Here is a 144,179-nt window from a genome sequence, read left to right on the forward strand (position 1 = left end):
TTCAGCATTTGTAAGCTTTCCACAGAATGCAGAGAGAAAAAGCCATTTGTCAGTAGAGCCTCAGTTTGTAAGAGGCAAGTGGGAAAGATCTTTTAAAAAAGCCAGCAATATCAATAAGAATGGATTCTCCTTAGTATATACTGGCAAATAGGAGAATAAAACAAGCAAAACTGAGTGGACTTTGTGGAAAGAAACTTCTTTCTGCCAAAAACTGTGTGGATGGAATTGCTATTTATGTTGCAATTTGTAAAATGACTGAGTTTTTGATGCATGCACAAAGCTGAAAAAAATTACTAGTAAATAGTACATAGAATCATATATAAAAATAACGTTACTCAGAAGCATTAAATTTGGCCCCCACTTGAGATCCGAGGATCAACTAAGTGCTCCCTAAGTCCAGCTAATTCTGCAGTCTTAAAACCCATACCATGGATTCATGGTCTCACGGTCTCACGCGTGTTTCTAATATAAGGGATAAATCTTGCCATCACAAAAAAGAAACTATTTAGTTAGAAATTCCCAAGTGTTAGATGTAGGGCTTTTTTTTTTTTTTTTTGTCTTCTTTTGCTTAGTAAGGGGGCTATTGCTATTCAAAAAAAATTCAACTTACAAATTTAATAGTCACTCTTGACTTAGTGCCACCTGTTTTAATAAATAGGCCCTTGTGAGCTGTGGCAACAAGGATTATGTTGCTGTTATAAATATTTACTGTCCCTTACTTGATGCTGAAAATCCAGATTCCAGAGTAGCGTAGTCTTACAGTTGGTTACTAAGTATGGAAGTGTTTTGCAAGTTTATACAACCTCCATCAATGAGGTTATTTTACATATTAAAAGAAAAAATAATTTGAACATTTTAACTTTCAATTAAAACAGTCACCTATTACTTCTTGAACACTTCAAATAAGCCAGATCTTGAGCTACAAGCATACATAAATGAGATGGGTATCATTATGCCCATTTTACGGATGGAAAATAAAGTTTGGAGAATTTGAGGAATTTGGCTCAGATCACACAACTACTAAGTGTCAGAGTTACACTTCTGTGCCACTGGTTGGTCCTCCAGAGGCCCGGAGAGCTACCTTACCAGCAAAAGAAGTAGTTAAATTCTTTCAGTACTTAGCTACATCTTTTCTTAAGCCAGGCTGAAGCTGGTAACACCTATGTATCTAGCCAAACTGCTTCATACTATGTCCAGAGAGAAGGACGGTTGAACTCAAAAGAAACCCATAGCAAGATCACCAGGTCATGATCGCATGACAAAAGGTGACCCTACCACAGGAGATTCCAAATGTCTCAGGTAGGTCTGTGGACATTGGGTAATGTTCCGGTAATTCAATGTTACATAACAAACCACTCTAAACTTTAGTGGATTAAAAAAGCAACTACATATATTTTGCTCACAAATCTGCATTTTTGGGCAGGGGTGAGTGGGGGTGGTTCCTCCCTGCTCTACTGAGCTTCAGCTGGCACAGCTCAAAGGCTGGGGTTGGAATCATCTGAAGGCCCGTTCCCTTAAATGTCTAGCTGTGGGCTGGGGCCTTCGCTGGGGCTGTCAGTTGGATCTTTTATATGTGGCCTCTGATCTGTTCTAGGCTTCCCCACAAAATAGTAGCTGGGTTCCAATGGCGATCATCTATTGGGAGAGAGATTCAGGCAGAAGAGGGATTTTCTTTTATGACCTAACCTTAGAAATCTCACCCCTGGAACCTGTGAAGGTGACCTTATTTGGAAATCACATTTTTGCAGATATGATCAAGTTAAAATGAGGTCATACTGCATTAGAATGGGCCTTAATCCAATGACTGGTATCCTTATAAGAAGAGGAAAATTTGGACACAGGATACACATGGGGGATAATGTCATGTGGCAATAGAGGCAGAGATTGGAATGTTGATCTACAAGCCAAGGAATGCCAAGGATTACTGGCAACCAGCAGAAGCGAGGAGAGAGGCATGGAAAAGATTCTCCTTTGGAGCCTCCAGGGAAAGCTGGGAACCAGCTTTGTGGACACCTTGATTTCTGACTACTGGCGTCTTGAACTCTGAGAAAATAAATTTCTGTTGTTCTAAGCAGCTTCAGAAGTAACCAACCCTGCTGACACCTTGATTTCAGATGTCTAACCTCAGAAACTGTAAGAGAATCCATTTCTGTTTTTTTTTTTTTTTTTAAGCTACTGAATGTATGGCACTTTGTTGCAGGAGCTTTAGGAAATGAATGCACTCATGTCTGCTGTATTCTATTCACCGAGACAGCAATAGATTCCACCCAACTCTAAAGGAAAGGTACTATGTCTTCAACATTTGGTGGAGGGTAGCAAAGTTCTGGAAGACAATGAGGGACTGAAAATAGTGCTATGGTTATATTTAGAAAATATAAGCTATATCCTGGGACATAAAACGTGACTGTGTGCATGTATGCATGCTTAACAATGGGGATAGGATCTAAGAAATGCATCATTAAGTGAGTTCATCATTGTTTGAACATCACAGAGTGCACTTACACCAACCTGGATGGTAAAACCTACTATACACCTAGGCTATCTGGTACAGCAGATTGCTCCTAGGCCACAAACCTGTACAGCATGTTACTGTACTGAATCCTATAGGCAGTTGTAACACAATGGTATTTGTGTATCTAACATAGAAAAGTGACAGTAAAAATGTGGCATAAAAGATTAAAAATGGTACACCTGTATAGGGCACTGACTGTGAATGGAGCTTGCAGGACTACAAGTTGCTCTGGGTGAGTCAGTGAGTGAGGGGTGAGTGAATGAGAAGGCCTAGGACATTATTGTACACTATTATCGACTTTATAAACACCGTACACATAGGCTACACTAAATTTGTTAATTTTTAAAATGCCTTCAATAATAAATTAACCTTAGCTTACTTTAACTTTTTTAATTTAAAAACTTTTAATTTTTTTTTAACTTTTTGGATTTTTTGCTTAAAACACAAAGGACCGGCTGGGCACGGTGGCTCACGCCTGTAATCCCAGCACTTTGGGAGGCCGAGGTGGGCGGATCATGAGGTCAAGAGATCGAGAGCATCCTGGCTAACACAGTGAAATCCCGTCTCTACTAAAAATACAAAAAAAAAAAAAAAAAAATTGGCTGGGCGTGGTGGGGGGCACCTGTAGTCCCAGCTACTTGGGAGGCTGAGGCAGGAGAATGGCGTGAACCTGGAAGGTGGAGTTTGCAGTGAGCCAAGATCGCACCACTGCACTGCAGCATGGGCAACAGAGCAAGACTCTGCCTCAAAAAAAAAAACAACACAAAAGCCTGGGCACGGTGGCTCACACCTGTAATCTCAGCATTTTGGGAGGCCAAGGCAGGCAGGCCACCTGAGGTTAGGAGTTCGAGACCAGCCTGGCCAACATGGCAAAACCCCATCTCTACTAAAAATACAAAAATTAGTGGGGCGTGGTGGCACACGCCTGTAATCCCAGCTACTTGGGAGGCTGAGGCAGGGAGAATTGCTTGAACCCAGGAGATGGAGGTTGCAGTGAGCCGAGATTAAGCTACTGTTCTCCAGCCTGTGTGACAGTGTGAGATTGTCTCAAAAAAAAAAACAAAAAACCAAACACCACAATACTTTGAATATTTTCTTTCTTTATATCTTTATTCTACAAACTTCTTGTATTACTTTTTTTTTAAATTTTAAAAAAATTTTTGTTAAAAACAAATACATGAACACACACATTAGCCCAGGCAGGGTCAGGATCATCAATATTACTGTCTTCTACCTCCACATCTTGTCCTAATGGAAGGTCTTCAGAGTCAATAACATGCATGGAGCTGTCATCTCCTATGATAACAATGCCTTCTTCTGGATACTTTCTGAAGGACCTGCCTGAGGCTGTTTTACAGTTAACTTAAAAAAATAGGAGTATACTATAAAATAACAATAAAAAGTATATAGTATATTTAATACATGAACTAGTAACATGTCATTTACTATAATTATCAAGTATTATATACTATATGTAATTGTATGTGTTATACATTCATAGCTAGGACAGTAGGGCTTTTTTTTTTATATCAGCATCACCACAGACACGTGAGGTGTACAGTGTTTGTAAAGTCTATAGTAGTGTACAGTAATGTCATAGACACAATCATAAAACATGATTGTGTACTTTTTCAGTTCCATTATAATCATATTTGCCATCCATTTTTGGCTGAAAAGTCAGAATGCAGCATGTGACTGTCTAAGTTTTAGTATATTCTTAATTGCATGTTGAAAGGTACTGGAGTTAGAATTCCTTTCTGCCCAGGCTAAGTGCTAAGGTTAGTTTCATAGGAAGGGGTTTATTCTGGGAATGCATATATCCAAAGGCAACAAGAGCTGCAAATGCTTTTCATGTGTGTTTGTTGCTACAAAGAGAGCTTTGAATGGACTTCAGTGATATGGTTTGACGTAAAACTAGCGACAATCTAGAACAATCATCCACTTGCCTATGCTATGTTAAATAAATCTGTGGTCCACGAAGCTGGACTGTGAGGAAGCTGGGCTATGAGGATGCTGAGGGCTCTTCCCTCCCAAGGTGCCTGCCAACTCACGCACTGGTTGCCCTGACATTAGTGTGAGATGTGAGGTTTGGTGATATAGAACTCCAGGGAATCCATTCCTGTGTGTTCAATGTCAGTGACCCCCGCTGAGGTGCAACTTTTGCACTTTCTGTACAACCCTGGCAAACTGAATGATAGCGCCTGGGTTAATACCTCTGTGAGCCCTGGGTTTGTGCACAAAGCATTTACAAGATTCCCTAGTAAAAAGATCGTCCCTCACCATTATTCAGCTGGTTAGCTTTTCTGCCTTTACATTTCCCCATGTGGACAGGCATTGGGGAAGGGGAGGGAGCACAGCACTGAAACACCTCTCCTGGACACGTGCCCATCTCCACTGGGGACAGGTCTCATATTAGCTCCCTGAGCATAAAAATCCTGTCTGATTGCTTCATCTGCTATGCGTCTGTGGGGATACGCAAAGACACGAGATCCAGTTAGTCTCTGGCGAGTCGTTGCCTTGGCCGGATGGGGACATGTTGCCTGCTGCGCCCCCTCTTCGCGCTCTCTCGTTTCATTTCCTGCAGTGCGCCAGCAGGATGGCCCACAAGCAGATTACTCGGACAAGTACTTCGACGAGCACTACAAGTACCGGCATGTTACGTTACCCAGAGAACTTTCCAAGCAAGTACCTAAAACTCATCTGATGTCTGAAAAGGAGTGGAGGAGACTTGTGTCCAACGGCGTCTAGGCTGGGTTCATTCATTACATGATTCATGAGCCAGAACCACAAATTCTCTTCAGAGGACCTCTTCCAAAAGATAAACAAAAATGAAGTTTATCTGGGGATCGTCAAAACTTTTTCAAATTTAATGTATATGTGTATATAAGGTAGTATTCAGTGAATACTTGAGAAACGTACAAATCTTTCATCCATACCTGTGCATGAGCTGTATTTTTCACAGCAACATAGCTCAGTTAAATGCAACTGCAAGTAGGTTACTGTAAGATGTTTAAGATAAAAGCTCTTCCAGTCAGTTTTTCTCTTAAGTGCCTGTTTGACTTTACCTGTTACTTTTGTTCAATAAAGTTTGTATGTTGCATTAAAGAAAAAAAAAGATATGGGATACAGAAATGACTGTCTATGTCACCAAAGGGCATTCCCTGAGCTCTTTGAAGCCACAAACTCTCCTTTGATGAGAAGTCCTTGAGCCTCAGGTACATGAAAAAAACCACAGCCTGGGAGTCTCATCCCTTGAGGTCTCTAGTCCTGGCTTTTCTTCTAATGGGTGACTGAGTACTTTAAATTTCAATTTGGAAAAATCAAATTCAATGATGGGTATTCAGTTTTATTAAATAGATCATTAAGCCAGAAATTAATCTCCTACACTCTAGTCTTTGTTTGCTCTCCAAGCCTGCCCCACTCAGTGGAAGCTAAAGGTGCCTTTTCTAGGACTATCATGCAGGAGTGAGGTCCAGTAGACAGGCTGGGGGCAGACATGAGGGGCCACACTGCCCTAACTCCTTCACCCCTCTAGGAGGAAAGGGCAGCGTTAGAACAAAAGGTGGCTCCTGTGGCTTCTTTCATTGCACATTTATGGAGGCCCCCACACCACCTTTGCTTTGTTCTTTGGTAGTCTCACCCTCTTTGAAATCTTTGAGAGATATTGCTCCACTCAGCCCTTTAAGGCTTTGTCCCGGACAACGCAGCTGTGAATAAGGATGAGGAAGCACTGGGATGCGTTTGGACACTCTGGCATCTGCTGAGTAGGGTTCCCAGGCTAGTCCAGGACCACCGAGCCCTCAGCATGGTTCATATCGGCTACAGGAGTCCTGGGGGCTATTTATTGTGACTCCTCCGAGTTCACGAAAACCACACGATGGTGACTTGACTTGATGTTTTATTGACTACATACTGTTTCATAAAATGGAGATAGCATAATTTGTTTAACCTTTTCCCTATTGATTAAACACTGATTTCTAAAAGAAAATACTCGAGGAAAAAATGAAGCAAAAAACTTCTTTAGATATTAGTGTGAGTATATTCTCTGAGGCAAATCAAAAGAAGGTTATTTTAGGATGAAGATGTGTGCAGATAAGTAGAGCAGTCTGCCCGATGTTAAACCTAAGAGAATGTTTCAGGAACATTCTGTCTGTGTGTGGATGAACAAAGGTCTGGGAGTCAGGCCAAAATGAGCATGAAGGTTGAACACATGTTGCAATTACAAATCAGTACAAATCTTTGGGGGAACTTCAGGTTATTTTACAATACATGTATATTGTATGTTTTCCAGCTGTTAGTTTGCCATGCTGTCGTCTGATCACACTAAGAATACGGATGAGGAAAATGAAAACTAAGGCCTCACAATCAGTAGGTGGTAAAACCAGGATTTGAACCGGGTCTGACTCTTTGTATTTGTCTGTTTTCACACTGCTGATAAAGACATACCTGAGACTGGGCAATTTACAAAAGAAAGAGGTTTAATGGACTTACAGTTTCCAGTGGCTGGGGAAGCCTCACCATCATGGCGGAAGGCAAGGAGGAGCAAGTCACGTCTTACATGGATGGCAGCAGGCAAAGAGAGAGCTTGAGCAGGGAAACTCTGCCTTATAAAGCCATCAGATCTCATGAGACTTATTCACTATCATGAGAATAGCATGGAAAAGACCTGCCCCCATAATTCAATTACCTCCCGCAGGGTTCTTCTCACAACATGTGGGAATTCAAGATGAGATTTGGGTGGGGACACAGCCAAAACATATCACTCCTCAGCCCATATTTTTTCCAAACATAAACAGTGCTGCCTGCACTTTTGTTAAATTTATTAGATTTTTAAGAGGCAGAGTACCAATTGGGATTGGATTTTACTGCCTGGCCCAGAAGAGGGGAAGTGACTAGTGAACAGGAGCAATGAAAGTTGCTTATCAGAAGGATGGGCCTCTGCAAGAGAATATTAACTGTTTTTTAAATTTAAAAATACAAAACTTAGCCAAAGCCTCCTGAGTAGCTGGGATTACAGGCGTGTGCCACCATGCCTGGCTAATTTTTGTATTTTTAGTAGAGACGGGGTTTTGCCGTGTTGGCCAGGCTGGTCTCAAACTCCTGGTCTCAAGTGATCTACCCGCCTCAACCTCCCAAAGTGAACTCTTTATTTTTTAAGTAAATTTTTGTTTTTATTTATTTTATTTTATTTTTGGAGACAGGGTCTTGCTCTGTCACCCAGGCTGGAGAAGAGCGGCACAATCTTACCTTACTGTAGCCTTAAACTCCTAGGCTTAAGTGATCCTTCCACCTCAGCCTCTCCAGTAGTTAGGACTACAGGTGTGTACTACCATGCCCAGCTAATTCTTTACTTTTTGGTTGTGTTGTTTTTTCTTGTAGAGAAGGGGTCTAATTATATTGTCCAGGCTGGTCTTGAACTCCTGGCCTTAAGCAGTCCTCCCACCTCAGTCTCCCAAAGTGCTGCAATTATAGGCATGAGCCACTATAACAGCCTATGTTTAAGTAAGCTTTTAAATAGAAATTCAGCATTCCTACAGAAAAATACAAAATACAAAAATCAGAAGTAATTTAAATCAGTGAATTTTTATAAAGTATACTAGTGTGACCAGACCTTAGCACTCCAAACTCAGAACAATACCAATACCCTGAGCCCAACCAATATTCACTATAATCCCAACTTCTATCACTATAAATTTATTTTACCTATTTCTGGACTTCAAAAATAAAATCATGTCATGTAGTAGGCAGGTTCTAAATGAGTCCCAATGATACCTACCTCCTAGTACTAATGTCCTTGTGTGAGCCTCTCCTCTTGGTACGGGCTGGAACTAGTGATTTACTTCTACAAAAGAGAATGTGGCAAAAGTGACAAGGTGTCACTTCCAAGATTGGGTTACAAAAACCCCTTTCTTGTTCTCTTGCTTGCTGCTCTGATGGAAGACAGCTGCCATGTCATCAGCTGTCCTATAGGGAAACCCATGTGGCAAGGAACTGAGGGAGGTCACCAGCCAACAGCCAGTGAGGAAATGAAACCCTCAGTCCAACAGCCTGGGAGAAACTGAATCCTGCCAGCAACCACAGGAGCGCACTTACAAGCAGATCCTCCCTCGTTTGAGTCTTTAAATGAGACCTCAGCTCTGGCCGCCATTTTGATTACAGCCTTGAGCGACATCTTGAGGCTGAAACACCCAGCTACCCTATACCTGCATTTCTGACCCACAGAAACTGAGTTAATCAAAGTTTATTGTTTTAAGATGCTAAGTTATGTGGTAATTTGTTATGGAGCAGTAGATAGCTAATTTATAATATGCAATCACTTGTGTCTGGCTTCTTTTATTCAACATTAAATTTGAGATTCAGTCATAATTTGCATATAGCAAGAGTTCATTCACTTTCGTTATATTCCATTTTATGAATTCGTCACAGTTTATTTATTCTCTTCTTGACAGACATTTGAATTTTTTCTAGTTTGGGGTTGCATAGCTAGTGCTACTTTACACATTTTTCCTTGCACCTTTTGGAATGCATATGTTCACACATATCCTGACCATATACTAGAAGTATGATTGCCAGATCATAGGCTATGCACAATGCTGGCAGTTTCTAAAGTGCTGATGCCAATTTACTCTCCCACCAGAAGTTCATGAGAGTTCCAGTTGCTCCACATCCTCATTAGCTCTGGCATTTGCATTTTAGCCATTTTGGTGGGGATGTAATGGTGTGACATTATGGTTTTAATCTTCATTTCCCTGATTAATAAATTAATTTTCATTTAAAACTTTGATTAATTACATTAATTAATTTGTATTTCCTTCATTAGGGAAATACAAATTAGCACCTTTTCATGTCTTTTATTTTGGATATTCTCTTTTGCAAAGTGCTTATTCAAGCTTTGCCCATTTTTGCTGTTGAGTTGACTGTCTTTTTTTTCCTGATGGATTCTCACATAAGCTAGAATCAATTTCTTGTCACAAATAGGTTTTGAAAGGACCTCCTGTCATTCTTTGGCTTGCCTTTTTACTCTTTAGCGTGCTTAATATTTCTTCTTCTTTTTTGTTTTTTGAGACAGATCTTGCTCTTTCTCCCAGGCTGGAGTGCATTGGCACAATCTTGGCTCACTGCAGCCTTGACCTTCTGGGCTCAAACAATCCTCCCACCTTATCCTCCCAAGTAGCTGGGACTGCAGATGCATGCCACCACGCCTGGCTAATTTTTTTTTTTTTTTGTATTTTTTGTAGAGATGGGTTTTCACCATGTTGTCCAGGCTGGTCTGGAACCCCTGGACTCAAGTGATCTGCCTAACTAAGCCTCCCAAAGTGCTGGGACGATTACAGGCATAAGCCATTGTGCCTGGCCAGAATTTCTTCTTTTAAATGCACTGCAATGTATGTAGATTTTCCATTATAGTTAAGATTTATTTTCTGCTTGAGAAGTATTTGCCTACCCCTATATTATTAAAATGTCTCATGAGTGTGCTTCTAGAAGCTTTATTATTTTACCTTTCATGTTTAGATCAACAACCTCTCTGGAATTGATTTTTGTGTGCAAGGAAATAGAAGAATCAGAATTAATTTTTTCCATGACAACATTGACATAACGTTTATTGAAAAAGCTATCCTTTCTCCACTGTAGTGTCAGCTTTTTCATAAATGAAGTGACTATATATGTGTGGGTCAGTGTCTGAACCTTCAATTCTGTCTCATTGCTCTGTTTCTATTCTTGTGCCAATATCACATTGTTGAAATTATTATAGCTTTGATGAATTTTGCTGTTTGATGGTGTAAGTCCTCCAGATTTGTTCTACTTTTTCACAATGTCTTAATATTCTCTCAAAATTTTTGTATACATTTTAGATTTAGCTTGTCAATTCACTCACACACACACACACACACACACACACACGAGCTAAAGAAATTTTGATTGCTCTTTCATTGAATTAATAGAAGTTTGGAGATTATTGACTTACAATATTGAATTATTCAATCAATGACCATGATGTATCTGTCCATTTAATTAAGTCTGATTTGATTTCTCTCAAAAAAGTTTTTTAGTTTTATGTATAAAATTTTTGTAAACAATTTTTTTGTTGTCATTGTTATATTTATTCCTAGGTGTGCTTTTTTTTTCTTTTTTCCTTCCTTTCTTTTTTTTTTTTTTTTTTGAGATGGAGTTTCACTCTGTCACTCAGGCTGCAGTGCAGTGGCATGATCATAGCTCACTGCACCCTTGAACTCCTGGGCTCAAGTAATCCTCCTGCCTCAGCCTCCCAAGTAGTTAGGACTACAGGTGCTTGCCAGCATGCCCAGCTAATTTTTTTGTAGGTACAGAGTCTCGTTATATTGCCCAGGTGGGTCTTGAACTTCTAACCTCAAGCAATCCTCCTGCTTTGGCCTCCTAAATCACTGGGATTACAGGTGTGAGCCACCATGCTGGGCCACATTTAAAAAAACATCTTATTGTAAAATAAAACACAGATTCAGAAAACACAAAAGACAAATTTGTAGCTTAACAGTATTGTAAGACAAACACCCTTGTCATTTCCACCAAAGTTAAGAAGTAAAACTTTGCCTGAAGTCCCTCCATGGGTCCTGATCCAATCATAACCGAATCTCTCCTCCAAGAGGCAAGACTCTTCCTGACTTTTGTAATTAACTGTTCCTTAAATTTCTGTATAAATGCACCACTGGAGTTTGACTCCCTAGACAGTATGTTTTAGTTTTGCCCACTTTCAATAATGACGTTCAAGTTCCTTTTTATCTATAGCTCAGCCTTCATCCCTTTATTACCCCTAAATTTGTCAGGTCATTTGGCCTGTAGTTTTCCAAATCCAGGCCATTTGACCTGTAGAGTTTTCCACAACAGGGATTTTGCTGAATACATATGCGTGATGCAGTTCAGCACGTTCCTCTGTCCTCTGTATTTCCTGTAAAGTCACAACTGGATCCAGAGGCTTGATTAATCCTTAAGAAAGGCTATAGACAGTGGCATATTATTTCATCAGGAAGCATTTAGGATGGGTGCTATGGCTGATCCCTGTAATCCTAGCACTTTGGAAGGTGGAGGCGGAGGATTGCTTGAGTCCAGGAGTTTGAGACCAGCCAGATGAACATAGTAAGATTGTCTTTACAAAAACAAAACAAAACAAACAAACAAACAAACAAATTAACCAAGTGTAGTGGCACACACTGTAGTCCCAGCTACTCAGGAGATTGAGGAGGGAGGGTCTCTTGATCCCAGAAGATGAAGGCTTCAGGGAGCTGTGATCAGCCAGTGCACTTCAACCTGGGCAACAGAGTGAGACCCTATCTGAAATTAAAAAAAAAAAAACCACACACAAACACACACACGAACAGTTTTTTGAATAAACATAGGATTATTAGATACCCTTCTTTTCCTTGGGTCAGTTTTGTTATGTTGCTGTTTTTTTTGAGCCAGGGTCTCACTCAGATGCCCAGGCTGGAGTGCAGTGATGTGATCATGGCTTATGGCAGCCTTGACCTCCTGGCCTCGGGTGATTCTCCCACCTCAGCCTCCCAAGTTGCTGGGACTACAGGTGCCCACCACTACTCCTAGCTAGGTTGCATTCTTTTAAGAATTTGTAATTTTGGATGCATTTTCCAATTGAAAAGCATAAAATTTATAATTTTAACAGTTTTATTGAGTTATAATTCATATACCTTAATTTTATTTATCTAATATATACAATTCAATGGTTTTTACTATATCCACAGAGCTGTGCAACCATTACCATAATCCAATTTTAGAAGATTTTTATCCTCCTCCCAAAGAAAAACATTACACTCATTCCCCATTCTCCGCAACCTTCTCAGCCCTAGACAACCACTCATCTACTTTTTGTCTCTAGAAATGTGCTTATTCTGGGCATTTCATATACACGGAATCATATAGCATGTTCTTCAGTGAGTGGCTTCTTTTACTTTGCATAATGCTTTCATGAGTCATCATCCTGTCACTTATATCAATACTTTATTTTCTTTTTATGGCTGAATAATAGTCCATTGATAGCTTTTGTGTATTCATTCATCAGTAGATTGACATTTGGGTTATTTCCACTTTTTGGTATTATAAATACACTTCCATGAACATCTTTGTACATGTTTTTGTATGGACATATGTTTTTATTTTTCTTGAATATAAATCTAGCTGTTGAAATGATGGGTCAGGGTAAGTCTATGTTTAACATTTTGAGGAACACTCAAACTGTTCTGCAAAATAGCTGCACCATTTTACATTTCCACTAGCAATGTATGAGGGTTTCAATATCTTTTTTTAAGACCTAGCATATGATCTATCCTGGAGAAAGTTTTATATGTACTTGAGAAGAATATTTTGCTATTGTTGGGTTGAGCATTCTGTAAATGTTTGCTAGGTCTAGTTAATTTATTGTGTTGTTCAAGTCTTTTATAACCTTGTTGATCTTCTGCCTACTTGATCTATCATCTATTTACAGCGGTGTATTTTTAATTTTTATTTTATTTATTTATTTAGAGACAAGGTCATATTCTGTTACTCCGGCTGGTGTGTAGTGGCAGCCTTGAACTCCTGGGCTCCAGCGATCCTCCTGCTTCAGCCTTCCTAGTAGCTAGGACTACAGGTGCACACCACCACACCCGGCTTTTTTTTTTTTTTTTTTTTTAGAGACGAGATCACACTATATTGCCCAGGTTGGTCTCCAAATCCTGACCTCAAGCAACCCTCCCATCCTGGCCTTTCACATCTCTGGGATTCAGGTGTGAGCTACCATGCCTAGCCCTAACGGTGGTGTATTGACGTCCTCAACTAATATTGAATTATCTATTTCATCCTTCTATTCTGTTAGTTGTCTTCATGTATTTTGGTACTCTCTTATTATGTGCATATACGTTTACAATTTTTGTGTCTTCCTGATGGAATGACCTTTAATTACAAAATATTCCTCTTTATAGCTAATAACATTTTTCATTTTAAAATCTATGTTTTTCTGGTATTAGTATAGCAATTCCAGCATTCTTATTTTGGCCATTTGCCTGATATATATTTTTTCACCATTTTACTTAGAATATATTTGTATCTTTGTAATGTGTGTCTTCTACAGATAACATATATTTTGATCTTTTAAAAAATCCAGTTTGACAATATCTGCCTTTAGATTCAATTGTTTATGCATTCACATTTAATTTTGCTATTGATATGGTAGGATTTATGTCTGTCATTTGCCTTATGTTTTCTACAGGTTTCTTTGTTGTTGTTCCTGTGTTCTTCCTTTCCTGTTTCCTTTTATATTGAGTGGATATTTTCTAGTGTAACATGTAATTGTGTTAATAATCTCTAATTTATATTTCTTTAGTTAATAGTTGCCCTAAAACTTATGGTATTCATCTTATCAGAATCTACTTTAGATTTATACTAACTTCATTCCAGTTAAATACAGAAACTGTATTCTATATGGCTCCATTCCCTCCCACCATTTTTTTTTTTTAAGACAAGATCTCACTCTGTCACCCAGATTGGAGTGCAGTGGCACAATCACGGCTCACTGCAGCCTCAACCTCCTGGGCTCAAGCAATCCTCCCACCTCCCGAGTAGCTGAGGCTACAGGTGTATGCCACCATGTTGGGCTAATTTTTGTATTTTTGGAGAGACAAGGTCTCCCCATGTTGCTTAGGCTGGTCTTGAACTCCTGGGCTCAAGTGTTCTGCCTGCCTCAGCCTCCCAAAGTTCTGAGATTACAGGCATGAGCCATGATGCCTGACCCCCTCCCACCATTTTTGCCATTATTACATTTATATATCTTACATATTTGACAGTACATTGGTATTATTATTACTTTATATCATTTTGTGTCTTTTAAAGAAGCTGAGAAAAGAAAGGCAAGAAAATAAATATTTATGGAATTCGTTGGGTTAATCCATTTATTGTCATTTCCGGTTCTCTTCATTTCTTCCTGTAGATTCAAGTTACAAACCGGTGTCAATGAGTTTCCCAACACTGTGATAGCAATAGTTGAGTTCCAAAGTATGTTTCTCTCTTTCCCCATAGAAATTCTTCCACAAGTTCAAAAAGTTTTCAAAAGTGAAAAAGCTTACACCAAGTTTGTCAAGTTTGCAAATATCTTTGAAAATGTTATGGCAACATTGTCCAAGATGCAATATTCTTCTGTGAGTTCACGCCACTTGAAATATCCACACATACTGTAAATACAAATTATATCTGTGACGGGTTTTGGCCCATGGAGTGTGAGCAGATGTGATGCCAGCAAAGGCTTTAAATGGTCTTGCATGTTTGGGCTCACCTCTTGTGTTTAATGAGTATGGTTCAGCTACTGCAGGCCCTGGGAGGTGTTGCCCCACAGTTAGACCCTGGAGTGAGATGTGTGAACAGAACTAAGACAGACCCAAAGCATGAAGCAAAACCCAGCTATCTGGGGGTCTCAAGCCGAGTCACTACAGCTAACCCACAGATTCAAGAAAAACAAATTCTTATTGTTTATATGTCATTGCGTTTTGGGGTGGTTTGTTCCACAGCATTATTGCAGCAAGGACTAACTAATACATCTTCCAAATCATTATTACATAGGTTGTCACCACCATGCCTATATGTGAAGCAACTGTGTACTTAGAAATTTTGAGAATTCCTAAACTCTTGGCACCTCCTCAACACTTCAGATGCTAAAGGTTTCTCCAGATAAATTTGGTAATGTGCCATAAAAACATCTTCATAAATTTTTGTTAAATATAATAATTTATTTCTATTCAATTTCTCCTTGTATAAAATGGTTTTAAAAAAAATAAATCTAAAACTTTATTTTTTAGACATAAAAAATTGCACAGGAATATCTTTGTAGATAGAAGTTATTCATGGGGTAGAATTATAATTAAAATGGGCATTTACCGAGTGTATAGCCTTGGTGCACCAGGTGCCTCTAAATGCCAAGTGAACAAAGGCATTTAAAAAATACTGGATCTTGCTTAAAAAAATACTGGATCTTGCTGTCTCAACTTGAGAGGGAAAATAAGCTGTTCTAACGTGGCAAAGGAATGCTCTTAGCTGTCTGCAACTGTTTGTGAGTTTGGGCATTGTGTTGCTATGAAGCAGCACACTGTCCACACATAGCCCTAACTACAGAAACTTGAACGTAAAAAAATAGAGAAAGAGCCAGAGAATACCTTCTCACAGAGATTCATTCATTCATTCATGAAATACTTACCGATCAGGTTGACTATGTATATAATACTATACGGAGTACTGCACAGAACACAGAGATCAAACCTCTCAGAGAATTGAGAGTCCAGAAAGAGAGACAAGACAGAGATGCCTCGTGGCAGTTTCAGATGTGTTCCACTCACCCATTTGCAAGTCCAGAGGACAGAAGGTAACCACATCTTGCTTGGATACACAGTAAAATTTGTCAGAGAATGAGATATAAGGGTAGCAACCAGAAGAATGTATAGTATTATAGAAAGCTGGAAGGGAACAAACATGTAGATATAATTAGACCCAGAGATACAAAAGCCTGGAAAGTTCGATGAAAGTCAGATTATGGAGGGTCTTAGATGTCAATCTTAAGAGTCTGGGCTACATTCTGACATTCTGTTGGCAATGCATGTCATGGAAGGTTTTGGAACAGAGGAATGGCATAAGCAAAGAACCATGGGAGGTGTAATAAGGGATGTAAGGAGAGCCTGAATGTAGGAAGACATGCTGTTCTCTGAAGCAATAATTTTAATTCATGTGTAAAATAATAAATGGTGAAACTGAATAATGGCAATGCAAATATAAGGAAGGGAAGAGTATGAGAGATGCTATAAAGGATAAACTGTCAAGTCTTGGTCATTGGTTGGATACATTCATTTATTCATTTAACATATATTGTCAGGAATTGGGCTAACTACTGGAGATGCAAGAATAAGTGGCGGGGTGTGGTGTCTCAGGCCAGGCATGGTGGCTTACACCTGTAATCCCAGCACTTTAGGAGGCTGAGCTGGGCAGATCACGAGGCCAGGAGTTCGAGACCAGCCTGGCCAACATGGTGAAACCCCATCTCTACTAAAAATGCAAAAATTAGCCGAGCATGGTGGCTCACACCTGTAATCCCAGCTACTCGGGAGGCTGAGACAGGAAAATTGCTTGAACCCGGGAGGCAGAGGTTGCAGTGAGCCGAGATTGCCCCACTGCACTCCAGCCTGGGTGACAGAGCAAGACTCTGTCTCAGAAAAAAACAAAAACAAAACAAAACAAAAACAACAGAATAAGCAAAACAGACATGATCCCTTCCTCAAGGACCATATGGTAAACATTTATTTCAAAATGAATGCGAAATAGAATGAAGGTTATCAACAAGAGTTACATGGTATTATGAGAGCTTATGATAGGGGATGTGATGAGTCAGGGAGGGAGGAAATGCTTCCTCAACAAAGTGACACGTGAGCTGAGATGAGAAGATGTGGAGGCACTAATTAGGTGCAGAATGAAGGGAAGGACATCTCATGCAGAGGGGACAGCATGGACAGTGGTTTATTCTAAGTATGCAGGCCTGAAAGGAGACTACTGTAGGCTGGACTGCTGAGAATGAAAGAGACTAGGATACAAGACAAAGCTGCAGAGATCATACTCCATCATGCCCTGAGGATGCAGCACCCTGGAGACTAGTGCTACTCAAAGTGCCACTGGACAATGAGATAAGGAGCTTGTTCTAGAATGTAATGCAATACACTGCTCTTTTCATGAAGAAAGTCTAAGCAGTATGTTTAGTGCATGTGTGATTTACATTCTGAATTGAGCTCCTCATCTTATAAGAACAGTAACAGTTCTAAAATCAATAGCCAGTCTGTGGACTCCACATTGAGTGGAGCACTATTTGAGACCATTGTGAAGTTTGTCTTTATCATGAGAGCAAAGAGAAGTCACAGAAGGATTTGCAGAGGAGGTGGTGGTGGCTGCAGTGTGGAGCATGGATTGGAAGGCAGCTGAAGTCAGAAGAAAGAAGACAAGAAAGTTTACATTTGGAACTTTTTTCCCTGGTGAAGTAAGAGGTGTCCTGTTCAGGGATGTAGAATGAAGTGTCATGGTGTATTAGTCTGTTCTCATGCTGCTAATAAAGACATACCTGAGACCGGATAATTTATAAAGGAAAGAGGTTTAATGGACTCACAGGTCCACATGGCTGGGGAGGCCTCACAACCATGGCAGAAGGCAAAAGAGAAGCAAAGGCACGTCTTACCTGATGGCAGGCAAGAGAGCTTGTGCAGGGGAACTCCGATTTATAAAACCATCAGGTCTCGTGAGACTTATTCACTATCACAAGAACAGTATGGGGGGAACCACCCCCGTGATTCAATTATTTCCACTTGGCTCTGCCCTTGACATGCGGGGATTATTACAATTCAAGGTGAAATTTGTGTGGGGACACAGCCAAACCATATCAAGTGGCAACATGAAAAGAATGAAGGAGAAGGAATTGGAACAGCCACTGTGAGTAGCCATAAAGAAGGTAATGGGAAAAAGAAATGGGGACCACATGTTCGTTAAAGTAAGACAGCTTATGTTGTTGGCCAGGTTGACATTGCTCTGTGCCTGGATCCATCAAACCTCACTGCTCTGGAAGCAGGTACAGAGAGGATGAATGTTAGAACGAGCAGATGACATTAGCATTGTGGTTCTATGGAAAGGTAAGTGGGCTAGGAAGTCAGGGTATAACATTGTCTGGACTGACTGGGAGTAGAGTACAGTGAACAAGCGCTTAAATGATATCATTTACCTGTATTCTACTCACTCACTCACCAGATCCCCTGAAGGAGGAGAGCTCATCTCTTATACCACCCAGTAGAACGTCCCTCCCAAGTCATGCACCTGCAAGGAAGCCAAGGCATTTTGTCTTGGGCCAGGTGTGAGCCTGGTTTGTCAGAGGATCCCGGAGGTGCCACAGAGAGAAGGTTTTCATTCAGTGTTCAGGGAAGTGTGTGGGTGAACCCACCAGATGCTGAAAGGAGAACTGGAGCCACTCTTTTTTTTGAAGCAACTATTAAGTCATAATTTAACTGAAGCAGAGAAGAGATTATCAGGCAAGGCTTGAAAGAAATCTTGCCACACTAAAAATAAGTAAGCACAGGAAACATAAATTTTAAATGAATATGTTAAATGATTATTAATATGAGGAAGACTTCTCTGAGCTGCATTCATAGGCAGTGGCCACAGGGTGCTAGCAATAGCTTGTGGGGATAATAGGGAAGAATGTTCCTACAATTAGTCATTAGTCAGCACTTTCTCTGTGCTAACACTGTACTAGGCTAGGGAATGTAAGCACGAATGAGACATGGTTCTTGCCTTCAAAGGGCTTTCAGACTCTGGAAGAAAAACCATCTAAAAAGATGTTTATCCTTGGATGTTCTAAGTGTTATGCTACAGGGATGTCAGGGAGCACAGCAGTGAGGTACTAAACAAGCAAGGGAGGAGAGATGAGGGTTAGAGAGAAACAGGCTTTCTAGGGAATGTGCCCAAAACCAAGGCTGGGAAAGGAATGGAAGTTAGCCGACTAAATAAAGGAGCAGCCTATGAAAAGACCCAGACAGCAACAATAAGACATCAGAAACTTCAAGCAGTGCTGTGTATCTACAGAAGGCATGCCAGGAAGAATGTAGCAAGGAGAGAGACAACAGAGATGGTCAAATTATGAAGGAGCTTGTATGTCAAGCTACGTGATACAGATCTGATCCCGAGGGCAATGAGAAATCTTGGTTTTCTAGGGGGCAATCTGATGGATGAAGAGAACGATCTGTGTTAGAAGTCATCTGCCTAGAGTGGGGAAGTTAAGGCTGAGAAGACAAGAACACCCACAGAAATTGTAAAATGCCAGAAGGGGTGAAAGCTGAGGGTGGAAACCTGACGAACAGCAACACTTAGAGTGGGTAAGCAAGAGAAGCCGAAGAATGAGACTGAGAAGAAGAAATTCGAGAGGTAAAGAAAAAGAAATCAGGTGGCTTCATGGGAAACAGGGAGGAGGGAGCTTTAAGAAGGTAACGGACACTACATTAATTGATGCTGGAGACTAGAAAGAAAATGGATAGAGCAACAAAGAAATCGTAAAGTTGGAAACAATTTAAATTACCATCAACAGAAAACCAGACACATTACTGTATGTTTCTACATGGAACACCTATATACAACAGGGAAAATAAATGAATATCTCTATATGTCAACACTGATGGACCTAGTAAAGGTAACGATAAGTAAAATAGGAAAAGAAAATATAGAATGTTATATACTGCTTACTTACATATGTAGCAGAAATATAAAGACATACATTGCAATGATGAATACCAAGTTCAGAAGAGCAGTTATCTCAGAGTCAGAGAGTAGTGGTGATTGGGGGGGTGGTTACACAAGGCTCTTCAACAGGAATGGTAATGTTTCATTTATTAAGCTGGTTTATGAATATACAAGTGTTTACTATATTATGATTTGAGCATGTCGCACATAAAAATAATTGGTGATCATATCTCCGGAATTTTAGAGGTGCGGGCATGTGTGTGTTGGAAATAAGTTGGAGTATCCGGAATGCAGTGGGTGGAAGGGAAATGCAATAAACACAATGTTTAAGGCTCTACCGGAGGACTATCATTGCTCTAGCAATTGGATACAAATAGAAGGAGAGGTCAATTATCTGGATTCTTCCACTTAACTTCCCCGTCCCTCAGTTTCCCCTTTTGTAAAGTAGAATATAATAGTATATTCCTTGAGGAGATGTTAGGAGAATGAAATGATCTCATACTTAAACAGTGCTTAAAATAATCCCGAGGACATTATTCCAAATAAGTACTAGTTATAAGGGAGTTAGCCAACATCATCGTCAGTACAAAACACATTGATTCACAGCAAACACAATAAAGTCCTGAATTCATGAAACACTCTTCAATTTGCCAGGAACCGTGTGAGATATGCAGAAACTACAAAAATTAAGGCTTATTTGTAGACATTAACACAGACATAAAAGATTTAATGACAGCAGTTCACGTTCAATCAGCCGTTCCTACATCTCTTCAGTGCAGTCTCTGTGCTGGCTGGACACTGCAAGAACAGACACATTCCTCAGATGTTTAGACTATTTTTTTAAAGTGCGTTGTTACATCCACATTTCACTTTTTCTTTTCTTCTTTTTTTGAGACGGAGTTTCGCTCTTGTCGCCCAGGCTGGAGTTCAATGGCGAGATCTCGGCTCACTGCAGCCTCCGCCTCCCGGGTTCTAGCGATTTTCCTTCCTCAGCCTCCCGAGTAGCTAGGATTACAGGCGCCCGCCACCATGCCCGCCTAATGTTTGTATTTTTAATTGAGACGGGGTTTCGCCATGTTGGCCAGGCTGGTCTCGAACTCCTGACCTCAGGTGATCCGCTCGCCTCGGCCTCACAGAGTGCTGGGATTACAGGCGTGGGCCACCGCGCCCGACCACACATTTCACTTTTACTCGGATCGATCAGTAAACTCTTTCGCAAACCCTCAAACTCTCCTGACCACTCTCTCAGGTAGCAGCGAGCTCGCCCGTCCTCAGGAGGCGGGGCCTGCGTGTCGACGCACAGCGAGCACGTTGACGTCTTGGCGCACCGTCCGCGGCACCGCCCACCGACTTGAATCCCCGCGCCTCTGAGGACTGTGAGGCGCGCGCCAACTGCCTGTGCAGCGGGGCCGGAGGCAGCGCGGTAGCGGGGCGTTGAGGGGCCGGCCTAGCCTGGGGCTCTGGCCTTGCGTCTTCCGACCGAATCGCCGCTCCTGAGCCCGGTGCGGGGCCGCCGCCATCGCCTGGCCGTGGGTGCCGGAGCGGCCGGGCGGCGACTCAGGGTTCCTGGGTGGGCGCGGGCGGCGTCTCAGCGGCGGGCATCTCCCGAGGCCGCCGTCGGGCCATGATCGACTCCGTGAAGCTGCGCCGCGACAGCGCGGCGGACTTCTTCTCCCACTACGAGTACCTGTGCGCCCTGCAGGACTCGGTGCCGCTGCCCGCCGTGCGCGCCTGTCTCCGGGAGGGCGTGCTGGATTTCAACGCCGACCGCCTCCGCGGGGTGGACTGGGCGCCTCTGCTGAGCACCCTCAAGATCAATAAAGACCTGCCCTTGATCTCCATTAAGAGCTTCTTCCAGCCCTGGCTGGGGGACACAGGTTTGTAGTTCCCGCCTCCAGGGCCCCTCAGTCGGTGCGGTGAAGTGGGTTTTTAGGTGGGTGGTGTCCATTGCCGGGGTATGTGTGCAGTAGACGGGGTGTGCGGCCTGGACACTCACGAGCTAGGTGAGTGGTTTAAGGTCTCTAGGACTTAAGTGTGCTCATCCGTAACATGGGCTTAATAACGAGACCCAGGTTATGTGCGCCTTTGCAAGGATCCCCTGCGCTGCTGATGCCTGCAGAGCTCTTAGCACAGTTTGGGACGTCATTAAACATTTGACAGATGTTACCTATTTTATTGAATGACTTTGATTTGCCTGATGGAGAACTAAGCAGGTAGGAAATTAATACATGTCAGCCTTTGTCTTTTTTTTTTTTTTTTTTTGAGAGACTTTCACTCTGTCTCCATGCTGGAATGCAGTGGCGAAATCTCGGCTCACTGCAACCTCTGCCTCCCGGGTTCAAGTGATTCTCCTGCCTCAACCTCCCGAGTAGCTGGGATTACAGGCGCGCGCCACCATGCCCGGCTAATTTTTGTATTTTTAGTAGAGATGGGGTTTCCCCATGTTAGCTAGGCTGGTCTCGAACTCCTGACCTCAGGTGATCCGCCCGCCTCGGCCTTCCAAAGTGCTGGGATTACAGGCGTGAGCCACCGCGCCCGGCCTGTCTTAATTTTTTAAGGTGTATATAAGAAGTTTGTAAAGTGCTTTACAAATAGAAGCCATTTGTAAATGTATAGTGGTATAATTAGGGATTCAGACTCTGATTATTCGGGAAATATGTTAGGTCAACCATGATATATGACAAAATGCTGTTATTCTTTTGAGCACTTAGCATTTTGTACATAATGGAGGCAGCTTCCTATAGAAGCTGGCTAGGTAACAGGAGGGAACAGTTTGTGCCAAAGTTTTGGAAATAGGAGAGAGTATGCAAGCTGAGGTACAGGAGTGGAATTTAGGGTTTGAGAAAGAGCAGAGAGAGTTGAGGCTGGAAACCTTCTGGGGGCCAAACAGGGAGGGTCCTCGTTTGTCCTGTCATGGAATTGGATGTTTATCCTGAAGGTTTTGGGAAACCGCTGTAGGATGATGAGATGGAATTTCCATAGGAGCTCACTCTAACCTCCATGTGGAAGGCAAATTAAAATTGGAAGGATGGTGAATTGTAATCTAATGGCCCAAACTAAGGTATAGAAAAGAAGGGCTGGGGCCAGGCACCGTGGTTCACGCCTGTAATCCCAGCACTTTGGGAGGCCAAGGCGGGTGGATCACCTGAGGTCAGGAGTTTGAGACCAGCCTCACCAACATGGTGAAACCCCACCTGTACTAAAAATACAAAAAAAAAAAAAAAAAATTAGCGGGGCGTGGTGGCAGGCGCCTGTAATCCCAGCTACTCGGGAAGCTGAGGCACGAGAATCGCTTGAACCCAGAAGGTGGAGGTTGCAGTGAGCTGAGATTGCACCGTTGCACTCCAGCCTGGGCAACAAGAGCAAAACTCTGTCTCAAAAAAAAAAAAAAAAGAAAAGAAAAGAAGGGTAGGATTTCAGATATCTAAGAGAATGGATGGGGCTTGGTGACCAGTTAGAAGAGGAGGGCAGCAAGTGTGGGTGACAGTTTACAGCAGCGTCTGTAAGTGAAACACAGCAGCATCTTTTCATGACCCACAGCCGAGTTAACTCAAATGAGATTGGGGGTGGGAAAAGGATCTCAGTTTGTCTTTAATGTTTTAAGAGGGTCCTGTGGGACATCCAAATGTGTCTGCTAGGCAGATCTGGGCCCAAGATTTAGGCTTTGTGGGGGGACAGGTATTTGAAGGCATGGGAGGGACCTAGATTACCCACAAAGAAGATCCAGATAATTGTAGGTCTGAAAGGTGTTTTTTAAGTGGATATGGACGTGAATATGTTTATAAGCTGAGAGAAAGAGGGAGGGTTTGCGAACTGGGAGAGGAAATGGTTGTTGATGTGTTTAAAAACAACCTGACCACTTGGCGTGTGCCCGGCCCTTTTCTAGGCTCTGGGGTTAGCACCATCTCTTCTGCAAGGACAGTTCAACACATCTGCTTCTGAAAATAAGTCAGATTATTCTCTACATCTCATTCAGGTGCAGGAACTGTTCTGTACCTCTGAATGGACTTTACTTAACCAAAGTAATAACAGGAACCAGGCCAGGTGTGGTGGCTCACACGGGTAATCCTAACACTTTGGGAGGCCAGGAGTTTGTGACTGGCCTGGGCAGCATAGTGGACCCCTGTCTGTACAAAAAGTAAAAAATATTAGCTGGGCTTGGTGGATCTCTTGAGCCTGGGAGGTTGAGGCTGCAGTGAGCCATGATTTTGCCATTGTACTCCAGCCTGGGTGACAGAGCAAGACCCTATCCATGACCCTCACCCCACAAAAAATAAAAAAAACAGGAACCAAAATAAATTAAAGATGGGAGGGACCTCAGAGTCAAGGCTAGCCTACTAGATCTTGCCTAATATTTTGCACTGAATGTAAGAAAAACGTATTACAGAGCATTCTCGTCAGATATTCTTCACTGAACCTTCTTTATCTCTTGCATCCAGTGGGTCTAGGTTGTAGATTTTAACCTCCTACATATTGCTTGTCCATCCTTAATTACATTTTGCCTGGACTATCGCAGAAGCTCCTAGCTAGTTTTGCTGCCCCTGAGCTTGGTTTTTCTCAGTTCATCTGCCTACTTTGGTTCAAGTGATCTTTCGAAAAGGAAAAGACGTGCTTAAAGTGGCATGCCCACGCAGGACCAGTGTTTATTGGTTGCTTGTGTTCTGCACAGAGGCACTGAAATCCCAGCTGTGTTCTGTTAAACCTCCTGGGGTTAGTTGGTCTTGAGGAAGGGGAGCTTTTTCTCATTTCTTTTATCTCTTTGGTACTCCAACAGTGAGGTACATTTTTCTAACCTGCTAGGGGTATCCTTAATGTGTCAGTGGTAGCCCTGGTCCTCATCACCTGTGAGGTAAAAGTCAACTCTCCCAGGCTTGCTTCTCCCTGCCTCTCTGTAAATTTCTGACTCTTCCCGCTACAGCTCTGGGCTTTAGTCAGATCCACCTGCAGTTTTCCAGTGCCCGGCAGGTGTCAGGCTTAGATGCCTTTGCTCTTGCTGCTCCCTCTGGTTAATGCATCACCCACTCTCACCCCATGTTTTCATTCTCATCTTTCTAGATTCAGCTTCAGGATTATCTTGAAGCCATTGTTTCAGTGCAGCTTCTTTGCTTCCATAAGAATGTCTATGTATGTAGTTTGATATATCTTTTTTTTTTTTGGATCAATGATAATAACTCAATCCTCTATTTGACAAAGAAGAAGGAGAAGGAAGAGGAAGAAAAAGAAAGTGGAAGAAAAAGAAAGTGGGATAAAGGATCAGAAAGGGAGGAAAATAGAAAAAATTAGAGTATGACTCCAGGGTAGACCTGTTTTGTTGTCGCTTGGTTGGTTGGTTGGTTTGTCAGTTGTATTTTTCATATGTTTCGCCATGTTGGCCAGGCTGGTCTCGAACTCCTAGCCTCAAGTGATCAACCCGCCTCGGCCTCCCAGAGTACTGGGACCACAGGCGTGAGCCACCACGTCCAGCCCCCACATTGCTTCTGGCCTCTGTGGTAAACCTCTGAGACGGGGCGGCCGGGCAGAGGCGCTCCCCACATCCCAGACCGGGCGGCCAGGCAGAGTGCTCCTCACTTCCCAGACGGGGTGGCGGCCGGGCAGAGACGCTCCTCACTTCCTAGACGGGGTGGCGGCCGGGCAGAGGGGCTCCTCACATCCCAGACGATGGGTGGCCGGGCAGAGGGGCCCCTCACTTCCCAGACGGGGCGGCCGGGCAGAGGCGCTCCTCACTTCCCAGACGGGCGGCCGGGCGGAGGCGCTCCTCACTTCCCAGACGGGGCGGCCGGGCAGGGGAGCTCCTCATAACCCAGACGATGGGCGGCCAGGCAGAGACGCTCCCCACCTCCCAGACGGGGCGGCGGCCGGGCAGAGGCTGCAATCCCAGCACCCTGGGAGGCCAAGGCAGGCGGCTGGGAGGCGGAGGCTGCAGCGAGCCAAGACCATGCCACCGCACTGCAGCCCGGGCAACACCGAGCACCGAGTGAGCGAGCCTCCGTCTGCAGTCCCAGCACCTCTGGAGGCCGAGGCGGGCAGACCACCGGAGGTCAGGAGCTGGAGACCAGCCTGGCCGACATGGCGAAAGCGCGCCTCTAGCCAAAGGAGAAAAACCAGGGAGGGGTGGTGGCGCCCGCCGGCAATCCCAGGCAGCCGGCAGGCCAGGGCAGGAGAATCACGGGAGCCGGACGCAGGGAGTCTGCAGCAAGCCGAGTGTACTCCAGCCTGGGCTACAGAGGGTAGAAAAGAAAAAGAAAAAAGAAAGAAAGAAGGAAGGAGGGAGGGAAGGAAGGAAGGAAAGAAAGAAAGAAAAAAATATCTTGTGTGGCTTGAGTTTACATGTGTCTGTGCTTAAGAGGACTTTAAAGGACATGGCTCATTTCCATGTCTTAGCACATGTTTTGGAATGATACATTGTATGATTGAAGTCACTAACTTTCGTTTATCTTTGTTTTAGGTTCTGACATAAATAAATTTTGCAGAAGTCGTGTTCCTGCGATAAGATACAAAGATGTGACCTTCCAGTTGTGTAAAGCTCTTAAAGGCTGTTTAAGTATATCAAGTGTGCTAAAGAACCTGGAGCTAAATGGACTAATTCTGAGAGAGAGGGATTTAACTATTTTAGCAAAGGTAAGCTTTGTCTCATTTGGCCTGTAGACATTTGATAGTTGCTTTTAGAGGACAAAAAACCTCAATAACATTTTTAACTTTTCCCCCTCATTAAAGGGATTGAATAAATCGGCTTCTTTGGTGCACCTGTCTCTTGCAAATTGTCCAATTGGAGATGGAGGTTTAGAAAGTGAGTTTAAATCTCATTTAACTCTTATCCTATCAGGCTGGTTTCATGTTTCCCTACATGCCATGTTAATTCCCATCTGTACCTTTTTCTTACTACTGCCTCATGTGCTTGTTCAAACCTTGGTCCAGTCTCAAGTCTACCATGAAAGCTTGGCATGCTGAATATAATCTGAACTAACTTTACTTAAGTTTGTGTTAAACCACAGACCACACAAATATATACCATCTGGTATTCTCTGTTTTTTTGTGTTTGTTCATCTTTTAGAGTTTTTCTTCAAGAAATATTTATGGGAAGGAAATAGCAAGATGTAAAGAGGCCGGGCGCGGTGGCTCACGCCTGTAATCCCAGCGATTTGGGAGGCCGACGTGGGTGGATCATGAGATCAGGAGATCGAGACCGTCCTGGCTAATATGGTGAAACCCCGTCTCTACTAAAAAAAATACAAAAAAATTCGCCAGGCGTGGTGGCGGGTGTCTGTAGTCCCAGCCACTAGAGAGGCTGAGGCAGGAGAATGGTGTGAACCCGGGAGGCAGAGGTTGCAGTGAGCCAAGATCGCACCACTGCACTCCAGCCTGGGTGATAGAGCAAGACTCTGTCTCAAAAAAAAAAAAAAAAAAAAGATGTAAAGAGAAAAATCCTCATTACTTTAAATAATTAAAACATATATACAATCAATTTTAATGCACTGTGGTATGTTCCAAAATAGGAAATATAAGCAAAGTGCTGTATAGGAGCGTATAAAAGGCTGACAGACTTGGGGGGAAGGGGTTGGAATCATGGAAATAATCACAGAAGGTGACTGTTGGTTGGGATCCTGAAGTCTTGACTTGTGTTCGTTGTGTGGAATAGTGGTCTGGAGGGGTAAGGAAGCCTGCATTTCAATTTGAGGGAGCAGAGAGTTAAAAGGCCTCTGTCTTCTATTGTTCTAGTACATTAGGTGCTCTAGTATAACACCTAATAAAATTCTGGGTTTATAGTTGACACTGAATTGTTGGTTGATAACAGATTGAGATCTGCTCTTGGAAATGAAAATAGGAAGAGTTTTATGTTTTTTATGTTTTTCTTTCAGATGTCTCAAAAAGTATATAGAACTGTACCGTGGTCGGAAGTAAGGTTTCAGTATTCAGTCTATTCAATTTTGGCATCTAAATAGAATTGAACTATTGCAATAAACTGGAGTAACTCTTTGTTACTGACATATTTTAGAATGTACCAATCAGTTGCTTAGGTAGATTGTCGATAGTGATTTTAAGAATATAACTATAAAATAGAAAAGACATAAGAAGAGCAAATAAATCAAGATTGACTAGATTGTATACACTCTTCATCTTATTGTATGTGGTTGTTTTTCCATTTTAGTTATTTGTCAAGGTATAAAGAGCTCTATCACTCTTAAGACAGTCAACTTCACAGGATGTAATCTGACATGGCAGGGAGCAGATTACATGGCCAAGATCTTAAAGGTAACTTTATGTTCCAACTTCCATGAAAATGTGTTGTATGATTGCCACACATTAATATTTTGATACAAGACAGCAGTTATTTTTGTCTTTTGATACATACGGGCATTGCAGTTTTAATTTTGTTTAAAGAATGTGACCAATTTTCAGCCTGGGGTTCTACCATTTAGTAAAGGTAGTATGCTTAATCTTAGAAATAGGAGACCTAAAATATAATAATTAGGTTTTTCTGTAAATATGGTTTGTAAAACAATAATTTTAAAGGTGCCTTAACAACTTTATAGTAGTTATTACTACTGTATTTAGGATAAAATTACATAATAATGTGAGATGAAGGCTTTTTAGTAATTTGATGGTATAGATCGGGGTAGTCCAACTATGGCCTGTGGACCAAATCTAGCCTATCACCTATTTTTGTAAATAAAGTTTTGAAGCATAGTCATGCCCATTTGTTCACATATTAGCTATTGCTACACCCTACACTAGGAGAGTTGAGTAGTTGCAAAGGAAACTATATGACCCACAAAGCTGAAAATGTTTATTTTGGGGCCTTTACAGCGCAAGCCCACTCTCCGTGGGATAGATGGTGGTTACACATGTGGATTCTGAAGCCAGATGGCCTAGGCTAAAACCCGAGCTCCCTCCCATTTAATAACTTGTGACCATGGGCAAATTAATTAACCGCTCTGTTCCTCCGTTTTCTCATCCATAAAATGTGTATAATAAGAAAACCTGCTGTGTCTATCATTCTTAGGATTTAATGAACTAATGTGTACAAAATAGTGCCTGGCTATCTAAGTGTTTGCTGTTATTTCCTCTTACTGCTTTTGTACAGTTATTATGAATAGCAAATGACACCAACAATTTCCATTTGACAGAGTCATAGGAGCTTTGAATCTTTTGTTGTTTTAGAATGTAATAAAATTTTTTTTCTCTTAAAATCAGTGTTCCCTGTTACCAAAATTTACTTTATGGATATAGATAAGTGATTATGTCTTTAAGATAATACTTGTGGTTAAAACTCAAATCACCAATTTCCTAAGGCATATCAACCTTGCTTTGTGTATTCTAGGCCTCTAAATTTGGTGTGCATACCCTAAGTAATATGTGAGATCCCTTGGGTTAGGAGAAGAAAATATTAACCTCTATATTTTTATATCATTTAAAAAATATCTGTTGTTTCTGTTTGATTTGTAATATACATAAAATATGTATATAGAACTTCGTTTATATAGTTTATTAATAAGTAACATACATGTTAAATGTTTACTTGTGGGATGTCCAGTCAAGTGTTTAGAGACCACTGGAGGACAGAATGATATGATTTAGAGGCTCAGCAATGATAGAATTTAGAACCAATACCTTCACTTGGCATATAAAGAAAATAAAATTCTTAGAAGTTAACTAAGTTGTCAGTTTACATAAAGTAATCAGTAACAGGTCATTAGTGGTTAGGGTCACACAGCTAGTCAGTGACAGACTAGGATCTGGGTCACCGACTCCTTACTCAAAATCTACTATTTAATCAGTCTCTCAGATTAACCCACCCGGCATATGTACCTGGTGTGTGTGTAAAACTCTGATGTAATCAGCTGTACTTAGTTCCTTTTAGTGTTCCTATCTCTTTATCCAAGTGTATTAATTTCATCTTATTAAATCTTTGAAGTATCAGACCATGAGAAGGCATGAAGAAACCTGGGCTGAGAGTCTTCGCTATAGGAGACCTGATCTTGACTGTATGGCTGGCTTAAGACGTATCACATTGAATTGCAACACGCTCATTGGTGACCTAGGTGCAAGTGCTTTTGCAGACTCTCTCAGTGAGGATTTATGGCTGAGAGGTAAGTTAAATAAACTTGTAGGATGGAAAATATTGAATTTTTTGATATTAAATATGCTTAACTCTTGGCACAGTAATGTTGTCCTAAGGTTTTTTAAAAAGCCTCTCTTTTCTAATAGGTTTTATTTTGTTTTTAAGCCTTTGTAAAAGTTACATATATTCTTTATAGAAAATACCAAGTAACAAGAAAAATAGTACGTATAATCTCAATGCCTGGAGATAAAATGTTCATTTTGGTGTATACACTTTCAGTATTGTTTTTTCCTGCAGATACATTTGTGTGCTTAGGGTTACAAGAACAGAACTATAGTGCACTTACCATTTTGTAACCCTGCTTTTTTTATTTAATGATGTATCATGTAGTACTCTATTACATTGAGGCATAATAATTTAATTCCCTGCTATTAGATATTTAGGCAGTTTGTGCTTTTCCCCTGTTATAAACAACTCTGTAGTAAACTCCTTATGTATACATCTCTGTGTCCATTGAAGTTACTTTTTTTTTTTTTTTTTTTTGAGGCAGGGTCTTTGTTGCCCAGGCTGGAGTGCAATGGCATAATCATACCGCACTGTAGCCTTAAACTCCTGGCTCAAGTATCCTCCCACATTACCCCCCTGAGTAGCTGGGACTACAGTTGCACACCACCACGCCAGGCTAATTTTTGTGGAGACAGGGTCTTGCTGTGTTGCCCAGGCTGGTTTCAAACTCCTGGGCCCAAACAGTTCTCTTGCCTTGGCCTCCCAAAGTGCTGGGATTCCAGGCATGAGCCACTGCGCCCAGCCTGAAGTTACTCCTGTAGGATAAATTAGTAAAGTTGAGTAACTCACTATAATATGTTTCTTAAAGACTTTCGATACGTGTTACCAAATTGCCTTCCAGAAATGCTGTGCCATATTATAGTCTCATAAATGCTGGATTGTGTCTATTGTAAAACCTTAAACTTTACAAAAATGAGAACTCCCTTGCTTTTTCTTTTTTAATGCAAATGGGATTGCTCTCTGAATTTTATAACTTTTTTCACTCAGTCTAGCATATCTTAAATCAATAAGTTTACATTTACCATATCATTTTTAGTGACTCTTCAGGGTTCCATTTGTTAATATGCAATAGTACACTTAGCTTATCCATTCCTGTTAGATGTATAAGCTATTTCCAGTTTTTCATTGTTATAAACACTACTTTGATACCTGTCGTTGCCCGTGTCTCTTATAATTTCCTTCTGGTAAATTCTTAGAAGGAGAGTTGCTGTATTAACAGAGTCTGCACATTTTAAAGGTTTTTTTAAAATGTGACCTTCACCAATCTGATAGAAGCATAATCACATTTAATTGTTTTAGTTTATATTCATTTGATTTACTAGTGAGATTTACTGGTTATTTTTATTAATTTGGCTAGTTGGATAATTACATCCTATGCTCATTCTTCTGCAGCAAGAGTTTGTAAAGGTTTTACCATATTCTATCAGATCCATATATCTGACTTATTTCTGTGTGTCTTGTGGTGTCTTAGGGCTTCATAGAATATTCTATATTATATATAGTATATATTATATAACTCCGTTATAGAAGCATATAACAGAATTATATTCTGCGTGGCTTAAAGAGAAGACATTCATTTCTCACAGTTCTAGAGTCCGAGAAGCCCAAAATCCAGATGCCAGTAGATAGATGTCAGGTGAGGGCATTCTCCCTAGCTTATGGAAGGCTTTTATATCCTTAAATGGTGGCGAGAGAGAACTCTAGTCTCTTTTTTTTCTTATAAGGACACTAATCGCATGATGGCTCCACTCTCAAGACCTCAGCTAAACCTAATTACCTCTCAAAGGCCCCACTTCCTAATACTACTACCCTGTTGGGGGTTAGGGTTTCAATATACATTTTTGGGGAATACAGACATGTAGTCCATAACATGAGGTTTTGAAAGACTTCAGTTATTTTATGTAATGGTATACATGTGCTTTTGCTCTGATGTAATCTTTTTTTATACCTGTACTTTTGTGATTATCCTTTTGAGTTTAAATGAGTAGATTGTTCAGCCTCAGTGTTACTAGTATTCATGAGCATTTGGTTAGTTCTTTGACCTTTTACTTGAGGGAGAGTTCTTGACCATTATTTTTTCATGATAGGTTTTTAGTATATAATCTCTATAATCTCTATTCACACATTCTTTGGATTCATTATTTCTATCTCCTTAGAGTTCTTTCTTTGTCATTTTTATTCTAAAACTAACAGTTCTTACATTTTTGTATTTTCTTTTCCCTTTTTTAATGTAATTTTTTGAGAGTCACTTGGAGTTTGAATTTGAATTTGATGATGAATCTAGTGCAATTTCTGAGCGCCACCCAGTTTTTGCCTATGAGGTTTACACTGCCCCTAGCATCCTTGTTAATTATGAACAAATATTCATTCTGTGATGTTTTATGTAGAGTTATTTTTCAACTCTGTAATTGTAAAATATGTTGGGTAATTTATTGGTACTAAAGGGAGGGTAATCATGACACATCTATGAAGAGGGTTTCTTTTTTGTATTATGTGTGTGCATATGGTTTTGTATTTTTATTTTTTCAATACTCAAGATTAAAAACTGGCCATGAGTAGTCTTGGGCAGGAGTCTTCCAGGCATGAATAAGTGGGAGTTGTCTGTATGTTAAATCTGTATAGAATTGGCCGGGCAAGGTGGCTCATGCCTGTAATCCCAGCACTTTGGGAGGCCGAGGCGGGCGGATCACAAGGTCAGGAGATTGAGACCATCCTGGCTAACACGGTGAAACCCTGTCTCTACTAAAAATACAAAAAAAATTAGTCATGAGTGGTGTCAGGCACTTGTAGTCCCAGCTACTCAGGAGGCTGAGGCAGGAGAATGGCATGAACCTGGGAGGCGGAGCTTGCAGTGAGCGGAGATAATGCCACTGCACTCCATCCTGGGCGACAGAGTGAGACTCCGTCTCAAAAAAAAAAAAAATCTGTATAGAATTAGCAAGTGACCCTTTGTCTTTCATCGAAAGCTCTTGACCTGCAACAGTGCGGCCTCACCAATGAAGGAGCAAAGGCTTTGCTAGAGGCCCTTGAAACCAATACAACTCTGGTCGTTCTGGATATAAGAAAAAATCCACTCATTGGTATGTCGCTACAATATTTTTTATTGACTAACAAATAGCAAAAGAAAAAGAATTTCTCGTGTATTGACAGTTTCGAAAATTTAATGTGTTTCCTTCTCTAATCTTACGCTTTTGTAATCTTGCACTTTCTTATGTTTTTAGTAGATAATTTACTGATGAAAAGAGTTATACTTAAATTGCTCTTGGCAGCTACTCTGAATAGGAGTGAACCTAGATAATAAATCTACTTCCACCAAGTGCATTATTTTCTTCTTGTGGAACTTCTGAATTCTTGGAAATAGTATTTCATTCATTTGTTGATTTGACAAGTAATTTTTGAATACTTCTATCTGCTAGATACTTGTTTAGGCACTAAACATACAGCAGTAAACCAGCTAGACAAATTCTTGGTCTCATAGAGCTTACATTCTAGTTGGGGAGTTATAGGTAATGTAATTTAGGTAGTAGGAAGTGCAAAAATACCTTAAGGTAAGAAGACAGATGGGGGCAGGTGGGACTGTATTAGATAGGTTTGTTAGGGGACAGCTTCACTAAAAAAGTGACATTTGAGCAGAGACCTGATTAGGAGAGGAACAAGCCATGGAAGATGCAGATAAAGTACCTTCCAGGATGAGGAAGCAATGAATATGTAGGTACATAGGTGGCAGGGTGGATGGAGTATTTAAGGAAAAGCAAGAAGGCCAACATGGTTGGCGCACCGAGTGATGAAGAGCCTGGTATGCTACAAAGTCAGACGACTAGCCAGGGGCCTGATCTGGTAAGGTTTGAAGGTCACGGTAAGGACTTAGATAATTCTAAATGAGCTGAAAACCATGGGAGGATTTTGAGCTGGTAAGGTTATATTCCAAGTAGTAATTCAGTCAGACGACTTGGTGTGGAGAATACACTTGTAGGGGGCTATAAAAGGGAAAGAGGGAGGCCAGTTAGGAGGCTCACACTGGTCCAAGTTAGAGATGGCTTTGGCTTCACTTAGGGTGGAAGGTTGGAGGTGGTAAAAAGTGGTTGAAGCAAGGTGTAGCTAACAAGACTTGTGGGGTATAAAGGAAATAGTAATTTTTAAAAAAAAGTCCTAGGTGATTTTGCATACAACTGAGTGGTACTGTTTACAGAGAAAAGGAGGCTGTGGAGAAGAGCAACTTTGGGGGTGCAACATGACTTTGATTTGGGTATATTAGGTGCCTTTTAAGCATCTAAGTATCTGGACAGTGTTTAGGCTTTTGATTTCCTATTTAGAGGTATCTAAAGCTACTTTAGTTCCAAAGTGTTTACACTTGATCTTTGCTGCTGCCAAAATAGTAGCCATTAGGGACAATATGCGTGTAGGAATACTTTGTTTTTGAGGAAGAAGTTAGAATACTCAAAGGGGGAAAAGGTATATAATTACATTATATGGAATTCATATTTAATTTCATGGGAAAAAGCAATAATTGGTTGGCTTTTGTTTTTAAATGGGAATAGCCACTCACTGGGAAATAATTACTATAATTTCAATTTTTATTTTACTTTAGATCATTCTGTGATGAAAGCAGTTATCAAAAAAGTTCTCCAGAATGGAAGGAGTGCCAGATCAGAGGTATATCATGTTTTATTTCTCCAGAAAGAATTCTTATTTAATTGCCTTTCTTCTGGGATCTCACTGTACTGCCCAGTCTGGCCTCAAACTTCTGAGCTCCAGTGATATTCCCCCTTCCCAGCTTCCTAGGTAGCTAGGACTGTAGGTATATATCATTGTGCCCAGCTTTTCATCTGTTTTGAATAAAATGAAACTATTAAGGCACTTTTCTGCCATCTTAAATTTACAGTCCAATCAAATGTCTTTTCTGTTTTTGTAAATACCGTATGATTCTTTAATTTTGGGTCCTAGAACTGCTGATTTCAAACCTTTTATTAACTTAGAGTATATTAACAATTTCCATTTAAGATGTAGCCCCATAAATGATCTGTAGCTGAAATGTAGTGTTTATTCTCTGCCTTTTAGTACCAGTGGATAACTTCTCCATCAGTGAAGGAACCATCCAAAACTGCTAAACAGAAAAAGAGAACTATAATTCTAGGAAGTGGTCACAAAGGAAAAGCTACTATTAGAATTGGTAACCTTTTCTGTCTTGGCTTTTTAATGCTACTAGTGTTCTAGTGTGTTAAAATTAAAATATCTTCTTATTGTATGATATTGACAGTAACAACCAATATTGACTCTGTGCATATTATGAGGACTATAATTGTTCTGATAAGATTATGAGAATTTATGGAATGTAGAAATAGTAAATGAATCATTAGGAAAGGGATGCTAGTGCTTCCATTTAAAAAATTACCCGTATTTGTTTTTCATACAATATTCATTATTTTGGATATCTTTTCTGATTCATGATTACTTTTGATACTTTGCAATTGAAATTTGGGATGCACTTTGATGACAGTTTTAGCAGTGCTTTTGTATGATTTTGTTGTTGTTAATGAAGAATTATCCTTTCATACTATAGAAAACAAAATTTCTTCCCCGTTCCATTTTATTTTCCCGTTTCCTCCTCCTTCCTTGCAAATTCTTACCCAAAGTTGTTGAATCAGGTAGCACTTTGCTTCTTTCAATGATGAAATAACCTTAAAATATATGTAATCCTTGTAAAACAATACTGCAGGTAAGTTTATTACCCAGAGATGGAACATTTTAGACAAACATTCCCTAAATGTTTGCTATTTATGGTTTATTTAATCTGCCAAATAATAGTCTAGAATTTTGAAATTGTCTATAATTTTGTGACCAAGAATAATGAAAAAAAGACTTTATAAACTCTTTATCAGCTAATGGCATAAATTTCACATTCTCCTGAATATATAAATTTGGTATAATCTAGTTCTACTGATATTTTCATATTCTTTTTTAAAGAGTCTACCTTTTGTAGAACACATTATCTTTAGTCATAAGTAGCCTTTTTTTACTGATAAGAATGAGTGACAGTGGAATAAGTTAAGCCAAATCTAATATGAAAGTGACCTTTTCTTGTAAGTAACTTTGAATTTTGAAACAGTAAAACCATGAAGACTAATACAGAGAAAAAAAATTAATGTTTTTATGTTTGTAATCTGCCAGTTTCCCAGAAAAAGGTTTGTGGTGACTTTAGTTACATACCCTGTACATTAAGATCACCAAACAATTAACACCAGATAATCTTTTATTTGGATGCTACTTGAAATTTTTAAAAGATATCACTTGACTTAATATCACTGAACTGTACACTTAAAAATGGCTAAGATATAAAACATTTAACATAAAATATAAAACATTAGAAATGCTATACTTTTAGTGTCTAGTGGTATATAATTGGACATCACTGAATGAGAATAAAAAACAAAAATCTTTTTTCTTAGCATGATTAAAGAAATTGGAAATGTGACTGAAGTTTACAAGCTCACTGAGCTATTTTAAGAGTAACTTTATTTCTTGGGCTTTTTTTGTATTTGCCTCAGTAATTTGGAGACACAGAGGTAAGCCAAATCAGTGTCTGGCTATATATTTAATAATTAGGTGTCAGTGAGTATAGGGGTTATATAATTTATGTAAATTATGTCACATTCATATTGCAATTACGTATGCAGACAGAAGATAGGAAACTATAATTTTTTTCATCTAACAAGATAAGTAAATTAGTTTGGTTTTAATTAAAATTTATATTTGCAGCCGGGCATAGTAGTTCACGCCTGTAATCCCAGCACTTTGGGAGGCCTAGGCGGGCGGATTGCCTGAGCTCAGGAGTTGGAGACGAGCCTGGGCAACACAGTAAAACCCTGTCTCTACTAAAATACAAAAAACTAGCCGGGCGTGGCGGCGTGCACCTGTAATCCAAGCTCCTTGGAAGGCTAAGGCAGAAGAATTGCTTGGACCTGGGAGGTGGAGGTTGCAGTGAGCCAAGACTGTGCCACTGCACTCCAGCCTGGGCGACAGAGCGAGACTCTGTCTCCAAAGAAAAAAAAAAATTTATATTTGCATTACTTTCTACACATACCACAAAGAATGCATAGGAACTTTTTTTTTAGGATAATTATATTAAAAACAGCACACAATGAACTGAGCTCCTATATATTTATAAGAGGTATATAAATTTGTCCAGAGAAATTGCACGGCACGATGTGGTGATTATCAATAAGTTACACTATGGGAAGTATTTGTCCTGTATTACCACATACACATTCTTGTAGATGCTGTCCTAAAGCTGCTAAAGTAGATCTTCCATAGTAAAATAGATTGGAAGGATAAATATAACCATTTTAAGAAACTTAGATTATTTGTTCTCAGTGATATCAGAAACAATTATATATTTAAATGTGAATTTTATTAATATTAATAGGTAGGTCTAGCTTTTGCTACCATATATTTCATTAAAAAAACTTGACTCTTTAATACTGAAATGTAGGATAAGACTTTATACTTCATTCTGTTATCCAGTAGGTTTAATTTATTGTCTTTGTGTTCTGTAAAAGCAAATGAACACTGAAGGTGGACAGACTTATAGGTGGCAACATTGGCTCACCTACTAACCAGCTACCTTCAGTCTTACAACTTGGATAGTTTTTACATGATAAAATTAATCTCAAATTGAAATTTTATTCCAATTTAGAAGGTTCTGTTTGGTAGGAGTCATGGGTGGATCTATGTTCTATCCTTGAGATTCAGGAATGCCAAAAATATTCTGAGATTTAATAACTTAAAAGTTCTGTGTAATGCATAATGAAGTGTATCACATATAATCTTTCATTCTTTAGGTTACATGTTTTACTTACCTTTGCGTGCTCTGCATGTCTCATATATTCAACTTATATTTTAGTTAAAGTGATAACTTGTTACTCTAGACAACTTATATTTTTATATATTTATTACTTATATTTAAATATATTAAAAATATATTTATTCTTATATTTATTACTGGCCTATGTAAAAAGTTATTTACAAATTGATCCTGATTTAATGGACTTGGTGTCATTGTCAGGGACTTGGTGTCATTGTCAGGGACTTGGTGTCATTGTCAGGTGCCTATTTGTATTCTTTTTAAGAGTATGCACGTGTGCCTATTCATCTGTAGACCTTTAGTGCATCTTGATTCTTTCTTTTTAACACTTCTCAAGTAGGATTGGCTACAAAGAAACCTGTAAGTAGTGGCAGAAAACACTCCCTTGGTAAAGAATATTATGCGCCCGCACCTCTACCACCTGGTGTGTCTGGTTTCTTGCCATGGCGTACTGCAGAACGTGCAAAAAGACACAGGTAGGGTATTTTTATTTCCTATCTTTTAGGATAAAAATGGGATTCAAAATTCTTTATTTTGGAGCTTCTATTATGTGAGAGTTCTCTGCTTATGTCTATAGGTTAAAAATGACTCATGTGGCTTCTGCCTCATGAATACTTTAAGGAAGAAAAACAAAAAATAATCCTAAGTAGGGTTTCAAATTATTAAGTGTCACAGCAAGCTGTATCTCTGTGGGAGTGCAGAGGAAACTGAAATTATCTCCAATTGTGCAGATGAGAAAAGGTTTCATCTAAAGTATGTGCAGTTAAACCAAGTCCTATAGGGCAGAAATAGGAATTTGGATATTTAAGATTGGGGAAAGGGCATTGTAAAGCATAGGAAATTGTTCAATGCAAAATGATAGGAAGTGTTGATTAGACTTAATCTAACTCAGCCAACTGGCCTAACTCATTTTAGTGAATCAAACCAGATATAACTAGTTTTAGCCAGTTACCTAGGGGGTAGCTATTCATAATAATTTTTGTCAGAAAAGTCTTTTAAAAATGTTGTACTATAATTTTTTGCTTAATAAATGAATTAGATTACTATAAATTATTTTCAAATGACTGACTTTTAGTATTCAAGAAATTGGAGGTTAACAATTGCTTAAGAAAACAAAGAGAATTGATTTTAAATAGGACTGGAAATAGGTGCTATGTAAAATATCTGTTCAATTGCTCAGATTAAATGAATATGTATAATCTTTATTAGGCAACTGACGACTATACTTATTTCACAACTGGTAATGTGAATTATTATTGCATAAACTGTAGTGCTGAGGCCCCAGTCTTTACACTTTCATTTAATAACTTCACAGTTTCATATCTTCTTGAGATACTGACTAATTTCAAGTCCCATCTTGGTCACAAGGAGTTGTGAATTAGAGAACAATTAATATCACCAGTTAAAGAAGTTAGATTGGAAATCTGAACCATCCTAAACATAAGAACTACCTGCATCTTCAGAGTCTTATCCCAAAGCCGTTCTGCTAAATTGTTCAATTTTCTCCATAGCAGAGCTTTCCAGGCCCTTATTTGGAGGTGATTTATTTCTATGCACAGTTATGTATGGATAGTATACATAATACTAGCAAGTGTTATTACCTAGTGTTAACTGGTGGTGTATTTACATCAAAATATAACTTAATTTATCGATATCTTTTTAGGGGTTTCCCATTAATCAAAACACGTGATATACGTAATCAGTTGCAGGTACGTAGTTACCATGTTTATAATATGTAGGGGATTGGAATGGGAAGGGTGGAAGATCATTCTCTGTGCTCTTTAAACTGAATAGGGTCTTAAAAAACATTTCCCTCCCTGAAGTAAATTCATTTAAAATTTTCTGGGTTCTCCCAGTGCCACAGTATAGTCATGTGGATATGTCACACAATGGAGGCCTTGTGGTTTCATCTGTGTAGACAGGAAGTCATTTCTCTGGGTGCGCAAATCAGCTGTTGCCCCCAGCAAAACAAATTTGACCACCATTTCGCACCCGACACATGGAGCTATCATAGTCAAGAATGTCCTTAAGTTTAAAAGAAATGTTCTTGGGGGATACATATTTTATATATATATATATAAAAATTCCAGATTCTAAAGCTAAAACAAAGCAACCAGTCCTAAAGCCTCTGCTTTCTCAGAGCTTTTCTTTCTCCCTTGTCAGGATCAAACACATTCCCTGTCATTCTGCATCATGGTATTAGAGCAAGCGAATTCTGTCAGAGTATCAGATTTTCCTTTTCAGTTGTTTTTAGAGACTGTAATTTCTCTGTAAAAGATAGCACTACTGAGATGAAGGAGCACCTGTGTGTCCGTACTGCCCCTTGCATAGCCAAAAGTAGGGGCGTGCATCTCATTCTACCATCTAGGATATTCAGGTACTGCAGGATTTATGCTTGTAGTAGATACTGCACTCTCGTGACTTCTCTTCTGTACAGTTATGTATCCTGGCACTTTTCTTTTTTTTCTGTGGACTTTTTATGGGATTGTGACACAGTCAATTTTGAAATATTTGGAAACATATTGAACAACATTCCAGTGGTGTTGAAACTTGACAGGAGAATTGCATTGTTATTACAGTAGTTTTGGCTTAAGAAGGAGGAAAAGATGAGGTTTTTGATGTCTCAGTTTTAGTTGTGTGCATGTATTTGGTTAATTTTTTTTTTAATTCTAGTTTTTATTGTATTTTGTAGAGACAGGGTCTTGCTATGTTGCCCAGGCTGATCTCGAACTCCTGACCTCAAGCAGTCCTCCTGCCTTGGCCTCCCATAGTGCTGGGATTACAGGCCATTCTAGTGTTTATTATTCACAGTTTAAATTATTCTTCCAATTCTTTGTGAGGCCTCCACTGATGGATTTTTTCTCCTAAAAATCATCCTGTCTTCAAGACTCTGTGTGTGATGGTAGAGAATAAATTTCTCATCTGCAGTTGATCTGAGAAAAAATGTTTACCCTGCCTCCTCGCTTGGTTTATGTGAAAAAAGTGTAATAAAATAATATGGGTTATTTTTGGAAAGATTTTATGTAAAAAAGAAAAAAATAATATGGGCGATTCCAGTATTAATTATAAACCTTGTGTGAGAGAATTATTTCAGTGACATAGCAAGAATAAGTTAGTGTCTTTTTACTTTGTTATTGATTGTGTTAGACTAAGGAGTAGTGATAGACATTTACAGAGAATGACTTAACACTTCAGAAAGATCACTTTGATTAGATGTCCTTTAGTATTTGGTATTCAGTTTATATTATTATACAATCTTGTCCTCTTTCTTTAAGCAACCAGGTTTTCCTGTGACTGTGACAGTAGAGAGTCCTTCATCCTCTGAAATTGAAGAGGTTGATGATTCTTCAGAGAGTGTTCATGAAGTGCCTGAGAAAACTAGTATAAAACAAGAAGCATTACAGGTACAAAGCTATCACTTTAAAGATATGGAGAAGATCATTTCAAACTCTAGTTAGTTTTTGGTGAAAGCTTGATTATGCACTGGACAGCTTGCATGGGAATTCTGTTTTCCCCTTCCATCTCATATCCCTTGAATGGTTCTTTATCATAGAACAAGATAAAAGGGAGGACGTCTACACTCTAAGAAATAGAAATTGAAACATGTCATCAGTAATATATTTTCCTTTCCTTAGAATCATAGAATATTAGATTTAGGGAAGGCCTTAATGATCATAAGATAAACTCAAAGAAATTAAGCACTGAATGAAGGTAACCAGCTGATTCAGGGCTCTTTGGGAGGCCTTATCTTTTTGTGTATGCTAGGAAGTCCACAATTAATTTTTAAAAATTAATACAATTTTCTTTTGTGTGAAACTTACAAATATAGAAGTAATTATCCCTTTTTAATATAGTTACATGTAGCTTATAAACAACAGGAATGTATGTCTCACAGTTCTGGAGCAGGAGAGTCTAAGATCAAGGCTCAGGCAGATTTGGTGTCTGGCGAGGGCCTGCTTTCTGGTTCATAGATGGCTTTTCACCGTGTCCTCACATGGTGGAAGGGCAGTTATCTTATTTTTATGTGACTATGGAAATCACTTTTTGATTTTCAAAAAATGAAGCCTGATTTTCATTTTTTAAATTAAAATTGGTGATATTTATATAGAGAAATTTTAAGATAATTACAAAAATGATAGAATATTAGAGGGAGAAATCTATAGATAATGTAGAATTGTCCCTATTATAAATGAGCACCTATCGTTTGTAGCATCTAAGTGGTTTATTACTAAGTTCCAGAGGAAAAACAAAATCCTAGAATGTCTGATTCATCTTCATTATTGTTTTAAATGTATTGTATTTATTTTCTTCACCAGGGGATTAGGAAATTGTATTCTAAAAGTGATTATAGCCATTGGGGAGACCAAGAAGGTTAGGAAATATAACTTGGGAATTTCTGAATCAAGATGCACTGAGAATTCTCTCAGCTCTTTTCTATTTTAAGAACTCCATAAAATGATGTTATCAAAATTTCTAACATATGTAAGCCTACAATAATCAAGAGAATTGAGGAGATTTCAACATATTTTTGAAATAGAGATGACAGATGGAAATGAGTATGAAACCGAAGCAGTGGAACAGAGGAAAACCATCGCCTAGAATATACACAGGGGAAGCCTACAGCTCAGAGGGAATCTAATCTAACTCCAGAAACAGCTCCATACACAGATATGCATATAGGAAAAAGGAAGGGAGCTAGAAATGTGACTAACATAGAGGGAGCTCCTTGACAGTTTGTATATGGAAGAGTTGACTCCTAGGCTTACCTTCACTCTCCTGAGATGAGATCATTTGACCTTGAAAAACAGTAAAGTAACTGGGGAGAACTAGGGTAGATAGTGTAGATTTTGCACGCTAGAAAAGGGTAGCTGAGGATATCCTGCCATATTGGCTACCCACTTCTTCATGCGTAAGAGAAGCTAGTCATCAGCTCCCAGTGATCCTCTGCTCCCTTATTCTTAAATAGAAAATAACCATGGTTCACCTGATAGTTGAGTAAAACTCACAACATGACAGGGAAAATAAAAGATGAAAAATATGTCCTGATAGGACCAGAGCTGATTAAGAGAACAAAAATACTTTAAGAAAAAAACTCTACTTAACATCCTTAGGTTTGTTAAGCACAAGTACGAAAGATACAGTGCCTGTAAAAAAGAAATAGGGTGTTGTTTAAAAAGGAATAGCAGAAAAGAAGGGTGGTCTCTTGGAAATTATAATGGTTGAAATAAATTCAGTAGGAATTAAGGAAATTTCTCAGTAGGTAGAACAGAAAGGCAGGAATGGAAAATACAACAGAAATCACACAGTAGCGAGGTTGCATCCAGGAGGTCTAACATATTACTGTAAAAAATCTCAGGACAGAAAAAAATGGATGGAAGGAAATTACAAAAAAAGAATTAAAAGAGGCCGGGCGCGGTGGCTCACGCTTGTAATCCCAGCACTTTGGGAGGCCGAGGCGGGCGAATCACGAGGTCAGGAGATCGAGATCACGGTGAAACCCCGTCTCTACTAAAAAATATAAAAAATTAGCCGGGCGTGGTGGCGGGCGCCTGTAGTCCCAGCTACTCAGAGAGGCTGAGGCAGGAGAATGGCGTGAACCCGGGAGGCGGAACTTGCAGTGAGCCGAGATTGCGCCACTGAACTCCAGCCTGGGTGACAGAGCGAGACTCTGTCTCAAAAAAAAAAAAAAAAAAAAAAAAGAATTAAAAGAAAGCTTGCCTTAGATAGACACATATAAGTAGACAGTCTTCACTGTAAAATTTCAAGATACTGAGGAAAGAAAGAAATCCCGAGAGAAAAATACCAGTCACCTAAAAAACAATAAAAACCAGACTTTATTATACTTCTCATCAGCTACCATGGATCTTGGAATTAGAAAGATACCTCCAAAGTTTTAAAATAATTGACAACCTGGAGTTTCCCATCCAGCCAAACTGTCAGTCGTAAGTTGGGGCTGAATAGGACGTTTTGGACCTCCTGCGCTATACTTTTTCTTGTTATTTGAAAACATAGTCCCGCAAAATGAGGGTATAAACCAAGAAGGAAGATAATAGGATATCAGGGATCAGTGGTTTCAGTGTGGAGAGCAGCAGGTCTGGATTTGAGAGGCTTCCATTGGTTGTGTGACTGAGAGCTTAAAAAATCCTTGAAGCATATTACTATGTATTAGGCACTGTTAGAATGAGGGAGGGGGAAAGAGAGAGAAGAAAAGAGGGAGGGAGGGAATCAAACTCCAGAGGAGAAAGTTCTGTTGACACGAACATAAAACAAATTACACTATGGCAGATTTTTGAGCTACCACTGATGTACAAAAGGGAAAAAAATCCACTTGAGCTTGTCCGCCCTTTGCACAGCAGTCGGTGACCACCTGTCTAATTTGTTGTACAAACCAGAACACTTTTTAATAATGTAAGCAGGTGCTGTTAACACTAACATCAAGACAAGGGTTGTAAACTGGAACAGTCCAGGGCAACTTAAGATAGGTGGTCACTCTATACAAGGGCTGTGGCACTGAAACTGTATAGAAGGCGGTGTAACCTGTATATACACAGTTACAATGTAACTCTGCAGTAGGCAGTATTAATTTAATCGTAGTAGTGGAAATACTGCCGTGGTCTGCAGCTTTGATTATCAGTTTGCATGTAACAGCAATAATAACTAACTTGTATCAGATTTAGCACGTATTGGACACTGTTCTAAGTGTTTTGCTTATATTAATTCATTTGATCCTCAGAATAACCTGTGGTAGGTGTTACTATTAGTCCTACTTTTCAGAAAAGAAGCTAAATTTAAGTAAGCCCAAACTGTACTTAAATTTAGAGTTGGATCAGGGATTTGAGCTTAAGCTTTCTGCCTGTTCTCTTAAACACTGATCTATCTGTCTCTCAAAAAACAAACAACTCTGCATATAGAACAGAATATAAATATTAACTTTAACAGTGTAAAAGCTAAGTTTGGAAGGTGGACACAGGTGGAAAGAAGGGACAAAAGTATATATGTCCTTATTTTACAAAGCAGGGCATTGAGAGAGTTTAGAGTTGATAAACAATTTAGATTTTTAAGTAATGTATATCACTAGAAGTTGAAGAGATCATGACCAATGGAAAAACTAATGGTGATACAACTTTATTGAGAGGAGTAAGTAAATAAGTAAGAATGAACCAAACTCTTATTTAGTAAAGCAGGAAGTTAGTAAATAATGTCTAAAATTCAGTCATGTAGTAGTTACATAATATGTTATTTAGAACTAGAGAAGGATTAAAAAGAAGAATGGTTGACTTCAACCTCACACACAAAAAAATCCAAGTAGCCCATAAATATGGAAAAGTGTTCAGCCATAGCCATATAGGTAATCAGAGAAAAATGAACTGAAATCAGTATGAGATGCAACTACACTCCTATCAGATTGGCAAAAAATAAAATTTTATAGTGGCAGGTATTGTAGACCTGGAGTGTAATAAGAATCTTCCACCCTGCTTATACCGGAAGTATAAGTGAGCACACCTACTTTGGAAAGCGTTTAGCATTGTCTATCAATTGAAAGTATATAAATACCTTGGGACCCAACAAGTCATCCGAGGGTATATGCACCAGAAAAACAGGTGCAAAAGGGTCCACGTGCATCATTTGTAATAGTCCAACCTGAAAACAACCCAATGTCCATTAAGAATTAAAAATTAGATTGCATTTATACACTGAGAAAACTATAAAAGTAATAAAATTGAATGAACAAGAGCCACAGGCAACAACAGATGAATTGTAAGAACAATGTTGAAAGAAAGACAGAAGATACAGAAGTCTGCATTCACTGTGATTCCCTTTAAGTTAGAAGTAGGCAAAACTAGATTGTTAGGGATGCATGCATATAAAGGAAATGATCATTAGGAAAATGAGGATGGTGTTTAATTCTGGGAGAAGGAAAGGGGCTTGTGAGGAGTAGAAGATATGGGGGATTTCAGAGATGCTAGCTGGTTGTACTTGCAAACTTGGGTATATGGCTACATGAGTATTCCCTGATAGTGTGTTTTATGCAGTTTTCAGTATGTGTAGCATATTTTGTGATTAAAAAAACCTGCTTAAAGAAATGGTTGCCTCTGGAAAGCTGGATATGTGAGTGAGGAGGAGAAGATTAACTTTCATTTTAAGCTCTACTAATTCTATTCGTATGTTTATTCATTTTGCGTTGATCATATTCTGTACACCAGGCACTCTTCTCAGTTTTATATATGTGTTAATTTACTCCTTTCAAGAGCCCTATGATACATGAATTTATCTCCATTTTATAGATGAGGAAATTAAGACCTAGAGTTACTGAACTTGCCCAAGGTTATATAGCTGATGGGTAGGGCCAGAACTTTGCCTCAGAGAATCTGAATTTCTAAAAAATAACCTAAAAGAGAAATTTAAGTACTAATTAGAAAGCAAAGAAATGCACATTTAAGGAAGACAGTGCACATTTAAGGAAGACAGTAACCTTTTATCTATTAGAGAAAAACACACATTCTGTCTTTAACACACACATAAATCTTATATTGGCAGGGATTTTCTTTATTCAGCAATTATTTATTGGTTGTCTGCTTTGTGGTACACATAAATGCTGGGGATAAAGACTTAATAAAATATACTTCCTTCTCTTGAATATCTTGCACTTTAAGTGGGAAGGTAAGCCAACAGTTAGAGTAGAGGTGATATATCCAAGTGATAGACTGTTTCATTGCCAGTAGCAGTATAAAATCTTAGAAATCTTTTGGAAAGCAATTTGGATGTAAGTATTGCAGAGCCTTAAAAATGTTTATTTGCTTTGACCTAAAATTCCTTTTTTATTTATTGCAAGAAAATTATTCTAAATATGGGAGAACAAAACCTTCATGCTTAAAAGTGGTTATTTTATTTTATAATGTTGAAAAGTTGGAAACAGTCTTGTTAGCCATAAAGGAATGATTACATGAACCAATAAGCTGGCTCAGTGGAATATTTTATTTAGCCCACTAAAAAAGTCAAAGTTGGCCAGGCGCGGTGGCTCACGCCTGTAATCCCAGCACTTTGGGAGGCCAAGGCAGGCGGATCACGAGTTCAGGAGATCGAGACCATCCTGGCTAACATGGTGAAACCCTGTCTCTACTACAAATACAAAAAATTAGTCGTGCGTGGTGGCAGACACCTGTAGTCCCAGCTACTCAGGAGGCTGAAGCAGGAGAATGGTGTGAACCTGGGAGGCGGAGCTTGCAGTGAGCCGAGATCAGGCCACTGTACTCCAGCCTAGGCGACAGAGTGAGACTCCGTCTCAAAAAAAAAAGAAAAGTCAGAGTTATGAGTTCTCTGATTCAATGTTAAATGGAAGAATGTCTAACATAAAATTGGATACACAGTCTTCCCTCAGCATACTCGGGTTATTCCATGACCCCATCCTCCAGCATATACCCAAATCCATGCATGCATGCTCAGGCCCCACAGTTGGCCTGTGGAACCAGGGTATATAAAAAGTCAGTCCTCCTTATGAGGTTTTGCATTGGAGAGTAGTTGTTTTTTTTGTTTGTTTGTTTGTTTGTTTTGAGATGGAGTCTCGCTGTGTCGCCCAGGCTAGAGTGCAGTGGCACAATCTCAGCTCACTGCAACCTCTGCCTCCCGGGTTCAAGTGATTCTCCTGCCTCTGCCTCCCGAGTAGCTGGGATTACAGGTGCGCACCACCACACCCAGCTAATTTTTATATTTTTAGTAGAGACAGGGTTTCACCGTGTTGGCCTGGATCTCCTGACCTCGTGATCCGCCTGCCTCGGCCTCCCAAAGTGCTGGGATTACAGGCAAGAGCCAGCGTGCTAAGCCAGAATACTGTATTTTTGATCTGCATTTGGTTGAAAAAAATCTGCATATAATGGGCCTGCATACTTCAAGCCCTTGATATTCAAGTGTTGTTGTACAGGATAACATTTGATATTTCTGGGGTTGTGTTCCAGAAAAGAAATAAACTTTTCCATGTATAGAAGGGAGGAAGGGGAGCAGCTGTCAGGGAGGAAAATTACTACAACACTTTATCATTAGTCGTTTTTAAGTAGTGGAATGTTAAGTGATTTTACTTCCTAATTGTTTCATTTCATATTTCCTTATTTTCTTTAAGGAGCATGAATTACTCTTTAAAGGAGTAATGAGGAGGGAACTTTCCTAAAAATGTAACGTTATGTTCTCACTTCTTCCACTAGAGGGAGAAACAATTTCATGTAATTGTGCTTTGATGTGATTTTTAGAACTAGTTAGGAATGGAGGATTTTATTCTTCTTTCTCCAATTGTGATAAGCTTTTTGCTTATTTGCATGTTTGGTTAGAAGTTCTTTGATAACAGTTCTAAATATTAAAACCATTATATAAATAATAAGTAGTGGAATTTTGCAATTTCTTATTCCTTTTTCCCATAAAAACTTGGTTGGCTTTAACTGATAATGAAACATTAAAGAATTTGTAGTTATTAGTGCATTTACTGATTTTTCAAACGTGTTCTGAGTATAAAAATATATGCCCTTGAGAAAATTTTTGAAAATCGTGAAAAACATTGAGGGAAATAAAAACCATCTCTGCATGGTACACACCACCTGGATATTTTGTAATTTGTCCTTTTATCTTAAAAGGGTATCAAAATATTTTGTCACATCATTGAATGCTCTTCCACATCAGAGAATCTTACTTAGCTTATGGACCATCTCCCAAGAAAAACGACCATTCATTAACTCTGGTTAAGACCCGTATCATTGTTTTTAGTGGCTCCATAGAGCATTTCATCACAGGGATGTGCTATTTTTTTTTTTTTTTAACCAATCACAATTTGGAGGCTTTTAGTTGTAAACAGTCCTGTGACATTGTGTTGGTAGATAAATCTTTGTCCACATGTTTGGTGATTTCCTTAAGGTAAATTCCCAGACATAGAATTGGTAGTATTTACTAAAGATTACTCCAGAAAGTGGCACCAATTTCCTTTCCTAATGTAAGTATACAGTAGAGTTCCTTCCCTCAACACTCTGGAGGGAACTGGAGAATCTCCATCATGTCTAATTCCTTTTGTATTTCAATCTTTACCAGAAAGAGCCCTGTCCCTTTCAATTGGTTACTTGACTTTTAATTTGCTGTTACATAATTCAGGTGTGTTAAGTGTATTACTAGGGCTTCCTATTATAAGGGATCCACAAATAAGAATATAATTTCTTTTTCATAGCCTTAATTTTTATTTCTGACTCAATAAATATATGTGTATGCCTTCTATGGTGAGCTGTCACAAATTTATTTTGGAAAGAGTGGAAATAAATCTGTAATGTGCGAATCTGATGTTTTTGGTAATTAATTTCCCTAGCATGGTATGATATTATACAAGCAGTAGGCTATAATCCTGATATCTGAGTTCACTTCTGGCCCTGTCCCCAAACACTCGGTGAGCTCAACAGCTGGAAGAGTTCTGGGGATCATACTGGGAATTAATTATAATATTTACTTTATTACTTAATACTAGGAAAAACTGGAGGAGTGCCTAAAGCAGTTAAAGGAAGAAAGAGTAATAAGGCTTAAGGCTGATAAACGAGTCAGTGAGGTAAATAAAAGTTTTCTTACCTTTTGAGAGTTTTTTGTTTTGGTTTTGGTTTAACTTTAAGTCATACATACACACACTTTGTAAACCTTAAAGTGAGAAAATATAGTGTATTGCAAATTGGTCACAGTATGTTAATGTTTGTATTTACTTATATTTGGTGATCGTGTGATCTGTATTCCAAAAAGCATGTTTTTTAAAAATGTAAAAATTGTAGTTTGTTTTCTTTTCCTCTGCTTTTATATGACTGGAGCTTATTTTCTATTCATGATGCATCAATTCAAGAATGCATTTATTAGGCTTATACGGTATATACAATTGCATAAAAGATGGGGATGAGACTATCTACTGAAGGTGGATTAGGAAAATGAATAAATAAGGTAAAAGATAATGGAAAACTGGTAAGAATGCAGTGAAAGATAAAAATCTATACCATGAGGATTAAATTAGGTGAATGTGCATAAGAGCAGGGCATAAGCTAGAAAGTTCTACATAACTATAAGTTATTATTACAAAGCAAGTTTAAGGAGGAATTTTTGAAAGTATATGCATTGGTTTGAAAGACAGTTAATCATTCAGTAAAGGTTGAGCACCTGATTGTATAAGGCAAAAGGTGCATTGTGAACACAATAGCCTTTCTGAGAAATACTAGAGTTAGACTTATGTGTAGTATTAGATAAACAGATTTGGTGTGCAGGAGAGTACATATTTTCAAGAAGCAAAGAGGGAATATTGGTAATTGTACAGTTAGTAAATTGGGTATGATTTAGGACTTTTAAATTTATATATTAAGTATTTTACTGGCAAAAATTAGTCCTTAACAGCCAAATTGTAAAATGCTTACTCTTTATTTCATTGTCTAATTTAAGGGGAGCCTTAAACAGCTAACTTTTAAATATAGAATGATCCAGGTATGTATTTAACCTGTTAGAAATGTGATCTTTTTGAGGCTGGGCGCAGTGGCTCATGCTTGTAATCCCAGCACTTTGGGACGCTGAGGCGGGCGGATCACGAGGTCAGGAGATCGAGACCACGGTGAAACCCCATTTCTACTAAAAATACAAAAAAATTAGCCGGGTGTGGTGGCGGGTGCCTGTAGTCCCAGCTACTCGGAGAGGCTGAGGCAAGAGAATGGCGTGAACCTGGGAGGCGGAGCTTGCAGTGAGCCGAGATAGCGCCACTGCACTCCAGCCTGGGTGACAGAGCAAGACTCCATCTCAAAAAAAAAAAAAAAAAAAAAGAAATGTGATCTTTTTGAAAGATCATTAATGAAATACTATTTATATTATTTATGTAGGAGGTTTTGTCAGTTATCTCCAGGTTTTGATTGTTATGTAATATGGTCTGTCTTTACTGGTGGAGAGTTAGATTAACTGCAAATTAATTACATTTTTAAAATGTTTTATTTTAGTTTCATAAAAACTATTTTGGTGATAATGAGAAAAAATCATGTCACACATTTTCAATCTTCTTTTATAGCTGGAACATGAAAATGCCCAGTTAAGAAATATAAATTTCTCTTTGTCTGAAGCCCTTCATGCACAGTCATTGACAAATATGATCCTGGATGATGAAGGTGTTTTGGGCAGCATTGAGAATTCTTTTCAGAAGTTTCATGCTTTCTTGGATCTCCTTAAAGATGCTGGGTTAGTTACTTTCTCCCTATGACATTCGTCCCTCCATGACTTTAATGGTGTTTTGCTGAGAAACTTGAGCAATTTTTATAGCTTCCTGAAGTCGTATTTACTGTGTAATTATAAGTCATACACTTGATTTTTTAAATATGGAATTAATTTTAAAAGAAATGCAAAATGACAAACCTGCCTTGGTTGAGGGCCCAATATGAAAGAGTAAACTTATCTGGCTTGGTGGTTTGCACCTGTAATCCCAGCTACTTGGGAGGCTGAGGCAGGAGGATCACTTGAGCCCAGGAATTCAAGGTTAGCCTGAGCAACATAGCAAGAGCCCATCTCTTAAAAAAAAAAAAAAAAAGAGTAACTTGTAGATAGAGTAATTGGTAGCTGTAATTCTTGTTAGAGACTAAATTGAAGGTAGTTTTAATTGAAAGTATTCAGGAATGTATAGGAATTTTTCTTTTATTCATTTTTCTTGTTAAATAAGTTTGAATTAAAATTAACTTTGTCTGAGATATTAAAATTGTTATTAATCTGCAGGGTAGATAGAGATGTGGATCAGTGGTCCTCAACCAAGAATGATTTTGCTGAAAGAAGATACTGAAAGAAAGAGTTGGAGATAGATAATTGATAGAGTTATGTTTTGTAGGTGAACGGTTTGGTGAGGAAAGGAACAAACATATTCTTGAGGACTGGAGGAAAGGTGGTATAGATATGTGGGGATGAAGATGAGAGGCAGTAGGTGTGTGGTAGAAATTGCAGCTTCTACTGAGACAGTATGTAAAATAGGGAATAAGTACGGAAATGAAGTCAAAAGGTATCTAATACATTGTTGGGGGAAGAGAGTGCTTAAAGGATTGGATGATCTGATATGGTTTGTCTCAGAGGATAAATGTGGGAAGGTCTGAGAAATTGGGAGGGATGGGGGTGTGGTCTGGAGTAGGATAATGGGTTTTAAGATTTTAGAAGTATTTCATGATTGTAGGTTCGGGGAAATGTAAGCTGTTCTTATGTGCTTCTAGTAATCCTTGCCTTTTCCTCCTTTTCTTCTCTTGACCAGGCTTGGGCAGCTTGCCACAATGGCTGGGATAGATCAGTCAGATTTTCGATTACTAGGTCATCCCCAGATGACTTCTACTGTTAGTAATCCACCTAAAGAAGAAAAGAAGGCACTTGAAGATGAAAAACCAGAACCAAAGCAGAATGCCCTAGGGCAAATGCAAAATATCCAGGTAAGTGAATAGAACAGAACTTAGTGATTCTACAAGTGATTAGCAAAAAAGAGAATTACTAAGTCAGAGAGAAAAGAATAATGATCTGTTCACATGCTCGGACCAGAAGCATCTTTGGGGTCCTTTCCAAGACTGAGATTAGTAAGTTTGTGCCCATTTCATTATATTGTATTGTTGTAAATAAAAAATAAGAAAGTTCTTTTGAAAACTTATGATTTAAAGTAGACTATCCTCAGTGAAGAAAGGAAAGATTAGAGAAATGATTTTAAATTTTAAATTTTATAAATGTCTATTCTATTCATATTTCATCTAGGTTTCTATTTGTATGCAGTCAGCTTACAATGAAGGAACACTCATGAAGGTACAAGTACTGATATAGATAATTTTTCAGAATAAGTAATTCATATATAACAAACAGGCAGTATATTATAGGCATCATCTAGTTATGGGAATGGGAGGGGCAAACCTGTCTGCCACAGGAGTCCCCTGCTGCTTTTCCTCTGGCCTTACTTGGAGCCCCCATCTCCCATCTCAGCCAGTCTCAGACTGGTCTTGGCAACTGACGACTTGAAAACTCAGTCTACTTACAAATTGGATACTGCTTACATGTGCATAGAGGATAGAAAAGAAATTAATTTTCTTATAGAATAAGGTTCTATTTTTTTTAATGAGGGAGAGATAAATTAGTAATAATTACACAAAACACAGAAGTCTGAAAATGTGCTGGACCTACCCCTGGCTATAGCTAAGTTAAGTTGGCAATCACTTGGCAAGATATAATTAGGGGAAAAATGACCTGAAAATCTTCTAAGATCACAGAATAACATTGACATTTTGAACTCGACTTTTTAATGGATGGCTTTGTTCGTCACTAAATTTTTGTTTTGTTTTTCTTTCTAGTTTCAGAAAATTACAGGTGATGCTAGAATTCCTTTGCCTCTCGACTCCTTTCCTGTCCCAGTTTCTACTCCAGAGGCCTTAGGAACTTCCAGCGACAACCTAGAAGTCCCAGCCACTGAGCAGCGGCAGGAGTCTTTTGAAGGATTCATTGCTAGAATGTGTTCTCCTTCACCAGATGCGACTTCTGGAACTGGAAGTCAAAGAAAAGAAGAGGAGTTGTCCAGAAATAGCAGATCTTCAGAGAAAAAGACCAAAACAGGTGAATATACCAAAAAACACTCTGGTAAGCAACACCCTGGAAAGGACCTGCATTTCTGCTCTGACTGTCCTGAAAACCAGAAAAGCAAAGGAACTAGGGAAACTAGTTCTTTGGTTAATGAACCAATTAAAAGTAGGTCTTTGAAAAAATACGTTTCTGTCAAGAAATAAAATAGAATAGTGACTGTTTCATCCAAGACAAATAAAAGTAAATCCAGTCCACTAGAACATTCTGAAAGTGATACTCTTGGATCTGATTTTGAATTTCAAGAAAGCATCCATTCTCTATCACGCCTTTCATATGACTAAATCTTTTGAAATTATGTTTTTGCCTTTAAATTTTAATAAATTTTCTTATGTTTTTATTATGGCATATGGTGTCTTAAAATATAGGATTGGAAGCCACTAAAGGAAGATTTCTCTATACTTTTTATTATAATGAAATTTTTGGTCTGTTTTTCCCTTTGATAGTTTACAACATTGATTCAGCAATTGTTTAGTGAGGGGCTAGTATGTATAATATCATTCTGGGTGCTATGGCTTTCAGCAGTGAACAAAACAAAGCCTTTAATCTCAAGGAACTAACATTCTGTGGAGGGAGAAAACAGAACAACAAAGCAGAGTACGATGAATAGAAAGGGATGGGAGTGAATAAATGGAATAATTTTACCGTTTGGTTAAATGTGGAAATAAATACATATCACATGGCCAGAAGCCATTGACATATTCTAATATATAACCAGAGCAGCAAACATGTCTAGATGCTTAAGCATGTTCATGGATTATAGCAACCCTGTAAGATAGGTAACTATTAATATTATTATGCCCATTTTATAGATGAGGAGTCTGAGGAGACAGATTATGTGAATTGCCCAAAGTCGCACAGCTGTAAATAGGTGGTAGGGCTGGGATCTGAACCAGAACCCATACTTTAATCAGCTATCCTGTTTCACTGTTAAGAGAGGAACCACTTAAGGAAGATTCTGAGAAAAAAGCCAATGAACACTATAAGTAGAAAAGAGTGGGGCTATCAGAAAGCACACCTGGGTTGAATTTTTTAAAGGCAGAGTTAGTAGGAGTATGGATATAAATCTTTGGAGTAAATACCCCTCCCTGGTAAAATATGCATATATAAGTCCTTTCCTACAACGAGACTATGACTTGAGAGATGAGATGAGAGAAAAGCTGAGTGTCAGATTTCTTCTGGATGGTCTTGCCTGATTGTTATCAAAAGGGCTACTACAATACTACTGAGTTTATTAATCATGGATTGACTGTTATGGGAATGAAACAATGAACAAGATGTAATCTTGGCCTTTTAACAGTTTAGTGAAGGGGAACTACACAAGCAGATGTCATAATACCGTATATTACGCTCTATGGTGGGAATGCTGAGGGAGTTTAGTCAGTGTTTGGGGAAGAAGGAGGAGAGCAGTGGGGCCAAGAAAGGCCAACTAAAGAGACCAAAGGTCGTGTTAATTTCTAAGCTAAGTCTTAAAGTAATGAGTTACAGGCTGGTGAATAAGGAGGTGAAGGGGAAGGATACTCAGGGCAGAGGGAATAGCATGAGCAGAAGTACAGAGCCGTGAGTGTGAGTATGTGTGTTTGAGGAACCACAAACACAAGTAGTTGAGAGTTACCGAAATGTCATCAGGCATTGGCAGATGTCGCTCAAAGAGGCAGCTAGGGGAACAAGATCGGGTCTTATAATCCACATTGCATGGAGCTGGTTCTTTCTCTTCAGTAAATAATGAGCTAGTAAAGAATGGAAATTATATGCTCAGGCTTGCATTTTAGATCATTAGCTTTAGGCTGATACATTAAAGAAGTATGGAGATCAGTTTTCCACACTCTTCTGAAGAGCATTTGTCTTTGATTTTTAAATGGGACTTATCCTCCCACTTCCTCTCCTACTGAAATAATTTTTAGACAAACATAAAGGAGACCCTTGCATAAACAGAATTAAGCAGGTTTCTTTTCTTTTTTTTTTCTTTGAGATGGAGTCTTGCTCTGTCGCCCAGGCTGGAGTGCAGTGGCACGATCTCAGCTCACTGCAAGCTCCGCCTCAGCCTCCCCAGTAGCTGGGACTACAGGCACCCGCCACCATGCCCCGCTAATTTTTTGTATTTTTGGTAGAGACAGGGTTTCACCGTGTCAGCCAGGATGGTCTTGATCTCCTGACCTCGTGATCCACCCGCCTTGGCCTCCCAAAGTGCTGGGATTACAGGCGTGAGCTACCATGCCCAGCCACAGGTTTCTTTACAGTAGTACTTCTCAAGGGTGCTAGAGGCTAATGTTCATTCTGAGTCTTCAAGACAGGCATATGGTATGCAACCCTTCTCAAATATACTTGTTTATGGAATCCTTTTTTAATAGGAGTGCCTAACAACTGGTGCCACGAAATGCCAATTTGGTAACTTATGACTTAGCAAGAAGAGAAAGGAATCTAAAATAAGGTATAGATGAAGGGAGGGAATAAGTTTTAATCTTATTTTGGCAATTAAATAAGATTTGGTTATGGGAAGTAAGGACAAAAGAGACAGTGGGTGGACTTGTGTTTCTGTGACTAAGATTGGGTGGTGGTATCATTGAGGCTGAGAATGCGGGATAAAGAACTGCTTTGGAAAGAAGAGTTTAGTTTGGAGCAGGTTGAATACATCACCTGCAGATTTCAGGAGGAAATGACTGGTAGATGATTGGATGTGCATGTGAAGACATGGAAATAAAGAATTTGAAAGTCATCAGCACATATAAGCAGTAGTTAAAATCATAAAGTTGATGAGAACACAGAATTGTGGGGACTGTCAAGGTTTAAGTGATAAGCAAAGAAAGGATTCTGAGAGAGACAAGTGATAAGAGTGTCAAGAAGCAAGAAGCAGAATACAGTGTCACACGGCAGAGAATAAGTGTCCATGGGATTTTGGCAGTTAGGTCCCAGGTGACCCTAATGAGAGCAATTCACTGAATTGGCTGATGAAAATGCCAGATTGCAGTAAATTGAGGGGCAGGAATGCCCTGAGGGGACAATGAAGACTAGGTATAGGGCTACTCTTTGAAGGAGTTTGGATGATAAGAGGAAATGGAGTTAGCTGAAGAGAAATTTTTTAGAATAAGAAGGACTTCAGTGTTTGTAAGGTGAAAGGAAGGAACCAAGTAAAGAAGGAGAGGCTCATTTATGCAGCAGGATCTCAGACAAGCAGGGAGCATGAGATACTTTAACGTTCTTAAGACTAAAAGAGAGATTTGAACAGATGGGGATGTACATATTTGAATTCTTGATGAACTTGAGATGACTCCCATACATGTAGTGCAAAATGGTTAAATAAGTAACTTAGAGAATCTGGGCAAGAAATAATGGATTAGAAAATAAAATCAGGGATGGGGTCACATTGTAAAATATGTAAAAGTTATTGTAGAGTTGGGGGACCCTGGGAAGTGTGGACAGAGACAAAAATGGGAAGAGTCAGAAGTTACATGAGTTTATACCTGATAACCCCAGTTTTCTTTAACCATGGATTTTTACAAGACCTACACACAATCACATAATTATAGTTTCAAAATTCTTCCATATTTTACATATATTTTATCAAACACTTAAAACCATAACATTAAGAGTTATAAATGTGGATATTTTGCTGCTTAATATATACAATTTTAGCCCTGCAAATAATTGTTAAACTTTCAATATACCTGAAATAATACCATTTAATTTTGAAATATGGTATTTTCATTTGGTTTAGAGAAAAGTATAAGTGTGTTCCTTTACTGAGAAATTATTATGCATCTTTACTGAGTACTTACCAGCACATATACAATCTGTATGCAAACAGGACTCTTTTCAGAAAACAGTCAGATGCGATACTGTAGCAAAGAGCTTGTCATCCTGTCTTAAATTCACACATAATTACTAGTGGTCAAAAATCATCACTCTTGCTTGCCCATCCAGTTCTATATCCAATAATGAGTTCATCCAATTTCAAATAGGTATTTACAGAATCTCTAATCTCAAGACAGTAACACTTGATTTTCAGAGGATCGGCATGATAGACGATTGGTTTTTTGAAAAATTCTGATTATAAACTACATGCTGGAACATTAACATGGATGACTGAACACATTCTTTTACTCTTCTAGAATCCCATTGAAATGACTGGAGAAATATTAAAATAAAAATAATAGCAGAGTTGGAAAACCAGAAATTTGAACAGTGTGAAATTTCTGGAAGATAAGAAGCAGATGATTTAAGTACCAGTTAATTAAAGGGTGGAACAGCTAAGCCATTCCACTCAACTTTGGAGCATCTGATTCTGGAGTTTGCCACCAGGCTAAGAAAGCAGCTATCTGAAGTGGGAGCTCTGACCCAAGAAATGCTGGGATCGGAGAATAAGGGAATTATCCAAAATGGCTACGAAGAGGAACTGAAGTTAAGCCGCCCACATGATCTCTCTAACTATGATGACCCGCCACTTCCATTTATAATCACCATATAAGTGCCTGTAATCATTTGTGTTCATTAAAAGTGAACCAGAATTCCCACTTGGATGAAAAAACAACACTTCAAACTTTAATCTTAGGCCCTCATTTATAAATATGGACAACCAAGAATCATCAAATTTGAAGAAAACCAGTAACATAAAAGGAGGCATGAAATTAAAATTAACCTGTTCAAGAAGATAGTTACTAGGAGAAACATGAAATTTTTAAATTAATGAATCAAAATCTTCAGCAATTCCTAAAGATACTGTGTTCGTAAAGAATAGGATGCCATGAAAAAAATATTTAGAGTTTCTGGAAATTAAAAATTTGATTATAAAACTGAAACACTCAGAAGATGGACTATACAGAATGGATTCAGTTGAAGCTTAAATTTATGAAATGGAAGATATTAATTGGTCTTAGACGTTTCATCAGCAACTAAATTACTTAGAAAAAATCTTTCTCAGAGTGACTAAGCAAAATGAACAATGAATCCATTAAAGTGTGGTTTTTGTTTCTTGGGTTTTTTTTTTTTTGAGTCAAGGTCTCACTTATGTCACCCAGGCTGGGGTGTAGTGATGGGATCACAGCTTATTGTAACCACGAACCGTTGGGCTTAAATGATCTTCCCACCTCAGCCTCCCAAGTAGCTGCAATGTACCACCATGCCTAAGTTTTAAAAAATTATTGTAGAGATGGGTTCTTTCTTTCTTTTCTTTTTTTTGAGACGGAGTCTCACTCTGTTGCCCAGGCTGGAGTGCAGTGGTGCGATCTCAGCTCACTGCAACCATCAAGTGATCCTCCTGCCTCAGTCCCCCTAGTAACTGGGATTACAGGCACATACCACCATGCCCGGCTAGTTTTTGTGTTTTTAGTAGAGACGGGGTTTCACCATGTTGGCCAGGCTGGTCTCGAACTCCTAACCTCAGGTGATTCACCCGCCTCGGCCTCCCAAAGTGCTGGGATTACAGGCATGAGCCACTGCATAGGCCAAGATGGGTTCTTTCTTAGGCTCGTCTTGAACTCCTGGCCTCAAATGATCCTCCCACCCTGGCCTCCCGGAGTGCTGAGACTACAGACCTGAGCCACTGTGCCCAGCCCCATGAAAGATGTTTAGATCAAATAAACTGATAAAGATATGAGACAAACTACTTCAGCTTTGTGACCTGCAAATCCCCTTTTATAATCACCAGAGGTGCCTGTAGTCAGAAAAAGTCTAAATAAATACTAATGACATATGAAAACAAAGTCCAACTAAAGTTCTAGGTTTGAACATGAATGGAGGCATGGCAGGAGACAGAAAGTGGAAGCTTGTCCTAGATATTGTCTTATTCATGGGAAGGATACAGGTAGTGTTTGATTCTAGGTGTTGATTGAAAAAAATATTAAAATATATATAAAGTTAAGGGTATGTTAGGATAGGTTAGGTGATATTGCATTAACAGCTCCCAAATTTTAATTGCTTTCAACAACATAGGTTTATTTGTGCCCATGCAATTTGCCTTTGGCAGATTGGCTAGAGGCCCCTATTCAATATCAACTTCAATCTGGGAGCGAGGCTGGTGGAATGTCACTATTTGGAACATTGCTGGTTGCAGTGTCCAAGGAAAGACAGTATGATGCAGCATATATTGTGACTTAAAGCTTCTGTCTAGATGTGACATATGTCACTTCTGTTCACATTTCTTTGGCCAAAGAAAGTCACATGGTTATGCCTGAGTTCAACAGACCAGGGAAGTGCAGAATTGCCATTTGCCATGAGAAGAGAGGGAAGCAAATGTATGTCAACAACTTTAATAGCTACAAAACTACCTGGAAAGAGGGAATGGAATTTTTAGATCCAACAAGACAGGAAAGAAAAAGAAACAAGCTACATAGAAATAAAAAATCCACAATATAGCAAGATCAAGTTTTTTACTCATAATAAACATGAACATATTAAATTCTGGAATCCTTAGGCTTGAGTAAAAACATGAAATCCCACTGTGTGCTATTTGCAAAATCTAAAACGCTGTCATAGATTATAAAGAGATGAACAAAAATATACCAGGCAGATGCTAAAGAGTAAATGTGGCTGTGTTAGCTGCAGACTAAATAGAACCCAAGGTGAAAATTGGTAAAGGGGACAAAAGATTCTTTTGGCTGATAAGTACAGTGTTGCAGAAGATTTTTTTAAAAAATATATCTGCAATTTAAAAACTTCATGTTAGGCTGGGCACAGTGGCTCACGCCTGTAATCCCAGCACTTTGGGAGGCCGAGGTGGGTGGATCACCTGAGGTCAGGAGTTTAAGACCAGCCTGGCCAACATGGCAAAACTCTGTCTCTACTAAAAATACAAAAAAAGAAAAAAGAAAAGAAAAGAAAAAAATTAGCCGGGTGTCATGGCCCATGCCTGTAATCCCAGCTACTCGGGAGGCTGAGGCAGGACAATCGCTTGAACCTGGGAGGTGGAGTTTGCAGTGAGCTGAGATGGCACCGCTGCACTCCAGCCTGGTCCATAGAGGAGACTCCATCTCAAAACAAACAAAAACCTTCATCTTAAAATTATAGGGTAAGAATTTAGAAATACAAGGAAAAACGGACAAACCAGTTATAACAAGGAGTTTTAACACATCTCTTTTCAGAATCAGTGGATCAACTGCTGCACACACACTAGAATGGCTAACATTTTGAAATGCTGATAAATATGCAGAGCAACTGGAGTTCCTCACAGCTGGTAGGAATGCAAAATGACTCAGTCACTCAAAACAGTTCGGCAGTTTCTTTAAATGCTAACATACACATACCATATGACCCAGCAGTCCCACTCCTGGGTATTTAGAGAGATGAAAAGTTAGTTCACACAAAACCTGTGCATGGATATTTATAGCAGCTCCATTCATAGTGACCAAGATGTCTTCCAACAGGTGAATGGATAGAGATGCATCCATATGATGGCAAACATGCCACAATTTGGATGAATCTCAACGTCATATGCTGAGTGAAAAAGCTAGTCTCAGAAGGCTACATTCTGTATGATTCCATTTATATGACATTCTTGAAAAGACAAAACTATAGTGACAGAACAGATTGGAGATTGCCAGGTGTTGGGGTTGGGAGGAGTTGATTACAAAGAGGCTGTACAAGGGAGTTTGTTTATTTGTTTGTTTGTTTTGGTGATGAACAGTTCTGTATCCTGATTGCGGTGGTGGTAACATGAGTCTATACATATGTTAAAATTTATAGAACTGCATACTCTCAAAAAATTAGTTTTACTGTATAATAGTATTAGAGCTTAAAAAATTCATCCCTCTTGCCCATCCCTAGATCAAAATATGAAAGATACCATTGAACATAAATATTTTGTATCCATGATGAATACAAAGTATATTCTCCTGGAAAACCAATAGAACATTCATATAAATGATTCCTATGAAGGTAAAAAACTTACAAAATTCAAAGATCATACAGATCATGTGCTCTTTGTATAATGTAATAATAGTTACAAAAGGCCTGTCCACTTGGAAATTTTTAAATGATCTTCTAAATATTTAAAAGAGAAATCAAAACAAATTGCAATTATTTAGAATTAGTAAAAACTTCTTTAAAGCTGAGGAATTCTACCAAATAGGTGTTAGAGGAAATTGTATAGATTTTGATTTACTTTCCAGGAAGAAAGAAGACAAAAGAGATGAATTAAACATTTAAAGCTAAGAAAGAGATAAACCAAAAGAAAGGTGAGGAATTGGTAAAAGCAGAAATGAATAAAATAGCAAATTTTGATCAGTGAAACACAGGTTTTTAAAAATGAAAGATAAACCTTTGTAAAATATGATAAAGAAAAAAAAGCAAGAAGTAATTAACAAAAATTGCCAGCATTAGGAATAATTTTAGAAGGATACCTACAACAAGAAGAGATATTTTTAATTGAGAGTACTCTTATAATTTACTATAATTGTATAGTGTTAAACCAATAAATTTGAAAGACTAGATGAAATGTGATGACTGTTTAAAAATAGGGATTGTAAAAATTGATAAAAAATAGACAATGTAAATAAATGAAACATCTTAGAAGAAATTGAAAAAATAGGACAAGAACTTATTTTTAAAAAGAGGCCGGGCGTGGTGGCCCACACCTGTAATCCCATCATTTTGGGAGGCCGAGGTGGGTGGATCACCTGAGGTGAGGAGTTCAAGACCAGCCTGGCCAACATAGTGAAACTGCGTCTCTACTAAAAATACGAAAATTAGCCGGGCATGGTGGCGGGTACCTGTAATCCCAACTACTCAGGAGGCTGAGGCATGAGTGTTGCTTGAATCTGGGAGGCAGAGGTTGCAGTGAGCTGAGGTCACACCGTTGCACTCTAGCCTGGGAGACAAGAGGGAAACTCTGTCTCCAAAAAAAAAATAATAATAATACAGTTAGAAAAACTTTAAAGGGGCCAGGTGTGGTGGCTCATACCTGTAATCCCAGCACTTTGGGAGGACAAAGTGGGAAGATTGCTGAGACCAGCAGTTTGAGACCAGCCTGGGCAAGACCTCATCTCTACAAAAATGAAAAAACAAAACAAAACAAAAAAACCCAAAACTTAGCCAGGCATGGTGGTGCGTGCATGTAGCCCCAGCCACTCAGGAGGCTGAAGTGGGAGGATTGCTTGAGGCCGGGATTTGAGGCTGCAGTGAGCTGTGATCATGCCACCACTGCTCCCTAGCCTGGGCAAGAGTGAGACTCCGATTCAAGAAAAGAAAAAGAAAAACCTTCCAGGCGCACATTTATTTGTAAACCATTCCAGAGGATAGAAAAGAGATGTAAAGCTCCTTAATTCATTCCATATGGTTAGCATAATCCTTATAGCAAACTGCACAATAAAACACAAGGAAAACTAAACCAAATTCAATTAATGTAGGTGCAAAAATCCAAAATAAAACTAGCAGTTTGAATTCAGCATTGTAGCAAAAGATGTATCATTTTCAAGGAAGATTTATACCAAAACATGCAAGATTGAGTCAAGAGTAACTCACTGTAGCTCACTAAATTAACAGATTAAAGAAGTATAGTCATCTTCACAAGCTGAAAGAGCATGTGATAAATTCAACATCCTCTGGTGTTCTTAACAATCTCGAAATAGAAGGAAACTTCCTTAGCTTAGCTTCTTGGCTTCATTAAATATACCTATATATTTAAATACATATATATATATGTATTTAAAAAATGGCATCACAAGTCAGTAGAGAAGGGTTTGAACTATTCAGTAAATGATGTTGAGGTTATTTACTACTTTTTCTTATATCATGGATGAAAAAAATCAAGATAAACATGGAAATCTAAAAATAACTAGAAGAAAATACTGGAAAAAAATTGTAATGTGTAAGAAAGGCATTCCCAACCAAGACACAAAACCCAGTAGCCATGAAAAAAAAATGATAGATTTGACTACATTTTTAAAAAGTAAAACCTTTCACTTTTTACAAAACTTTGATAAAAATAGATTTCATAAATAAAAGAGTGGGAAAATACATGTAATAGAACAGAAGATTTAAGATAATATAAAGAGCACCTACAAACAAATTGGACAAAGGCTATAAAAATATTTTATAAATAAGAAATACAGACTATAAACATAAACATTCAACTTCATAAGCAATCAGGAAAATTAAAGTTAAAATGAGATACTATTTTCCAATATATTGAAATGGCAGATTATTAAAGACTGGTGATAGTGCTGGAGATAATGTGAGGAAAGGAGTACTCTCAGTCATTGTAGAAATTGATACAGCTTTTGGATGGACAGTTTGACCGTGTGTATCAACGTGAAATGTCTCCAGCCTTTGATCTAATGACTAATTTTAGGCATCCAGCCTGAAGAAATATTCACACAAGTGCACAAAGAGTCAGACACAAGACTGTGTGAAGTGTTTTTTGAGATAATAAAAAATTAGAAACAGCATAAATGTACAGAAATGCAGAAATTGTTGAATTAGTACATACCAATTTCTGACATATAACACTCTGCAGCAGATAAAGACAATAGCTCTCTAGTGTGGACATGAAAATATTTCTAAGACATTGACAGGAAGAAGAAGTTGCACAGTAACCACACACTCCTGTTTACATTTGTATAGTTAAAACCTGTTTACCTATACGTAGCATAAATGCGTGTGTGCACCCTAGAAAAGAGTCTGTGATAATACATATCAAGCTATTGACAGTGGTTTTGTCTGCTGGAGGAGGCATAAAGGGGGGCTTCTCACATTTTACTCCATTTGATTCTAGGTTGTTTGGTTTAAAAAAATGTTTTTATGTACAACAGACGATTTTTAAAATTCCTTTTCATCATAGAAAATGAAAATGTATACTCTGTTATCCTTTATGCTCTGTCCATTTTTTTTCTTCAAAAATGTGTCTGACCTATTTCTTTATCAATGTGAATGAAAATGAGCTTTGCTACATAACCTCTTTTCAGAGCTTTGTATTCCTGAAGTGTTGGAGTCGCCTGCATGGCATAGTCAAATGTTTTTAACTTAATCACAACCCACAGTAAAAATGAAGTTTTCTGCAAAGTTAAAAGTAGTAGTCCTGGCCCCACCTTCCTTGTGTGCACGTGTAATTAATGGAAAATTGCATCAAACAACTCTGATTGTACTTCTAGTGACTAATTCACGTTCTGTTCTATTCCTTGCCTTTAAAGAAAATTATGTTGGCAACCCACGAAGTATGTTTCACAATCCACTAATGGGTCATGTCCTACTGTTTGGAAACAGTGGCTAGAGTGTTTCAAACATCTGCTCCGTTTACCTCTGACAAAACTGCTACTCGTGGGACAATGCAAGTCTTTCCCACATTTGTTTTATTTTATGGCTAAAAGTCATTTCTGCATTTGCAAATTACTTCCAAAGCCTACCTTCCTTGAGCTCTTTAACTCTCCATAGTCTTATGGTAATTTTCTTTAGATTTCCCTTTTCAGAACCTTTTTGTGACACTGAAAACCTGAGTTTTCAAACTGATACATCTACCCGAGAATTTTCACATATAATTTGGTCAAAAAGTTAAAAAACAAGAAGACTTTGCCCTGTGACTGAGGTGCTCAGAAGGTACGGCTGGCTGCTCACAAAGGCACATAGTGAGTGATAGGGGCTGAAAGGGCTCAGAGAATGCCCGAGTTCTCTTAGTACAGTTTGTACATTTTAAACCACTGTGAACTGAAAAAAAAAAAAAAAAGGCAACCTTGGTAGTTTAGAAATAGATAAGGACCCACTTACAGATTAAATAATAATTAGCTTGTTCCAGAGAGACCAGTGAAGATTAGTTGGTTTATTTAATGTGTTAGAAAGATGGTCCTCAAAGTCCTTGAAATGTGAAGGCGGCTTTTATCTCTTTAAGAAAACAAGAAAACGCCACAAAATCTTGAAAGCTAGATAACCCTAGCTTAAATGATAAAATTTGAGTAGGATATGAAAACACTAAAATCAGTTTGCCAGCTAACCAGCTCTAATTTCTTTATACCAAAGCCAAACTTTACCTAAATCTTACCTAAGAATTGAGTTCCTTATTGTAAGCAGATAGGAGACACTTTTGTATATTATTCCAAATATTGCAAACCTACAAGGAGTAAAAGGTGTTATTTTAAAGAAGAAGAAATGAGGCCCAAGAGGTATTGATTCACTTGGTTGAGGGCTTCAAGTAGCACAAGGCAGAAGCAGGATTTGTTGACTTCCAAACCTGTTTTCTTCCTTCACCATGTGGCCTTTGCATCTTTCCCGCACAAATATTATTCCACAAATATTTATTGTCACCGACTATAACAAAAGAACAGAACTATGTATCAGAGAGGCTGCAGCAGTGAGTTCTACCCAGGTCCACACTGCTGCTCACAGTCAAGTAAACTGCAGGCTGTTTTTGTGATGCCTGGCTGGAACGGCAAGTGAGGCATGGTATTCATTAGCGGGGCGCGGTGACTCACGCCTGTAATCCCAGCACTTTGGGAGGCCGAGGTGGGCAGATCACGAGGTCAGGAGATTGAGACCATGCTGGCTAACACGGCGAAAACCCATCTCTACTAAAAATACAAAAAAATTAGCCGGGTGTGGTGGCGGGTGCCTGTAGTCCCAGCTACTCGGGAGGCTGAGACAGGAGAATGGTGTGAACCTGGGAGGCAGAGCTTGCAGTGAGCCAAGATCGCGCCACTGCACTCCAGCCTGGGTGATGGAGCGAGAGTCTGTCTCAAAAAAAAAAAAAAAAAAAAAGAAAATGGTATTCATTTTCTCTTCTTTAGGGACACCTAGGCTTATATCACTTTCTACAGTTGCTCTCTTTTCCAATTCCAATTTAGTTGGTATAACAATTACAAGTTTAAATTGGCTAATGCCTCAAAATGTTTTCTTATGGCTTTCCATTCCATTCATTTTTGTTTTTTAAAAATTAAATATTTAAAATATTAACTTTTTGCTGAAATCAGTCTTTTTTTTTTTTTGAGACAGTCTTGCTCTGGCCAGGCTGGAGTGCAGTGGCACGATCCTGGCTCACTGCAGCCTCCGCCTCCTGGATTCAAGCGATTCTCCTGCCTCAGCCTCCCGAGTAGCTGGGACTACAGGTGCACATCACCATGCCCAGCTAATTTTTGTATTTTTAGTAGAGATGGGGTTTCACCATGTTGGCCAGACAGGCTGGTCTCAAACTCTTGACCTTGTGATCTGCCCACCTCAGCCTCCCAGAGTGCTGGGATTTCAGGCGTGAGCCACAGTGCCCAGCTGGAAATCAGTTGTCTTATATGTGAAGTCCATAGTATTTAAGGCCTAGTGGTTGAATATAATACACAAGCGACAGTGTGGTGTTTTCTCTCACTAATAAGAGTAGATTTGGGCCGGGCGCGGTGGCTCACGCCTGTAATCCCAGCACTTTGGGAGGCCGAGGGGGACAGATCATGAGGTCAGGAGATAGAGACCATCCTGGCTAACATGGTGAACCCCGTCTCTACTAAAAATACAAAAAATTAGCCAGCCGTGGTGGCGGACACCACCAATTGCCTGTGATTTTGCCATGCTTTTCAAGTGATTGCTTTCTTAAAGAGAACCATGATGAAACTTTCCACAAATCTGAGTTAACTCATCTTCAGTTTACAAATATTATAATCATTTAGGATTTCTCCATGTTTGTCATCAGGAAACCGTGATTTTTCTCTACCATAACACAATTCTTCCCCAGCTGGCTATTCTGTCTCACCTGTTCTCTCTCGAAGGAAAGCCTCATGCCTTTGGCCTTAGTTGGAAAGCATTGGCCTTGCTGGTCCTTGGCCTCCTATATCTGTCATAGCTCTGAAGGCTGAAGCACTAGTGAGCCTCCTATCAGGAGAAACTCCCAGGGAAATGAGAAATAACTTCATTTCTCCAAGGACTTCACAGTCCCACATGGACGAGGCAGGTGCTTGTTAGAGCTGGGAAAGTCTTACCTCAAAAGAGGCAGAGAAGCCTCTTGGGTTTACTTTTAATGGTTTTGAGAAGCAGCAGCTTCAGAGGAGAGCTACTCCAGCAGAAACACAGGCCTCAGCCATCCCTGGACTTCTGCCAGGGTTGGGGAGGGCCCCACAGCAGCAGAACTGACTTCAAAAGACTGGGTTTCTCCCAGTTAAGTTCATAAGTCATGAACTCAGGACAGCTGCCCAAGATCTTGAGTGGCATTTTGGAGAGCCTGAAGCCAAGGTTCTTCTACAGGGGACTGCAGCTGTGCAAAAGGAGTCAGAGTCTACCACAATTGCTAAATGAGCCCTCTGGCTGACCCCAAACCAAAAAAAAAAATTGGACAGAGAATAATTTTGGGACTTTTAATTTCTTTAGACCTCAATTTTCAAGAAAAATGACTTTTTTTTTTAGACCTTAATACCTCCCTGAGAATTTAATAATGTGAAGTATTTCATATAGTTCAAATCAGGGCATTTTAATATTGTTGGCATTTATTATTTGGAGAAGTTTTATGCCTTCATTTGAGTTCACTGCATAATCTCCAGTGAGCTCTATTGAATGTCCTACCTGAGAAAATGTAAAATGAAGAACAGACTACAGAGTGAATTTCCAACCTAGGGCATTTATGACCTTCAGTAAATGCAGCCAGTGTTCTGTTCTTACCCATTTCAGAACCTTCAGGGTCCAAGTCACTGACCTCAGGAGGACTCCTGAAGGAGTCGTGATGATGGCCTGGAGCAGGCTTCCAGGTGAGGGGGAAGGCTCAGGGACACTCAGCACCCTTACCCAGGGGAAACAGCTGCATCTGGCTGTGCTGCACCCTAGGGGTTAAGAAAGCCAAATGAAGCCAGCACACCAACACTCCATGGCTCACGCTTGGAATCTCAGCACTTTAGAAGGTTTAGGCATGTGGATTGCTTGCATCTAGGAGTTTGAGACCAGCCTAGGCAACGTGGCAAGACTCTATCTCTACAAAAAGTTTAAAAATGTACACGTGTGGCCGGGCGCAGTGGCTCATGCCTGTAATCCCAGCACTTTGGGAGGCCGAGGCGGGCGGATCACAAGGTCAGGAGATCGAGACCATCCTGGCTAACACAGTGAAACCCCGTCTCTACTAAAAAATACAAAAAATTAGCCGGGCATGGTGGCGGGCGCCTGTAGTCCCAGCTACGTGGGAGGCTGAGGCAGGAGAATGGTGTGAACCCGGGAGGCGGAGCTTGCAGTGAGCCAAGATCGCGGCACTGCACTCCAGCCTGGGTGACAGAACGAGACTCCGTCTCAAAAAAAAAAAAAAAAAATGTACATGTGTACCTGTGTAACAAGCCTGCACGTTCTGCACATGTATCCCGGAAGTTAAAGTAAATACAAATTTAAAAATAATAATAAATAAATAAAAATTAGCCAGGCCTGGTGGTCCATGCCTGTAATCCTAGCTACTTGGGAGGCTGAGGTAGGAGGACCACTTGAGCCCGGGAGGTGGAGGTTGCAGTGAACGGTGATAGTACCATTGCACTCCAGCCTGGGCAACAGACCGAGACCCTATCTCCAAAACAAAAACAAAAACTAAGAAAGCCAAACATAAGCCAAACACTGGGGAAGCAAGGGAGAGGGCCATTTCCCTCTCTCTTCAGGTGTCAGCCTGAGTCCATAAAGATGAGTGTTGGCTTCCTCAGATGTTTTGAGGACTAAGCCTTCTTCTTTTCAGACTCCCTGTATCCTCCCAGGATGAAGGAGTGACTAATTCAGGCTGCTGAGATTGCTAAAGGCTCATTATGCGGACTGACCTCCTTCCTCTGGTTCTCTTTTGGATCTTGCCTGTCCCCAAGTAGCATGCAGTTTTCCCTTTGGTCTTGTTCATTTCTGTAGTTGATTCATGGGGGCCTTCTCTGCCTCTGTTGCAGGCAGGACGTAGCAGGCTTGTCACTGCCTTGTAAGTAAATTCCATTTGCTGGGGGAAGAGGAATGGGAAGACCAACCTGGATTTGGCTTCCAGTCATAGTCTCCAATCCACCTTAAAAAGGACTGAAGCTGCTATTACCATCTTTATTTGAGTCTATTGTGCTGCTGTGAACAGGTTTCAGTTGAATTCAGAACTTTGGAGAGGAGAAGGATTGTATTAATTAGTACCCTAAACACTCAACATGGATCATCTTCCTTCACATGTCAAGAAACATGACAGTGGCTGGGCATGGTGGCTCACTCCTGTAATCCCAGCACTTTAGAAAGCAGAGGCAGGTGGATCACTTGAGCCCAGGAGTTTGAGACCAGCCTGAGCAACATGGCAAAACCCCGTCTCTACAAAAAAACACAAAAATTAGGAAGGTGTGGCACACACCTATAGTCCCAGTGTGTCCGGAATTGGTTCCTTCTGGTGGGTTCTTGGTCTCGCTGACTTCAAGAATGAAGCTGCGGACCCTCGCGGGGAGTGTTACAGTTCTAAAAGATGGTGTGTCCGGAGTTTGTTCCTTCAGCTGTTCAGATGTGTCTGGAGTTTCTTCCTTCCTGTGGGTTCGTGGTCTTGCTGACTTCAGGAATGAAGCCGCAGACCCTCGCAGTGAGTGCTACAGTTCTTAAAGATGGTGTGTCCGGAGTTTTTTCCTTCAGCTGTTCAGATGTGACTGGAGTTTCTTCCTTCCAGTGGGTTCATGGTCTCGCTGACTTCAGGAGTCTCGCTGACTTCAGGAGTGAAACCACAGAGCTTCGCAGTGAGTGTTACAACTCTTAAAGGTGGCTCATCCAGAGTTGTTTGTTCCTCCCGGTGGGTTCATGGTCTTGCTGACTTCAGGAATGAAGCTGCAGACCCTCGCGGTGAGTGTTACAGTTCTTAAAGATGGCGTGTCCGGAGTCTGTTCCTTCAGCTGTTCAGATGTGTCTGGAGTTTCTTCCTTCCAGTGGGTTCATGGTCTTGCTGACTTCAGGAGTCTCGCTGACTCAAGAGTGAAGCCGCAGAGCTTCGCAGTGAGTGTTACAACTCTTAAAAGTGACTTGTCCAGAGTTGTTTGTTCCTCCCGGTAGGTTTGTGGTCTCACTGACTTCAGGAATGAAGCCACAGACCCTCGCAGTGAGTGTTACAGCTCATGAAGGTAGTGCGGACCCAAAGAATGAGCAGCAGCAGGATTTATTATGAAGAGCGAAAGCACAAAACTTCCACAGCATGGAAGGGGACCCAGGCAGGGTTGCTGCTGCTGGCTCCAGTGGCCAGCTTTTATTCTCTTATTTGGCTCTGCCTACGTCCTGCTGATTGGTTCATTTTACAGAGTGCTAATTGGTGCGTTTACAAACCTTTAGCTAGACACAGAGTGCTGATTGGTGCATTTTTACAGAGTGCTGATTGGTGCATTTACAAACCTTTAGCTAGACACAGAGCACTGATTGGTGTGTTTTTACAGAGTGCTGATTGGTGTGTTTACAAACCTTTAGCTAGACACAGAGTGCTGATTGGTGTGTTTACAATCCTTTAGCTAGACAGAAAAGTTCTCCAAGTCCCCACCCAACCCAGAAGCCCAGCCAGCTTCACTTCTCACCAGCTACTTGGGAGGTTGAGGTGGGAGGATCACCTGAGCCTGGGGAGGTCAAGGCTGCTGTGAGCTGTGTGTGATCGCACTACCTTGGGCGACAGAGTGAGATGCTGACTCAAAAAAAGAAAAAGAAAAAGAAACATAATTAACTCTAGAGTTCTACCTCCACAGCATACCTCCTGTCATAGGAAAGACTGATTTTCTCAGTTCCAGTTAAAAATCCTGGGAAAGTATCTTACACCTATTAGGATAGCTACTATTAACAAAACAAAACAAAATAAATGCTAGCAAGGATATGAAGAAATTGGAATCCTTGTGCACTGTTGGTGAGAGTGTAAAATGAGGTAGCCAGTATGGGAAAAAGTATGAAGGTTCCTAAAAAACTAAAATAAAATAGAACAGGGTAGGGTGGCTCATTCCTGTAATTGTAGCACTTTGAGAGGATTACCTGAGGCCAGGAGTTTGACACCAGCCTGAGTAACAAAGTGAGACCTTGTGTCTATTTAAACTTTTTTAAATGCAAAAACAAACAAAAAATCAAAATTAAAATAGAGCTACCATATGATTCAGTAATACCACTTTTGGGTATATATCCAAAAGAATTGAAAGCAGGGGCTCGAAGAGATATTTGTACACCCATGTCGATAGCAGCATTATTCACAAGAGCCCAAAGGTGTCCACTGATGGATGAATGGATTTTTAAAATGTGGTATATACAATACATACAATGAAATATTTTTCAGCCTTAAATAGGAAGGATGTTCTGACACATGCTACAACAGGGATGAACCTTGAGGACCTTATGCTAAGTGAAAGAATCCAGTCACAAAAAGACACATACTATATGATACCACTTATGGGAGGTACCTAGAGTAGTCAAATTCATAGAGACAGAAAGTAGAATGGTGGTTGCCAGGGGCTGGAGAAAGGAGAATGGAGAGGTGTTTAATGGGTTTCAGCTTTAATGTTTAATGAGTTTCAGCTTTGCAAGATGAAAAAGTTCTAGAGATTGATTGAACAACAATGTAAATGTTCTTAACGGAACTATACACTTGAAAAATGTTTAAAGTTGTAAATTTAATGTTAAGTGTTTATTACCACAATTAAAACAAAAATCTTGGGAAAGATTTTTGATGAACACTCCCTGGATCAGGAGATCCATCCTGAAGCAACCAATTGTGGCCAACAGGCAGTGAGCTCAGAACACAGGAGCCCCCATTCATGTGGAGGGAAGAGCATTGAATGTTCACTACTGCTGACCTTCATATAATTTGAAACTAGTGAGATGTGGGGAAGCTCGAATCCTGAGGCTGAAAAATATCTGTAACAATGCAATTCATAAATGGAAGAGAAGATTCATTGAGATTTCTGCAGAAGTAACAATTCTGTAGTTTTCTAACAAAAGAAAGAGGTGAAATATTTATTATCTTTGAGTTGTCCTAGTCAGAGATATAAAACTAATAAATCTCAGTAGTACAATCTGAGATGACAGGACAGGGAGTGCAGGAAAGATGGGCTTTTTGCTAAAGCTCTGGGATAGATAAAGAATTCTTGCATGGTAAATATTTCTCAATGAGGTATGGTCTTCTGAGTTCAGCCATTTGAGGTCATGTGCAATTCAGAGCAATAGGGATTCAGTGATTTTAAAAACTACTTGCTTTTGTAATATTACCTAGCACTTTGGGATAAAATGTTAATCATTGATTTTCTGTTGAAACTCAGATTTCTGCTGGGCTAGTAACTCATTCTAAGTAGTCTTCCTGTGTGGATGATGAACTGGACTGTCTGGGAGAGAGTGTATATCAGCAAAACACCTCAAGATTCAGATTATTGATGAAAATTGAGATGGAGTCACTGGGCAGAGCTGTGTAAAGGAGGAGGGAAGGGGAGGTACATACAGCGTTTGCCTTCCCAGCCCTCTGTGGTTCTTTGGCCAAGAGCATCCCCTTTTAGGGTTGAACTGTTTCTACCTCACTTCAGTATGGTGGTTCAGTGGGTCCCAATCTGATTGCTCTGCTTTCCTGGGTACAGGATGGGTGTGTGACTCAAAAGCATTGAAATCCTTGAGAGATGATGTTTAACCTGGAAACAAGGGAAAAGAGTCCCTTCTTCTCTCACAGCAAAGATGATACAATCACTGGCCATGGTTATAGGCTTTAGGAGAATGCCAGTTTGAGTGGATAAAATGATGTGAAGACAGAAGCAAAGTTAGAAAGGAAAGATATAGGCTGGGTGCAGTGGCTTAAGCCTGTAGTCCCTGCACTTTGGGAGGCCGAGGCGGGCGGATCACTGAAGTCAGGAGTTCAAGACCAACCTGGCCAACATGGTGAAACCATATCTCTACTAAAAATACAAAAATTAGCCAGGCGCAGTGGCAGATGCCTGTAATCCCAGCTACTAGGGAGGCTGCGGCAGAAGAATCACTTGAACCCTGGAAGCGGAGGTTGCATTCAGCTGAGATTGCACCACTGCACTCCAGCCTGAGCAACAGAGTGAGACCCTGTTTCAAAAAAAAAAAAAAGAAAAAGAGAAAAAGGAAACAAAACCAAAGAAAGACATACACAGATGGTCAGGTGCAGTGGCATGTGCCTGGAATCTTTGCCAGTTGGAAGGCTGAGGTGGGAGGATTGCTTGAGTCCAGGAGTTCAAGGCTGCATTGAGCTGTGGTGATGCTACTGGACTCCAGCCTGAGCAACAGAGCAATACCCTGTCTCTAAACAAACAAACAAAACAGAAAATAAAGACATACAGAGATGCATACCTCACAGCATTTGGGTTTTCTGTTTGAGTTGAACTAGAAGTGCAGCCTTATCCTTGTCCGCCCACCCTGAGGTTTGGTTTCAGGTTCCATGCATGGATCCATTTCTCTTCTGCCTAAGCTGGTTGGAGTTGGATATCTTTCACTTTCAATTAAAAGAGTCCAGGGGTGCAGCTCATTAGGCACAGGCCACCCAGCATTCCTATAGGGTGGAGGAGACTAGGCTATTGCCTGCCTTTCATGAGAAAACAAGGAGTAGCAGGAAAAGTATCTTGAACCCTAGACTAAGAGCAAAGGAGAGATATCTGGTTCCACTCCCACCGTTAATGTGTGGTTAATCTTGGGTGAGTTACTTTCTGGTTCTTCCCTTTCTACACTCCAACTTTCTGTAGTATTTGAACATTTAAAAGTGATCATGTGGCCAGGCATGGTGGCTCACGCCTGTAATCCCAGCATTTTGGGAGGCCGAGGTGGGTGGATCACAAAATCAGGAGTTCGAGACTTGCCTGACCAAGATGGTGAAACCCTGTCTCTACTAAAAATACAAAAATTAGCCGGGCGTGGTGGCACATGCCTGTAATCCCAGCTGCTCAGGAGGCTGAAGCAGGAGAATCATTTGAACTCAGGAGGCGGAGGTGCAGTGAGCTGAGATCGTGCCACTGCACTCCAGCCTGGGAGACAGAGCAAGACTCCGTCTCAAAAAAAAAAAAAAAAAAAAAGTGATCATGTGTTAAATTTGCCTCAGGAAACCTTAAAAAGGATAAAACTGTTACCGAACAACAAATGCTATTAACATTTTTCCTACATAAGGAGATCTAGAAAAACAAAGGCAAAGTATTTTAGTACCTGAAGAAACAGGTATTAAACAGTGTATAAACATGTCAAGTTCAACCAGGAGAGAAGGAGACTCTTCCGTTCACTGGGTCTTCTACATAAACACATCTCAAGATTTTTATTGCAAACCAATAGCTTCTCCTGTGAGCCATACCCCTAGGATGGTTAGACATTTCCCTATGGTACTCAGCAATCGCAGAAACATCGAAGTCCAGGACAATGGCAACAACTAACTTGATGTTAGACAATGAGAGGTAAGAACTAGCTGAGCATGAAAAGAGGAAATGTACAGAGAAAAATGGAAAACCTTAACCCAGGCTGCTTAAGAGACTCTGGATAAAATCTGGGAGTGGCGGGATAGGAGGGCATCACCAGCAAAAAGCCACAAGAGCACTCTTTGAGTGCCTTGTCTCCCGTTTGGAAAGGATGCAGCATTTTATTGAGGGAGCGGCAGCATCCCCAGGCAGCAGGGCAAGGCAGGGCATGTCACACGCTTGTGCAACAGCTCCCTCGGCTCACACCCTTGACTTCTTAGATCCCATCTGATTGCTCAGGTTCAGTTTGTATTACTCAGAGCTTGCTCTCTTCTGGGACAATTTAAATGACTTTACTGACACCTTTACATCATTTTTAAAATAGGGCAGTGTGCCTAACACAAAGAGTTATATTCTTTGAAATAGAAATGCAATGATTTGATGTTCTCTCCGTGGTTCAAAGCCCGGAACAGACTCCTGGTGATCCTGGACAAATCCTGGATCTGGGTTTCGGCTTTTCTTTCTATGAAATGGAAAAATACGTTACCAGTAGGTTCCAGGATGTCCATGTGTGAAGCCACAGGTGGAAGAACCGGCCCAGCCTCACAGCATCACTTTACTTCCTTGTACCATTTTTCTCATCAGAAAGTGAAGGAGTTGGCCTAAACTCCGGAGATTTGTGAGTCAAATTGGATAATTCAATCACAAACACCCCAAAATATATGTAAGACATACTGAAAATACTTTATATTTTGGTACATGAAAATGACCCTGTGTTGTCTGGAAGAGAGTGGGTGCTCCTGACATTATTTGTCGTAAGCACACTTGGTGATTTTCTTTGATCTCTAACCTTACAGTTTAGAATGCTTGCAGAGTTCCTTTTGGCTCCTTAATTCCACATAGTTAGTATACCTGATTAGGATTCATTAATCATCTTTGGCTGTCCAAGGAAGTTTATGCATGTTTAGCGACTTGAGACACTGGGGCCAGCCTGGGGACACCAAGTCATTCTTTGTTACCTAAGAGTTCCATTTTGGCAATGAAAGTTAAAGTATGCTGGGATATACAGAATCAGCATAAATGTTATTACTTTAAAAATTCTTTCATCTCACTCCTCAGTTCTGCAAGCCTCCACCCAAATCCTTGGGCAGTCATCTAGGAATGGCTTTGTACTGATTTACAGGGCAATGTAATTTTTCCTCCCCACTGCCTCAGGACAATGCTGGGAGAGACTGGCTCTCAGAATGCATGGGTAGATTATTCTAGATGACATTCCAAGATTCCTTCCAGTTCTGTGAGTTTGAGAAACAAACATATGCTACCCTGTGGGCCTGGCTGTCTAACTAACTCTTCTCCCTCCACAAAATACATCCCTTCACCAACCTGCAACTTGCCACTGTCTGCCATGAACTTTTAGTGGTCGTGCAAATTCAGAGAAGTGTGACTGGATCCAGTGCAAGCTGAATGGAGGTGAATTATTTGGTGTATTCGTCCATTCTCGCACTGCTGAGAACTACCTGAGACTGGGTAATTTATAAAAAAAGAGTTTTAGTTGATGTAGAGTTCCATGGGCTATACAAGAAGCATGGCTGGGAGGCCTCAGGAAACTTAGAGTCATGGCAGAAGGCAAGGGGAAAACAAGCACGTCTTAATACGGCAAAGTGGTGGTGGGTGGTAGGGGGAAGTGCCACACACTTTTAAACCGTCAGATCTCTTGAGAACTTACTCACTAGCACGAGAAGAGCATGGGGGAAATCTGTCCCCATGATCCAATCACCTCCCACCAGGTCCCTTGCCCAATATTGGGAATTACAAATCAGCATGAGATTTAAGTGGGGACACAGAGCCAAACCATATCATTTGGTAAGCTTCCACATGCAGCTTCACTCAGCATTGAAGACACTGACCTAGAATCCTAATTGCATGGCGACATGTTAGGACTCGATGAGGCCTTCAGCCTCGGCAGAAATGACTTGTGGGAGGATGGGCCTGGAGAACCACAGGCTCTCAAAGGGTGCAGAGTGGCGTCCCAGGATCTTCAGGGGTTTTTGGTGGTCTTATGCCTATCCTCACCTCACTCTTTTAGAATTATCAACCCAGCAACAGACTGTTAGCATTTTCATTAATTTCCTTCTTCCTGCCCTGTACATTCACTCGAGAAATATTTATCAAGCACCTAATATGTTTGATGCTGGGGATACAGCAGTGAAAAAGGCAGGTGCAGTCTCAGCTTCTCTGGCAAGTTATGTTCTAGTGTGGAAATGGACAACAAACAAGTACTATTGCAGAGGCTGGTGAGTTTCCAGAGAAATAAGCAAGGGCTGAGCCAAGAGACGACCAAGAACCAGGCTAAGTGTGGTCTTGTGGGCCCATTAGGAGTCTGATGGTTGTTCTAAATGTAACGGGAAGCTGTTAGAGGGCTTTGAGCAGAGGAGCTACATAAACTACCTTACGTATGTTTTCAAAAGTTGACTGTGGTTGCAGTTTGGAGAATGGATTCTAAGGCAGTGATGTCAATGCAAGGAGCCCAGGCCCAGGAGTCTAGAAGAGATCATGGGAGCTTGGACGAGGCAGGCAGCATGGAGATAGAAGTCGATAGAGTGGAGAAAAGTTGTGAAGCAGAACAGATTGAATTTGAGGATGAGGAAAGATGAAACCTCCTTTGAAACTTTGCTGAAAGGGGTGCAGAATAATTAATAATAATAAGCAGTTTTCTGTCTCTAGGGGTGAAGACATCAACTTTGGAACAGACTTCTCTGTTTTAGCAGAATTATCACAATAGATATAGTATGTGTAACCTCATTCTTTCATTCAACAAACCTTCACTGTATTCAGTACAGTAACATGCTGTATAGGCTTAGGCTGTATCATATAGCCTAGGTGTGTGCAGGCTGTGCCATCTAGGTTTGTGTAAGCACACTCTATGATGTTCACACAACGAAGAAATCGCCCAAGGATACATTTCTCAAAACATATCCCTGTTGTTAAGCGATGCGTGACAGTATTTGTTGAATGAATGAATCTGAACGCATCTGTTGATGGTCTGGTTTGGGACTATAATTTGCTGTCTAAGTTTGAGTAGAGTTTGTGACTCCAAGGAGGTGGGCTTAAAAAAATTGTTTTTGGAGATAGTTAATTGTTGTGCCGATGAGAAGCAGCTTTTTCTTTCATTTTGATATTTCATACAAGGCGTATTCCTACGTCATTAAAAAGTCTTCACACACACCCTGCTTGGATATGCCTCAGATGCACACACCACAACATGCGGAGCCAGTCTTCCCTCCCCTCCAGCTCCCTCCCCTCCAGCCAGCTGCTCCCCTTACCCCTGCCCAGTTCGTTTTGATGGTTACAGAAATGCCTCTCATCCCCAGCAGCTTTGAATTCTTTGTATTTTTAATTAATCTTTGCTGCCTTTCTGTACAAAACATAAGCCAAACAATACAATTAAATGACAGTCATTGCTTATCTCTGAGGCAGTGTGCGTGGTTCTTTGGCGCTGGCACTCAGTTTGAAGCATGAGAAAAAGAAGAGGAAGAAGCAAGACTTTTCATATCCTGAACTGGCTTCTGCTCCCGTCATCCCTGGATTTTCTCTCTCTGTGCTTTGCCTTAGTATTTCCTCTGGCCTCATAAAGAAAAGGAAAGAACAAAACAACCCACAGACTATTAACTCTACAAAAGTCGTTCTCAAACAGCTTGGATGGTTGTCTGAAATAGGCACGTGTTGACTTTGCACAGGTGGTGAAACGAGTGGTCTGTGGCTAGTTTTCAGGCTTCCATGTGGAACCCTTCTGTGAGGCAGCCCTCATGAAGAGTGCCGATCCCAAAAATGCACACGCATATGAGCAGAGCCAGCGGGGCTGGGAGTGGAGAATACCAGTGTGTAAACACGTTACAGAGATGGTGCCAGGAGTTGTGCCCCTTTCTCTAAAAAAAAAAAAAAAAAAAAAGTTAAATAAATTCTGATGCTTTTTCTACTTTGGAATCTTTTTAGGATGTAAGAGGTAGAAGCAGTGTGCATCCCCTGTGTAATTCTGCCCACTAGTCCCCAGAGAGCATGCCTCTTAAATAACTTCTTTAGGGATTTCACTTGTGCAAAGCTTGCAGATCTTTTAAAGATCTATACTAATCTTTAAAAATAAAGCAAAATGAGGCCAGGTGCAATGGCTCATGCCTGTAATCCCAGGACTTTGTTGGACCAAGGTGGGAGGATCACTTGAGGGCAGGAATTCGAGACCATCCTGGGCAACATAGTGAGACCCCTATCTCTACAAAAAAAATATGAAGCACAATGGATAAACCTTGAAGACATGCTAAGTGAAATAAACCAGTCACACAAAAGGGCAAATTCTTTATGATTCCACTTACAGGCGGTACTTAGAGTGGTCAAATTCATACAGACAGGAAGCAGAAGGGTAGTTGCTGGAGTTGGGGAGTGGCGGGAGTTATAGTTTAATGTGTACAGAGTATCAGTGTGGGAAGATGAAAAGGTTTCTGGTGGTGGATGGTGGTGACGATTGCACAAAAATGTGACTGTACTTACTGCCACTTAACTGTACACTTGAAAATGGTGAATTTCATGTTATGCATATTTTGTCACAATAAAAAAATGAATCAAAGTAGGTAAGGAAATAAATTGAGGTAAAGAGAGTAGGATGGATATCTTCTCCTATCTGTTGGGGTCAGAATAAAGAAAGTAATAGGACGTTGACTTTTGAGTTCTTTTTGCTACATAAACTATGATTACTGCCTCTCTCCCACTTTTTTAAATTGTTTTTTGGTTTTGAGAAAGGGCCTCACTCTGTCACCCAGGCTGGAGTGCAGTGGCACAATCTTGGCTCATTGCCACCTCCGCCTCCCGGGATCAATCATTCTGTATGATTCCGCATACAAGAGGTACTTAGAGTGGTCAGATTCATAGAGACAGGAAGTAGAATGGTGGTTGCTGGAGCTGGGGGTAGCGATTCCTTGGCTCATTGCCACCTCCGCCTCCCGGGATCAATCATTCTCTATGATTCCGCATACAAGAGGTACTTAGAGTGGTCAGATTCATAGAGGCAGGAAGTAGAATGGTGGGTTGCTGGAGCTGGGGGCAGCGATTCTCCTCCCTCAGCCTCCTGAGTAGCTGGGACTATGGGTGCGAGACACCATGCAAGGCTAATTTTTGAATTTTTTTTTTTATAGTAGAGACATGGTTTCACCATGTTGGCCAGGCTGGTCTCAAACTCCGAACCTCAAGTGATCCGCCCGCCTAGGCTTCCCAAAGTGCTGGGATTATAAGTGTCAGCCACCACGCCCAGCTTCCCTTCCTCACGTTCTCTGGGAATAATGATAAGGGAAAAGGATCTTTAGCTCCAACTACAAAAAGGGCAGGAGAAATAATCTTGTCTCATTCCAAATAGATTTTCTCTCCTGCTCATGTTGCCTACTTCTCTTCGCACTCCTCTCTAAACAGGATGGCTGGATCTCATTGGGAATCGCAGCAGAGCCCAGCATCTTTCACATATAGAAGTACTCAGTGAATAATACTTGTGAAAATTGAATTTCTGCCTTTTTACAAAATATGTATTTCATAAAGAAGCTTCTTTGTACTTGCTAAATGAGAATCTACTAAGAGGGGAGGATCCCTCACACAATGCAGGGGTTCCTCTGGACTGTCTTCTTTTTTTTTTTTTTTTGAGACGGAGTCTCACTCTGTCTCCCAGGCTGGAGTGCAGTGGTGCGATCTTGGCTCACTGCAAGCTCCGCCTCCTGGGTTCATGCCATTCTCCTGCCTCAGCCTCCGAAGTAGCTGGGACCACAGGCGCCCGCCACCATGCCCAGCTAATTTTTTGTATTTTTAGTAGAGACGGGGTTTCACCGTTTTAGCCAGGATGGTCTCGATCTCCTGACCTCATGATCCACCTGCCTCTGCCTCCCAAAGTGCTGGGATTACAGGTGTGAACCACCGTGCCCGGCCTGGACTGTCTTTATAGATCAGTGCAAAATAGGCAAGAAGGACAAAATATTTTGAGATTAAATTATGTTTCCTCCTTTGCTGCTTCTTTATTCAAGCACTTAGCTGAGAGTGTTCCTTGTTGAACTGGAGGAAATTTGAGGGCAGAACACTATAAACAGTCCTTCGGAGAGTTTGTTACATGTAGGCTCAATAAGGCCTCAGATAAGCTGGAGTTTGCCCCTCAGAATATTGATCTGTACAGTGTTTTGCTGAAATTTACATTTGTAGATGTTTAAAAATGAGATGTCACATAAAAATCTGGGTTCCTGGGTTTTCTTTCAAAATGTGAAGATAGCTCAAGCAACTTCATTTGCCTACTTGGCAACAACCAGCTGGATCTGAACTTCAGCTGTTGCATTTAGGATGGCATAATAATTAGGATAATGTGAGCTGCTGTAACAAATCGCCTCTCATATTTCAGTGACATAGCACAAAAGAAGTTGATTTCTCACTTACATATGACAAGTCTGGTGCAGGTGATTCAGGGACTTGGGGCTCCCTGTTTGCTGTTTCTCCACTGTCCTTAGGGGCCAGGGAGTTTTTTGTTTTCAGCCTGTGGAATGGGAAAAAGGAAGTGGAGAAGCACACCCATTTCTCAACCGCCCTGGCCTGAAAGTGACACACATCCACTTGGCCCACATTCCACTGGGGGGACCCAGTCATGTGGCTCACCTAGATGCAAAGGGAGCTGGGAAACATGAAGCCGGTCTGAGCAGCCACTTCCTGCCACCAACCCTATCCCATGGATGGGGGGAATCATAAATGTGCAGTGGCCGCGTGCCCCTCTGCCACAAATGGACAAATGAACTCAATTTGCCACAGTTCCCACTACTTGTTTCCTATCCCTGAGTGGCCCCTGGAGGCATTTGAGTTTGTGGCTCTGGTTTAAGGTGTTTGTGGGCACAGTGTGAGGAAGAAACATGGAAAAGACAGATTTTCTCTAGACTGAAAAGGAGATTGCCCAGGGGCAGGAGGAAGACAAACAGAGGTCAGTGGGTCCTGAGGCTGAGGGTATGTGTGATTTGTGTCCCTGAAATACCGTCTTGGAAACTGCAGGACCCCTGGGAGGAATAGCTTCATGGGATGTCTTAGCAGATGAGACAATAGCCACCGCCACCCACCCCAAATTCCTGTGCCCCTAGTGGGATACAGAAGTAGTAGGGAGCTCATCAACCCAAGCAGCCACATAGCTTGGGCAGTGGAAACAACTCAGCCATATCTTTTGGGAACAGAGGACCAAATGGATGTGCCGTCCCTTCTCCCAACCCACTACATGGGACTGTGTATATCCCTGGTGTTAGGAACTAACTCCAGGAAGGATGAAGTCTGACTCCCTTAGTCTCCAGTAGATTAGCTGCTAGGGGCAGCTACTAATATATAATAACTGAGTTATTTACATGAAATAATGGATATGTGATGCTTCTTGCATGCCTGAGTTTTTGGGCTGAGATTTCTGTCTTCAATGTTGCGGTTTTCTTAATGAAGTTGCTGAGGAACGCAGGGGCCTTGTTCATTTTGCCTTTTTCTGGAAACTTTGCCCTCCAATTCCCAGATCCAGAGCAGTGCCTCTGCTCTCAGCCCCATACCGCCCACATTTTCATCAGGAAAAGCAAACAAAAGCCAAAGCCCTGTCCAGTTACAAGCCTTCTCTAAACGGGGCAGTTGGACTGTATATATTCCTGGCGCATCAATTTTACTCAGGGAAAATATTTTTACATTAAAAGAAACTAGGTTAAATTATGGCAGAGAATGCAAAATTCACAGTTTAAAAATGATGAAATTCCAGACTTCAAAGGAACTTCTTTCTTGCAGGGTAGGGGGAAGGGTTTTCTGTTTCAGAACCCCATGCGGGTCTCCACTGGAGTTCTTTTGAGAAGGACACTTCCGTGGAAAAGTTTGTGCAGCTCTGGCCCTGCGCCTGGCCTGGCTAGCGGCCACCTTCCTCTGGTTTGGGCTGCAGCGCCCTATGGGTATCGCGTTCTTGTTAATATCTCCTCACGTTTCTAAACTCACAGCTTGTCAGCGCGGGCGCAACCTGAGAGCTGTCGCAGGGTTCCAGCTCACTCGTTTCACAAAGGAGGAAATGGAGAATCAGCGACTTTAAAGGACTTGCCTGGCGGGCATCCGCGCTTCCCAGGCTATAGCTCCTCCCTGCGTCCTTGGCCACCTCCGTTCTTTAATCCTGCAGGAACTCGGGACCCACGTGCAAATACAAAGAACCGTATCCACCCACCCCCGGCCCTTCTTCATCCTGCGCTTCCAATCTTGGGGGGTCCTCTCTCTCCACTGGGGTATCTGACGCCCGTGGGGGTGCTTTGAAAAGTTTGGTAGATTAGTGACTGCTGGTTCTGGAACAAATACATCACAGCCCAAACTGGGGGCTGGTGGTGGAGAGGTGGGTGGATGGGGGCTACAAATCTGCTCGGTAACTGCCCTTTCGGCCAAGATAGAGGAGCTGAGGTCCTCTGGGGTTGGAGGACTGGAACCGGCCTGATTGAGGGCTCAAGGGGCGAAGGCAGGTTGGCAGGGGCAGCCTCTTCCCGCCGCCCACAATCCTCGGGCGAGCGCGCAGCCGAGCCGGCTCGGCTGGCTGGCGCAATCCCGCGCGCTCCTTGCATTGATCAAAAATGGGGGTTGAAACGGTAAACTCGAGGAGGAGCAACTGCTCCGACTCGGCTCAGAAGCGCGACCAATGGGGATGCGAGCTCCTTCGCGCGAGCCAATCAGCGCAGGGCCTCCGACACCACGGGCCAATGGGGCGCCGACTCGGCGCTGGAACAAGGCGGGGGTTCGGAGCCGGCTGCAGACTCTCACCGCAGCGGCCGGGAACGCCAGCCGTTCACGCGTTCGGTCCTCCTTGGCTGACTCAGCGCCCTCGCCGCCGCACCATGGACGCCCCCAGGCAGGTGGTCAACTTTGGGCCTGGTCCCGCCAAGCTGCCGCACTCAGTAAGTCCCCGTGAGCGGGCGCCGGGAGTGAGGTTCAGGCGGGAGCACGTACGCGGGTGGGTTTGCATCCCTGCGTGTGGCACTCGGATTCCCGCTCCCTGCCTTGAGTCCTCTAGGCGCTTGCATCAGCGTGCACAGCGGGATCAGCAGCTCTGGCAAGCGGGCTTCGGGAAGAATGCAGTTGGTGAGGAAGCTCGGCGAGGCGTGCCCGTGCAGCTGCCCCTGGCCCTGACTGCTGGTGCGAGGCAGTGCACGACTCAGCTGGCCGGGGCCTGCTGTCGCGCCGGTGCTACGCACCTGCAGACGCCCAGGCTGTGCCATCTCCTGGGCCGGTCCGGGGGCTGGGGCGGGGCGAAAAAGAAAAAGCTCTGATCTCTGCGTTCGCCTCGCGCAGCTGTGCGGCGAGCCCGGGCAGTGTGGAGCGGATACATGAATGGACATAGTGTGAATGAGTGATGAATGGGAATGAACCGATGACAGGTTCTGCATATTGCAGTGGATCACGTTAGCTGAAAGGGATTGCAAACTTAAAGGTCCGTCTGTGGGTGCCCCCCTGCCCCTTACACCCGTGTTTGCTTTAGCCAGCACTTAGGAACACTGCTTTTCAGAAATGTAAATTTGAAAACCTTCAGTCCAACTTTCCCCTCCTTGTCCCCCATAGAACCTACCCTTTCCTAAAGCCTTTCTCCCCACCCCCCTCCTTTTTTTAACCTGCTTGTCCCCTAAAGGCGTTCGAGTATTCGAACTCTGGTAGGCTTTGGGCTGCTTAACTCAATTCTCTGTTCATTTCATTCTGGAGTAAACCAAATGATTGAATTCTCTCCCGGGCCACAGTCAGATCTTGCTGGTGGAACTCACTCTCTGCCTTCCCAGGCCCCAGCCCGGCTCCTCCCCTCCCCCGCCAAACCCACCGTCCCCAGCCCCACCCGCAGTGAAGAAGGCAAAGTCTTCGATGTGCCTTGAGCCCATTGTCAGGCGGCTGCCGCTGCTGTTAGATTTTTATTTTTCTAACCAGGATAGAGCTGATAATATGTTGGAGCAGCACGAGGCATAGCCAAGTATTTTACAATTATCAATTGTTGAGCAGAGTAGAAATCTCCCTGGGACAGAGCCTCCTCTGTGTTGTGCTAAGAACAGAGAATCCAATTTTAAAGGGGAAAGGACTTCTTACTTTTCTAGGGGCAGCGCTCACAGTAGCTTAGAGGACAGGGCTTATTTTTTCTCAGTGGTTACAGTTCATTTTAGGCGAGATTCCCTGCTCCAGCTGTGGAGATTTCCTGTAGCCTCCTCCTCCACCCCCCATGTTTTGGAGTGTTCCCAATGTTTGTTCCCTATGTAATTCGTTATTAATTTATTACTATAATTGTAATGGCAATTGTCATCAGTAATACAATTATTTATTATTAATTTTGCTGGGAGGATTTTTGCCCTTGGATTGCATGTAACCTGGGGGGCAGGAGGGTGAGGGGGCAGGCAGATGTTGCTTTTATGTGTTTTCCTGATTTAGTTGAATAGTAAAGATTAGAGAAGCCTTCAAACTTTTTTTGACTGTAACCTACAGTGAAAAACATGTTTACAAAATGACAAAGTATACACATTCAAACAAAAATAAATGCCTTATGAAATGATGTGTAGCCTAATTACCTGTGACATACACTGTTTTGTATTCTATCCTGCACTAGTCTGTTCTGTTTCATTAAAAAAATTAGTGGTGAGCTGGGTGTGGTGGCACACGCCTATAATCCAAGAAACTCAGGAGGCTAAGGTGGGAGGATCTCTTGAGCCCAGGAGTTTGAGGCTGTAGTGAACTGTGATTGTCCCACTGCATTCCAGGCTGGGTGACAGAGCAAGACCCTGTCTGTTAACAACAACCACAAAAAAATTGGTTATGATCCACAAAAGCAATGCATTCTTCAACTGGAAAAAAAAAAACCTACTGGATTAGGGAGGTGTGATTTTTCAGTAGGAGTCCTTAAAACTCCTTGTAATTATTTTGGTTATAAAATTTTATAGAACTATTTTCAACGAATGCTGTCTATAAGAAAGATACAGTCTCAAGAACAAGTTCAAAGATTATTCACAGATAAATGTTTCTCTTTACTAAAAGAAAAGATTCACTCTATTTTATTTGATCAGTTAGTGCTAACAAGCATCCAACATTTCAGAAAACAATAACACATTCTTAGACCCAGTCATCAAGGCAGTCTTTTTTTAATCTAATTCTTTTTTTTTTTTTTTTTTTTTTTTTGAGAAGAGTCTTGCTCTGTCACGAGGCTGGAGTGCAGTGGCGTGATCTCAGCTAACTGAAACCTCCGCCTCCCGGGTTCCAGCGATTCTTCTGCCTCAGCCTCCCGAATAGCTGGGATACAGGCACCCACCACCAAGCCCAGCTAATTTTTGTATTTTTAGTAGAGACGGGGTTTCACCATGTTGGCCAAGATGGTCTCAATCTCTTGACCTTGTGATCTGCCGGCCTTGGCCTCCCAAAGTGCTGGGATTACAGGCGTGAGCCACCGCGCCCGGCCTTGTCTAATTCTTTATTGTTAAAATACTGTTTTTTGAGACAAGTTGCAATCCAGTTTAGGTTATAGCTGTGTTTTAATGATGCCCTCCTTAGCAATCATCTTAAGAAAAAAAAGCGCCTCCTATTTGTAGACCTTCTCTGGCTGGTTGCTTTTGCACTTATTTTATGTTCATTTTTAAAGCTTTGCTTTTTCTCTTTATTTTTTGTTATGGGAATCCTCACATACACAAAGATAAAAGTAGTGTAATGAACCTCCAAGGACCCATCTCTGAGACTCAACAACTATCAACATTGTGCCAGTCTTGTTGCAGCACCCTGGGACAAATCTTATTCACAGCAGGCTCTTCCTTCTTCCTGCCCACCCCACGCTTCCCAGTCTAGCACCTTAGACCAAAAGAGATTGGAAAATTGAGTTACCTGTATAATCTGGGCATAATTTTTTTATTGTTGTCCCTTTAACCCAGAACTTTATGCATTCTGTACTTTAGCTTTAGGAGGGTGGTGAATGAGATTTGTGAAGGGGACATTTTCTAGGGTATCAGTAAATTCAGGCCTTTGGAAAAAGTGTATCAACATCAGTCACATTGCCTAATTTCATGCTTACCTTGTGTGTAAGTTGCGTCATCGCTGGCATTGTGGACATGGGGAGGAAGGAGACTGGCTGTGGGTGGGGATGGATGCCTGGGGACCTCACTGTAGACCCTTCCTTGTCCCCTCCTCAGGTTTATATGTGCAGAGGGAAAGCAGTGCAGAGCATATTGAAATAACCCTATTTTCCTTTATTTTTTTCTAGGTGTTGTTAGAGATACAAAAGGAGTTATTAGACTACAAAGGAGTTGGCATTAGTGTTCTTGGTAAGATTTACTTTTGAATTCTGTGAATATCCATGTTTCAAAGGAAGCTTTTTTTTTTTTTTAGAGGCAGGGTCCTGCTCTGTCACCCAGGCTGGAGTACAGTGGCATGATCATAGTTCACTGCAGCCTCCAACTGCTGGGCTCAAGTGACCCTCCTGCCTCAGCCTTCTGAGTAGCTAGGACTATAGGTACACGTCACCACACCTGGCTAATTTTTTTTAAATGTTTAAAACATTTTTTAAAGATCCCATGAGATGGGATCTCACTTTGCTGCCCAGGCTGATCTGAAATTCGTGGCCTCAAGCAATCCTCCCACATTGGCCTCCCAAAGTTTTGGGATTACAGGCTTGAGCCACTGAGCCCTGGCTCAAAGGGAACTAATTTAAATGCATCAAATATAGAATTACAGGGCCTATAGGGTCTTCCTATAGGCCTTTATAGATACATTTTTAAACTTTAATAGCTTGGGTTGTGTGTCTGACAGAAACCATTTTGAAAATAGCATAAATGCTGGTGAGAGGTTCTGACATCTCAGCTTACCCTGTCATAATTGGTTTTTGCTAATTATAGGATTTAGGATCGGAAGATACTGTATATTTGCATAACAGTGCCTCTAAACATTTATAATATTGCTTTACATTCAATTTACAGTTTTTATTGTACTTAAATACAACCTCATTAAAGTTTAAAAGTACATAAGCCTTTTATGAAGACCTCGAACATTGATAATCTTATTAAGTTTCCCCTGTATTTTTTGAGAAGAGGACCTCTGCATTCTAAAACTTATTTTCTTTTATTTTTGGTGGTTCTGAAGACTGCATGGTATTAAGAGACCACAGGGTTAACTGTATTGCTTATTTCTGTTAAATTTTGTTCCTGTTGGTTTGGGACATATACTTAGATTTCTGTGAAGTGAGATCACAGCATGGAATTTTGTGCTCTAGACCTAAAGGGCAACTATTGCACATGGATTCCTATTTGTGAGAAAGAGATGGTAAGAAGAATCACAGAGAGCATCACAGAGTGATGAATTAATAAATAGCTTGCTCAATGAATGTACCACTTGAAAAATCCTCCTGCCATGACTATCAAGCTAAAATGTTTGCAATTTGAAAATCAGTTTGGATGGTCCCCTAAACTAAGTGAGCCTTGGCCCACAATTTGAATGCAGAATAACTCAAATTTCCCTGTATTGTTGTTTACTTGCAAATTTCATAGGTATTTCCATTCATTTGGTTTTGAGCTGGAATTTTTAATATTGTTGTTTATCTTTCACAGAAATGAGTCACAGGTCATCAGATTTTGCCAAGATTATTAACAACACAGAGAATCTTGTGCGGGAATTGCTGTAAGTTTAAAAAAGACCAAATCATGTGACTTTTGTTAGATACTTCCTAAACCTAGATGTCTTCCAATATTTTCTACACTCTATTGTTTGTTCAGAATATTTCATAATTTAAAATAATCCTTTTAAGATTCTCTCCAATTCACTATTAGTACCTAATGCTTTTTACTCGTTCCCCATCCTGTGTTTGTACGTTTTTGTTTTTATTTTATGTGATATTTCCAAAGATTTGAAATCATTGTATCTAGGAAAGATTTTTCAGCACTGTGGCAGTTAAACTGGTGTGAAAGAGATGTAAATAACAAAGAAATGGTCATCTTTGTCAGCATAATTGACTATAAACTAGTTCAGGTGTTCTCGAAGTTTGAGTCTTATACCATCTGTCAGAGTCACTTGGTTAGGGGGAATATTAAAAAATTCAAGTGGGGCCGGGCAAGGTGGCTCATGCCTGTGATCCCAGCACTTTGGGAGGCCGAGGCGGGTGGATCATGAGATCAGGAGATCAAGACCATGCTGGCTACCACAGTGAAACCCCGTCTAAAAATACAAAAAAAGAAAAAATTAGCTGGGCATGGTGGCGCATACCTGTAGTCCCAGCTATTCGGGAGGCTGAGGCAGGAGAATCGCTTGAACCAGGTAGGTGGAGTTTGCAGTGAGCCGAGACCGTGCCACTGCACTCCAGCTTAGGTGACAAAGCAAGACTCCGTCTCAAAAAAAAAAAAAAAAAAAGTGGCGGGCACCACTTAGTCCTGCTGAATCAGAATCTCTGGAGAGACTTTATTTTTAACAGGCTCTTTGGGTAATTTTAAGAGTTCTGAACTGTAGGAACTGCTGCTTAGACGAAGTCTCCTGGGTTATCTGTACTGCCTTTCCTATCCAGAGAATACCTTATTCTTAAATAGATTGCTATTTAAAGGAGAGATTTTTATACATTATATAAACACATTCACATAAACCTACGAATATAGCAAGTTTGAAAGCACACCATTTTTTTTTTCCTGCTCACAGAAATAATGCACATTTATGGTAGGAAAAACACTGTAGCTCACAACTAAACTGGAATTAACTTTAACCCCACTAATCAGGGATAATCACTAATATGTTAGGACCCATTCTTGCATTATTACATTAATAAAATTGGAATTATACTGATTATTTCAAGTTTTCTTTTTCAAATTGCTTGATAAAATGATTCAGATGGGGCAGGCTTGGTGATATTTCTGTGCGGAGCCGTAGACGCTAATCGCAATGTGAATGTTCAGAGCTGGTAGCCATCCGCTTGGTTTCTCTCGTCCATTGGCCTGCAGAGTATCATGTCACATTCACAGGACAATCCTGTCCTTCATGGAGTGGGTATTTGGAACATTAGCCTGGGAGAGATGGCATTTGACCATATGGCTATGAACTTCCTCTGATTGAGGTCCCAGTTCAATTTAAGGGCCTATCTTTTCTTCTCCTAACCTGGTTCCTACCTTGTATACCTGTATGTAGACCTCGGCCTGGTTTCTTTCCATCTAATTCTTGGCCTTGTTAACTGCCCTGCATCTAAATAATGTGAACCTGGAACTCTGTCTTGGGTTATCAGTCTTCCCAGCTGCTAAGAGCCTCATGGCTAGAGTCTCCTAAGACCTGCTGGTTGCTTGCTATCCTACTAAGCACTGAATGTAGGTCATGCATCTTTCAGGACAAGATATTTACACTCCTACCACCCCATTCCGCAAGACCCTGCCACATTGCCCTGCCCTTTATTAATTTACCTCTATATCTTTGCTGGAGCTCTGTTCCCTGGCCATCTGGCTTCTGTACACCTATTCCCAGGCTCTGACCTGACTCAAAGGCTTGGCTCCAGTTTCCATGGCCTTGTCCTTTTGGAGCTGGGCTTATTTCTACTGCCTGTAGCCATTCTCATCATTATCTTAATTTTTCATCCTGGAGTCAAAGAATTTTGCTTTTTATTTTGATGTATAATAGATATATGATTTCATGGCTAGGCCTAAAACGTTATCAAAACCCCCTGCCCAACATCCACCTGATTCACAGCATGGTGCATAACACAGGATTATTGGTTGCAAGTTTTAGGACTCCCAACTCACTGGCTTAAGTAAAAAAGAAATGTATTGTCTCACCTAACAGATAAATGCAGGAGGATTTAGGTGCTTCTAAATGATTGCAGAAAGGTGATTTTCCCCCATCTTCTGGCTCTGCTTTCTTATGTGTTCTCTTCACTGGGTGGCCACCATTGGTTGCAGGATTAGCTCCTACAAGTTTCTTCTTTCCCTCAATAGAAACAGCTTTCCTTACCCAGAAGTTTGAGTAAAGGTCTGAGTACCAAATTCCATTGGCCAGCTTGGGGCAGGTGCTCATCCCCTTGAGCCAGGGTTGACCACAGTTGAACCATGTCGACTGAGAGTGGCAGAAGAGTAATTTCCTAAAGGAACATCAGGCTGTTGTCACTAGGAAGAGGAGGAAGAGCCTCAGGTCAAACAGTAACCCTAGGCTTTCAACAGTCTCCAGTAAATAGTTGTCCAAGGATTGCATAAATAAATGAGTGAATTAGGGAAGACAAAGTCGTATTGGAACATTACCATATTTCTTGTAGTAAATCCACCCAAGGTAAAGCACTTGGTAGAGCATCACTTGTTCTCAATCTTTGACCACATGAGTTTATGTATTTACTGTTACCTGTGCTTCTGCCCAGAGCCGTTCCAGACAACTATAAGGTGATTTTTTTGCAAGGAGGTGGGTCCGGCCAGTTCAGTGCTGTACCCTTAAACCTGATTGGCTTGAAAGCAGGAAGGTGTGCAGACTATGTGGTGACAGGAGCTTGGTCAGCTAAGGCCGCAGAAGAAGCCAAGAAGTTTGGGACTATAAATATCGTTCACCCTAAACTTGGGAGTTATACAAGTAAGTTCTGGGAGCTGAGCTGGGTGGTGACATGCTGAATGGTGGGTTACCCCGACCCAGGGCAATCTGTAGTTTTCAATTATTTTCTCCCCTTGACAGTTGTTAGTTCATTACCATTTAGATTGGGTGGCTGTACTAGCTAAGACTAGAGCCTATGCATACTCTTACTTTATTTTATTTTCTATTTTTTTCTAGACAGAGTTTTGCTCTGTCACCCAGGCTGGAGTGCAGTGGCGCAACCTCCACCTCCCAGGTTCAGGCGATTCTCCTGCCTCAGCCTCCCGAGTAGCTGGGATTACAGGTGCCCGCCACCACGTCTGGCTAATTTTTGTATTTTTAGTAGAGACAGAGTTTAACTGTGTTGGCCAGGCTGCTCTTGAACTCCTGACCTCAGGTGATCCGCCTGCCTCAACATCCCAAAGTGCTGGGATTACAGGCGTGAGCCACTGAGCCTGGCCTATGCATACTCTTCTTGCAGAAGCTAGTCAGTAGTTAGTAGTAGTTTTTCAGCTAATTAGCTGAAAAAGTCCAGGGGCTGGTTTGGCTTTAGATATGGCTTGATCAGGGACCCCAACAATGTCTCCAGGACCTCGTGGCTCCACAGACAGAAAAAGCTGTCCCTTTCTTGAAAGGTGGCTGCAGCTGCTCCTGACCTTATATTCTCCCAAGTTTCAATGCCTTTATGGAGCATTCCCAGTAATGGTCTTATGTCCTGTGCCCCATTCTGAATCAGTCCCTGTGGCCATGCCTGAGTTGCATTCTACCTCTGGGCTGTGGGTTTCATTGGCTCCCCTGAACTACATTGGCTGAGAGTGGGTGAGGGCTGGGGTTCCCAGAAGAAGCTACTAGTCCATCAGTGGATGTAGGATAGATAGATACTGGGTGACAAGTAAAAACTCAGATATCTCCCATGCCTTTTGAAAAAACTTACTTTATTTTCTTTTGTTGAGACAGAGTCTTTCTATGTTGCCCAGGTTGGAGTACAGTGGCTCTTCACAGGCACGATCATAGCACACTGCAGCCTCCAGCTCCTGGGCTCAAGTGATCCTCCCACCTTAGCCTCCTAAATATCTGGGACTATGGGCACATACCACCATGCCCACCTTCCCATGCCATTTTTAAAGATGATTTGTTCCCAATAAAAGTCGAAAGGTTGGATCACTCATCCTCTCAGGATGTTGGTAACGATGGTAACAAAGGATGAGGCTGGGAGGGTGCTTTCACTTGTGCAATGCTTTGGAGTCAGTTAGTCTTTCCCTGCCAGGGGAGGCCTGTCAGTCTCCTGGTTGACTCCCATCTATGTAAGGAAAGAGGAGAGTGAAAAGTACAAAGTCTCAAACTTGTCTTCTGTGATAGAAATTCCAGATCCAAGCACCTGGAACCTCAACCCAGATGCCTCCTACGTGTATTATTGCGCAAATGAGACGGTGCATGGTGTGGAGTTTGACTTTATACCTGATGTCAAGGGAGCAGTACTGGTTTGTGACATGTCCTCAAACTTCCTGTCCAAGCCAGTGGATGTTTCCAAGGTAGAGTATAAAAGGCAGGGTGGGGGGAGCCCACTGATTCAGTTTCTGCAGGGACATCTTAATATATACAAGAGCGGGAAGAACCATGGGTGTTTGGGGCCTGCAGAACCCTTGAGCCAGGGCAGCTGCCAGTGAGCAGGCTGCCAGGTGCGAATTCCCAGCTGTTGCAGTGCCTGAGTCCTGCTGTTCCCAGCCTCGTGGTGATGTTTGCCTCACAGGGTCCCACTCGAGTCCTTGGGGAACTACCTGCTTTTGAGAGTGGTTCTTAGAAACTTGTTTGGTCAACAGACGAGGAAAGACTTGTCTTCAAGAGCAGATGCAGATTATCCCGAGCCCAGGGGACCTATGTGAGGGAGCTTCCCTTTGCCTGGTACCCACCTCCAAAAGTATCAACAGGATACCGTTTTATGAGTGGCTCGCCAAGGCAGGGCAGTGGGACCAGCGCTCTAGCTACATGCCCCAGGGGGCGATGCGGGTAAAGAATCTAAGAACAATAGTATTAAAAAAAAAAATTAAAAGCTTATTAATTTGGTCAAAAAAAAAAAGAATCTAAGAACAACAGTTGAACTGACTGAATGGTATTCTGCGTTTTTAATTGGGATAAAATATACTTATAATAAATTTTACCATTTAATATAAAATGTACCATTTTAACCATTTTTAAGTATAGTGTTCAGTGGCATTGAGAACATTCACACTGTTGTGCAGGCATCACCACCATCCATTTCCAGAACTTTTACATCTTCCCAAATGAAAGTCTGTACATTAAACACTAACTCCCTCTCTTCCCACCCTCCAGGCCCTGGCAGCTTCCATTCTACTTTCTGTCTCTGTGAATTCGACTTCTCTAGGTACCTCCCAGAAGTGAATCATGTACTATTTGTCCTTTTGTGTCTGGCTTACTGCACTTAGCAGAATGTCTTCAAGGTTCATCCATGTTGTAGTGTGTGTCAGAACTTCCTTTCTTTTTTAAGGCTGAATAGTAATTGTTTAGAGATACTGTATTTGGTTTATGGTTTGCTTTTTATTATCGCCAGGCACTGGCAATTTTAAATAACTATAAATTACTTTCCCCCACCCCCCAACTTCCTGCCGACGCTCAATTTTCCTAAGGGTTTCATGGAGAGAGGCATGGGACAGGGTTCCGTATCTTGCACAACAGAATTACCTAAAGTACCTTTAAGTCTCTGTTTTCTATAATTTCTTCTCCCTCAGGCAGCTTGTCCCATCCCTTCTCTTTGTCATAGCAGTCCCTTTCTCAGCACCTTCTGACTGTTCTTTTATACAGATGTAAATAGATTAAAAAATCTGTTTCAGCCAGGTGCAGTGGCTCAGGCCTGTAATCCCAGCACTTTGGGAGGCTGAGGAGGGTGGGTCATGAGATCGGGAGTTCAAGACCAGCCTGGCCAACATGGTGAAACCCCGTCTCTACTAAAAATACAAAAATTCGCTGGGCATGGTGGTGCACGCTGTAATCCCAGCTACTCGGCAGCTGAGGCAGGAGAATTGCTTGAACCGGGGAGGCGGAGGTTGCAGTGAGCCGAGATCGCACCACTGCACTCCAGCCTGGGTGCCAGAGCAAGACTCCATCTCAAAAGAAAAAAAAAAAAAGTTTCTTCTCTTGGTTACCAGGGAGAGTTAGAGGCCCCACTTTAAAGACTGATTTAGGGGTAGAAAGGAGGTATGCAGAGCGAATGTGAGTATGTGCCAGGACTTTGCAGTGATGGGCTTGGGTTAGCCCCATCCAGGTGAGGACCAGGCCGACGGATCATCCTTAGGCTTTGGAACTCTGAGTATGGGTTTGCTGCCACATGGAGATTGCTTTAGAGTATGAACTGCTCCCTACACAGGATAGAGTCATTTCCTTAAAAAAACTGTGCTTTGGGAAGAGTTGGGAAGTTTGCATACATGTATGAAAAATGGCCAACTCCTTCTTAAACAGCATGTCTTTCTCTTTTTAAGTTTGGTGTGATTTTTGCTGGTGCCCAGAAGAATGTTGGCTCTGCTGGGGTCACCGTGGTGATTGTCCGTGATGACCTGCTGGGATTTGCCCTCCAAGAGTGCCCCTCGGTCCTGGAATACAAGGTGCAGGCTGGAAACAGCTCCTTGTACAACACGCCTCCATGTTTCAGGTAACTCTGGGAGTCAGTCTTGTGGACCCAGGGAGGGGTCTCACTATTTTTCGTCAAAGCAGAGGTTACATTTTAAAGTAAAGCACGTAAGTCTGGGCGCGGTGGCTCACGCCTGTAATCCTAGCAATTTGGGAGGCCGAGGTGGATGGACCACTTGAGGTCAGGAGCTAGAGACCAGCCTGACCAACATGATGAAACCCTGTCTCTACCAAAAATACAAAATTATCCAGGCGTGGTGGCACATGCCTATAATCCCAGCTACTAAGGAGGCTGAGGCAGGAGAATCGCTTGAACCGGGGAGGCGGAGGTTGCAGTGAGCTGAGATGGCACCATTGCACTCCAGCCTGGGCGACAGAGGGAGACTCCATCTCAAAATAAACAAACAAACAAACAAATAATAAATAAAATAAAGTAAAGCATGTTTCCAGGAGCTGGTGACCAAATGCCCCAGATATCCTATCAGATTCTCTGCCCAGCTCACTTCTCCCTCTGCACCCTCTACCGTTTGATCAGCTTTTCCTCTTGCTCTTTTTTGGGGATGTTTTTTGTTTAGTCTTGTAATCCAGGACCCGGTGGTTCACCATTAACCCAAAAGCTCTCTATACATGAGGTGCTGTGGCCTGCATCTGAAACAGCCAGTGCGGCTTTGGAGAAGAACTTTCAAAGGCTGGGCTTCCCCTGCCTTCATTTCTTTCTCTGCTGGGCCTGCGGGAAGCTGGCTGCCTGACAGAGAACATACTGGCTTAAATACCTTTCTGGGTTTTTTTGTTTGTTTGTTTTTTGAGACGGAGTCTCGCTCTGTCACCAGGCTGGAGTGCAGTGGCACGATCTCAGCTCACTGCAACCTCCACCTCCCAGGTTCAAGTGATTCTCCTGCCTCAGCCTCCAGAGTAGCTGGGATTACAGGCACGTGCCACCAGGCCCAGCTAATTTTTGTATTTTTAGTAGAGACGGGCTTTCACCATGTTGGCCAGGCTGCTCTTGAACTCCTGACCTCAGGTGATCCGCCAGCTTTGGCCTCCTAAAGCGTTGGGATTACAGGCGTGAGCCACCACAACCAGCCAACATCTTTCTGTTTTTTAGACTAATCTGAAGGGGTCCTTTTAGCCTGGCTCTCATTTGCTGAGTGGGAGCTGTGTTGCAGCACTTCAGGAAGAGCGAGGTTGCCCTGCCTCAGGATCCTGTAACTCCCAAACTTGGGTATTTTGAGAAAATCTTCATGACTCTTAAGACTTACAATTGCCTAAGACAGTCTAGAATTTACTAGCTGTGTGACCTTAGGCAAGTCACTTAACATGTCTGTGTAGTAGGTTCTAGAAGTGATAATAGTACCCCTTTCATTGGGTTGCTGTGAAGATTAAATGAGTTGAGATATGCATATATTTTATTTATATATATACATATTTATATGCATGTGGGTGTATATATATACATATAAATAAACATATATATATATATATAAACATTTTAAATTTTCCACTGAGTACCTGGCACTTGGTGATTGATAAATATTAGCTGCTATATTATTATTGTTGTTTTGAGTTCTCAGAGCCTCAGCAGGAGCAGACACAAGGGAAGAGCTGGAGTTTGTAGATTTATCTTTCCAGGGCCACTATAATGCAGGACCATGATGCTTTATGTATATGATTGTTTAATCCTCCCGACCACCCTAGTAGGTAGCCAGTGTTATGATCATGATTCCCATTTTGCAAGTGAGGAAGCCGAGGTCATATTTTAGGAAGTGGCTTGGCTGGGGTGTGAACCCAGGCCGTCTGACTCTAGATACTGGGTATGTACGTTCTGCCATTATTGCTCTCTCTTCATCAGCAAAAGGATGAGTGTGGATTTGTGTGTGTTTGCAGGATTCTGCCTTAGGAGAATAGGTCACTGTTGGAGTCCAGCTCTTCCCTCAACAGGATTTTCCTGTCTTGGTGGAAGTTCTCTTAAAGGAGCGTAGGAAAGAGGGGGCTCAGGCTGGTGCAGTTAGTGGTTCCATCTGGGCCAGGATTTTGTCAGAGCTTCCCCTCCTCCAGGTGCTGCTTAGGGAAAATGTCTTCTACATAATTTACTATAGAAAGGAAAGAATTTTTAAAATTTTTTTTAAGATGGAATCTTGCTTTGTCACCCAGGCTGGAGTGCAGTGGCACGATCTCGGCTCTCTACAACCTCCGCCTCCCGGGTTCAAGCAATTCTCCTGTCTCAGCCTCCTGAGTAGCTGGGACTACAAGTGCCCACCACCACGCCCGGCTACTTTTCATATTTTTAGTAGAGACAGGGTTCCACCATGTTGGCCAGGCTGCTCTCAAACTCCTGACCTCAGGTGAACCACCTGCCTCGGCCTCCCAAAGTGTTGGGATTACAGGCGTGAGCTACTGCCGGAATTTTTTTCAGTGTCAGAATTCTGGTGAAAATTCCACTGGATTTCTGCTTGGTCACACGATGCAGAGCAGCAGCTCCTCACATTGTGTCTCCCACTTTCTTCAGGGGCGTGTTCTGGGATGCACTCTCCTGGTCACCTCTAAACCCTACTGTCTTTCACCTTGGTTGAAATGTTTCTAAAATTCATGGTAGGGATGGGGGTGGGGCTGAGTCCTACCTCTCACTCACCCGTCTTACCTCTGGGGAAGCACCAGTGGTCACTGGCCCACTGGGACACAAGAACTGGGCAGGCTGAGCGGTGAGGTGCAGTTGGGGACCTCAAGTCCTAGCCTCCTGGAGAAGGGGCCGAGATGCCAGGCTGCACATGGCAGGTGGAGGTAGAGGAGGTTGTCCTTACCTGTTTGGAGATGGGGCCAGGGCCTGCCTTGCAGCTAGAGGAGGCTTTCAGAGGAGACCAAGACCATCACCCATTTCAGAAGTGAGAAGGTGGGAGGGGGCAGGGAAAGAGTGCTGTTCCTGAACTGTCCCACAGCCTGTAGGCCAGCAAGTTGTGATCAGGGTACAGCTTGGGGCAGGGCAGACAGTTACTCCCTGGTACCTTCTCCAAGGGTTACCTTGAAGAGCATTTTTTAAAAAAGGAATGAACACGGCCGGGCACGGTGGCTCACGCCTGTAATCCAGCACTTTGGGAGGCCGAGGCAGGCGGATCACGAGTTCAGGAGATCGAGACCATCCTGGCTAACATGGTGAAACCCCGTCTCTACTAAAAAATACAAAAAATTAGCCAGGCGTGGAGGCGGGTGCCTGTGGTCCCAGCTACTCGGGAGGCTGAGGCAGGAGAATGGCGTGAACCCGGGAGGCGGAGCTTGCAGCGAGCCGAGATTGCGCCACTGCACTCCAGCCTGGGCGACAGAGTGAGACTCCGTCTAAAAAAAAAAAAAGAAATGAACAGATTAACACATGGTGTTTGTTAATATTAGGGGCAGAGACCACTAGGGGAACAGTGAGAAAGCAGGCCAGTCTTTCTAATGGGAGATGAAGATGGCTGGAGTCAGACCTGGAGACACAGAAAGTTGTCGTAGAAGAGAGTTTCCCATATGGGGACTCCCCTACCACCTCCTGTGCGGGCCTTGGCCTGACCTTGACCAGTGGTTGGGCTCCTCTGGCCCACTAGGGGTGGGGATGTGGGGTAGGGGGAGGGCAGGAACTCCCCTTCCAGAGCTTTCCTGCCTGAGGAAGGACAGAGCCAGAAACAAGGGCAGAAAAGGGGCCAAGTTTCTCCCCTAGACAGATCAGAACAGTGATCATTGAGACCATCTCAGGGCCAGTCAGGATTGTTAATAATATGATGAGAATTTATAAATAGAGAAGATGAAAGATACCAAAGTAATGTATTCTGACTCCAAGGTGCTCTCTGGAAGTTGCTTTGCTTTCTTTTTACCCCATAGGAAAAAAAAAAATGTTCTATCTAATTCTGTGTGATTGAAGATTAACCATAAATCTATGACTTTAAATGGATTTCATTTGCAGTACTTAAAAATGCAAGTTTAGGCCAGGCATGGTGGCTCATGCCTGTAATCCCAGCACTTTGGGAGGCCAAGGCGGGTAGATCACAAGGTCAGGAGATCGAGACCAGCCGGACCAACATGGTGAAACCCCATCTCTACTAAAAATACAAGAAGTAGCCGGGCATGGAGGTGGGCACCTGTAGTCCCAGCTACTCAGGAGGCTGAGGCAGGAGAGAATCCCTTGAACCCGGGAGGCAGAGGTTGCAGTGAGCCGAGATCATGCCAGTGCACTCCAGCTTGGGTGACAGAGTGAGACTCTATCTCAAACAAAAACAAAACAAAACAAAAAGCATGCAAGGTTGGAAAATCATTGCTCACCCAGTGAGAACAAGCTGCAAATGGAGACGTCAAGATGTGTGCAAAATCCCCTCCCCATTCCGTGATGTGAGGCTGATGGGGTACCTGGAGCCCTTCAGAACTTTGTATCACATAGTAGAGTTCTTGAAAAGGCCTCACTTTTGAAAAGATGCCATTTTTTTTTTTTTTCCCCCCCCAGAGTCTAATGACCATAGGCCCTGGGAACTTTGATTTAATTGTGCTGGATAAAACTGCCTTCAAATCATTGCTCCGTAGCCCTGAGTGATGAACTGGAGTGGAATAAAGAACACGCTGCTCTTCTCTTTAACCCTTCAGTAGAACATACTAACCCCAATTAGTGGATAGAGAAAAAGATCCCTAAACTTCCCTTCTGACTGCACAAAATATTTTTTACTTACCATGACTAACTGAATACACAAGCATACATTTGTTTTAGCTGCAGTATGAGGTGAAGTAACTGATAAAAATACAAAACAAATAGACCATTAATTTTAGGCCGCCTGTTAAAAGAATGGGAACAGGCCGGGTGCGGTGGCTCACGTCTGTAATCCCAGCACTTTGGGAGGTCGAGGCGGGTGGATCACCTGAGGTCAGGAGTTGGAGACCACCCTGACCAACATGGACAAACCCCGTCTCTACTAAAAATACAAAAATTAGCCAGGCATGGTGGCACATGCCTGTAATCCAAGCTACTTGGAAGGCTGAAGCAGGAGAATCGCTTGAATCCAGGAGGCAGAAGTTGCGTGAGCCAAGATTGCGCCATTGCACTCCAGCCTGGGCAACAAGAGCAAAACTCCATCTCAAAAATAATAATAACAATAAATAAATAAAAGAATGGGAGCATGCAAATTAAGTCTGTGGGCCTGTTTGGAAGGCTTCACTGGTCCCATCCCACTACCTTCTCCCAGTGGGATGGGGATGCCTGGAATCCTGGAATTCACAGAGGGGTGTGTAGTGGAGCCAGTTTGGGGAGCTTTCCTCTGGGAAAAGTGCTGAATTCAGTGGCTACATTCACCGATTCCTGAGAAAACTGTGCCATAACATCAACTTCAGAACCTCGTCTGCAGAGTTGGAGTCTTAGAACAGCCAGGGAGTTTTCCAGGGGATTTTCTGGTGTCCTTTTCTAAGCCCTGGTGCACAGGGACTATTTTGTATTGCTTTAAAAAATTTTTAACAGTAACATACTCTTAGGCTGGGTGTGGTGGCTCACGCCTGTAATCGCAGCACTTCAGGAGGCTGAGGCGGGCAGATCACCTGAGGTCAGGAGTTCGAGACCAGCCTGGCCAACATGGTGAAACCCTGTCTCTACTAAAAATACACAAATTAGCCGGGCGTGGTAGCGTGTACCTGTAATCCCAGCTACTCTGGAAGCTGAGGCGGGAGATCACTTGAACCTGGGAGGCGGAGGTTGCAGTGAGCTGAGATCGTGCCACTGCACTCCAGCCGGGGTGACAGCAAAACTCTGCCTCAAAAAACAAACCAACAAAGAAACGAACAAACAGTAACAAACTCTTAGCAAACACTTGCAAGTGGGCAGAGTCACCAAGATAGCCACTATTCACTGCTCGCTTTGTATCCTAACAGACCCTTAACTGGGCTTATGCAAATATACAGTCATATATTTAATCATGCAAATGGAACTTGAACTTTACCATACAAACTGTTCTGTGAATTCTATTTTTCCATTCCATAATATACCATGGGCATTCTGCTATGTCAGCTCAAATGCCTATTTTTATTTTTTACTTTTAAATTTTATTTTTGTTAGAGACCGGGTCTTGCCCTGTTGCCCAGGCTGGAGTGCAGCAGTGTGATGATAGCTCTCAGAAACCGCAAACTCCTGGACTCAAGTGATCCTCCCACCTCAGCCTCCTAAGTAGCTAGGACTACAGGCAAGTGCCACTATGCCTGGCTACATTAAAAAAAAAAAAAAATTATGGTGACGGGGTCTCAATATGTTGTCCAGGCTGGTCTCAAACTCCTGGCCTCAAGCTATCCTCCCACACTGGCCTCGCAAAGTGTTGGGATTACAGGCATGAGCCACCACACCTGGCCCTTTTTTGTTTTAAAATATATATGGTGTCCTGTAGAATGGACATACCTCGATTTATTTAATCATTTAATAGGCAGAGTTAGGAACCCTATCCTATGTGTTTGCAGGTGGCATTTTAGAAATGAAGGCATAAAGCTGTTAAAAATGTCACACTGGTAGTGGGAAGAATTGAGACCACACTGTAAGCTGTGTAAGCATTTTAGAGCCCTTGTGTTTTCAAGATTTTAGATGGTATGGGAGTTGAGAAACATGAGTTAATAAAGAACTGGAAGCCGCGCGGGTCTTGTGTTAAGTAGAGTCACAGGGGCTAGACATCAGCGCTCTGCAGAGGGCTGGGTGGGAGGGGAGGCAGGACCTCCTACCCCAGGGATGTCTTCAGTTTTCAGGACAGCCTGCTTGCTTCTGAGTTGTCTGCCTCTTGTTGAGGCTTCATAGAGCCAAGTTACGGGTGCTGGCTCCAGGCAGCCCCTAAAAGTGGGTGAGCTTTCTGCTGGCCTTGCCTCCTCAGATCCGATTAAGAAAGCCAGAGGGCATGGGTGGCGAGTGTCAGCGCAGCAGCCAGCTAGGGGTTCAGGCGTCGGTATTGAGGTCTGGCTAGGACGGTGGACCTGACATGGGCCCTTGCTGCACTTTGGATTTAGAGGAACCAAATCCACAGTGCAGCAAGGGCCCATGTCAGCTTTGAAACCCCGAGCTAACACAGAGCTGCAGCCAAAAGGGAAGCTTGGTCACCTGGAAGTATTGTTGGTGACCTGGGCTCTACTTGGATTCAGTCACATGGCAGGGTGTGTTTCTGTGGTTCTGTGTGGAGGTGGGGGGTGAGCAGGCTGCAGGTGTGGGAGAGGAGCAGTTGGAAGTGAAGTGGGAATTGCAGAGCATCTGCTGAACAGAGGGCTGGGCAGCCTCGTGTCTGGAATGCACACCCACATGCATGTGTGCTGTGTGCTGGACTTGGCCACTGTGACGTGTGTGGTGATAGCCCTACAGTCCCACTCACAGGGGAGCTAGTGGCTGGAGCCCTGCAGCCCCTGGCAAAGCAGAGGGCCTGGATACTTGTGGGAAGAGCTTGCACTCTTGGAGTCAGACAGGCTAGAGTTGGGGTCCGGGCTTTAAGCTGCTCGCTGGATGACTTGAGGCAAGTTAAGCTCTCTGGGCCTCAGTTTCCTCATCTGGAAAATGGGATGATGATGGCTCTAACCCGAAGATTAGTGTGATCAATAAAAATAGGCTGAGGCCACAGTAGACTTCAGGAAGTACTCATTCCCTTCTCTTTCTTTCTTCTTTCTCTTTTGTCCCTCTGACTTCTTGGACGTTAGCGAGAGAGCTACCGCTGAGGCTGTGGATTTCTCAGGGGCTGTTTTCTCTTCCTCCCTGCCTTCCCTTTCTGCCAGCAGCCACTCTTCCTCTTTCTTCCCAGTGCTGTCTGGGGAAGTAGGCTGGGGAAGCTTCAGGAGACGTTGTTGGATGTTTGTGGGTGCTGGCTTCTCCCTGCCTAAGGCCCCTCTGGGCAGCCCAGTGTTGGGTTTTGCCAACATGAGCTGGCATGAGCCACCGCACCCAGGCCTTGGGTCCCACTTGAGACAGTGAATGAGCCAGTTGGTATAGGGGGCTTCCCTGTGACAAGCTGCTGGCTGTTAGAGCATTTTCCAGACCCCATAATGTCCCCTCCTGTTAATAAAGGAGGAAGCAGCTGGGTATCCCCACCCTAGATCTTAGCTGAGCATTGACTCCCAGTAAATTTTTGCACAATTCCCATAGGGGACCTTTGATTCACACCTCTGGAGAGGGCATAGTTGGCAGCTGACCTCCAGACTCCAAGCTTAAGGGAGATGGTGTCTTCCCTGGGCAACCTCTCCTCCTGTGCCCTGGGCTTTTACTGAGTACACGTGGAGCCTTTAGCATCTTTTTAAGGAGAGGGGCTTTCAGACTGGGGAAAACCATGCATCACTCCTCAGTGTTTCATATTTTCAGCTTAAGTTTGAAGGGACTACTGACTGCCATTTGTGTGGCCCACCTGCCACGTGCCAGGCCCTGTGCTACGCATTGGTCTGGCAGGAAGAATTTGAAATACTTGGTTCAGAAAGGGACGGTCCTGAGCTGCGGGAAGGGCCCAGGTGCAGCTGGACTTCCTGGAAGCAGGGACACAAATCCTCCTCCATCTGCTCTCCACTTCTGATCCTGGCTTCTCTCAGCGGGAATGTTGGCTTCATTTTCAGATGGGCCTTCTTCAGATGTTTCCTAGAAACATGATCCCCTAGGGCTCTCATCTCCTGTCTCGCAGTTGCACTAGTATTCTGCCTCTTTTTCTGCTCTCCCCAGTCTTTCTCCCCACACCCAATTCAGAAAATCTCAGGGAAGACCCTGATTGGCCCAGTCAGGTCCTATGCTGAACTCTGAGACCAGGGAGCCAGGGGCCTTGCTGGATCTGCATACTGGCTGGAGGGTGGAGTTGGGAAGAGCAGGGTGGATAAAATGCCAGGTGTCCACCACAGGTAGGTGGATCTCCCAGTTCCAGATGGGAAAGCCGAGGTGACTAATTCTGGGTAGTCTGTTAGTGAGTGGCTGCCCTGCAATGGGAGTCAGGACTGGAGGGGGAGCCCATCCTTTTAACCACTTGGCCACAGTGCTCTCTGCTGGCTGGAAGGCACTGTGCTAAGGCTGTGGGTAGAAAAGATGAACAGTGTGGGCTTCTAGCCTTCCAAGACCACAGAGGCCAAACCACAGGCACACAGAAACTTAAAATAAAAGAGCAAGTGGAAAAAAACTATGCAGATAATAGGGGCAAGGCGCTCTGGGAGTTCAGAAAGTGAAGAGCTCGCTGTGGGTAGGGGCGGGATTGGGGTCTGCTGATGCCTTCTGGTGGAGATAAGGAAGTGTGTTCTGGCTGTCAAGAAGAGTTTACATTAGGGCTTGAGCTGGACAAGGAGGGACTGATATGACGTTTAGTGAAAAATCTCATTAAACCTTTTTCTGAATGGCCCTCAGGGGTCTAGAATTGGATTGACCCTAGTGCTTGCTTGATGACATGCTCTTGTTCACATGGGCCCTGGTTTATGTTTTTTGGAGACAGGGTCTCGCTCTGTCACCCAGGCTAGAGTGCATTGGTGTGATCATAGCTCACTGCAGCCTCGAACCCCTGGGCTCAAGCATTCCTCCCTGCTCTGCCTCCCGAGTAGCTGGGACTATAGGCACATGCTATCACGCCCGACTAATTTTTCAATTTTTATGGAAATGGGTCTTGCTATGTTGCTTAGGCTGGTTTCCAACTCCTGGCTTCAAGCGATCCTTCCGCCTCGGCCTTCCAAATTGTTGGGATTGCGGGCATAAGCCACTGCACCTGACTATCTTGTCTATTTCAAATAATGTGCTTAAGTCTGTTTTAATGCACCTTAAACAGCAGTTTGCTTGAATATAGTTCTACTTTTGCAAAGATGAGCTAAACGGATTTTTAAAAAATCTTCATTTTAGCATCTACGTCATGGGCTTGGTTCTGGAGTGGATTAAAAACAATGGAGGTGCCGCAGCCATGGAGAAGCTTAGCTCCATCAAATCTCAAACGATTTATGAGATTATTGATAATTCTCAAGGATTCTATGTGTAAGTCAATGGATTTTATCTCCTATTTTGCCTCTTGTGAATTTAAAACCGTATATATACTGTGTACCTTTGAAAAGTGGACATATTCACCTTTCTCTGAGACATTAAAATACTGGTGAGTGTGGGTGGTCCTGGGCCCCAGGAGCAGGGGAATGGGTGGTGATTTCTTCCCTCCTGTACCCCACCCTGGGGCTCTCAGGCTTTGGGACCTGTGTCCCAGTGGGTGGTGATGTTTCTCACACCAAAGACATTGCCCTGGGGAAGAATCTCAGTTCACCCCCTGGGGTAGGTCCCATCTACTCCCTCCTTTGTATATTTTCTGGGAAAAAAAACAAATGTACTTTCTGAAATGTGTCAATTTAAGGACTCCTGTTAGAGATCTTTGGGATAAATACTCACTCCTGGCCTCCTCTTCTGCGTTATCTCCGTTTTTAAGAAAGTTCACTCCTTTCCTTATTATAAGACAGATGCTGTTATCCCAGAGTCTGTGAATGGAATTGGCTTTGGCATGGGCTGACTCCAGTTTAAATATTCCCATGACCAAATGATTAATGAGTATGTTTTAACCACTGCCTCTGCACCTGGGAATTCTGCAGAAAATGTGTGGGTCTTGTATTAGTTTCCTGGGGCTGGTGTAACAAAGTACTACAGACTTAGTGGCTCAAAACATCAGAAAACTTATTCTCACTCTTCTGGGGCCAGAAGTTCAAAATCAAAGTGTCGGCAGGGTGTTGCTCCCTCCAGAGAGCCATGCCTTGCCTCCTTCAGATTCTAGTGGCTCCGGGTGGTCCTTGGTTTGTGGCTGCATCACTCCAGCCTCCACATCTGTCTTCACATGGCCTCCTTTCTGCCGTGTCTTCCCTTCTGTCTCTTAAAAAGAGAGGTCTTTGGATTTAGGGCCTGTCCAGATAATCCAGGATCATCTCATCTTGAGATCCTTCACATAATGACATCTGCAAAGGCCTTTTTTTCCAAATAGGTCATATTCACAGATTCTGGGGGTTAGGACATGCGCATACCTTTTCAGGGTCACCATTCAATCCACAACAATAGGCCCTTCACCAAAATGCCAGATGGGAAGCACCTACTGCAGTTCCTTGGATGCAGAGAAGTGTAACAGGTGGTATCTTCATTTGCTTTTCCCTTTCCCTTAAGGTGGGTACAGGTATAAAAAGACCAGACTTTGTGCTGTGTACATGTATGTGCACCTACACATATACATAAATGCTTAAACTCACCAAACTGAGAACCCCCTTCTTAGTGGTCATTACTCTTTGAGGTTCAGTCTATTGTAACAAAAATATCTGCTTGATGGTAAGTTGGAAATTTGCCCTCTCTCAGATAATTCAGTGGCCACATGGGACCGACAAAACGATGCCTCAATCCTAACTTAGAATTGTACTTTTTAGCCAAGACTTAACTAACACATCTCCATAACCACCCACGGGCAGGCAGTGGTGTACTTTTTAGATGGCATGCTGCTGCCACCTTTGTTCTTGCAATGCTTATTACCTGCTTCTGTGAGCTCTTGACATGCAGTGGCCCTCCTCCAGCTGCAAGCCCAGGGGGAGTTAGGCTTGGCAGGATGCCTTGGCCTTTGGGCTCCTTTCCCAGGCACCATCTCAGGGAAGGGGTACACACTCTGCATTACTGCCTGTTCTCTGGTTCTGTGCAACAGAGAAGCAAGTGCAGGCTGGGGGTCGGTGCCAGGGAAGCTCCCACACTAGACCTTGATGTGTGAGTTGGGAGGCCAGGATACCCTGCCTGTGCTCACTGAAGCCATTTAACGTGCACGATTAGCAGTAGGTATCCAAAGATTTCATAGCCAAGGGCTAAAGAATGTGGCATGAGCCTGGAAAAGGGGGAAACTCTTTGGTCGGAGGTGAAGAGAGGGCTTTTGCATGAGCTTATTATGAGCCCTGGTCACGACTGGAATTAGGCAGAGAAGAGGGCAGAAGTACTTTTAGAAAGGTTAGAATCATCCCCGCAAAGGCACTGAGGGAAGAGTGTACAGTGTGTTTGGGGAGCAGAGCATGGGCTGCTTGAAGGGGATGGTTTATGCTGGGATTGGGAAGAAGGTCTGTGGAAGTGTGTGAGGGTGTGTTTAGTCCACCTATTTATTCATTCATTCATCTATTCACCCACCCATCCACCCACCTACCCATCTATCCATCCACTGATTCACTCATTCATTCATTCATTCATCCATCTGTCTACCCATTCACCTATACATTCATCCACTCATCCATCCACCACTGACCCACCCATCCATCTATTCCTCTACCACCTGCCTACCTATCCATCCATCTACCCACTCACTCATCTATCTATCCATCCGTTACCCACCCGTCCTTCCACCCACCTATTCACCCATCTACCCATTCACCCATCCACCCATCTATCCACCCGCCAATTCATTCACCCATCCACTCATCCATACATCCATCTGTCCACCCATTCATCCATCCATCCATTCATCTACCCATCCACTCATCCATCAATCATCCATCCATCCATCTATCCATCCATCCATCCATCTGCCCACCCATCCATCCATTCACCCACCCACCCATCCACACACCCACCTATCTATCCATCTACCTACCCACCTGCCCGTCCATCTATCCATCCATCACCCACCCATCTATTCATTCACCCTTCCACCTATCTACCCATCTATCTATCCATCCATCCATCCATCCACTCATTCATCCACCCACCCACCCACTCATCTGTCCATTCACCCTTCCACCTATCTACCCATCTATCTACCCACTTGTCCATCCATCCATCCATCCATCCATCTATCCATCCACTCATCCATTCTCCCACCTACCCACCCATCCACCCACCCACCCATCCACCTATCCATCCATCCATCCGTCCAACTGTCCATCCATCCATAAAATGGCTCCTGAGGACCTGCTCCGTAGACTAGCCTTGTCCTAGGCTCCTGGAAGACTGAGAAGAATAAATCATCTTCCCTGGCTCCCTAAAAAGTGCTGAGAAACAATGTGAGTAAAAGCACTTGGTGGGTATAGTGGACGGGAGACCAATTTTTCTTTTAGCTTTTAGCTCTATATATTTCTCAGGAGGTGTGTAGACATGATGTTAGAGGACAGAAAGAATGGTGATACCACTGGGAAAAAAATTAAGGGCATCAGGAACAAAATAAGAAGGCATAGAAGGAATTCTGGGACTCTCTGAATCCCCCCTGCTGCCCCTAGGTCCTTTAACTCCAAGCACTAAACCTGGGCCTCTCCTAGAAGGCAGCCTGCCAAACTAATGTGGCAGGTGGGTCATCTCCTGGGGAATCTGGTCACCCTTCACCCCCAGAGCTCTTCACTCATTTATGAACTGCCTTGACCCAGGACTTCCAGTCCTTTTAAGAATAAACCTCTTTCTAGGAACTCCCACCACCCCCTCGGTTGCCTGCCTGGAAAGTGTCATCCCAGGCGCTTGGTGTCCTGTGGGACCTTGTTACTGGAGTAGAGAGGAGGCTATACTCTGTCTCTTCTGTTTATAGCTGGAGACTCCCAGGCTGTGCCTGAACTCACTTAGATTTTCAGGAAATTCTTCTTTTCTTTGGAACTATGGAAATAGTTGAGCAACATGGCCCCACGGGAGGTGGGCACTTTTAAAGAGGAATACCTAGAATTAGAATTTGCAATTTACCACCACCTTTGCTCCTCATTTTTGTCTCTGAGAAGATACACCTCCTCCCCACTTCCATGCCCCCTGACTCGTAAGCCAGCCCCTTTACTTAACATAGTTCCAGGTTGTTTGCTGGGGGTTTCACCAGCCCTGCCAGTGACCTTGGCAGGGAATTCTGGGACTAGATAAGACAACCATCAAAGCCTCTGAGTTGATTCCATAGCCCAGTCACCCACACTGTGCTGACTGACCCCATGTTGAGCCCAAGTGGGCAGTTTAGCACCTTGGGCTTAGAAGCCCCATTTTGCCACTGTGGTGCATGTGACCTCGTGCAAATGACCTAACTGCTCTAAGCCACAGTTTTCTCATCTGTACAATGATACATACTTCTTAAAATTGTCAAGAGAATTTAAAGGAAATGCTTCTGAATCAAGAGTATATAATATAAGGATTGAGAGCATTTTTACATTAAGGATTGAGGACTCTTGTGCTGGTTAATTTGTATAAAGTGCTAGAAACAGTGGTTGGCACATAGGAAGCATTCCTTGCATGTTAGCTCTTAATATCATTATTTGTGGCTATTGTTATGTAAAGCAATTATGATATTCCTGACACACAGTGCTTATATAATATAAGCTTATGTAATGTAATTAATTATATAGGTATATAATAGATATTAATTTTATTATATAAGGATGTCCAAGTGACAGATTCCATGTCTGGATCTGAGGTCACCTTTATCACCTTTTGTGGGTACCAGGCCTTAGGAAAGAGAAGGAGGCACGTGATGGGTCTAGTGAAGACGCTAAAATAAAATGAAGCAGGCAGAGTCCTAGGCACCTTACACATGTGAATGCATTTTGTTGTCATCACAACCCTGTGAAGTAGACATTGAGCCTATGCAGCAGAAACACAGACAGGACAAGGATGCAGCTGGGAAGTGGGACCAGCCAGGCTACGAACATGGGGGTGGAAGGCTCATTCCAGAACCTCTGCTGCTGTCTATGTCTAAGAGTGCAGAAGGCCTTAAAGAGGCCATACAACTCAAGCCATAAAGTAAAAGAATGACATATTTAATTACATGAAAATTTTAAAATTGTATATGGCTTAAGACATCATAAACAGAATTAAAAATGACAGAATGAGAAAGATTTTGTAGTATATAAAACATAAATGTTACTATCCTTAATATAGGCAAGAACCCACAGATGAATGAAAAAGGATAAGGACATAAAAGTCGGGGTGTAGTGGTTGCTAACAGTATGAGGAAACAACTCAGAAGAAATGCAAGCTGCCTCACAGACAAATGGAAAGATGCCACCTTCATTAGTTCCTTAGGAAATGCAGACATTAAAAGGATTGATAACATCTGGTGCCAGCAAGGGAATGCACTTTTGGTGAGAGTATAAATCTGGACAAATTTGGAGCAAAGATTGCAGCACTCATTATAATTCAAAACTTACATGTGCTTTGACCAGGATTTTTATGTCTACACATTTACCCTTCCCCAGCACTCTGCCTGGGTACAGTGATGTGCCCAAAATTAGGGACCAACAAGTCCAATGTAGGATATAGTGGTGAAAATATGGAGATGTGCCCATCAGTAGGGGTCTGATGAAAAAAATTGGGATCTGTGGGTAATATGGAATAACTGCATTGAGAAGGATGAAGCGGGTCTCTTAGCAGACATGGGAAGATGACTGTGTTATGTCATCAGACCAAAAGGAGCAAGAGCAAGTGTAGAAAAAGACAAATCTATTAGTCTTTAAAAACTACAACAAGGCCAGGCACAGTGGCTGATGCTTGTAATCCTAGCACTTTGAGAGGCCAAGGTGAGAGAATTGTTTGACCCCAAGGAGTTCGAGACCAGCCTGGGCAACATAGTGAGACCTCGTCTCTACAAATAATAATAATAATAAATTAGCTGGGTGTGGTGTGCACGCCTGTAGTGCCAGCTACTTGGGAAGCTGAGGCAGGGGGATCGCTTGATCCCAGGAGGTCAAGGCTGCAGTAAGCTGAGATTGGACCACTGCACTCCAGCCTGGGTGACAGAGTGAGACCCTGTCTCAAACAAAAACAAAAACAAAAAACCTACAACTGTTATATATACATACATATATATATATATATAGACACGTATACATGTATACACGCATATACACACAGACGTACATGTGTATATCTAAAACAATCTTGAGGAATGCACAGCAGACCATTAGGGTAGCCATCTCTTGTGGGAAGAGGGGTGGCAGATCTTCATATTTTTATTCTAGATTTTCATAATCATGTACAAATTTAAAAGTAATTTTTTGTTGACAAAACCAGGCAGTAAGGAGAGGCCTACGTGGGTTGCATTTGGTAGGCTTCTCTTCACACTTCTTTCGCGTTCCCTGTGTATCTGACACATCCTTTCAGAGGGGCCTGACTGTGGAGTGAAGTTTCTTCACCGCCTGCTCATCTCCTGTGACTTTCTTGTGTTCCCTTCTGAGCCTTACCACCTTTGTGGGATGGGTGTCCCTGGCTGAAGGTGTACCTCCGCCATGTTCCCCTCCTCCAGTACCTTGGGAAGTCCTGTGTGTCCCTGAGCAGCGTGTCTCCGAGGGGACTGTCTGGAACTCTCATCCCCACAATAGGAAGTGTTTTTCAGTCATGGGAAAACACTGCGTTCCTGTCTGACCTCCTGGGGTTCCTCATTTACGTGGTCGGTGAGCTGTTGAGAGGCTTCAGGAAGTCAGGAGTGAGGAGGCCTGCCTAGCTCTGTGAATGCAGCTTTCCTAAGTTTCTCTGGCCATGGAACTGCTTTCCCAGAATGCCTGTTGACATCTTCTCCGTGCTCCACCAAGACGTTGGGAAGCGCGGCTCTTTCCCTGGTTCCCACTTGGACTTTCTCCTTAGGTCTTTGCAGCCCTGGCATTACCAGTTGGTTCCATGCCCATCCATAGCCCACATAGCCTCTCAGTCTGCCTTGGCCCCTTCTCCTACCTCACCCCTCAACCCATTCAAACAACAGACCTGGTCACCTCTGAAATTTGGTGTTAACTCCAGGGATTGATTGCTCACTGGGGAGCAGGGGCTAGATCCAGCCCACAGTGGTGCTTGACGGGGGTCACCCATGTTTTTTAAAAACACAATTTGAGCCAATATTGGGCTCTTGGAAGATACTTAGAGGTCTGGTTTCTTATTCCGTAATCCATGTGCCTGTGAAAATGGGAAAAAGAAACTTTGACAGGGACAGCCATATGTTTCAGGAAAAAAAAAAAAGGGAGAGCCTCTTTTTCAGACTAGTCCTCCACATTTAAAATGTGAGAGAGCTTGTTTGCACCTTCCACACCGGCCCGTCCTACTCATTTATGTGAGTGGTGCGGGGACCTGCTGGCTTAGAGTTTGCCGCCCATGCTTGAAGCTCCTCAGTGCCGGCACCTTGGTACAGGCCCTAGCTCTTTTGACCTAGAAAGTTTTTTTTTTGTTTCCAGCCATTTCCGTTTTTTAATTTACAGTTTGCATTCAATGCAAACCCATAGCATGAGACGTTACTATGAATCAAAGTGTAAATATACAAACGCAATATACAATCCAAAATAGATGTGCAGCATTCGGGAATGAAGCAGAAGACAGGTTCATTCACATGCACAGTAGCTTCAGGGCTGTGTGATCTGGTTGTTCCCATGTAGCTTCCTAAAGATGAAAAAAAATGATTCTGGTCATCAAGACTACTGTGGCCATATTAGATACTGGAACCCTACAAAGTTCTTCATGAGAGCTTTCCAGCAGGTCTGTGGGTTCCCAGTTTCTTCACCCCCCAGTCTCTCCTCTGTGTGCTATAATTATTTTTCTAAAACACAGACCACATTTTGTTGTACAAACTGGATTACTCCTCATTGCTCAAGGATCCAGTCCAGTTCCCAGGAGGGCACTCCACAGCCCCGGCCGTGTAGGTCTTCCAGCCACCCCAGCCAGGAAGCCAGTGCTCCAGTTGTCAGCGGACTTGCCGGAAGCCTTTGTGCCTTTGCAGATGCAGCTGTCTGCCAGATGCCCTTCCTTCTCATCTGTTGTAACCACGCCTCGTCCCCTCCCCTGAAACCTGTCAACCTTGCCTCTGCAGGATTCCTTATCTGGCTTGTCTGCCTTTGCAGCCCTTGGCTGTTACAGCACTTTTTACGTGTAATTGTGATTCCCTTTGGAGCCATCTCTCTGTAGATTGGGAGCAGTTAATTTCCCTTCCCGCAGCCCCATACTGGAGATGCTCTCCCATGGGTAGTGCATAAATATTTGTTGCATGACATCTTAGTCTTTAATTTCTCACTTTTATGACATTATTGCTTTGTGATATCTTCTACTTTCACGATAGGATGGGTAAATTGGAGGGAGAGGAACTGTAAATACAGATGCTTAATTCTTCCTGCTTTCAATTTTTTTCTCTTAAATGTGCTTTTTGTTGCTCCACCTCTCTAATTGGGGCCTCACATTGGGAGCCTGAGGCAGTGGAATATCAAAAGAGGGTAGCTGCTGAATGTTTAATTTCAATGTCAGCCATGAAACCTACCACTTCAAATAGTGGGGCCTGGAATTCAGGCTCGAAGTCTTTTCCCCATATTTGTTTCCCCCTTTGGCCTCTCTTTTGCTTGAAGCTGTGTACTAGACTCTCATTAACTTTAACAAGAATTACGGATGTGCCCTCACGGGGCCTCTCACACTGCCTTTATTTGCTGTAATTTTAATGAATTCTACCCGTCGAAGTTTAAGAATAAAAGAGGATATACTTGAGCAAAGGGAAAGAGAGGGTTATTACACATTGTACCTTTTTTTAAAAAAATTGCAGAGTAATGTCAGCTATTCTTCCATTTGTCTCCTTTGGTTGCCAGTGAAAAATAATTTTGGCTGCTTATTTTCCAAAGCAGAAACTGAAGTCAAGCATGAAACTTTACTAGACAAAAATTCACTCATAATCATTTTTGAGAGTCGATGTACCTTATGCAAAGTGCTGGGAATAAAAAGATGAATTTATTCCCATAAATACATATACCTACTATGTACCCAGAAAAATTTAAAATAAAAATTTTTAAAAAGACAGATGTATTAACAGGTACTTATATAGCATTTAATATGTTGCAGACATAGTTTTAAATTGTGTCAGTTATTTATTTCTGCGTCATAGAGCACCTTAAAACTTAAGTGACTGAAAACAACCACCATTCGCTTGCTCGTAGTTTTTTGGGTCAGCAGGTTAGGCTGAGCTCAGCTAGCGGGTTCTTCTGCTGGTCTTGGGATGCCTCATTCTACTGAAGTCATCATCTGGTTATTCATTTGGAGCCAGATGGTCTACAGTGGTTTCACATATCTGGCAGTTGGTGCTGGCTGTTGGCTGGGACACTTATCTCCAGCACTCTAGCTCAGACATGCTTAAGTGACAGCAATATTTATTTATTTATTTATTTATTTTTTCGAGACAGAGTCTTGCTCTGTTGCCCAGGCTAGAGTGCTGTGGTGCAATCTTGGCTCACTGCAATCTCCACCTCCCGAGTTCAAGCAATTCTCCTGCCTCAGCCTCCTGAGTAGCTGGAATTACAGGCGTGTGCCACCATGCCCAGCTAATTTTTGTATTTTTTTTTTAATCAAGACGGGGTTTCACGATGTTGGTCAGGCTGATCTCAAACTCCTGACCTCGTGATCCACCTGCCTCGGCCTCCCAAAGTGCTGGGATTACAGATGTGAGCCACTGCGCTTGGCCATGACAGTGATATTTTAAGAGAGCGGGAAGAGAGGCTGTAAAGTCTTTTGAGGCCTCGGCTTGGACAGTGCAAAGAGTCTGTTGTAAATCTCTTGGCCAAAGCCAGTCAAAAGGCCAGCCCAGATTCAAAAGATGGAAAACTAGATTCCACCTTTTCTTATTTTTAAATGGGCCGCAAAAATTCTCTATAAAGACTGACTTATTTAATGCTTACAACAACTTGAGGTGGTTGAGGTAGGTTCCTCTATTATTCCCACTGTTCAGATGAGGAAGGTGAGGCATAGCAGAGAGGTTAAGTAACTTGCTCAGGGTCACACAGCTTGGGGCAATACACCATGGTAAGTCCTTTGGAAGTTGCTGCTCATTGTTTTTGCCTTACAGCCACTATAGGACCAACTTATTATTTCTCTGCAGCCTTGCATATATATGTATGTAGTACCACTAAACCATCACAACTAGTCTGAAATGGAGATATTATTATTCCCAGTATTTAGGTGAGGAAACTGAGGCTGATGGAAATTAAGTACAAGTCATACCAGGGGATGATAACCCACTGTTCCATATGCAAGAGTTTGTTTTCCCTAAGTAAACAATAAATGTGCTGGGGCAGATTTTTTGTTTTTTAAAAAATCTTCTGCTTGCATCTAGGAAGTGTTAAGAAAAAAAATCTGTCGATTTGTTTATGACAACCCGTACATTTCAGAAAAGTAGCTGGAATAATAAACATGTTTTTCAGATGTCCAGTGGAGCCCCAAAATAGAAGCAAGATGAATATTCCATTCCGCATTGGCAATGCCAAAGGAGATGATGCTTTAGAAAAAAGATTTCTTGATAAAGCTCTTGAACTCAATATGTTGTCCTTGAAAGGGCATAGGTGAGTACATCTGCAATGCACGAGCTTGGCAAAGAATTAGCTTAGTTTTTCAAATGCAGAATAAAACAAATCTTATAGGAGCCTGCTTAGCTTGGAGTAGCAGTTATGTAATTTGTTGGGCCAACCAGCTGTTATAAGGATGTGCCTTCTTCCTGTTGTTTATGGAACTCTTTGCATAATTCCCCAGCTGAGAGTATAATGGAGCTCCATCTTCCATGAGGGTTTTGGCAAAATTACCTTTGAAAATCTCTTACACTGCTCGTATAGCACAGAGGTTGCCATTCCATCTCTGATGAGGCCAGCACCACTCTGTTCTGGAGGTAGAGCATCATTATTAGTCCAAATGAACATCAAATTAGTAGCTAGTCTTGCATGCTCTATGAAAAATAAATGTCCTCACATGAGAATAGCAGCAGGGAGATGCCCAGTCTCCATCTTGCTGGCACTGTCACGGCAGGCTCATGAATGGTGAACAGAATTGCTATTTTCTTCCAACTTATCTTTTCTTCCCCCCATCTTGTTTTCTTTCTTTGCCAAGAGTGAATAGTTCTAATGACTCTAAATGTGAACATGGTGAACCTTCACAGCTTAAGGGAGAATTTTCTGATGACTGAGACGTGTGAAGCTGTGTTCCAGGTGTCAGGAGTTTTTAGGTAGGAGACCGGAAATGATGGTCTCAGGTGCTGCAACTCTCAGGAGCCGGTGGCTAGAAAAAGTCGTTTTGATGCTAAATTAGATGTTTTTGTTCTCAATGCCTGGATCTTTGGTCATTCTAGGTCTGTGGGAGGCATCCGGGCCTCTCTCTATAATGCTGTCACAATTGAAGACGTTCAGAAGCTGGCTGCCTTCATGAAAAAATTTTTGGAGATGCATCAGCTATGAACACATCCTAACCAGGATATACTCTGTTCTTGAACAACATACAAAGTTTAAAGTAACTTGGGGATGGCTACAAAAAGTTAACACAGTATTTTTCTCAAATGAACATGTTTATTGTAGATTCTTCTTTTTTGAAAGAACAACAGCAAAACATCTACAACTCTGTAAAGCTGGTGGGACCTAATGTCACCTTAATTCTGACTTGAACTGGAAGCATTTTAAGAAATCTTGTTGCTTTTCTAACAAATTCCCGCTTATTTTGCCTTTGCTGCTACTTTTTCTAGTTAGATTTCAAACTTGCCTGTGGACTTAGTAATGCAAGTTGCAATTAATTATTTCTGGAGTCATGGGAACACACAGCATAGAGGGTAGGTGGGGCCCTCTAGGTGCTGAATCTGGACATCTGTGGGGTCTCCTGGGTTCAGCGGCTGTTGATTCAAGGTCAACATTGACCATTGGAGGAGTGGTTTAAGAGTGCCAGGCAAAGGGCAAACTGTAGATCGATCTTTATACTGTTATTGCAAGAGAAGTGACATACTTTATATATGTTTATATTAGCAAGGTCTGTTTTTAATACCATATACTTTATATTTCTGTACATTTATATTTCTAATAATACAGTTATCACTGATATATGTAGACACTTTTAGAATTTATTATATCCTTGACCTTGTGCATTATAGCATTCCATTAGCAACAGTTGTACCCCCTCCCCAGTCTTCCCCTTCCTCTTTTTAAGCTGTTTTATGAAAAAGATCTAGAACTTCTTGATTCATTTTTACCGTTCTTTCCATAGGTAGAAGAGAAAGGTGATTGGTTGGTTGTTTTTCAATTACGCCATTGAACTAAACATTTCTGTTAAATTACCCTATCCTTTGTTCTCTTGACTGTTTTCTTTGTAATGTTTGACGACGAGAGTGATACTTTGCTGAAGAGTCTTTCCCCTATTGTTTATCTATTGTCAGTATTGTATGTTGAATATGTAAAGAACATTAAAGTCCTACAACGTCTATGCCCTTGTCGATGAATTTCTCTACCTGCTTTTTAGACAAATTGTTCTTTTTAAAACTTTATGATGGGAAAGCTTGAGGTCTAGAAATAGCACCTGCTAAGGGTAATTTAGTTCAACCAAAGATCTAAGACTTAATTCTTGCGCATCCATTTAAAAAAATTCAACACAGTGTGGGAGCTTTCCATTTGCTTTTGGAATGGGCATTATCAGCAAACCACCTTCCATTGCAGCTGAAGGTGTGAAGTTCTTGGTTTTTTTTTTTTTTTTTTTTAGATGGAGTCTCGCTCTGTCGCCCAGGCTGGAGTGCAGTGGCACAATCTCAACTCACTGCAACCTCCCCTCCCAGGTTCAAGCAATTGTCCTGCCTCAGCCTCCCGTGTAGCTGGGACTACAGGTGCCGGCCACCATGCCTGGCTAATTTTTGTATTTTTAGTAGAGACAGGGTTTCACCATGTTGGTCACGCTGGTCTCAAACTCCCGACCTTAGGTGATCTGCCCGCCTCAGCCTTCCGAAGTGCTGGGATTACAGGTGTGAGCCACCGTGCCTGGCTCTGAAGGTGTAAAGTTCTATGAGCTCTGTCCCATTTGCCCCAGAAACATGCCACTAGGACTGTTTTGAGCTATCTTCCTGGTTTATTTGATTGCATAATGAGGATTCCACCAGTGTCTTGTCCCATCTCTGCACTGGTTAGTTGGCTCCCCTGTTCAGGTCACAGCCTCCAAGGCTTGGTTCTGTCATCTGTAATAGGAGGGTTGAAATAACTTCCCCGCTTAAGGATGTTTAAAAGTTTAAAACAAGGGCTCGATGCAGGATGTGAATAATAACCACAATGAAGTCTTAAGTAGCAAAAGCCAGGCAGTCCATGGATTCCAACTAAGTGTTCACACGTAAAAGTCATGCTCAGAGTCAGCCTCCCCTCCTTCCTCACTCTTTCATATGTGGTTGCACATCCCTGTCATCTGTATCAGACCTGTGCTTCTTAAATATCTGCTTATTTTCATTCCATTGCCACGTTAGCTCTGCTATGTCAGCCCTCAGTGGATTATTCAGCAGCCTCTTCTCTGCCCCCATATTCCCCTCCCACCACAGCCAGTTGAACTATGACTTCCCCTTGTGCTCTTTGTTGATGCATACAAAGTCCAGTACTCCTAGCCTGGCAGTCAGTACTTTGTAGCATGGGACCTGGCCTCTTGCACCTCTCCTGTGTTTGTGATTCTTGGAAAGTGGCATGTGTTTGCCCACACTATGACATAAGCCTGGAGTTTCTGTGCCCGCTCAGGAAAACCAGATGACACCCGCCAATCTCTTCCTAAACTCATTTGCGTCCTTTCCATTGGGACAATGTTCTTTTCCTTTGTTCTCACCAGGGGGATCCTTTTCTCCCATTATACATCTCTGTTTTGTTCTTTACTGTGCCAAGGTGGCTGCATATGTGCCTTCCCCATAGAGCAGCATGGAAAGAACGATGGTTCCCTACCTCCAGCACCTAGTGTCCTGCCTTGCCCTGCAAGATGCTCAGTAAGGCCTATTCACCCAGTGAAGTCTGTTCTTTTTAGAGACAGGGTCTCACTTTGTCACCCAGGCTGGAGTACAGTGATGTGATACTAGCTCACTGCAGCTTCAACCTCCTAGGCTCAAGTGATCCTCCTGCCTCAGCCTCCCCAGTAGCTAGGACTACAGGTGTATGTCACTGTGCCCGGCTAACTTTTTAAATTTTTGGTAGAGACAGGGTCTCGCTGTGTTACCCAGACTAGTCTTGAATTCCTGGCTTCAAGCGATCCTTTTATCTTGGCCTCCCAAAGTGCTGGGATTACAGGCAAGAACCACTGCATCTGACTGGATGAAAAATCTTAATGTAGGTCACATTGGTCTTCCTGAGTATTGTAAACTGAGCTTGGAATAAAGGCAGAGAGGTATGATCTGTCACATAACATGGACCTTTTTTTTTTTTTTTTGATGGAGTCTGTCTCTGTTGCGCAGGCTAGAGAGTACAGTGGTGTGATCTTGGCTCACTGCAACCTCTGCCTCCTGGGCTCAAGTGATTCTCCTGCCTCAGCCTCCCAAGTAGCTAGGATTACAGGCACTTGCCACCACGCCTGGCTAACTTTTATATTTCTAGTAGAGACAGGGTTTTACCATGTTGGCCAGGCTGGTGTCGAACTCCTGATCTCAAGTGATCCACCTGCCTTGTCCTCCCAAAGTGCTGTGATTACAGGCGTGAGCCACCATCACATACATGGACTTTTAATATATATATTTTTTTCAAGAGCTTAGTACCCAATTTCATTTTCTACTAAAATGGTCAAATATGATTCTGTGGTTGAATGAGGAAATTTAGTATCTTGTGAGTTCCCCCAGAACCATCTTTATAAATCTGAAAGCTTTTGGAAAATGGTTAACTACCACATATGGACAACAGGTAATCACTGGTGTCTGGCCAAACAGGGAGGTTCTGGAATAGATATTGCTGGAAAATATTCATCAGAGCAAAATCTTGACCTTTGTATGTCTCGAGGGAATGAACTGATGCCAACCTGCTGATCATGCAGAGAGGGGTGAAAAGGGGAAATAAACGTACAGGCTTCTAGGTCAGCAAGCTGCAGGAGCCAGAACTGGTTGGTCTTTCCTTGAAGATTAAAATGGAAAGCAAGGTAGACTGACAGGTGTCTTTGCAGCCTTGCAGAGGCTGGGAGAGGGGCTGCCTCGTGTTCCTTTGGAGCCTCTAAATTGTACTTCTTCCCCAAATGGAACTTGGAACTTTTTTTTTCTTTTAAAATTGGTTAAGGCTGGGTGCAGTGGCCAACGCCTGTAATCCCAGCACTTTGGGAGGCTGAGGTGGGCGGATCACCTGAGGTCAGGAGTTTGAGACCAGCCTGACCAACATGGTGAAACCCCGTCTCTACTAAAAATACAAAATTAGTTGGGGTGGTGGCACATGCCTATAATCCCAGCTACTCAGGAGGCTGAGACAAGAGAATCACTTGAACTTGGGAGGCAGAGGTTGCAGTGAGCCAAGATTGTGCCATTACACTCTAGCCTGAGCAAGAAGAGCGAAACTCTGTCTCAAAAAAATAAATTAATTAATTAAATAAAATACAACCATTTACAACATGTAATCATTATAATGCCATACAACCAAGAAAAAACAAATTTTTTTCTTGTGTTCCTTGTGTTTACCTCTATGCACTGCTTTGTCTTCCAATACTGCAATTCTGTTCTTTGCATGAGAAATAAAATCATCTTCTGTCCCTAAGGCCTGAATCCCCTGCTAGAGCCCATTGATTGAAATGCCTAATGCTGTCTCATCATAACTTACCCGAAGCTGGTAGGTTTGGCATGCACTTAAGTGAATTATGTGAGGTAACAAAGAAGTAGTCCCTCCTCCCTCCTTTTAGAGCTGAAGGGGCTCTACAAGCTGAAGACGCATAAAAATGGACAAAACATTAGATGTTGTCCAATTCTGCCAAAGGCATTACCAGGTCTGGCCTTGCCCTCCATGATTAATGTTTGTTGTATCACGTTCTTTGGAAGGAAAATAAAACGAGGAAGAAGTTTTTCACATTTGATGGGAATGAGTATAATTAAAAAGTGAAATGCTACTGAGTCTGCTAAGAAATCAATCATTTTAATTGGGAGGAAGATATTCCTGGTTTCTGTCAGTAATTGGGCTCTTGGTAATTTAAAGATGGAATTCCTGACAGTTTGTGATAAATTGGCTTCTTTTGGGCTAAAGAAGGTAAGAAGTTCTAATTACCCCTGGATTATTATTCCAGAGTGGACAGAATCTTGATCTTGATCCTGATCAAAGAGATTGGAAGAGAGATAGAAAAGCTAGCAATGAGCAAAGGCTTATTGAATTTATTTTAAGAAGCTAAAGAATAAAATTGTTCATTTGATGTGACAGAAATAAGAGCCCGTGGTATCTGAAATCCTAGAGATGTTGATTGGATTTTCTAAGAAAATAGGAAATAGGGCATATTAGAAGAAGTTTATGTTTGCAAAAGTTAGGTTATGCAGAAAGCTCTGCTTATTTGTTAGCACACACAAGAATATTAACAAACTTAGACTTCACTTAGGGACAAGTATGGAATTTGTGCTTTGAGTGTTTAAACATATAAGAAATCTGCATTAGGTTTAAGGAAGTGTAAAATGTTTTAGTCTAGTGACAAAATAAGTTAATAGGAATATAGGCAGGGCCCTGATTAATGTATCCACTGACCCTGTCTCTATGGGTAGCCTGCCTTTGTTTCTATATACATTGCCTAAGAATAACTGAACCTGGGGGGTGTTCCAAGATGGCCTAATAGGAACAGCTCTGGTCTGCTGCTCCCAGTATGATTGACGCAGAAGACGGGTGATTTCTGCATTTCCAACTGAGGTACTTGGTTCATCTCATTGGGACTGGTTGGACAGTGCATGCAGCCCATGGAGGGTGAGCTGAAGTAGGGCAGGGCATTACCTCACCTGGGAAGCACAAGAGGTCGGGGGATTTCCCTTTCCTAGCCAAGGGAAGCCATGACAGACTACTTGGGAAAATGAGACACTCCCCACCCAAATACTGCACTTTCCCCAAGGTCTTAGCAACCAGCAGACAAAGCTATTCTCTCCCATGCCTGGCTCGGTGGGTCCCATGCCCACAGAGCCTTACTCACTGCTAGTGCAGCAGTCTGAGATCAATCTGTGAGGCGGCAGCCTGGCTAGGGGAGAGGCGTCCGCCATTGCTGAGGCTTGAGTAGGTAAAAAAAGTGGCCAGGAAGCTCAAACTGGGTGGAGACCACCACAGCTCAACAAGGCCTACTGCCTCTAGACTCCACCTCCATGGGCAGGGCACAGCTGAACAAAAGGCAGCAGACAACTTCTGCAGACTTAAACATCCCTGTCTGACAGCTCTAAAGAGAGCAGTGGCTCTCCCAGCACAGCATTTGAGCTCTGAGAACGGACAGACTGCCTCCTCAAGTGGGTCCCTGAACCCTGTGTAGCCTAACAGGGAGACACCTCCCAGCAGGGAATGACAGACACTTCATATAGGTGGCTGCCCCTCTGGGATGAAGCTTCCAGAGGAAGGATCAGGCAGCAATATTTGCTCTTCTGCAATATTTGCTGCTCTGTAGCCTCCGCTGGTGATACCCAGGCAAACAGGGTCTGGAGTGGAACTCGAGCAAACTCCAACAGACCTGCAGCTGAGGGACCTGACTGTTAGAAGGAAAACTAATGAACAGAAAGGAATAGCATCAACATCAACAAAAAGTACATCTACACCAAAAACCCATCTGTAGGTCACCAACATCAAAGACCAAAGGTAGATAAAAATCACAAAGATGGGGAGAAATCAAGCAGAAAAGCTGAAAATTCTAAAAATCAGAGCACCACTTCTCCTCCAAAGGATTGCAGCTCCTCGACAGCAATGGAACAAAGCTGGATGGAGAATGACTTTGACGAGTTGACAGAAGTAGGTCAGAAGGTCAGTAATTACAAACTTCTCTGAGCTAAAGGAGGATGTTTGAACCCATTGCAAGGAAGCTAAAAACGTTGAGAAAAGATTAGATGAAATGGCTAACTAGAATAAACAGTGTAGAGAAGACCTTAAATGACCTGATGGAGCTGAAAACCATGGCATGAGAACTTCGTGACACATGCACAAGCTTCAATACCTGATTGGATCAGGTGGAAGAAAGGATATCAGTGACTGAAGATGAAATTAATGAAATAAAGTGAGAAGACAAGGTTAGAGAAAAAAGAGTAAAAAGAAACGAACAAAGCCTCCAATAAATATGGGACTATGTGAAAATACCAAATCTACGTTTGATTGGTGTACCTGAAATTGATGGGGAGAATGGAACCAAGTTGGAAAACACTCTTCAGGATATTATCCAGGAAAGCTTCCCCAAGCTAGCAAGGCAGGACAACATTCAAATTCAGGAAATACAGAGAACACCACAAAGATACTCCTCGAGAAGAGCAACCCCAAGACACATAATTGGCAGATTCACTAAGGTTGAAACGAAGGAAAAAGTGTTAAGGGCAGCCAGAGAGAAAGGTCGAGTTACCCACAAAGAGAAGCCCATCATACTAACTTCAGATATCTCAGCAGAAACCCTACAAGCCAGAAGAGAGTGGATACCAATATTCAACATTCTTTTTTTTTTTTTTTTTTTTTGAGACAGAGTCTCACTCTGTCATCCAGGCTGGAGTACGGTGGTGTGATCTCTGCTCACTGCAAGCTCCGCCTCCCAGGTTCACACCATTCTCCTGCCTCAGCCTCCCAAGTAGCTGGGACTACAGGCACCTGCCACCATGCCCAGCTAATTTTTTTTTTTTTTGTATTTTTTAGTAGAGATGGGGTTTCACTGTGTTTGCTAGGATGGTCTCGATCTCCTGACCTCGTGATCCACCTGCCTCAGCCTCCCAAAGTGCTGGGATTACAGGCATAAGCCACTGCACCCAGCTCAACGTTCTTAAAGAAAAGAATTTTCAACCCAGAGTTTCATATCTCACCAAACTAAGTTCATAAGTAAAGGATAAATAAAATCCTATACAGACAAGCAAATGCTGAGAGATTTTGTCACCACCAGGCCTGCCTTACAGGAGCTCCTGAAGGAAGCACTAACCATGGACAGAAACAACTGGTACCAGCCACTGCAAAAACATGCCAAATTGTAAAGACCATCAATGCTATGAAGAAACCTCATCAATTAATGGGCAAAATAACCAGTGAACATCATAATGACAGGATCAAATTCACAAATAACAATATTAACTTTAAATGTAAATCGGCTAAATGCCCCAATTAAAAGACACAGACTGGTAAATTGGATAAAGAGTCAAGACCCATCTCATGTGCAAAGACCACATAGGCTCAAAAATAAAGGGATGGAGGAAGACCTACCAAGAAAATGGAAAGCAAAAAGAAGCAGGGGTTGCAATCCTAGTCTCTGATAAATCAGACTTTAAACCAACAAAGATCAAAGAGACAAAGAAGGCCATTACATAATGGTAAAGGGATCAATTCAACAAGAAGAGCTAACTATCATAAATATATATATACCCAATACAGGAGCACCCAGATTCATAAAGCAAGTCCTTAGAGAACTACACAAAGACTTAGACTCCAACACAATAATAATGGGAGACTTTAACACCCCACTGTCAATATTAGACAGATCAATGAGACAGAAGGTTAACAAAGATATTCAGAACCTGAACTCAGCTCTGCAACAAGCAGACCTAACAGACATCTACAGAGTTCCCCACTCCAAATCAACAGAATATACATTCTTGTCAGCACCACATTGCACTTATTCTAAAATTGACCACATAATTGGAAGTAACGCACTCATCAGCAAATGTAAAAGAATAGAAATTTCAATAAACTGTCTTTCAGACCACAGTGCAATCAAATTAGAACTCAGGATTAAGAAATTCACTCAAAACCACACAACTACATGGAAACTGAAAAACTTGCTCCTGAATGACTACTGGGTAAATAATGAAATGAAGGCAGAAATAAAGATGTTCTTTGAAACCAATGAGAACAAAGACACAACGTACCAGAATCTCTGGGACACATTTAAAGCAGTGTGTAGAGGGAAATTTATAGCACTAAATGCCCACAAGAGAAAGCAGGAAAGATCTGAAATCAACACCTTAACATCACAATTAAAAGAACTAGAGAAGCAAGAGCAAACAAATTCAAAAGCTAGCAGAAGACAAGAAATAACTAAGATCAGAGCAGAATTGAAGGAGATAGAAACACAAAAAACCCTTCAAAAAAATCAATGAATCCAGGAGCTGGTCTTTTGAAAAGATCAACAAAATTGATAGACAGCTAGCAAGACTAATAAAGAAGAAAAGAGAGAAGAATCAAATAGATGCAATAAAAAATGCTGAAGGGCATATCACCACCAATCCCACAGCAATACAAACTACCATCAGAGAATACTATAAACACCTCTACACAAATAAACTAGAAAATCTAGAAGAAATGAGTAAATTCCTGGACACATATACTCTCCCAAGACTAAACCAGGAAGAAGCTGAATCTCTGAATAGACGAATAACAGGCTCTGAGACTGAGGCAATAATTAATAGCCTACCAACCAAAAAAAGTCCAGGACCAGGTGGATTCACAGCTGAATTCTACCAGAGGTACAAAGAGGAGCTGGTACCATTCCTTCTGAAACTATTCCAATCAAGAGTAAAAGAGGGAATCCTCCCTAACTCATTTTATGAGGCCAACATCATCCTGATACCAAAGCCTACCTAGAGACATAACAAAAAAAGAGAGAATTTTAGACCAATATCCCTGATGAACATTGATGCAAAAATCCTCAATAAAATACTGGTAAACTGAATCCAACAGCACATCAAAAGGCTTATCCACGATGATCAAGTTGGCTTCATCCCTGGAATGCAAGGCTGGTTCAACATATGCAAATCAATAAAGGTAATCCATCACATAAACAGAACCAACGACAAAAACCACATGATTATCTCACTAGAGGCAGAAAAGGCCTTCTTCAAAATTCAACAGCCTTTCATGCTAAAAACTCTCAATAAATTAGGTATTGATGGAACATATTTCAAAATAATAAGAGCTATTTATGACAAGCCCACAGCCAATATCATACTGAATGGGCAAAAACTGGAAGCATTCCCTTTGAAAACTGGCACAAGACAAGGATGCCGTCTCTCACCACTCCTATTCAATATAGTGTTGGAAGTTCTGGCCAGGGCAATCAGGTAAGAGAAAGAAATAAAGGATATTCAATTAGGAAACGAGGAAGTTAAATTGTCCCTGTTTGCAGATGACATGATTGTATATTTAGAAAACCCCATTGTCTCAGCCCAAAATCTCCTTGAGCTGATAAGCAACTTCAGCAGTCTCAGGATATAAAATCAATGTGCAAAAATGACAAGCATTCCTATACACCATTAACAGACAGCCAAATCATGAGTGAACTCCCATTCACAATTACTACAAAGAGAATAAAATACCTAGGAATCTAACTTATAAGGGATGTAAAGGACCTCTTCAAGGAGAACTACAAACCACTTCTCAGTGAAATAAAAGAGGACACAAACAAATGGAAGAATATTCCATGCTCATGGATAGGAAGAATCAATATCATGAAAATGGCCATACTGCCTAAAGTAATTTATAGATTCAATGCCATCCCCATCAAGCTACCAATGACTTTCTTCACAGAATTGGAAAAAACTACTTGAAACTTCATATGGAACCAAAAAAGAGCCCACATTGCCAAGACAATCCTAAGCAAAAAGAACAAAGCGGGAGGCATCATACTACCTGACTTCAAATTATACTACAAGGCTACAGTAACCAAAACAGCATGGTACTTGTACCAAAACACAGATATAGACCAATGGAACAGAACAGAGGTCTCAGAAATAATGCCACACGTCTACAATCATCTGATCTTTGACAAACCTGACAAAAACAAGAAATGGGGAAAGGATTCTCTATTTAATAAATGGTGCTGGGAAAACTGGCTAGCCATATGTAGAAAGGTGAAACTGCATCCCTTCCTTACACCTTATACAAAAATTAATTCAAGATGGATTAAAGACTTACATGTTAGACCTAAAACCATAAAAACCCTAGAAGAAAACCTAGGCAATACCATTCAGGACATAGGCATGGGAAAAGACTTCATGACTAAAACACCAAAAACAATGGCAACAAAAACCAAAATAGACAAATGGTATCTAATTAAACTAAAGAGTTTCTGCACAGCAAAAGAAACTATCATCAGAGTGAACAGGCAACCTACAGAATGGGAGAAAATTTTTGCAATCTACTCATCTGACAAAGGGCTAATATCCGGAATCTACAAAGAACTCAGACAAATTTACAAGGAAAAAACCAAATAACCCCATCAAAAAGTGGGCAAAGGACATGAACACACTTTTCAAAAGAAGACATCTGTGTAGCCAACAGACAGATGAAAAAATGCTCATCATCACTGGTCATCAGAGAAATGCAAATCAAAACCACAATGAGATACCATCTCACGCCAGTAGAATGGCAATCATTAAAAAGTCAGGAAACAACAGATGCTGGAGAGGATGTGGAGAAATAAGAATGCTTTTACACTGTTGGTGGGAGTGTAAATTAGTTCAACCATTGTAGAAGACAGTGTGGCAATTCCTCAAGGATCTAGAAATAGAATTACCATTTGACCCAGCGATCCCATTACTGGGTATGTACCCAAAGGACTATAAATCATGCTACTGTAAAGACACATGCACACGTATGTTTATTGCAGCGCTATTCACAACAGCAAAGACTTGGAACCAACCCAAATGTCCGTCAATGATAGACTGTATAAAGAAAATGTGGCACTTATACACCATGGATTACTATGCAGCTATAAAAAAGGATGAGTTCATGTACTTTGCAGGGACGTGGATGAAGCTGGAAACCATCATTCTCAGCAATCTATCACAAGGACCGAAAACCAAACACCGCATGTTCTCACTCATAGGTGGGAATTGAACAATGAGATCACTTGGACACGGAGTGGGGAACATCACACACCAGGGCCTGTCGTGGGGTGGGAGGCTGGGGGAGGGATAGCATTAGGAGAAATACCTAATGAAAACGATGAGTTGGTGGTTGCAGGAAACCAACATGGCACATGTATACCTATGTATCAAACCTGCAAGTTGTGCACATGTACCCTAGAACTTAAAGTATAATAATTTTAAAAAATTGTTTTTTAAAAAAGAATATCTTAACCTAAGGACTAGGTTGGATTTTAGGTTGACGCACTGGGTTATCAACTTATTTTGAATGGTGTGTATATTACATATTTGCAGCTATCTGTATCTCTATATATTATACAGATATAATTTCAAACTTAGAGAAAATTTGCAAGATTAGTGCAAATACCTCTTATTCTTTACTTCACCCATATTCACCAATTATTAACATCTAGCTTCATTGCCTTTTGCATTTACTCTTTTCATATATATATATTTTTTTCCTGAACTGTTTAAGGATAAGTTGAAGACATTGTGGCCTTTTATCTCTAAATAGTGTTTTTTTGCTAAGAACAAGGACATTCTCCTATGTAATTACAGCACAATTATCTAAATGAGAAATTTAACATTGATACATTTAACTAATCTACAGTCCGTATTCAAAACTAGCCAATTATCCTAGTAACATCTTTTGTAGCTATTTTTTCAGCTCAGTATGCAGTTCACAGTCATGCGTTGCACCTACCTCTCATGTCTCTTAATCTAAATATGAATTAGTTCATCACCTTCTTCACTCTTCATTTTATTGATGATTTTTGAAAAGTATAGGCCAGGCTGGGCACAGTGGCTCACACCTGTAATCCCAGCACTTTGGGAGGCCAAGGTGGCAGGATTCCTTGAGCCCAGGAGTTTGAGACTGGCTTGGGCAACATAATGAGATCCCATCTCTCCAAAAAAAAAAATGAGCTGGGCTTAGGGGTGACGTGTGCCCATAGTCCCAGCTACTCTGGAGGCTGAGGTTGGAGGATTACTTGAGCCCAGGAGGTTGGGGCTGCATATTGCTCCACTGCACTCCAGCCCGGGTGACAGAGTGAGACTGCCTTAAAAAAAAAAAAAAAAAAAGAAAGAAAGAAAGAAAAGAAAAAAAAAGTGAAGAAGAAAAGAAAAGAAAAAGTATACGCAAGTTGTGGCATCTCTCAGTTTGGGTTTGTTCAAATTTAGTTCTTCATGACTGTTTCAGGTTAAGCATTTTTGGCAGGGTTACCATGGAAGCGATACTGTGTCCTCCTCAGTGCATCCTGGGAGGAGGCACCTGATGTTGGTTCGTCTTATTGGTGATATAGTCCCTGGTGTCTTGGTTCATGTGGTGTCCATGAGGTTTCTCCACTATCAAGGTATTACTTGTCTCTTTGTAATTAATAAGTGATTATAAGGAGATGTTTTAAGACTCTAAATATCCTGATAGTCACCAAACAAATTGCATAGATGTCCCACAAAAAGGATAATACAAGAGGAATTATTTGACGGGAAAGGTGAAGTGATTTATTACTGCTTTTCTACCAGTATTTCTTGCAACCTATTCTTCCTCCTCCCAAAAAAAACACCTTAAAGTAGAAGCAAAAGTGTGCAAAAGATACATTGGGAAGTCAAAAATCAGTAGTTGTAGGATATATATTCCAGCAACCCTGAGAGTAACAAATGCATTTGAGAATGTAAATAGTCTGGGCAAGTGTGGTTTTTGGTGAACCAGGAAAGGAGGAAAAGAATTCCCTGATCAAAATATAGGGACTCAACTTGTAGAATTTTCACTCCCCATCTGGTCAAGTTTGTTTATCTCTCAGTATTTTCAGAAGTGCAGCCCTTTGGCAACACATACCTTTAATTGAATAGCCAGATCATGAGCCATACAGCCTGATTATACTTTGAAAGATATCATATATAACAGCCTAAAGTTAAAGCTACCTCTGATGGCTCTGGCTCAGCAGAATAGTCCCCAAGAGAATAATAAAATCTTGGCTTCCATCTAGCCGGGTAAAAAGCCCAAGGCATCTTAAATGCCTGAGAAATGAGACTTGAAGTTGAAATCTAAGAATTTACAGGTCATTTTGGGGGAGAAAAAAAAAGATTATCTTATCCAGCAGAGTGAACAGCAGATAGAGCCAAATCATTCCTTTCTGCTCCCTTCCCCAAGTTTAAAAGCCTAGTTTCTTGAGGTTGAAAGTCCAGGGCTGAAGCAGAAATATATTCAGGAGTTATTGGGAAACGACGGTGAGCAGGTTAATCTCAGGTAGCAAACATTCTGCTATAAAATACACAGGGAAACACTTTAGGATTTCAGATGCATTTAAATCTAGGGCAATGTTACACACTTTCTGAGGAAATAGGTTCAAATTAAGGCTTCAGCTGTCACCCCCTGTGTTAAGCCACCCCAAATTCTCCCGGCTGCACATTATACAACAGATACAGTAGTTACTCAGCATCTTCCATGAGCAGGGTTCTTGTGGATACAGGGACAAGCAAAACAATGAATGTTTTCTATCAATTAGGATTTGATGTTCACAATAAATAGAAAACTTGATCCAAACTACCTAAAGCCAAAAAAAGAAGAAGAAAAATTGTTGATTGATATAATCTGCTCTTGCGGTCAACGATCCAGTCCCACAAGAGCAAGAACTCACTCTCTGGAGAGACTGAATTAATCCCTCATGAGGGTGGATCCTTCAAGACTCAAATGCCTCTTTTCCAGTTTGTCCCTGGATCTAAACAAACAAACAAACAAACCAAAAATATCCCACCACCTCTCAACACATTTACACTGGCAATTAAATTTCAACATGAATTTTGCAAAGACACACCATATCTAAATCAGAACTCAGGGCCAGCCCCAGGTATGGTTCACTCCAAAGGGCCTGCTTTTTTAGGGCTCAGTGACTTTGCCCTTCTTCATGTCTTGTTTTATTCTAACCACAGGGCACAGACATTCCTGACATTGTCTCTTCATATGAGGTTGCCCAGGTGACGAAAATGGGTATCTCAGCCTCCCCAGTGATGATGTCGAGGCTCATTCTGATAGGACCGTCTTAGGTCAGGTTCTCATTTCTAAACCAATGAGGAAGGGCTATGCTAATTGGCAGGAATAAAAATCAGGGCCCACCTTGTAACTGGGTGTGGAGTCAAGCACACCTAAACCATATGGAAGCCTGGGTAGTTTGCCAAATAATCTCTGCTTTCTTTTGCTCTCTTACAGCTTACAGCCTAGTTGGGGAGCCAGACATTAACAAGTAAACAATTGGATGTAAAATACGAAGTAAAGCAATACAGAGCTGTGAGACTGTATGTCAGAGGGGCACCATCCAAACTGGGATGTGGGAGGTAACATCTGAGCTAAGATCTGAACGGTAGAGCAGGAGTTAATTTTTTTGAAAAGCGATTAAGGAGAGATGAGCAATTTGGGCATCTTTGAAAGGACATTTTTCATTTGATTTTCTCTTAAGAGAGTTGGTATGTGATACTCAAAATATACAAGCAATATGGTACCCTCCAGAGGCTGACGTTCTTGCAAGTGGCCACAGAACAAGCACTCTCATATATTGTTGATGGGAATACCAAAAGGTATAACTGATGAAAGGCAATTTGGCAATATCTTAACAAATGTATGTGTATTTAACATTTGACCTGGCGATCCCACGTCTAGGAACTTATCCTAAAGACATAATTCTAACAATATGAAAATACATATGCACAAAAAGTTATTTGACTGTAGCATTATTGATACTTGCCACACATTAGAAACTACCCAAAATGCTCAAACAGAGGAAATGGGTTCAACAAACTATGGTACATTCACAAAATGAAATATTAACACCATGCAACTGTAAGATGGTCCATTCACTGGAATAGGGGACAAAGGAAGAAGTGGGTATTGTGCATCATTTGCCTGTTTGATTCAGATGCACTCCCTGGCTTTCCACTGCTCTGCTCAGTGTCACAGGGGGCTGGCCCTGAAAATGTCACCTCCCAGAGCTCTTTGTCAACTCTTCCAGGTAGGTTCAGCCAATGGAAAGCATTGGCAGGACGCTGGAGAACAGGAGCAAGAGAGAAGCCAGAGTGTTTCTTCCTCTCTGTCTACTCAGGCTGTTCCAGCAGCTGCACCTGCCGCAGGCTACTGGCTGCTCTATCTCTGGAGTCCCTACCTCACCGGGCAGCTCTGTGCTAGGGCTCTGACCACACCATCTCCTTCGTTCACCCCCAGCCATGGGGTGGCTGTGGCTTCCAGCTGTTGTGACTCTTTGGGCTGTCTTGACCTCCGGTTTGGCCTTTTGGCTTTTCCGTCATCAGGTGAAATATGCTTCATTGAACGACCTTTCGTGGGCTGTTTTTCTGACCAAACATTGACTAATATGGGTGAGTTGAGTTTCAAGTGTCCGTATGAGACATTCAAAGGACTGGGACTTCTTGAGAGAAGAGCAGATTGACACTTCCCATTTCCCTCTGACTCTAGACTCTGAACTCATTGAGCAGATTGGTGAGTGAAATCATGGACATGGTTTCAATGATCATTTTCTCTCTTTTTAATTCAGAACAAATTTAATTGAGTTTATATAAGATATATAAATTAAATATCCATATTATGGGGCTTGTCTGTATCCTCATGATTGCCTTTCCCTTGTTCGTTTCCTACGTCCACCTCCTCTGGGCCTTCAGAACTCAACCCCATGTCATCAGTCCACCCAGCTGCTCCACTGAGAGTGTCTTCCTCCTTCTCATCTGGTTGTTGGTGACAATCTGTGTTTCTCCCTGACTTGTGGTGGTCTCATCCCTCCCTGGTGGCTGTAAGCCCAGGGAGATGGACTTTGAGTAAGTGGCTGTCAACTCCATGTCAACTCCATGGAAGTGATGAGGCCACCCGAGTGAGCCAACCCTGAGTTATTTATACTGATGGGCATCATGGAGGATGGAAAATTTAGCAGCCACACAGAGCCTCAGAGGTGTAGAGACACACATGCTGGGATCCACATGTTACACACCCAGCCTTGCCCTTTGCGGTTCTCTGTTTTGACTCCAGTCAGGTTTCTGTCCTTTCTTTTCTTAGGAAGGTCAGTACCAGCCCAAGGATAGTCCCCCGATTCTTCCTACTGCCAAGCCCTAGTTAAACTTCATATCCACCTCCTTGGGTTGCCCTGTCAATCAGTTTAACATGGGGAGTGACTTCCTGCCCTAGGCTACCTTCCTGGCATCCTTCTTTATTGATGATCTTAATGCTGTGTTTTCTTCCGAAATATCTACAACTCATAAAATGCATGTGTGATCAAAATTATACAAAGAACCAAACATATACTTCCCATTATACTCTAGAGGCACCAGTTGGGTTAAATTAACTTGTTTCTTTACTGCTCTTATTCTTTGGACTGTTTTTTCATCCAAGTCTGTTTTTCTTCAGATGATTGTCTGAAGAAAATTTATATATATTTATATAAATATATACAAAATTTTGTGAGTTTGGATAGATCATTATATTTCACCCTCAATTTCAATTTACATCATTACTCTCTAATAATCATTGAAGTGCTATTTTTGATATGTTCATACAGGTATTCACAATAACAAAAATGCTTTTGAAAAATAGTCTGTTTGCAGAGGAGCTCATACAGCATATTCACATACAAGAGTGAATTCTTTTTTTTTTTTTTTTTTTTTTTTTTGAGACAGAGTCTCACTCTTTCGCCCAGGCTGGAGTGCAGTGGTGCGATCTTGGCTCACTGCAACCTCCGCCTCCTGGGTTCATGCCATTCTCCTGCCTCAGCCTCCGGAGTAGCTGGGACTACAGGTGCCTGCCACCACGGTGGGCTAATTTTTTGTATTTTTAGTAAAGACAGAGTTTGACCCTGTTAGCCAGAATGGTCTTGATCTCCCGACCTCGTGATCCACCTGCCTCGGCCTCTCAAAGTGCTGGGATTAACAGGCGTGAGCCACCGCACCCGGCCACAGAGTGAATTCTTAATTCTTTCCCAAAACCTAGCTGATCCTGGCTGGAATTGCTTCTGCATCTGTGGGGTCAGCTAGGGGTTGGCTGTCAGGGCAGCTCATGGGGCTGATGAGCCACATGTCTGTCATCATCCAGCAGGTCGCAGGGGCTTGCGCTTGTGGCTGCAGCAGGGCTCCAGGTGGGAGAGTAGAAGATGCAAGTCTTCCAAAGGCCTAGGCTCCCAAGTGGCCCACCATCATTTCTGCTACATTCTTTTTTTTTTTTTTTTCTTTTTTGAGACAGGACCTCGCTGTCACCCAGGCTAGAGTGAAATGGTGTGATCTCAGCTCACTGCAGCCTCGACCTCCCCGGCTCAAGGGATCCTTCCACCTCAGCATCCCAAGTAGCTGGGACTACAGGTGCGTGCCACCATGCCCTGCTATTTTTTTTTTTTTTTGTATTTTTTCTAGATATGGGGTTTTGTCATGTTGCCCAGGCTGGTCTTGACCTCTTGGGCTCAAGCCAGCTGCCCGCCTCAGCCTCCCAAAATGCTGGGACTACAGATGTAAGCCACTACACCTGGCCATTTCTGCTGCATTCTATTGGCCAAAGCAAGTCAGAGTCAACCCAGATTCACAGGATGGGGAAACAGACTCCACTCCTTGATGGGAGAAGCTGTAAAGTCACATTGCTAAAGGGAAGGATATAAGGAGGAGACTAGTTGGAACCATTTTTGAAATTTTGGAAGATAACTGCTATCTTATTCAAGGAGGTCACACAACCTCTCACTTTTCAAACATCCCAGATTTCTATAAATCTCCATCTCTGGCTTGGTGGCCCCTAAGAATTCTCAATCCATTTTTGTGAAGGGACATTTAGTGATGAGTGTTGTCTTGCTACATGAGTAGTTCTATTATTGGCATTCCCTTGCTGCTCATCCATTATTTATAATGCTTTCCTGTATGTGTGTGCAATTATATTTCTGTGTATATTTTGAGAAATAAGTTGCACTGGTCCCTTTTCTTTCTCACCCCCTAGAGATGTTATAGAGACAGTAAAAGTGTCCAAATTTGTGAGAAATTGGAATAATCAAGAGTTACCTGGATGGAATGCTATTAATGATAGCAATTCACGCTAGTGTCCCTTTCATCCGAGACACTCAGGGTCTATTAACAGATTAAAAGTACTAAAAGACACCGATCTAGAGAATTTTCATTATCTTGAGCTCTGAAAACTCAGAATTTCATTGGTTTGAATGGGCCTGAAAATGCATTTTTATTACTAGGGGCATAGAAGCCTCTAGCAGCATTCTTAATAAAGCAAGTTGAGTTATAAGCAATCCTTGGATGAAGGGTAAATGTACCATACTCCATTTTAAGAAAAATACAATATAAAAGCCTTAGCATGGAAGAAAATCTTTATATGATCTTTTAAGAAAACTCAAGAAAAATAAAGACGTGACACAATATTAAATTTAAAGCCAGGGACTTAGAAGCAAAGAAAAGCAAAGACAGTCTGATTAAGGTTGTTGCATTGTTCTGGCATTTTTTATGTCTCCCCCGTTTCTCTGGCCTTTTTAGATCATAAGCTTTTAGGGCACATAGAACAACTCCATCTTGATGTAGTACTGAGCAAACGCACCAAGAGGTTCTCAATAAATGGGCATTAAATCCTAAGTCCAGAAGGGACCTTGAGATGCCCTCTGTTCACTCCCTACTACACCTGGTGGTACTGTGTTTTAAGCAACCCAGAAAAACAGATTCCTTTTTCTTTAAGTCTCCAAATTCAGAGACTTCACAATATGAATTCATTTCTCACATTTGCCTTGTGCTCTTTTTTAATGTCAGTTTTTTTATTGTGGTAAAAAACACATAACAAAATTTACCATCGTAACTATTTTTAAGTGTCTAGAATAGTAGGGTTAACTATACGCACAGTGCTGTACTACAGATCTCTAGAACTTTTTCATCTTGCTAAACTGAAACTCTATGCCCATTGAACAACCACCATCCTTCTTCCCTTCCCTCCCAACCCCTGGCAACCACCACCCTACTTCCTGTTTCTAAGAGTTTGACTGTGTTAGGTACTTCATATGCGGTATTTGTTTTTTTATGATTTGCTTATTTCACTTAGCAAAATGTCCTCAAGTTTCATCCATGTTGTTGCATGTGATAGAATTTTCTTCCTTTTAAAGGCAAAATAATATTCCATTGTATGTATAGACCCCATTTTGTTTATCCATTCATCCCTCAATAACATTTGGGTTGCTTCCACATCTTGGCTATTATGAATAATGCTGCTATGAACATGGGTGTAAAACGTCTCTTCAAAACCCTGCTTTTAACTCTTGGATATATTCCAGAACTGGGATTGTTGGATCATATAGCAATTCTATTTTTAATTTTCCTAGGAACATTCACACTGTTTTCTATATCAACTGCACCATTTTACATTCCCACTAATACTTCACAAGGGTTCCAATTTTTGTGCATCCTCTCCAATACTTGTTGTTTTCTGTTTTTCTGTTTCTTTTTTTTTTTTTTTGTATTTGTGTGAAGTTATATCTCATTGTGGTTTACCTTTGCATTTCCTGGATTTTTAGGGATATTTAGCATTTTTTCATATGCTTGCTGTTCATTTGTGTATTTTATTTGGAAAAATATCTATGTAAGTTGTTTGTTCATTGTTAAATTGTTTTGTTTTTTTTAATTTTTGTTTTTGAGACAGAGTTTCATTCTGGTCGCTCAGGCTGGAGTGCAGTGGCATGATCTCGGCTCACTGAAACCTCCGCCTACCAGGTTCAAGCAGTTCTCCTGCCTCAGCCCCCCAAGTAGCTGGGATTACAGGCATGTGCCACCACATGCCCAGCTAAGTTTTGTATTTTCAGTAGAGATGGGGTTTCACCATGTTGGCCAGGCTGGTCTCGAACTCCTGACCTCAGGTGATCCACCTGCCTTGGTCTCCCAAAGTGTTGGGATTACAGGCGTGAACCACCATGCCCAGCCAGGTTATTTTTGTTGTTGTTGCTCAGTTATAGTTTAAGTAATCTGGATATTAATCCAGTTATTTACCATATTATATGGTTTGCAAATATTTCTTACCATTTTGTACTGCCTTTTTGCTGTTTATTTTGATGGGCAGAAGTTTTAAAGTTTATGTAATCACATTTATCTATTTTGCTTTTGTTGCCTGTGCTTTTGGTGTTGTATACAAAAAATTATGCCAAACCAAATCCAATGTCATGAGTCCTTTCTCCTATGTTTTCTTCTAGAAGTTTTATAGTTTCACATCTTATACTTAGGACTTTTTTTTTTTTTTTTTTTTAAGACGGAATCTCACTCTTGTCGCCCAGGCTGGAGTGCAGTGGCACAATCTCAGCTCACCACAATCTCCACTCCCAGGGTTCAAGCGATTCTCCTGACTCATCCTCCTGAGTAGCTGGGATTACAGGAGCCCACCACCACGCCTGGCTAATTTTTGTATTTTTAGTAGAGACTGTGTTTCACTGTATTGGCCAGGCTGGTCCCGAACTCCTGACCTTGTGATCTGCCCTCCTTGACCTCCCAAAGTGCTGGGATTACTGGCATGAGCCACCGCGCCCAGCCAGGACTTTAATTTTGAGTTAATTTTTGCATATGGTATAAGATAAGCGTTCACTTTCATTCTTTTGCATGGGAATATTCCATTTTTACAACATCATTTGTTAAAGAGACTATCCTTTCTGCATTATGTAGTTTGGCACCATTGTGGAAGATCATTTCACCATATATGTGAGGGCTTATTTTTGGATTCTTTATTCTGTTCCATTGGTCTATGTGTTTGTCCTTATTCTAGTACCATACTGTTTTGATTACTGTAGATTTGTAATATGTGTTGAAATCATGAAATGTCTGGCCTCTGGGTTGTTTTTCTTTCTCAAGATTGTTTTGATTATTCAGGGTTCTTTGGGATTCCAGATGAATTTTAACAATATTCCCCCATTAATGCCAAAAAAAAATGCCATTGAGGTTTTCGTAGGAGTTGTGTTAGATCTACAGGTTGCTTTGGGTAATATGGATATTTTAACAATATTAAGTCTTTCATTCTGTGAACATGGGATATCTTTCCACTTATTTGTGTCTTCTTTAATTTAATTCAGCTTTGTTTTGTACTTTTTAGAATACAAGAGTTTTGTCACCTTGGTTAATCCTAGGTATTTTGTTCTTTTTGATGTAATTATAGATGGCTTTATTTTCTTAATTTCCTTTTTCAGATTGTTCATTGTTAGTGTATAGAAATGCAACTGATTTTTGTGTGTTGATTTTGCATTCTGACCCCAGGAGTAGAAAATATCTGCAATGTGAATACTATAATCCACTTGCTTCATGAGCATTGGCCTGTACTACAAAGTCAAGGTAAGCAGAAGAGCTCTGCAGGCCTTGACTCCAGCTCCAGGCTGCTAGAATTAGAGATAGATGATCTGGGTTTAAAAACTGATTCTCCCAATTGCCAGCTGTGTGATCTTGGGTAAGTTATTTAACCTCTCTGTGCCTTTCTCTCCATCAGCAGCATGGGCATAATAATAGGCCTTCCCCCAGGAGGCTGGGTTATTGAAATTAAGTGAGATAATAGATGCATGCCCGTAGCAGCACCAGAACAAAGTAAGCATCCAGTGTATGTTATCTCAGCTCTTATTTTTATTAGGAGACAGGTATTGTTAGAAGATACAGTGTAAACAGGACTAAATATACTCTAAAACAAAAGCTCCTACAAAAATGTCAGTCTCCTTTCTTCCTGAAGCTTGCACAAACAGGAAGGGAATGGCTGGAGTAAATAACCCCACACTAGGGACCTCTTGCCTCCAGCAAACAGGGTCTAAGAATTGCTACAAGGGCAGGTATGTCAGTCCCTGTCACCCCAGGCCTTCCCTTTGATTTCTCTCCTTTATCCTCTGTGGGTGGATTTCCCTTTTATTGCAGGAAGAGAGAAGGAACTTGCATTAAAACTAAATCTATGCTTACTTGGAAACTTCATGACTTTTTAAATTGAAAAAATTCCTGACCAAGAGAAAGGAGCCTGTTCAGGATAGGCTTTAATTGGCTATTAGAGCACTTACTGGGTGGTGGAAATCACTGGACCTTTGGCTTCAGGCCATGCGGGGCACCCATGGCAGGCATTAATAGCCCATTAACGCACACCCTGTCACTGCTTTATTTCCTAATTAATATTGTCTGCTTTAGGGATAGCAGAACACAGCTACAAAATTGTTTTATCTATTGCTTCAGCAATGAGGGAGAAAAAAATGTTATTAGTATCTCACGCCTGTCACACATTTGTGGCTGGACTAGAAAATCAGAAGGATCAGTATGGGATTTATTTTCTGAATCTTTACCCCAGAGTGGAGAAAGGTCAATCCCAAACCAAACCCCAAGGAGGCTTGAATTTTGATAGTATTGTCAGCTCCTGGGTTTCCTTTAGCATCTTAGAAATTGGTGAAGCAGAAAGAAATGATCAAAGGCAGGGCAAATTAGCCTCATTCTCCTTTCAGGCTTGAGGAGAGAGAGAAGGGGAGGACTGCCGCATACAATTGGGCAGGTTGTGCACTGTGCAAGGGCTGGGGGCTGGGGGGGGGTGCCTCTAAGACAGCCCAATTTGTACCATAGGTGTAGAATGTTTACATATCTTGCCAGGCGTGGTGGTTCACGCCTGTAATCCCAACGCTTTGGGAGGCCACGGCAGGTGGATTGCTTGAGCTCAGGAGTTTGAGACCAGCCTGGGCAACATGAAGAAACCCTGTCTCTACAAAAAATACAAAAATTAGCCGGGCGTGGTGATGTGTGCCTGTAGTCCCAACTACTCTGGAGGCTGAGGTGGGAGGATCGCTTGAACCTGGGATGCCAAGGTTGCAATGAGTGGAGATCATGCCACTGCACTCCAGCCTGGGTGACAGAACAAGACCCTGTCTCAAAAAAATAAGGAATGTTTACAAATCTTATAACTTTCTGACAGATGGAAATAAATGTCTTAAAGTAGTATTTTTTCTTCTGTTTCTCTTATAATGTAGAAGAGTGTTTCTCAACAGGAGTTATTTTGTCCCCTAGGGGATATTTGGCCATGTCTAGAGACATTTTTGGTGTCACAAGTAGGCAATGTGCTTCTTGCATCTAGTTGGTAGAAGCTGGCGATGCTATGAAGCATCCTACAGTGTGAACGGCAACCTCCCATGACAAAGAATTACCCAGTGCACAATGACACTAGTGCTGAGGTGGAGAAGCTCTGGTCCAGAGGATAAAGGCAAGGTTCTCTGTGTCTCAGTCTGACATCTCTTCTCTGCTTGTCCTGGATAAATGACTGCTGGAGAGGATGTGAACCATTTCTGACAGATTATGCCTTAGCAGCCCATGGCGCACCCTAAGTGCCTGCAGGGGCCAACATGCCCAGAGGGAACATAAGGCCACCTGACAGCAGTCCCATGTCCCTGGCAGGGCGGAGGATCAGGGTGGCAGCCATCCTGGGAAAAGCCTTCCTGTCCTGGGGATCTCAGTTCATCAGGCTCAGGTGTCTCTTCTTTTCATCCTGTGGCCTCTGAGATGAACCGGCTTTCCTTGTCTTTCCAAACCTTCCCAACTTGTGATTCCTTGACTCTGAAGAGGGGGACAGAGTATCCTCAGATTTGCCTTCCACATTGCCTCCAAGACCCGTTTTGGAAGGTTTTGTGGATAATCAACTGGGGCATGGGGCAGTAATTTTGAGACACAACAGAGAATTCTCCAGCTGGTGACTGGGTTTCAATCCCAGCTTTTCCACTTGCCAGATGCATGGCCTGTTCACTGAAACTCTCTGTGCCTGTTTTCTCATCTGTAAAATGGGGTTGATTACAATAGTGCCCATGTCATATGGTTTTGGTGGGGATTGAGTTAATACATGTGATGTATCCAGAGCAGCTTTTGGCATGTAGTAAACACCACATAGGTGTTAGCTAATCTAGGCCTCCTTTCACATTCATATTTTGGGTATTCTTGATGGCAGTGACAACCCATCCAGAGCGACCACTACCATCACACTGGCTGCAGCAGGGAGGCACAGGCAGTGACGGCAGGAGTGGCTGTGGGAGCAGCGTGGTCGAGCATGGAGGGGTGGGCAGTGAGGGGCCCCGAGGTGGAGCTGGGCCCAGAGCAGTGCTACACTCCACCGAGCCGGTACGAGCCAGGAGCAGGCAGTAGCCCCACCCTCCCAGGTGCAGCTGCAGCCACCCAAGTCACGGCCGTGGACCCAGGCATCTCTGCGCTCTCGAGGGTCTGGAAAGGGCCCCCGTTTCCCCCAACAGGCTCCGAGGTGCCTGGCCCCTCCCCACTCCTGGTGCCTGCTCCAATCTCAGAGCAAGGCTGGGCCCAAGACTGGGCACTGTTGCAGCCTGGCCCGGTGTGCACAGTATTGAGGCAGCGCTGACACGCCAGCCCCCTGCCACCTTGGCCCCCTCCAGACTTTGGGCACCAACTAGCATGGGAGGAAGGCCTAGCAAGGGCTGAGGGCAGTTTGGTGTGGGCCTGCAGGCGCCCCTTGGCACGAACAGCCTGGGCGCCATGAACGGTGGCGGGAGGCAGATGGCTCTTGGGTGGAAGGGGGCGGGCCCCCAGGGAAGTCCCACCTTCAAGCTGGGGAGTGCCTGAAGCCTGGAGGCCTGGCTGCTGGTCCCTCCAACAAGAGCGGGAACTTGTGGTGCTTTTCCCAGGCACGCCCATGGCCTCCCATGGACCAATCAGCACACACTTCCTCCCCTCTGAAGCCCATAGAAAGCCCCAGGTTCAGTCAGCCCAGAAGAGACGCTGGGCCAACCAGCTGCAGAGAGGAACTATCTACCCCAGGGTCTTCTCTCTGTTGAGTGCTGAAGAGATGATGGGATGACCTGCCTGCAGAGAGGAGCTACCGTCTCTGCTGAGAGCTGAATACTTGTCTGGACACCCTGGCTACAGAGAAGAACTACCCACTGCAGGTCTCCTCTGAGCTGCTCTATCATTCAATAAAGCTCCTCTTCGTCTTGCTCATCCCCACTTGTCTTTGTACCTCATTCTTCCTGGATGCAGGACAAGAACTTGGGACCCGCCAAATGGCAGGAATGAAAGAGCTGTAACACAAACAAGGCTGAAATACACCCCTTGTTCACCACATTGAGGGTGACAAGGAGAGAAGAGAGAAGGAGAGAAGAGCTGCGGCTTTTTGAGGAGCCCAGACCTAGGAGCTCCTTGAGCCAGGGATGTGACACCCTCTTTAAGGCTCTGTGGTTCCTGGAGTCTCTAAGCTTCTGGGTGCCACCATGTTCCCTGGTGTCAGCTATGGAAGCTGCTTGTGGTACGCCTGGTTCGGCCGCAGCTTCGCAGGGAGCTGGCGCTTGTGCCAGTGCCCGGAGCTGCCTGCCCTGCTGCAGCCGGTATGCCTGGCTGTGCACAGTGGCCCAGACCCCACGCATGCTCACACACCCCTCGCCACTTTGCGTCCGGCTCACCTTTGGCGGGCATGGGATCCAGGCCAGTAGCGTGAGCTGAGTCCAGCCTGCCAGGCTAAGTGGGCAGAAAAAGCCCAGCAGGTCAGAGCAAAACTCGGGCAAAGGCACCACTGGCCACAGAGGTTACCAGCTGGCAGAGCGACACGGTAAGGATCCCATAACAATGTTTTCAGTTAGCTGTGACTGCCATAACAAAATATGGCAGAGCCCAGCAACCAGAGAGCTTAAACAACAGAAATTTATTTTCTCATGGTCTGGGTCTGGAAGTCCAAGATGAAGGTGCTAGCAGGTTTGCTTTCTTCTGAGGCCCCCCTTCTTGGCTTGCAGATGCCACCTTCTCACTGTGTGGACATCGTCGTCCCTCTGTGTGTGCCTGTGTCTGGTGTCCCTTGGTGTTTCCAAATTTCCTCTTCTTAGAAGGACACCAGTCAAACTGGATTAGGGCCCATGCTAGTGGCCTTGTTTTAACTTAATTACCTCTTTGAAGACCTTATCTCCAAACACACTCACATTCTAAGGTACTGGGAGTTAGGCCTTCAACATACGAATTTTGGCAAGGGGCAGAGAGCTACAATGGAGCCCATAACAGGAACCTACCACTAGGGGTGTCCAATCTTTTTCTTCCTTTGGTCACATTGGAAGAAGAATTGTCTTGAGCCATACATAAAATACACTAACAATAACTGATGTGCTAACAAAAAATCACTAACAAATCTCATAATGTTTTAAGAAAGTTGGCTGGGCGCAGTGGCTCACACCTGTAATCCCAGCACTTTCGGAGCCCAAGGTGGGCAGATCACCTGAGGTCAGGAGTTTGAGACCAGCCTGGCCAACATGGTGAAACCCTATCTCTACTAAAAATACAGAAATAGCCAGGCGTGGTGGCACATGCCTGTAGTCCCAGCTACTTGGGAGGCTGAAGCAGGAGAATCACTTGAATCCGGGAGGCGGAGGTTGCAGTGAGTCAAGATCATGCCATTATACTCCAGCCTGGACAACAAGAGTGAAACTCTGTTTCAGAAAAAAAGAGAAAGTTTACAAATTTGTGTTGGGCTACATTCAAAGCCATCTTGGACCCCATGTGGCCCATGGGCTACTGGTTGGAGAAGCCCACTCTAGTCCCTGGACCATACAGCAGGAAAATGTTGAACAATACAAGCCTGATCTGCAAGAGCTTAGAGTTGGGGGAGGGCAAGAGACAAATAAATAATTCTATCTTTGTACTTCTATGAGTAAGGCAGTGCCTGGTGTTTGTGGTTCTCAAAGCGTGGTCCAGCATGGAGCAGCAGCAGGAGACTTAACCTAGAGTCTTATTAGAAATGCACATTCTCAGGCCACATCGCTGATCCATTGAATCTAAAAGTCTGAGGCTGGGGAAGGGTCTGCGATCGTGTTTTAAGAAGCAATGTAGGCTGTTCTGATGCTTGATGGAGTTTAAGAATGATTGCTGGAGATGAGGATGTGTCAGATGCTGTGTCTGGCAGGTAACAGATGGGTACGTGGGCTCAAGAGTTAGACAATTGTAGCTTCCTATCTCAAGCCAGAGAGACCTGAGTTCCAATCCCTGCTCAGTTCCTGATACTAACCTAAATAACAGGGAGAGCCTGTCTAAAAGAAAATGATGTCTATATGGGCATTGAAAAATTAATTACAATTAGAAATTAATTTTTTTTCACAGTTCCAGAGGCTGGAAGTCCAAGATAAAAGTTTTGGCAGGTTTGGTTTCTCCTGGGGCCTCTCTCCTTGGCTTGCAGATGCCACCTTCTCACTGTGTCCCCACATGCCTTTTCCTCTGTGCCCACACATCCCTGGTGTCTCCTCTTCTTTATAAGGACACTAGTTGGATTGGATTAGAGCCCACCCTTTTGGCCTTATTTTCACTTAATTACCTCTTTAAAGGCCCCATCACCAATACAGTCACACTCTGAGATGCTGGGAGTTAGGGCTTCAACAGATGAATTTTGGGGGGGACACAATTCAGTTTATAACACTGGGAAAGAATCTAACATAGGCTGGACGTGGTGGCTCACGCCTGTAATCCCAGCACTTTGGGAGGCCGAGGCGGGTGGATCACTTGAGGTTGGGAGTTTGAGACCAGCCTGGCCAACATGGCAAAACCCCCTCTTTATAAAAAAAATACAAAAATTAGCCAGGCATGGTGGTGTGTGCCTATAATCTCAGCTACTCGGGAGGCTGAGGCAGGAGAATAACTTGAAACTGGGAGGCAGAGGTTGCGGTGAGCCGAGATTGTACCATTGCATTCGAGCCTGGATGGCAGAGCGAGACTCTGTCTCAAAAAAAAA

At 42.0% G+C, this 144,179-nt stretch overlaps 2 protein-coding genes across 10 annotated transcripts; both read left to right on the plus strand.

The window, feature by feature from the left end:
- The first annotated feature begins 21,127 nt into the window (after positions 1–21,127).
- On the plus strand, positions 21,128–60,081 carry CEP78 (centrosomal protein 78). 8 transcript variants are annotated; one of them, XM_032164351.2, is made up of 18 exons: positions 21,164–21,654; positions 26,223–26,395; positions 26,492–26,564; positions 27,924–28,027; positions 29,691–29,865; positions 32,870–32,983; positions 34,492–34,556; positions 34,962–35,073; positions 36,449–36,466; positions 38,105–38,240; positions 39,428–39,473; positions 41,040–41,168; positions 49,256–49,333; positions 50,810–50,976; positions 52,025–52,196; positions 52,510–52,557; positions 53,097–53,355; positions 57,489–60,081. In XM_032164351.2, the coding sequence occupies exons 1-18, from the start codon at positions 21,402–21,404 to the stop codon at positions 57,497–57,499; spliced, it is 2,133 nt and encodes a 710-aa protein (XP_032020242.1). In that variant the 5' UTR covers positions 21,164–21,401; the 3' UTR covers positions 57,500–60,081. The 8 variants fall into 8 exon arrangements, with proteins under 8 accessions (XP_032020236.1, XP_032020237.1, XP_032020239.1 ...); XM_032164344.2 differs by lacking the exon at positions 57,489–60,081 and having other exon boundaries at positions 53,097–53,719; XM_032164345.2 differs by lacking the exons at positions 36,449–36,466; positions 57,489–60,081 and having other exon boundaries at positions 21,128–21,654; positions 38,102–38,240; positions 53,097–53,719.
- Positions 60,082–60,148: 67 nt separating this feature from the next.
- Positions 60,149–116,923, plus strand: PSAT1 (phosphoserine aminotransferase 1). 2 transcript variants are annotated; one of them, XM_032164355.2, is made up of 9 exons: positions 60,149–60,547; positions 86,893–86,953; positions 88,232–88,301; positions 90,997–91,202; positions 92,559–92,731; positions 94,694–94,863; positions 104,650–104,778; positions 114,897–115,034; positions 115,811–116,923. In XM_032164355.2, exons 1-9 carry the CDS (start codon positions 60,506–60,508, stop codon positions 115,914–115,916), a joined length of 1,095 nt encoding a protein of 364 aa, XP_032020246.1. In that variant the 5' UTR covers positions 60,149–60,505; the 3' UTR covers positions 115,917–116,923. The 2 variants fall into 2 exon arrangements, with proteins under 2 accessions (XP_032020246.1, XP_032020245.2); XM_032164354.2 differs by lacking the exon at positions 60,149–60,547 and adding an exon at positions 83,422–83,575.
- The last annotated feature ends 27,256 nt before the right edge of the window (positions 116,924–144,179 follow it).

This window comes from Hylobates moloch, unplaced genomic scaffold (genome assembly GCF_009828535.3).
Source record: "Hylobates moloch isolate HMO894 unplaced genomic scaffold, HMol_V3 SCAFFOLD_10, whole genome shotgun sequence".
NCBI classification, from domain to species: domain Eukaryota; kingdom Metazoa; phylum Chordata; class Mammalia; order Primates; family Hylobatidae; genus Hylobates; species Hylobates moloch.

What these genes read in the sequence shown, in the direction of transcription:
- CEP78 (XM_032164344.2), top strand. Translation starts at nt 21,402, where the DNA reads ATGATCGACTCCGTGAAGCTGCGCCGCGACAGCGCGGCGGACTTCTTC. An exon ending in TGAGGATTTATGGCTGAGAG is followed by an intron (nt 29,866 to 32,869) that starts GTAAGTTAAATA and finishes TTTCATCGAAAG; the next exon opens with CTCTTGACCTGCAACAGTGC. An exon ending in ATATACGTAATCAGTTGCAG is followed by an intron (nt 39,474 to 41,039) that starts GTACGTAGTTAC and finishes TCTTTCTTTAAG; the next exon opens with CAACCAGGTTTTCCTGTGAC.
- PSAT1 (XM_032164354.2), top strand. Translation starts at nt 83,516, where the DNA reads ATGGACGCCCCCAGGCAGGTGGTCAACTTTGGGCCTGGTCCCGCCAAG. An exon ending in TAAACTTGGGAGTTATACAA is followed by an intron (nt 91,203 to 92,558) that starts GTAAGTTCTGGG and finishes CTTCTGTGATAG; the next exon opens with AAATTCCAGATCCAAGCACC. An exon ending in AGCCAGTGGATGTTTCCAAG is followed by an intron (nt 92,732 to 94,693) that starts GTAGAGTATAAA and finishes TCTCTTTTTAAG; the next exon opens with TTTGGTGTGATTTTTGCTGG.